The sequence below is a fragment of the Solanum dulcamara genome, chromosome 9, assembly GCF_947179165.1.
Source record: "Solanum dulcamara chromosome 9, daSolDulc1.2, whole genome shotgun sequence".
NCBI classification, from domain to species: Eukaryota; Viridiplantae; Streptophyta; class Magnoliopsida; order Solanales; family Solanaceae; genus Solanum; species Solanum dulcamara.
The window spans coordinates 1,785,361-1,929,539 of NC_077245.1; the positions used below are offsets into that span (position 1 = coordinate 1,785,361).

At 34.1% G+C, this 144,179-nt stretch overlaps 9 protein-coding genes and 1 long non-coding RNA gene across 14 annotated transcripts; 5 read left to right on the plus strand and 5 right to left on the minus strand.

The window, feature by feature from the left end:
• The first annotated feature begins 11,725 nt into the window (after window positions 1-11,725).
• Window positions 11,726-26,371, plus strand: LOC129902714 (lysine-specific histone demethylase 1 homolog 3). Of its 3 annotated transcripts, none has more exons than XM_055978088.1 (9): window positions 11,726-13,801; window positions 13,838-14,648; window positions 17,092-17,233; window positions 17,462-19,828; window positions 19,914-20,007; window positions 20,396-20,871; window positions 22,519-23,235; window positions 23,363-23,437; window positions 25,741-26,371. In XM_055978088.1, the coding sequence occupies exons 1-9, from the start codon at window positions 12,424-12,426 to the stop codon at window positions 25,804-25,806; spliced, it is 6,126 nt and encodes a 2,041-aa protein (XP_055834063.1). In that variant the 5' UTR covers window positions 11,726-12,423; the 3' UTR covers window positions 25,807-26,371. The 3 variants fall into 3 exon arrangements, with proteins under 3 accessions (XP_055834063.1, XP_055834062.1, XP_055834061.1); XM_055978087.1 differs by having other exon boundaries at window positions 11,726-11,872; window positions 11,968-14,648; XM_055978086.1 differs by having other exon boundaries at window positions 11,726-14,648.
• Window positions 26,372-27,079: 708 nt separating this feature from the next.
• Window positions 27,080-28,313, plus strand: LOC129902715 (uncharacterized). Its single transcript, XR_008770146.1, has 2 exons — window positions 27,080-27,963; window positions 28,094-28,313. It is a non-coding gene; the product is annotated as an uncharacterized LOC129902715 (long non-coding RNA).
• A 969-nt stretch (window positions 28,314-29,282) lies between these two features.
• LOC129903948 (V-type proton ATPase subunit c2) lies at window positions 29,283-31,337 on the plus strand. Its single transcript, XM_055979469.1, has 3 exons — window positions 29,283-29,431; window positions 29,514-29,799; window positions 30,954-31,337. The coding sequence occupies exons 1-3, from the start codon at window positions 29,353-29,355 to the stop codon at window positions 31,084-31,086; spliced, it is 498 nt and encodes a 165-aa protein (XP_055835444.1). The 5' UTR covers window positions 29,283-29,352; the 3' UTR covers window positions 31,087-31,337.
• Window positions 31,338-36,447: 5,110 nt separating this feature from the next.
• Window positions 36,448-40,279, minus strand: LOC129904620 (probable LRR receptor-like serine/threonine-protein kinase At4g36180). The gene has a single exon (XM_055980196.1). The coding sequence runs from the start codon at window positions 40,080-40,082 to the stop codon at window positions 36,660-36,662; it is 3,423 nt and encodes a 1,140-aa protein (XP_055836171.1). The 5' UTR covers window positions 40,083-40,279; the 3' UTR covers window positions 36,448-36,659.
• Window positions 40,280-45,874: 5,595 nt separating this feature from the next.
• LOC129902465 (protein ACCUMULATION AND REPLICATION OF CHLOROPLASTS 6, chloroplastic) lies at window positions 45,875-52,255 on the plus strand. 2 transcript variants are annotated; one of them, XM_055977706.1, is made up of 6 exons: window positions 45,875-46,464; window positions 47,375-47,599; window positions 48,048-48,308; window positions 48,398-49,361; window positions 49,682-49,836; window positions 51,759-52,255. In XM_055977706.1, exons 1-6 carry the CDS (start codon window positions 45,901-45,903, stop codon window positions 52,050-52,052), a joined length of 2,463 nt encoding a protein of 820 aa, XP_055833681.1. In that variant the 5' UTR covers window positions 45,875-45,900; the 3' UTR covers window positions 52,053-52,255. The 2 variants fall into 2 exon arrangements, with proteins under 2 accessions (XP_055833681.1, XP_055833682.1); XM_055977707.1 differs by having other exon boundaries at window positions 49,703-49,836.
• Window positions 52,256-52,546: 291 nt separating this feature from the next.
• On the minus strand, window positions 52,547-59,675 carry LOC129904478 (kinesin-like protein KIN-7E). 2 transcript variants are annotated; one of them, XM_055980047.1, is made up of 14 exons: window positions 59,288-59,675; window positions 58,149-58,562; window positions 57,709-57,798; window positions 57,525-57,625; window positions 56,872-56,985; window positions 56,707-56,788; window positions 56,559-56,626; window positions 56,404-56,466; window positions 56,173-56,297; window positions 55,714-56,050; window positions 55,234-55,317; window positions 54,282-55,145; window positions 53,807-54,117; window positions 52,547-53,229 (listed from the first exon to the last, which is right to left on the minus strand). In XM_055980047.1, the coding sequence occupies exons 2-14, from the start codon at window positions 58,372-58,374 to the stop codon at window positions 52,917-52,919; spliced, it is 2,778 nt and encodes a 925-aa protein (XP_055836022.1). In that variant the 5' UTR covers window positions 58,375-58,562; window positions 59,288-59,675; the 3' UTR covers window positions 52,547-52,916. The 2 variants fall into 2 exon arrangements, with proteins under 2 accessions (XP_055836022.1, XP_055836021.1); XM_055980046.1 differs by having other exon boundaries at window positions 53,807-54,126.
• Window positions 59,676-61,650: 1,975 nt separating this feature from the next.
• Window positions 61,651-64,808, plus strand: LOC129902661 (uncharacterized TPR repeat-containing protein At1g05150-like). Its single transcript, XM_055978017.1, has one exon. The coding sequence runs from the start codon at window positions 62,063-62,065 to the stop codon at window positions 64,469-64,471; it is 2,409 nt and encodes an 802-aa protein (XP_055833992.1). The 5' UTR covers window positions 61,651-62,062; the 3' UTR covers window positions 64,472-64,808.
• Window positions 64,809-67,712: 2,904 nt separating this feature from the next.
• On the minus strand, window positions 67,713-73,147 carry LOC129902855 (uncharacterized). The gene is made up of 5 exons (XM_055978288.1): window positions 72,601-73,147; window positions 71,695-72,087; window positions 69,306-69,896; window positions 68,999-69,126; window positions 67,713-68,097 (listed from the first exon to the last, which is right to left on the minus strand). Exons 1-5 carry the CDS (start codon window positions 73,036-73,038, stop codon window positions 68,094-68,096), a joined length of 1,554 nt encoding a protein of 517 aa, XP_055834263.1. The 5' UTR covers window positions 73,039-73,147; the 3' UTR covers window positions 67,713-68,093.
• Window positions 73,148-92,899: 19,752 nt separating this feature from the next.
• On the minus strand, window positions 92,900-94,249 carry LOC129904667 (B-box zinc finger protein 21). The gene is made up of 3 exons (XM_055980243.1): window positions 94,064-94,249; window positions 93,533-93,943; window positions 92,900-93,440 (listed from the first exon to the last, which is right to left on the minus strand). Exons 1-3 carry the CDS (start codon window positions 94,247-94,249, stop codon window positions 93,141-93,143), a joined length of 897 nt encoding a protein of 298 aa, XP_055836218.1. The 3' UTR covers window positions 92,900-93,140.
• A 33,479-nt stretch (window positions 94,250-127,728) lies between these two features.
• On the minus strand, window positions 127,729-129,234 carry LOC129903288 (LRR receptor-like serine/threonine-protein kinase RGI3). Its single transcript, XM_055978797.1, has one exon. It carries the CDS (start codon window positions 129,152-129,154, stop codon window positions 127,898-127,900), a length of 1,257 nt encoding a protein of 418 aa, XP_055834772.1. The 5' UTR covers window positions 129,155-129,234; the 3' UTR covers window positions 127,729-127,897.
• Between the last annotated feature and the right edge of the window lie 14,945 nt (window positions 129,235-144,179).

A 144,179-nucleotide genomic window follows, 5' to 3' on the forward strand; every position in this document is an offset into this window, starting at 1 on the left:
CTCACTATTTTAATATGGAGTACACAGCTCTCAAATACAAGGAGAAAACAATAATTAACACTCCTCTCTTGTAAAAGGAACAACTACTAAAAAGGACACTCAAGACTACAATATTTATCTTGGTGTATAACTCTCTTTGTATTCTTACTCTCTCTTTCTGGGTTGATCTAAATGAGGGCAAAAGGTCTTCTATTTATAGAAAACTAGAAACGCGTAAAATCCGCGTATTGAACCTCCCTTTTTGACTACGCGTTCAAAACGCGTTTTGTTCCTTTTTTGACTACGCGTTCAAAACGCGTTTTGACTATCTTGCATTCTCCCACTTGAAGATTTAATTGAGAATCAATTAAGTCTTCACACCATCCTTTCTACCCAATTACTGTAATGTTACGTTTCTGCTAGGCCAATAGAAGATCGACACCATATAAACTTATTACTGTTGATCAGCTTCGTAAACATATCTGTCAGGTTGTCATTGGTGTGAATTTTCTGAATATCCATACGACCTTCTTCCACCTTCTCACGAACAAAGTGATACTGAACTCGTATGTGCTTTGTCCTTGAATGAAATGTAGGATTCTTTGCAAGATGCAAAGCGCTCTGACTGTTACAAAACAGAGCAATCTTCTCTTATTTGTGCCTGAGCTCCTCCAGTAACATTTGCATCCATATTGCCTCTTTGCTAGCTTGTGTAGCTGCTACATATTCTGCTTCCGTCGTAGATGTAGCCATGATGGATTGCAATTTTGAAACCCAGCTTAAAGCTTCTCCAACAAGAGTAAACACATAACCTGTGGTGGACTTACTTTTATCAAGATTACCTGCATAATCTGAATCGACATAACCTTTAATAGTAAAATCTGATCCTCCAAAACACATTGCAATATCTGAGGTATTCTTGACGTATCTCAGGATCCTCTTAACAGTATTCCAATGCTCTCTACCATGATTAGCCATGTATCGACTGATCACTCCCATTGTTTGTGCAATGTCAGGTCTTGCTCGAGACATCTCCATCCTCTCTACTTCATTGCTATGACACATACTTGAGGATAACTTGAAATTAATAGAAAGTGGGGTAGAAATTGACTTACAGTCTTGCATCTTGAAGCGTCTCAAAATTTTCTTCAAGTAGTTCTATTGAGAAAGCCAAATCTTCCTATTATTTCTGTCTCGGTGAATTTGCATCCCTAGAATCTTATTTGCTGGTCCCAAGTCCTTCATTTCAAACTTCCTAGCCAATTGTGCCTTTAAATTTGTAAGACGATCTTTGTTGGGGCCTGCTACCAACATGTCATCAACATACAACAACAAAATAACAAAATCGTTATCACCAAATCTCTTGTAATAAACACAAGGATCTGAACTATGTCTGTTGTATCCAAGACTTATAATGAAGGAATTAAATCTCTTATACCAACATCTCAGTGCCTGTTTGAGACCGTATAGAGATTTGTTCAACCTGCAAACCAAGTTATCTTTTCCCTGTTCTTCAAAACCTTCTAGTTGGAGCATATAAATTTCTTCTTCAAGCTCTCCATAAAGAAATACAGTTTTGACATCTAACTGCTCCAAGTACAAGTCAAATGTAGCACACATCGCCAGGACCACTCGAATTATTGTGAGTCGACCCACCGGAGAAAATATCTCATTGAAGTCTATACCTTCTTTCTGAGCGAATCCTTTCACCACCAATCTTGCACGATACTTCTCCACTTGATCATTATCATTGCGTTTGATCTTGTAGACCCATTTATTTCTAGTGGCCTTCCTTCCTTGTGGTAATTGAACAAGATCCCATGTTTTATTTTTATGAAGAGCTTCAATTTCTTCTTGCATTGCTGCCACCCAGAGAGATGATTCTTGGCCTTTTATAGCTTCTTGAAAAGTTAAAGGCTCTCCATCTTCTGTTAATAGACAGTATGCAATATTACTCTTCATAAAATAATCTGAGTGCCAAGCTGGTTCTCTTCTCTCCCTAGTTGACCGTCGAACTTGTGGAGTTTTGATCTCAACTTGCTCTTGTTCTTCGTACTCTAGTGTTGCTTCAGAAGAAACTGGAACTTCTTCTATTTCTTCAACTTCAACTGTAGTGGTCTCTGATTTTTCTTTTGAAGTGCTACATTCTTTTGCTTGTATCTTATTTTCAATAAATACAACATCCCTGTTGATTACCACCTTGCGGGCTGTAGGATCCCACAAGCAATATCCCTTGACTCCATCAGCATACCCTAAGAAAATGCATTTTCTGGATTTTGGATCCAACTTCAATTTTTCTTGGGTGTTGTACATAACATAAGCAGGACTTTCAAATATATGTAAGCGAGAATAATCAGCTGGTTTTCCTGTCCACATCTCCATTGGCGTTTTCAGATCAATTTCAGTTGATGGTGACCGATTGATCATATAACAAGCGGTTTTGACTGCTTTTGCCTAGAATGGTTTTTTCAACCCTGTAGTTGCCAACATAGCTCTTGTTCGTTCCAACAAAGTTCTGTTCATCCGCTCTGCTACTCTATTTTGTTGTGGAGTATATGCCACCGTGAACTGCCGTTTAATACCTTCTTGTTTATAGAAGTTATTAAATTCATCATCAGTGTATTCTCCTCCATTATCTGTCCTCAAACACTTGATCTTTTTCTCGGATTCAAGTTCCACCCGAGCTTTGAATTCTTTGAAAATGGGAAAAACATCTGTCTTTCTCTTAATTGGATACACCTAACTTCTGTTGGAGTAATTATCGATGAATGACACAAAATATTTCGCTCCTCCTAGAAACTCCACCGGTGCTTGCCAAACATCAGAGTGGACCAGATCTAATATTTCCTTGCTTTTACCAAAGGAACTGCTAAACTTCAGTCTATTTTGCTTACTGGTAACACAATGCTCACAAAAGGGTAGTGAAACCTTTTTGAGCCCTGGAAGAAGCTTTTGCTCAGCAAGAATTTTCAAACCTCGTTTTGATATATGGCCAAGTTTATGATGCCATATCATCGTTGATTCTTCAAATGAACTTGCTGATACGGTTGATGCTTCTCCTTCTTGGTGTGTTTCACCTTTAAGCACATATAGGTTTGCCGCAAGTTTTTCCGCTTTCATCACTACAAGCGCTCCTTTAGATATTCTCATGACTCCACCATGAGTCTTATATGAACATCCATTATCATCTAGTTGTCCTAAAGACAATAGATTCTTCTTCAAGTCTTTTATATGTCGTACCTCCTGGATGGTACGTACCGTGCCATCATACATCTTTATTTTGATGGATCCAATACCAATAACATCCAAAGCATGATCGTTTTCCATAAACATAGACCCTCATGAGATAGGATTATATTGATGGAACTATTCTCTCTTGGAAGTCATGTGCCATGTTGCTCCTGTGTCCATGATCCAGACATCAGCGAAACGTTTTCTGCCTTCATTATTTGATATTGCCTCACTACATAAAATATCGCCATCATCCGAGGTACATGCAACATTCCCTTGAGCATTTGATGGCTCAGGGTGTTCACTCTTCTTCTTGAACCGACAATCTTTCTTGAAGTGCCCTTTCTTGCCACAGTTGTAGCACTTGATATTCTTCTTACTTCTTGATTGAGATCTGCCATGATTGTGACTTTCACTGGGGCCACGTTCTGTTGGTCTTCCTCTCATCATCATCAAAGCTTCAGCTTGCTGCGAACTTGTTTGTCTGTCTTTCTTGTTTTTACACCAATTTTCTTCTTTCAAGACAGCGGCTGCAATTTCATCAAAAACTAGACTGTCTGTATTGTTCGTCAGGTTAATGATGAGTTGATCATACAAGTCAGGCAGACTTTGAAGTAGAAGCTCCGCACATTCAGTCCTCTCTATTTTGCAATTCATTGTTGTAAGTTGCGAAAACAGAGTATTTAAAGTATTGATGTGTTCAGTAACCGACATGGACTCTGTCATTCAAAGAGTATACAATCTTCTTTTTAAGAAGATTTTATTATGCAAAGACTTGGCCTCATACAACCCTGTAAGAGTATCCCATATTTACTTCACCGTCCGCTTTTCCGTCACACTAGACAATACTTGATCAGCTAGTGCCAAATGTAGATCAGCAACTACGTTGCTGTCTATGTCGTTCCACTTGCTGTCATCAACAAAGTCTGTGGGCCTGCCTTCAATTGCAGCTAAGCAATTGTCTTTTCTCAATATCGCTTTTATTTTCATTTTCAACAATGAGAAATTAGTCCTATTGAACTTTTCAACATCAAACTTAGTTGTACTCGACATTGTTATTTGTTTCACACCCTTCTAGATCGTTTTTGAATATTTTTGTGAACAATCGTGACAAACTGTACCGTCACCTAAATTTACTATTCACATGAATAGTACTATTCGCCGAATTTTACTGTTCACGAAAATTTACTATTCATGAATAGTACATTCGCATAAAACAAACAGAATAACCGAGGGCTCTGATACCACTGTTAGGGGGAGGAAGCACCACAACTAAAGTTTGATATGATGAAAATAAATTGGACACGAGAATTTTACGTGGAAACCCCTCTAACTGATAGAGGGGAAAAACCACGGGGTAGAAGGATCTCACTATTTTAATATGGAGTACACAACTGTCAAATACAAGGAGAAAACAACAATTAACACTTCTCTCTTGTAAAAGGAACAACTACTAAAAAGGATACTCAAGACTACAATATTTATCTTGGTGTATAACTCTCTTTGTATTCTTACTCTCTCTTTCTGGGATGATCTAAATGAGGGCAAAAGGTCTTCTATTTATAGAAAATTAGAAACGCGTAAAATTTGCGTATTGAACCTCCCTTTTTGACTACGCGTTCAAAACGCGTTTTGTTCCTTTTTTGACTACGCATTTTGTTGACTACGCGTTCAAAACGCGTTTTGACTATTTTGCAAGGTTTGCGTACACTTTACCCTCCCCAGACCCCACGTGGTGGGATTTCACTGGGTTGTTGTTGTTGTTGTTGTAATGAACTGAGATACAACAACATATCTAGTGAAATTCACAAGTGGGTCTAGAAAGGGTAGAACGTACGTAGACCTTATCCTACCTCATGGAGATAGAAAAATTGTTTTCGAAAGACTCTAGACTCAAAAGTATAAGCCCCAAGTAAGAGAGAAACTAATGAATTGAGATAACAACAACAACAACAACAACAACCCAGTGAAATCCCACATCGTGGGGTCTGGGGAGGGTAGAGTGTACGCAGCACTGACTCCTACCAATGTAGGACGGCTGTTTCCGAAAGACCCTCGGCTCAATAAAAACATAGAAAATGGTCAGACAAGAATATTAGAGTAAATCTGTAGATGACGAAAACCGTCCAAACAGTAGTATAATCAAAGCACAAAAAACAGTAAATATTATTATTAGATAATAACATAAATACCCTAAATAACATACGTCAGAGTACAGGAAATCATAGTGCGTTAATACGCCTACGAGTAAGGGAGAATAAACCAACTATGTACTAGCCTTCTACCCTAATGTGTGTCTTCCACACCCTCCTATCTAGGGTCATGTCCTTGTTAAGCCGTAAATGCGCCATGTCCTGTCTGATCACCTCTCCCCAATATTTCTTCGGCCTACCCCTACCTCTTTTGAAACCATCCATCGCCAACCTCTCACATCTCCGCACTGGTGCATCTGGGACTCTCCTCTTCACATGTCCAAACCATCTCAGTCGCGTTTCCCGCATCTTGTCTTCTACCGAGGCCACTCCTACCTTTTCTCGAATAGCCTCATTTCTAATCTTGTCACTCCTGGTATGCCCACACATCCATCTCAACATTCTCCTCTCGGCAACCTTCATCCTTTGCACGTGGGAGACCTTAACTGGCCAACACTCCGCCCCATACAGCATAGCTGGTCTAACGACCACTTTATAGAACTTGCCCTTAAGTTGTGGTGGCACCCTCTTGTCACATAACACACCGGAGGCGAGCCTCCATTTCATCCATCCTGCCCCAATACGGTGTGTGACATCCTCGTCGATCTCTCCGCTGTTTTGCATGATAGAACCAAGGTACTTAAAACTACTTCTCTTTTGGATGGCTTGGTCCCCGAGCCTAACTTCCGCGCCAACCTCTTGAGGTGTCTCACTGAACTTGCACTCTAGGTACTCTGTCTTGGTCCTACTCAGCTTAAACCCCCTAGACTCCAAGGTGCGTCTCCAATCTTCCAACTTAGCGTTAACTCCGCTACGAGTCTCATCGATGAGGACTATGTCATCCGCAAAAAGCATACACCATGGAACCTCCCCTTGAATTTGCCGCGTCAATCCATCCATCACCAAGGCAAATAGGAACGGACTAAGAGCTGATCCTTGATGCAACCCCATCATAACTGGGAAGTGTTCTGAGTCCCCTCCTACTGTCCTTACCCTGGTTTTGGCACCCTCGTACATGTCCTTGATCACCCTTATGTACGCTACAGGTACACCTTTAGCCTCCAAACATCTCCATAGTATCTCTCGTGGGACTTTATCGTAAGCCTTTTCCAAGTCGATGAATATCATATGCAAGTCTCTCTTCCTCTCCCTATATTGCTCCATTAGTCTCCTCATAAGGTGGATGGCGTCTGTAGTTGAGCGTCCCGGCATAAATCCGAACTGGTTCTCTGAAATAGACACGCCTCTCCTCACCCTCATCTCTACCACTCTTTCCCACACTTTCATAGTATGGCTTAGAAGCTTAATACCTCTATAGTTGTCACAACTCTGGCTATCCCCTTTGTTTTTGTAAAGCGGGATCATGATGCTCGATCTCCATTCTACGGGCATCGTTGCAGTCGTAAAGATGACATTAAATAACCTAGTCAGCCATTCCAAACCTAACGAGCCCGCACTCTTCCAAAATTCTCCAGGGATCTCGTCAGGTCCGGTCGCTCTTCCCCCGCGCATCCTACGAACAGCATCCTTAACCTCATCAACCGTAATACTCCTACAACCCCCAGAATCGTGACTCCATCCTGTATGTTCCAAATCTCCCAACACAATTTCTCTGTCCCCTATGTCATTCAAAAGTTTATGGAAGTATGACTGCCATCGTTGTTTGATAAGGGTCTCCTCTACCAATACTTTTCCGTCTTCGTCTTTAATGCACTTCACTTGATCCACATCGCGTGCCCTTCTCTCCCGGGCCCTGGCTAGCTTGAATAATTTTTTGTCCCCACCTTTCTCTTCTAGTTCAGCATAGAGACGTTCAAAAGCTGCCATTTTTGCCGTTGCAACCGCCGACTTCGCCTCCTTCCTCGCTATCTTATACAGTTCTCCATTCGTCCACTTCTCCACCTCATCCTTGCTCTCCATCAACTTAGCATACGCCACCTTCTTTGCTTCCACTTTCCCTTGCACTTCTCCATTCCACCACCAGTCCCCTCGATGCCGACTACGACTATCTGACGAGAATGAATTGAGATAACATGGTGAAAAATACTACAGTCAATTGTTGTTAGCATTTTCAGCTCACTAGTCATTCTCATTTTAGATTATTTTTTTAATTAGGCGTGACACTTCTTTTGTTGAGAAAAATAAATAAATTGGAGATTACTCGTGCTTGGTAAATAATATTGACGATTTTCATCATAATTTCTAATTAACGAATCTTTTTTATTCCATTTTTAAATGTTGCTGAAATTTTTGTAAGAACAAATTTATGAATTATTGATTGTTTTTCTTAAAAATAAGAACGTCTTATTGTGATCAGTGTATAAGAGGAGGATTGTTACGCATTATATAGAGCCTTAGAATTTTTTGGTAAACATAAGTATCCTATTACAATTAGTTTGAGTTGTGAATTGTAATTATGATGTATAACTAAAACACACAGAAAAAAGAAGAAGGTAGAAACATCAATTTATAAAAAATTATTAGGTGAAATACACTTCATTACATGTTTGCACCTGATAAAATTAACATAAAAAATAACATATGTGTCTAATTTAATTTTGCTTGTTCATATTCATATATAAGTTTAGAAAATATTTAGTCATCTTTATCTTGACAAACAAGTTAATATATTGTATTGATGTTATTTACAAATATATTGTATTGATGTTATTTACAAAATAATACAGTACTAACTTGACATATTTATGCAATGCACGTGACAAAAATTTAGCGCTATAATAAGTATTATATTTTAAAATTTTCAAGAAATAACTAACTTGAACTTAATAAGGAATATGAGATCATTTGTAATAAACTATACATAATTATGGCTTTGCTCTCATGAAAATAAAATTAGAGGACTATAATTTTATTTTAGAGAATTCTTAACTAATTGCATATACGTTAGTACAAATGTAATATCAAATGACTCTGTTATGACATGGAAAAATGATAAATTCATAATTGACGTTATTGTTGTACGGACTATGATATCGAATAATCATAGTAATGATTAAGATAATTGTTGATTGATCTTAACAATTTACTAACATGCCGCATTATGTTGAAGAGAAATTCAACTTAAATTATCCCATTCGGGTTTATACAAATATGACATTAAATGACATTTTTTTACATGAAATACTGGTAAATTCATAATTGTCTTATTGTTATAAGGATTAAGATATCCATACAATTATTAAGGCTTAAGGTCGTTAATGAACTGATACAATATATATATATATATATATATATATATATATATATATATATATATATATATATATATATATATATATATACATTTCTCCGGCTAATTACTTAGTAGATATACCATCTAGGGCATCTACTTCTCAGATTAGAGAAACTATTCCTCAGATATTTGATCATATTATAATTGATAATAAAAATATTGCTAGTGGAGGAGATTTAAGCGAACCAACAGATTCTGAAATGAATTTTCCAAACGGTTTAGATGGATAGTACACCTATTGATTTTATATATATATATATATTATATAAGAGAATTTCAACCTAACTTATCGTATTTAACTATGTATAAATGTGACATCTAACATATTTCGTGACATGAAAGACTAGCAAACTCTTATAATTGACCTTGTTGTTCATATAATTGTTACAAATAAAGATTTCTGATGATCAATGTTAGCAATCCAATAACATGACATGTTACATTTAAGCGAATTAAATAGTGAATATTTTAGCAAAATTAAACATTACACATGTTTAAATTCAATAATTTGATTTTCTCTAATACTCCTATTATTTATATGTCCTTTATCCCCACTATGCTACTCCAAAAACAAAAACAAGGCTCACACATACACACCCACAAAAAAAATCTTACCTATAGCTTAATTACATTTACTTGATCATTTTCACACAATATTCAATCATTTTTACCTCTACAAACAAATCAATACATTAGATGACGATCCATATTGATTATTTATAAAAATGTGTACTTTTATTTATTCATTCAAATCTTTATAATAATATTATTTGTAAAATCATGTACTATTAACTTGACATGCACGTGGAACTCACTTGTCAAAAATTAATGTCATAAACATCATATTTTAAAATTTTAAAGAAACAACTAACTTGAACTTAATTAATAAAAAATGTGAGATCATTCGTAGCAAAAAAAAAAAAGCACTTAAATTATTGTTAGCTCTCATGAAAATAAAAATAAAGGACCATTATTTCATTTTAGATAATTTCAACTTAACTAGCCGCTTTCAGATTAGTACAAACGTGGCATCAAATTACATTGTCGTGATAATTTTTTTTTGTAAATTCATGATTGACCTTATTATAGTATGAATTACGATATATATTCATATAATCATTAGGAATTAAGATCGTTTTTGGCCGATCTTAACAATCTAATAGCATGATACATTACATTTAAGAGAATCTCAACTTAATTGATCGCATTTGATTTATACAAATACGATATTATATGGTATTGTCTTGATAGAAAAATTGATAAATTAAACTCATAATTGACTTTATTAATGTACAAATTAGGACATACATACAATCATTAATGATTAGAGTTGTTGTTGGCTGATCTTAACAATCCAATAACATGTCACGTTTGCATTTAAGAGAATTTCAACCTAACTGACCGCATTTACGATCTTAACAATTCATAATTGACCTTATTGTTGTACGAATCATGATATTCATATAATCATTACGAATTAAGGTTGTTGTTGGCTAATTTTAGCAACTAATAACATGTCATGTTATATTTAAGCAAATTAAATAATGAATATTTTAATTTTGCACATGTTTAAATTCAAGAATTTGAATTTTTCCCCCTAATACTTCTATCATTTGTTGCTCCTTTATCCCTGCTCTCTCACTCTAAAATAATAGTAATAAAATTTAACACATAAAATAAATAAATCAGCTTAACATATTTAAATGATAGGTCAATAAAGTGCCATATTACATTTGTTTGTTCATCTTCATAAGTTCAAACAATATTCAGTTTTCTTTACCTCGACAAACACATCAATAGATTATATGATGATTCACGTTGATTATTCACAATAACATGAACTTAATAAGAAATATAAGATAATTTGTAATAAAATAAAATCATAACGAATTTCAACCGAATTGATGACATTCATGAGATAATTTGTAATAAAATCAAAATTATAGCTAGCTCTCACGAAAATAAGAATGAAATAGAGGACCATAATTCTATTTGAGAGAAATTCAAGTTAATTGATTATATTCATGTCTATGCAAATATGACATTAAATTACATTGTTTTGACATGAAAAAACGATAAACTCATAATTGACATTATTATTGTACATATCAGGATATTCATATAATCATTGAGGATTAAGGACATTGTTGGCTGATTTCAACAATTCAATAACATGTCATGTTACATTTAAGATAATTGCAACTTAACTAATCACATTCAGGTTAGTATAAATATATCATCAATGACATTATCGTAACATGAAAAACCTGATAAATTTATAATTGACTTTAGTGTGTTGTACACATCACGATATCCATATAATCATTAAGGATTAAATTGTTCTTGGTTGATCTTAACAATCCGCGGTTCTAGAATTTTAACCTAACTGATCGCATTCAGGTTTATACAAACGCAACATTGAATGAAATTATTGTGGCATGAAAGTTCGATAAACTCGACCCTATTATTGTACAAATCAAGACATCGATTCGTACAATTACTAAGAATTAACAATCGTTATTGACTAATCTTAGTATTTTAATAACATGCCACGTTACATTTAGGAGAATTTCAACCTAACAAATTATATTCAGGTTGTACAAACGCAACATCGAAGAAATCATCACAACATGTAAAAGCGATAAATCCATAATAAACCTTATTATTGTACAAATCAAAACATATATACAACCACTAAAAATTAAAATCATCATTGATTGATCTTTGTAGTCTTATAACATGCCACATTATATTTAAACTTTGAACGTATTGCCCAAAAGACGCTCCAGCAAAATTTTACGTTATACATGTTTAATGAAATTTGATTAACAGTCTTATAACATGCCACGTTACATTAAAACTTTGAACGTATTGCCCAACATACGCTCCATCAAAATTTTACGTTACACATGTTTAATGGAATCTGATTCACTTTCATAATTAATCTTTGTCATTTACTTACCGACTCCAAATAAAAACAAGGGTTAACACACTAAAAACATTTAACCCTCTATGTATAAAAATATAAGTTCCCCCAAAATATATCGCCCATATCATTATATATCATATCAAACGTTTCCTTGAGACAGTAAGCCTAGTAGTGTCTTCCTTTAGCCGGTTATGCTAACGTGCGCAGCCCTTTTTTGGTCACTCTCTCTCTCTCTCTCTCAGAAGATTTCATTCACGCGACCTAAGGAACACCAGCTTCAACGTTCAGGTCCGATCCTTGAACAAAAAACCCTAATTTTCTGGTAATTTTGTTACTTTTTTGTTCTCAATTTGGAGCTATTCTGAGTTGTTAACGATTTACAGGTGCGGCAAGTGTTAAGTTTTGCATAATTGGATTTTTTTTAGTTACTGAAAACTGAAATAGCATTGTGGAATTGTTTGCATTGGTTCAAAAGGGAGAAGATTTGTGTGTTTGGGATATGAATGTTGTTGTTGTGTTTATGAAATTGGGATTTGTGTTGCTGATTTAGTGTTTTGGAAGGGTTGTATGTTGTATGTGAGAAGGAATTTTTTCTTATATGTGGAGGGAAGTGTAACAGTGTAAGTATATTGATACCCTAAGGATTTATGAAATCTGGATTTGTTTTGCTGTGTTTTGGAAGGGTTGTATGTTGTATGTGAGAAGGGATTTTGACTAGGGTTGTATGAGGAGGGAAGAATTGTAAGTAAATTGATAACCCTAATAAGGGTTTGCTAGATATCGGGGAGGAAGAGAATGTTAAATTAGGTTTGGAGTGTGGAACTAAGAAGCGGATTGAGATGAAGTTTGATTCAGGAGATGATGAGCCTATTGGGTCTTTGTTGAAGTTAAAAACCAAAAAACACTCTAAGAAAGCGAAGGTGGATTTAGGTGGTGGTAAGGCCGTGGTTCAGAAAACGGGGGTTAAGGATGAAGATTTGGTTGGCATGGATGATACCTTAGCTAGTTTTAGGAAGAAGTTGAGGGGTCCTAAGAAGGATAGTGGATCTGTGTCAACTATTGGGAAAAGTGCAGGTAGCAATTCCAGTAAGTTAACAGTGAAATCTCCAGATGGGTCTGCAAAGTCAGATGTCGAATGTCCATCTGAAGGGATGATCGATAAAGGTTTTGAGAAAGGGAATAAGAGAAAAGGTAAAAGACCAAAGGTTTCTTCGGAGCTGAAGAAAGTGGAGATATCTGAGGATATGTCCTTGCAATATGATAAAGAGAGCGGAAAAAGCTCTCCGAATTGCATGGATAATATTCAAGAAGATTCACTATCAGCTTTTCTGAAGAAAGCACAATCTGGTTTTGTTAAGAAATCCCACAGCTCTTTGCAGTTGAAAAGAGGGAAGGAAAGTGAAGTTTTATGTGATGTTTTGAACTCTAGCCCTACTGCAACAGAAACCTTTCCTTCCATATCCACAAGTATGTGCCAGAAATTGGTTGAAGAAATTCCTAAATCCAATGAGAGTGTGTATGTGGCACTTGATAGAGGTTCAGTAGATATGCAGTCAAAATCAGGTGATTGTTTGTCTGAAAAGAAAGAATTTGTGCAACACATTCCATCACAATCTGATTCAAGGCCCGAGCTTTCTTCATCTGCATTGAACAATGATGAGTTGTTGAAATCAAGCATCGCCATAGATGATGCATCTTCCATAGAAGGATCTCAATTAAATGTATCGGCATGTTTTAATAAGATTGGAGGTGTCCTAGATGGTGAGGTCAAATGTCACATTAAACTTAGTGAGGAAGAAACTGCCACAGCAAATAATATTGTGGGTGGAAATTGTGAGGATCTTCATGATGAGGGTGTCTTGAAGAGCTGTTCTATTTTTCATGAACAGTCTGCTTCCAAGGATGATTTTAGTGATCATCCAATGACAACAGGTCGTGATGTTTTGTCTGCAGATACCATTACTCCCGAGAATATTGAGAAGCTCGAACATCCCGTTTTAGAAACCAAGTCCAATGCTGATATGGATGTGAACTCAAATGCAATTTTAAGCAGCCAAGAAACTCATGTAGATGATCAAATATGCTCTTCAAACCGAGCAGATGATTCAGGTTCTTGTAGAAGCGTTCAGTTATTGAACAAACTTGATCATACATCTCACGGAAGCATCGGAAATGTGTTTAGTCAAACTTTGATGTCGTCCACCACCCGGTTGGAAGGCTTAACTGCAGCCAAGGAGAAGACAAACATGGAAGGTTCTGGATATGCTCAAGTTCATTTGACGCCCGATTTTGTTGCAGCAGAGAAGTGTTCAAGTGACTGTGATGATCAGCAGCGAATTTCTGGTGATTCTGTTTATGAGCAAGCTTGCGCTCCAGTTTCTTTGCTAAAGGAGGATGGTCAAGTGTTTGAGGGTGGGATATCTCCAGTTTCCATAGGAAGGAGTCAGCAAGTTAATGCCAGCCAGATGAAGCAGGAGGACCAAATCATGGAGAATGGTGATGACTTATATGGTTCTTCTAAACAAATGACTATCGATAATGCTGCTACCTCATTGCGCAAATGCAATTCGGTTTTCCATCGGAGTCAACTGGCTGATGAGAATTTTGTAGGTGCACATCATCAAAGTCGTGACTTTGTTTCTGGAGATGATGAGGCTGGTGCCGCATCTTCTCCGTCAGTTACACCAGAATGTGATGAAAGTGCTGCTGAAGAGACCGAGTCTAAGCTGGCAGCTGAAGGAAAAGAGCAGAGACTCTTTTCAGGTCAACGCGCTCCACGCAAGACGAAAAAGCGTAGGCACGGGGACATGGCCTATGAGGGGGATGTGGATTGGGATGTTCTGGTGCATGGGCAAGATTTTCTTCTAAGTCATCAAGATGGAGAGGGTAGACATGCCTTCAAAACAAGAGAGAAGCTTGAGTCGTCGTTGATAGTTATGGATACTGAAAATGTAGCTGCAGTATCAGTTGGACTTAGAGCTCGTGAGGTTGGCCCAGTAGAAAGAATCAAGTTTAAGGAGGTCCTGAAGCGCAGAATTGGACTCCTGGAATTTCTGGAATGCAGGTAATGACATATTTTGCACTCTGAATACCATATCCGGTTTTCTAATACCTTGCTATTAAGTGTCTTACAAGAGAGTTTTACATGAGATAACTAAATTATGTTTATAATCTTTCCTTTAATTTTTGTTTCTTTGGGGTCATTCTAATCTCTGCTGTAGTATGGTATTTGAACAGAGAAATAAATATGCTCCTGCTTTCCTTGAAAAATCATTAGATAGAACTCTTCTAAGAGTGTAACGATTTTAAAAAAAAACTCTTCTAGGAGTAAGAACTAAGGACCTCCTTTTGAGGGCAAAAGACCATACAAATAAAGTTTAAAGATAGTTCTTATGGTGAAAGGGGAGAAAGTTCGAGTTAATAGTTTCATTTTTGACTACTTACAACATAATTGATGGGTTATCTGTTTAGTCTGCTGGCAAGCAATGACCATGTTTCTTCTTAGTTTCAGTAAATACTGGGATGATATTGCAAAAAAATATTCTTCTCTCTTTTAGGCAGGTGATGTTGCAAACAATTCCTCTTTTCCTTCCTAACATTGAATATCATTTGTTACATTTTATATGTGTGCTGGTTTCAATAGCTATGGTGCTGAATTGAATGCATCAGTATAGGAAACTGAAGTGTCTTTTTGGTGAAAATCAATAACTAAGAGAAGGCATCGAAGTCTGAGAAAGATGCTAGTGTTATATGCCTTCAAATCCTACTTTCCTCCCCCTTTTTATGATTACCAAGAAATCCCCCAGGACTAGTGGCAAACGGTTCAAAACTTGGTGATAATGTGCGCCCTCTACCATTCTCCATTTTGACCTGTGGCATGTGCCTAACCCACACAACAGAAGTTGCACTGTTACTACTAGACTAAAGCCATTGGGGCTAGCATCTTTCCTTCTCTCCCTTGTTCTTCTCTTAGAATTTGAACTTCGGTCCCCCCCCCCCTCCCCCCCATCTCTCTCGCTCTCTAAATATATCTATCTATCTATCTATGATGTGATAGTTTTTTTTTTGAATGTGCACACTTATCTGTTTAGTTGGCTATGTAATTGGAACAAGTTATTTGTTTCTGATGTGGTCACATTGGTGTCATCTCTTATGGTCTGCCTATTGTGATAAACATTGATGAACAAAAGAGTTATCGGCTTTATCCAATATTTTGTCAAGTTTACTTTGTTAAGTATTTTAGATAATTTTGATAAAGCTAAATATACTTTCTAGTTTATGAAAGACTGGAAAGTAATTTCTATACTTTATTGATAAGGTAAATCAAAAAGTACCTTCTTTATTAATGTGTGTAAAAGCACTTGGTCGGATGGGTAGGTTTTTCACCCTCCTTTTATGCGTCTTTACATTCATACTCTGGTGGCGTGTAAGAGAAGGGCGCAAGTAGTTTCCTTTTCGAAGGGGTTATTAGTTTCAAATCTATCTAGAGATCCAAAGTACCAATTGTTCCATGATGCATCCTACGGGAATATCACTAGACTATGTTTGGTTTCCAGAAGGGAAAGGGAGGGTACGATACAGAGAAGCTACCTTCCTTCCTTCCTTCCTTCCTTCTTTGGTGAATATTGATTATTTTATTTTGAGTTGGGTATGGTTGGAACTTGGAAGGGAAGTAATAGCAAATATCCTTTCTCATTTCATTTCAGTTCTAGGCGGATTGGAAAAGCTGACGTGTAGGGAAATCCAACCCCTCCCTTTTAGTTGTATCTCAGCAAACAAGAGATATAACATGACACTTCACTTTTACTTCTGCTCCAGTCCTCGCCTTTCTTCTCAACAAACATATTATTCACAAGCATTGCAAGTATTCAAATTAGGAACATGAGAGCTGAGGTGATGATCCATTTAGGATGGTAATAGTATAAGGCTAAATTTCTAAATGAAAAGAGAAAATTTAAAATCAGGTGGTTGAGTGTTTAGGGTTCTCACCTTTCCGTACTTGCAGCATGTACTAGAACTTATACGCGCCCACCTTGCCTCTTCTCATATAATTTATACAAAAGCCACTCTTAGGAAGGTAGGCTTATGTATATGCATGCATCGACAATTAGAATATTGTTCCGGATACTCTTTTTTTCTTCAAACAGTTTTTCTCTTATAACGATAGTAGAGGGGCAGAGGCATATACCCCGGAGTTTCGAACCGGTGCACTAAGTCGGACCAGAAGCCCATAGGGGATTTCTTCAATATAAAAAAAGCTCTCTCTAATAACTATTCTTGAAAGCTTTCTTACTCTCTAAATTATTTGTTAATGGGCAGTGGAAATCTAAGTTTTGTGACTTAAAGAGTTTGGTTTTGGCACTTTCCATTGTTAACTTGCATATGTTGCGGATCAGAGTGTTTTCTGCATGTTAACTTTCCCTTATGATGCAGTGTAATCATCTTTGTTTCACATGTTTTCATAATTGACTCAACTTCTCTTTTGGTGAATCTTTGTTGCGATGCAGGAATCAAATTTTGAGCCTTTGGAATAAAGACATCAGTCGCGTCTTGCCTCTTTCAGAATGTGGAGCGTCTGAAACCCCTTTAGCGGATGAGTCACCTCGGGCTTCTTTAATCAGGCAAATCTATTCATTTCTTGATCAATGTGTAAGTTTTTTGCAATCCTCCAAGTTAACATTTGAACTTTCTTATTAAAGTTTTACAAAGGAGATCTGCCCCTTCTTTTCTTGTATGATCTTTCTATGTAAAACTACTTTTGGTTCATGAACTTCTCTCTGCGTTCTATTTTTTAAGTCCTCATTTCAAAGAACTTCTCTTTGCTTGCTTGCTTGCTTGCTTATCATTGTATTTCACAGTTTAACTACTGTTAAACAGGGCTACATAAATTTTGGAATTGCTTCAGAAAAGGATAAAGCTGAAAATGGTGTTGAACACAACTTGAAAATTTTGAAGGAAGAAAAAATTGTGGAAAAATCTGGAGCTCCTGTTGCTGATACAGACGATGGAGTTTCTTTTATTCTTGGGAGGTCAAAGAGTTCTGAGATTATCATGCCGGAGAAGAATGATGTCTTATCTGATGAAGAGAAAAAGGCAGAAAAATGTGGAACTGATTGCCAGCTCATTGATAGGCGGGCCATAGAGTTATCTACTCTAGCAGAGCCTCGAGAATGTCCTGTTGATGATTGCCATGCAAATGGTTATCTTGATATTCAGTCACCGCGTCAACCGTTTGATCTAGGTTTAGTTGCTCAGGTGCCTTCAAGTGAAGTTAAGGATAGTGAATTACAGAATATTGTAGATCCAGATCTTTTGCCTCCCAACAATACAGAGATTGACGGTAGAGCAGCCAATAAACTTCTTGTGATTTCAGAAGATTCTTGTGGGTTCACACCTGACTCATTTGGGAGTCAAAGGCTAAACACATGCTGTGATGCAAAAGGGGAAAAAGAAATAATTGTTGTTGGTGCTGGTCCTGCTGGCCTAACTGCAGCACGGCACCTGAAGCGCCAAGGCTTCCATGTTACCGTGCTCGAGGCTAGAAGTAGAATAGGTGGTCGTGTTTTTACAGATCGCTCGTCTCTCTCTGTTCCAGTGGACCTTGGTGCTAGCATTATTACTGGTATTGAGGCAGATGTGGCGACTGAAAGAAGACCAGATCCTTCTTCATTGATTTGTGCACAGTTGGGTCTTGAATTGACTGTATTGAATAGTGATTGTCCCCTATACGATGTAGCTACTGGCCAGAAAGTACCAGCAGATCTGGATGAAGCATTGGAGGCAGAATTCAATAGCTTATTGGATGACATGGTACTGTTGGTTGCTCAAAAAGGGGAGCATGCGATGCGGATGTCCCTGGAGGATGGTTTAGAATATGCCCTTAAGAAACGTCGGAAGGCTCGTTTTGCGAGAAATCATATGGGTAATGAACCACAAAAATCATCAGTGACAGCAGTGGAATCCATGACACTTTCTGATGGTGGAGTTCCTCAAAATCATAATTCTAAGATAGAGATCTTGAGCCCCCCCGAGAGGAGGGTTATGGATTGGCATTTTGCTAACTTGGAGTATGGTTGTGCTGCATTGCTTAAAGAAGTCTCTCTTCCTTATTGGAATCAGGATGATGCATATGGAGGTTTTGGTGGAGCTCATTGTATGATTAAAGGCGGCTACAGCTCCGTTGTTGAAGCATTAGGTGAGGAACTTTGCATTCATTTGAACCACATTGTTACTGATATTTCATATTGCAAAGAAGACGGTCCGGGAAAAAATGATTTGCTCAATAAGGTGAAAGTTTCCACGACAAATGGGCGAGAGTTTTCTGGAGATGCAGTCCTTATTACAGTTCCATTAGGGTGTCTTAAGGCGGAAGCTATTAAGTTTTCACCACCTTTACCTTACTGGAAAGATTTATCTATCCAACGGCTCGGTTTTGGTGTTCTTAATAAAGTTGTCTTGGAGTTTCCTGAAGTATTTTGGGATGATTCTATTGATTACTTTGGTGCGACTGCAGAAGAAACAGATGAGAGGGGCAGATGCTTTATGTTCTGGAATGTCAAGAAAACTGTTGGGGCACCTGTTCTTATAGCGTTAGTGGTTGGAAAAGCTGCTATAGATGGCCAGGAAATGAACTCCGATGACCATGTAAAGCATTCGTTACTGGTTCTGCGCAAGCTTTATGGTGAGAAAAAGGTACCTGATCCAATTGCTTCAGTAGTCACCAACTGGGGAAAAGATCCTTATAGCTACGGGGCTTACTCTTATGTGGCTGTAGGGTCATCAGGAGAAGATTATGACATATTGGGCCGGCCTGTGGAGAACTGTTTATTTTTTGCGGGTGAAGCTACCTGCAAGGAGCACCCTGACACGGTTGGTGGTGCAATGATGAGTGGGTTACGGGAAGCTGTGCGTATAATTGACATACTGACTACAGGCACTGATTACACAGCAGAAGTAGAGGCAATGGAGGATGCAAAGAGGCATTCAGATGTTGAAAGGAGTGAAATAAGGGACATTATGAAGAGACTTGAAGCAGTAGAGCTCTCAAGTGTTCTGTGCAAAAGCTCTTTGGATGGGGTGAAGATCGTGACTCGGGAGAATTTGCTAAGGGACATGTTCTGTACTGCCAATACAACAGCTGGAAGATTGCATCTCGCAAAAGAATTGTTGAAACTTCCGGTAGAAGTTTTGAGATCTTTTGCTGGAACTAAAGAAGGGCTTAGCACACTTAATTTGTGGATGCTGGTATTATTCCTCACACATTTTAGTTTCATGCCATACCTGTCGAACACAAATTGCTTGTTGTCTGACTCATGTTTGTTGGTCACAGGACTCCATGGGCAAGGATGGGACCCAACTCTTGCGTCATTGTGTTCGTGTACTAGTGCTTGTTTCAACTGATTTGCTTGCAGTCCGACTGTCAGGTATATTCCCCTTTGAGAAAAGGAACTAACCTCCACGCCCCTTCTGCTCTCCTTTGGTTCTTTTAGTGTGAACCTTCTTTTGAGATTTTTTTTTGGGTGTGGATGAAAGAGGCAGTCCTGCAATTCTTGGAACTGTTCAGCTTTATTCCCATGTTGTTTGCTATAAGCTGATTTGTACCTTTGAATTATTTACTTGCATATCCCTATTAGGGCTATCAATATTCTCTGTTAATATTTCATGTTTTTCAGATTGCATGCTTTAAACTCAAAATATTTGCTTTCTATATCCATTAATGGCTGATGATGCTTATAATTGTCATATCATTAGTGCATTTGCTTCATCCTTGCATTGATTTTACTGATTCTGTTCTTGTCATGTTTTATTCAGGCATCGGGAAAACTGTTAAAGAAAAAGTCTGTGTGCATACTAGCCGTGACATACGTGCCGTAGCAAGTCAGCTTGTCAATGTATGGATAGAACTTTTCCGAAAGGAGAAGGCTGCTAATGGTGGTCTGAAATTACTAAGACAATCCACTGCCACTGATACTTCGAAGAGCAAACACATCGCTGCACTTGGAAAACCACCTATCCGCAATCATCCTTCAGCAGTAGACAGTAAACGGAGTTCTAAAGTTTCTTTATCGGCTGGAAATCACTTAGCTGTTAGTGTCAACAAGAAGCTGAACGTCAAGCCGGCCCCATTAGAAACTATTGCAGATGTTGAACCATCAACCTCTCAACCTTCCGTAGGAAGGCAAAATGATACCACTGAGGAAAGCCAAAATTTTCCCATGTCTGACGAAGAGAGGGCTGCATTTGCCGCTGCAGAAGCTGCTCGTGTTGCTGCTCTAGCAGCTGCTGAGGTTAGTGTCTTATAATGTATTGCCCCCTAGATTTATTAATCATCATGATTCATTTGTTCAATATGGGAATGTACTACATTTTTACTGTTTTATTGGTTATTCCTCGAGTATGTAAGTTATTAAAAAAAAGGGAAACACACAAAGCTGGATTTTCTGTTATGTTGCTTTTGGAAAAAAACAAACATAGGACAGATAAAAATATTTGTAATATAGAGCAACCCCAAAGCAACATAACAGTGTATCATCCCCAAGATTTATTAATCGCGTTGAAACGTTTGTCCAATATGAGAAGGGAATATGCTACATTTTTTACTGTTTTTTAAAATTATTCCTAGAGTATATAAGTTGTTGAAAAGGGGGAAAACACAAAGTTGGATTCTCTGTTATATTGCTTTTGGGCTTCTCTATATTTTCTTTTTGGAAACTGGTAATGCTGTATTCTTTAGCCTATACTTAATGCTGGCAACCTTCAAAAGATAAACAGGGAGAAAGAGGAGGGAAACTACTTACAATGACCCTAACAGATCTACTAGTTCTAGTTCATCTATGTCTATCTTTTTACACCAAAAATAGAAAGATACAATACAATTCCATTTAACTGTGTGAATGGAATTGGACCTATCTTCAAAGCTTCTACTATTTCTCTCTTTCCATACGGACCACTAAATGTAATGTGGGATAATTCTCCACCATCTCTTCTGGCTCTTGCTTCCTCCTCTTCTGGTCCAACAGCTTAGCAGGTCTGCAGTGTGCTCAGGCATAGTCCATATCGTTTCCGTGAGTGTAAGAAAAAGAACCCATAATTGTGTAGTGAATTTGCAGTGTAGAAAACTGTGACTGTTTGTTTCATTTGTTTGACCAAAGACTTGACATCTGGTCAAACAAATTAATCCAATTGATTTCTCCTCAAAACCCAATTGTCTAAGAGCCCGTTTGGATTGGCTTATAAGTTGCTGAAAACAATTTATAAGCTGTTTTCAGCTTTTTTGTGTGTTTGGGTGGCCAACTTAAAGCCATTTTGTGCTTAAAATAAGCTCAAAAAAATAATTTGGCTTGTTTGGCTTAGTTTATCTAAAGCAGCTTATAAACCAAAAAAAATAAGTTGGGGGTAGAATGTTCAACAAGAAATTCTAGTTAACATGGTCATATGCCTTTTCGATGTCCAATTTGCAATTCCGAGCTCATCTCCTTTCATTCTAGAGTCCACACACTCATTTGCAATGAGTGCAGCATCCCTGATCTGTCTCTCTTTTATGAATGTCATTTGGTTCTTGTTAACCAATTTGTCTATCACTTTTTTCAATCATTCAGCAAGTAGCTTTGCTATCACTTTGTAAGTTCCAGTGATCAAACTTATTGGTGTGAAGTCTTTTAGTTCAAAAGCCCCTGCTTTCTTGGGGATGGGGGCCACATAAGTTGCATTGAAGCTTTTCTCAGTCCTCTGATTATAATGAAAATCCTGTACAGTATTCATAATATCCTCTTTAAACAAATCCCAGAAAGCAAGACATTGGGAAGCGTGGGTTGATAGCTCAAATAAAGGATTACATTGCCATTGAAATGTTTTTAACTGTCTTATGTTCTTTTTTGTCAAATAAATCTCGGTTTCCTCTTAAGCAGCTGTACAATGATTACCCTTCATTGCAGGCTTATGCTTCATCTGGTGCTAAGTGTAACATGCCACTGCAGCTTCCTAAGATACCCTCATTTCACAAATTTGCTAGACGTGAACAATATGCAAATATGGATGAGTCTGACATCAAAAGGAATTGGCCTGGTGGTGCGGTAGGAAGGCAAGATTGTTTATCTGAAATTGATTCTCGCAACTGCAGGGTGAGGGATTGGTCTGTTGATTTTTCTGCTGCTGGTGTGAACCTTGACAGTTCAAGAATGTCTGTTGATAATCGCTCACAGCGTAGCCTCTCAAATGACAATGCGTGTCAGTTCAACTTTAAGGAGCACTCTGGAGAGAGTGCACCTGTAGATAGTAGTATATTCACCAAAGCGTGGGTTGATAGCTCAAGTAGTGTAGGGATAAAAGATTACAATGCCATTGAAATGTGGCAATGTCAAGCAGCTGCTGCTAATTCAGATTTCTATGATCCAGTGATGCATGTCACTGATGAAGAGGATTCAAACGTGAGTTCCAAAATGGATATGAGAAAGCATGATGTGCTAGTGTGTGAAAGCTCTGCCTCACAAATTACTGTAAATAAAGAGGTGTTAGATAATCAACCGAGAGGAGCAGAAAGAATTAAGCAGGCTGTTGTAGATTATGTTGCGTCTTTGCTGATGCCTCTTTTTAAAGCAAGGAAACTCGACAGGGACGGGTATAAATCCATAATGAAGAAAACTGCTACAAAGGTCTGATTTGTGTCCTGTCTCACCCCAACTTATCTAGCCTGTTGGATTCTTTAATCTTTTTTCCCCATAATTGAGGTTTTTTAATCTTCTTATATCTATTGCGAACTGATCCTGTTCCAAACTCCAGGTAATGGAACATGCCACAGATGCTGAAAAGGCCATGCTTGTGTACGAATTTCTTGATTTCAAACGTAAAAACAAGGTATGAACTGCTCTCAGTTGATTGTCACCTTTTTGCATCGTTTAATAGGTTCTAACTGCTTATTGTTGCGCTACTCTTAAAGTTTCTTAAAACTAGAAATTTACTCAGTAATATATGCATTTCAAAGGCGACATGAAGCTAATAAAGTTATGGGTTACATTAAATGCAAAGAAGCAAAACCAAATGCTTAGCTAGGAGTAAAGAGTGTGGAAGACTGACCCTTCTCTTAGTGTACAAAATTCAACTATTCCAAAATTTAGTCTGGCCAAAGACCTTTCATGTTAGTACTCCAAAAGATTAAGATAACGATGTTTTAGGATTCAAAATAGGTAGACCGGAAAAGATTGGGTTGACTCGCTAAATGGTTATAATGTCATATAAAATATATAGAGGAAGTAACTTTGCAGGAAGCACAAGTACGACTTAATGAAGTTTAAATCACCACATAGTTTTTTCTTAGGGTAAACAACACCAATAAATTAGCCTGGATAAACAGTTCCTTTAAATTCATATGGCAGTTAACCGAATGCTAAGTGTTCAATGTGTGGAAGACCTGCCCCTTTTTTGCTTTCTCTGAAAAGGATTTCCCTCTATTTTGTGGATAGAAGGTTTAGAAGTTCAACTATATATTGGAACTTTAGGTGAGATTTATCCTGGGCAATGTAGGTTCCTGTCATATAGAAGAGCTACTCTTGGTCTAGTTCTTGAAAATTTGGCAAACATTGATTGGTGTATTTAAAACTCGGAAAAGGAAAAAAGAGTTGATCTTTATACTATCATTGAGCATTTTTATCCCCCCAAAAAATTCTTACGCAATTGACATATCTTTTCTGCTTGTTCTTTAGTATCTTATTTAGACATTCTTTGTCCCAAAATGATTACTCCCTTCATTTCAATTTATGTGATGTAGTTTTACTCGACAGAGAGTTAAAGAAAAAAAGAAAGACTTTTGAAGTTTGTGGTCTTTAATACATTTGTATGACTATTACTTTTTGAATCTTTTAGTCTTATAGCAGAAAGTGGAGATTTTTTGTTTTCGGGGTAAATTACGCAGAGGAAGAGAATGGAAAGGACCATGATTATTAAAAAAAAGAAAAAAGAAAAGGGAAATGGAATGGGAATGGGTAAGTGGAGGAGATAGTGAAAGGGAACTAATTTCTCTTGTTTGGTTTGAAAGTAAACAGCTATGCTGATTTATTGTTTCCTCCTTTTTATAACTTCCGAACAATAGATGGCAAGATCTTAAAACGTTTATAACGAGTACTCTAAGTTTGCAGAGATAGTGTTTCTTTCTTTCTTCAGTTAAACTGGGTTATATCCTGTCAAACCTTGCAAAGTATGACTAATCCCTACAGTAGAAAAAGGAAACAAAACATGAAACATAAACATATGAACTGATATTTACTCTTCTTGCCTCCGTGTATGGTCTTCTGGTGACATCCTATAAAAATGGAACAATACAGAAAAGAATAGTGTAGCCTGTTCACAAGGATCACAAACACAAATCTTCATGCCTTCATGCATTTGTCTGACAACATTGCCGAGAGTGAAAATGTTCTACTCTATCTCTTCAAGCTTTGTGCTAGTGAAAAGATTTAGAGCCCATTTGGATTGGCTGAAAAAAAGTAGCTTTTAAAGTCAAAAAATGAAAAGTAGGGAGAGTCTACTTTTGGTTTTTAACCTTTTTAAAGTCATTTTAAACTTATTTTTAAGTTATTTTTAACTTTGCCAAACACTCTCAAAAGCTAAAAAATGACTTAAAAGTAGGTTTGACCAACTTTTAAGCCAATCCAAACAGGCTCTTAGTGTTGGAAGAAAAACTTGATCCTTAGTCTTGTATTATTTTCACTCTTTCCTTTTTCTGGAGTTCTCAATAGTATGTAATCATCAAAATGGTTGCTTTTATTCTAGATCTCCCCTTCACCACAACTAACCTTTTTATGGCACATGAAAACCTTTTAGCCCTGGTGACTATTTTTGGGAGATATTTGAAATACATATCATCGATGATCTTCCTCATCTCAAAAACCGAGGAAGAATAAATATAACATAAGATATGGGAATGGGAATACAGGGATATTTTTCTTATGCTTCTGTCGGTACGTCTTCCTCCATGCAGACCTTTGGATAGGTTGGATTATTATGATAAAAATAAAATAAGACTAGAAATTCTGTGGATCTGTTTGGAGATATACTCCAACTAAAATACTTGTAATTTTTGTAGCATTTACTCAATATGCTTGGTATTTATTCACTTTCCATTGCTTCTCTGCCTTTGATTTGTTGTATTGGTAAATCTGCAGATTAGAGATTTCGTGGACAAGTTGATTGAAAGGCATTTGCAGATGAAGCCGGGTGCGAAATCATAATGGGCAAAGGATGAGTAGTCACCCTTATTGATGCTTTTCTGCAGGGTGATTAGTCTGATAATTTTTTTCATTAGTGGGTGCAACAATCATCAACGAGTGAGGAAGGCAGGCTTCATTAAACAATTATCCTTGCCAAGTTAGTTGTTCTCTACAGAGCTGCAGTCAAGAAAGACGAGACTGTTTTGTTGAGCGTATCATGGACTGTTTATTGTCAGAGACTGATTAATTGTCCTGCAAATTTGAGACTTTTGACATTTCTGTTGCGGTGTGTCTGCAAGAAACATTCTCAAGGTGGCAAAGTCGGTGAAAACATGTCTGCCATGTGAATGTTATACTTCTACTCATGCTGACAGACGTGAATTCCTTCAGAGATAGCAAGATTAGGTTTAGAATTGGTAGTCAGATTTGAAGTTGTATTATATAGAAAAAAAGTAGCCCTTTGTTTCTTTCAGTTCAGGTTCCGCTTGGATGAACAATCACTTCTGACTTTTCTTTAGTTTTGGTATGTGTACAGCTCAGGATTGTTATCATTGCAACAAATATACAGAACATTTTGAGGGCGTCATATGCTGCTTCATTTTGAAATATTGATTTCTCAGAATAAGTAAAAACAAAACTCTCTATCTCCCCTCTTAAAGATTTTTTTTAATACTGAAGATGAAATCTCTTAGATATGCTATATTGAATTTTTTCTATGATCTGTGGACTGCTCCACTCAATCAAAGAGAACATTGTTGAGATGTGTGCTTTTGGCAATTGTGTCCAAGTGGCTTGATCTTGGTTCATGAGGTTTCTCAATCCCTATGCAATATCCAGTGAAGAAGGCAAAAAGAAGAGGGAGCAAAGGGAGTACATAAGTGAGTTTTCTTTATCGCCTTCTCCATTTCCTCTCCTTGCCCCCTAGTGGGAGGAATGATCTTTGTTCTCTCACGAAGGTGAGTCCCAAGTTTTGGGGTAGGGCATGCCATTTTTATGTTGAAAGTGAGGTGATTGTTGCCCTTTGTACTCACATTCTTTCAGCGGAAATGTTATGTTAGTCAAATGCATTTTCATTCTGCATTAGAAGTTTGCAATTGATGAAGAGATGCATGCTAAAGAATTTTATGCAAAACACTACTAATCATTGGACTTCTCACATACGCTATCTGATCTTATATATTTCCTTTATTTTCAGGTTAAGCATATAGCTGAGAGCTGAGAGAATACTTGGCAGCAGGAGGATAGTCTTCTCTTTGGACGACTTGCTATTTCCAATCCTTACAGGTTGCTTTTCTTGATTTCACTGAGCCTTCTGGGTCATTGGTCTCATTATATGTTCCTGATCTATTTACTTTTGAGGGCCTGCTTCATTTTTGGTATTACCAATTAGAAATTGTGGTCATTTTTCCTCCTATCGTCTCTCTCCCTGTCTCTCTAAAATTTCGAGGAGATGGGTCTATTCATCAGGCTAGTAGTATACCCTCGGTTTGAGGTTGGTGAAATTTGATTGTAAACAGTTCTGCAGAAATATATAACTTATCATAGTGAACATCTTGGAATGGAGTACTGACCGCAGACACATAATACTGGCCGTAGATAACGATGAAATATCAGCTATGCTGTTTAGTGCAGAATGATGTTGAAATGGGGAAGAGGCTCTTGATCGGATTGCTAGCGTTCAATCAAAATATCTCTTTTTCCTCACGTCCAATGCAGTAGATAAAGATGAAATTATAAGTCCTCCGTTATTCAGGTCAGGCAGCCATACGAAGAGGAAGCCTGAAATTCTCTTGGCCAGTGATCATTGCCCATTTTACTGGCCAATTGTAGTGGACTTTATAGTCTTTTAATTAGCCAATCTATCTGTTGTTTGTGCTGAATCTCTTTGCAGAAGTAACTATTTCCACTTTCCATTTAGTCCAATTTTAGATTTCAATTTGCTAGTATGAATGTCAACATTACAGCTTTTACATAATTTCCTTGGCATGTAGTAGCTTGTTGATGCAAGATTGGGATTTCTGTCCTTATTTGTGCCCGAGAGAGCATTGCAGTTCATAACGTCACCTCCTACATCTGTTATTTGCCGCCATCTACTGAGAAGTGCACACAAGATCTTCTATGTGAATGTAGTTCCTCTTCCTCTGTTTGCTGTCACTGAGCACAAGCACTTGCTTGCCAGTAAGATTTCTGTTACAAGATAATCAATGATTTGCAGTTGTTGATTCATCATTTCAGTTGCCTCTACTGATTTTATGGTATTGTCTCCCTTTCTCCCCTGATATTTGCCTTATCTTTCTGATTTTGACAGTGCACACTAATCATGTGATTATGGTAATCAAGTTTGAAGATTGCAGCTGAGAAGAAAGCAGTTCCTTATGAGAGCTTAAACGTGGTTGCTTAAGTTGAAATGACAGTGGTTGTTTTGTAGTGTGCACACATTTTTCTTTCTAAATTGTTATGCTGTTTCGCTGTGTTTCAGTTTTCTTATTAGCTATTTACTTGCTCTTTTATTAAACTTTTTGATATCAGATTCTCGATCTTGATTTCCTTCACTGATGAGTATATTTTCATCAAGTCAAGTTAGCTCAGTGTCTTAAAATTGTGTATAAATAGACAGAATAAGGCTTGTATGCAAACTTAAAAGACAAAATTGCTCCTCCTTTGCTTCCATTCCTTTTTCTTAAAAGCTTTCCTCGATATTGGTTAACAAAGATTCCATTTCCCTATTTTTACTTTTTGAATTGTAAATTGATGTATCATGAAATGGATGAGGTACCACGATGGATAAATAAAGTTATTACGAGTGAAAATTAATAAAATAAATCGAGGCCATGGATAAAATGGATGAGGTATTACCATGAGTGGAATGAAATGGATAAATAAAATGATTACTGATTGAAAATAACTAAATTAAATTTAGGAATCATTAATATAATAAATGAGGATCATGAGTGAAATGAATGAATTAACAAAGTTTAAACATACAAGTTTGACAAAAGTTTGGGATTGCCAAGTCAAACTTCACAAAAATATATTTGAAGTTTGCTTTCACAAGTGGTTGTGTATTATTTTTCATTTCATGTTATTTCTAAGTTGTTATTGTTTTCACTTTCGTATTTTCTTTTTTTATTTTTTATTTTTTAAGCAAAGAATTTATCAAAAATAGCCTTTCTATCTCTTCTAGGTACGAATAAGATCTGCATATACTATGTTCACTTCAAAATCCACTTATGAGAAATTACATTTATCGAACTTCAGACAACATATATTTTGTCAGAAGCTTCAGAGTTCAGACACTCATGTGTATGTCTAAAATGGTTAAACTTGCAAATATTTTACGCACTATAGTTATGGCTTAAATTCATAGTCCGAAAATGGGCTTTAGGCCCACACACACGCACACACTTGTTTAGTCACAGTCGGGTCAAGGCCCATTTCTGGCTCAAGTCATGGATCGGGTTGACCATCTGAAATGTATTTAAGAGAAGCATTTTAGATCAATCAATCTATTCCAATAAACACTTAGATCGCAAATCACTTCAATTCCCAATTCGAAGAAGAAACAAAATGGCTTCTACGTTTAGCGGCGATGAAACGGCACCGTTTTTCGGCTTCCTCGGCGCTGCAGCTGCCTTAGTCTTCTCCTGTAACTCTTCCCTCCATTAGATCTACGCTGTGATTTTTCCATTATTTTTTTGGGATATAAATCTAATTTTTTGTTAATTTAGGTATGGGTGCAGCTTATGGTACAGCGAAGAGTGGGGTAGGAGTAGCGTCGATGGGTGTAATGAGGCCGGAATTGGTGATGAAGTCTATTGTTCCGGTTGTTATGGCTGGAGTTTTGGGTATTTATGGGTTAATTATTGCTGTGATTATTAGTACTGGGATTAACCCTAAAACTAAGTCGTATTATCTATTTGATGGATATGCTCATCTTTCTTCTGGTCTTGCTTGTGGTCTTGCTGGTCTTTCTGCTGGTATGGCTATCGGAATCGTTGGCGATGCTGGTGTTAGGTATTTTACTGCTTCTGCTAATTATCTATATTGTGTTTTACGGATATAGAGATTCATAAAGATATATTTTGATATGTGCACAGTTGGTTGGTTGGTTGGTTGATTGTGTTTAATTATATACTGGTGTTGGAATCAATGTGAAGAGAATGTGGATTTGGGTCTTTAATCAATTCTGCTTGATTGTGTTACCTTTTGGAATTTCTATGTATGATCTGTCTGGATTTACTTACTAGCCAAGCTTTTATTCGTTCTCCTTTACAAAAAGAACACTCTTTTTAAAGGATTTTCATTGAAATGAGTAATGTGAATGTGTATTTGGCGGAGAGATTTGAGGATAACAAAGATTGTGGATTGTTTCTTTCTCCTTTTAACTTAGGTCTCATTGCAAATTCCTCTATTTTTACTTGCATGTGGTTGACTGTGATAAAAGTAATAGATGGCCTTTTCTGATAAATAGATCCTAGGTGATTGATTATGTTTAAGGACTATAAACCCATTCTTCATGACTGATTGGTGTAGATAGAGGAAGGTGAAAAGGAGGGGACACTGCAGAGTGCTTGTTATAACTTTGGGCTATAGCAATTCTGCATGTTGGGGTTGGAATGAGAAATTGGAGTAAAATTCACCTTTAAAGATTCTTTTTTCTTTGTTGGTCTCAAGAGAACTTCCAGGCAGCTTTAGTGTAGTGGTATGAGTGCAACACATGATTTATGTGCTAAGCGCATATCACGGATTCAAATCCTGCCACTAGCTTTGTATTTAATGGAGACGGTTATAGATGAAGGTCCTTTATCCACCAAGTTTAAAACCGTAAACCACCGGCGTAGGGATTTCTCAGTTATAAAGAAACGAAGCTGTTTTTCATTGTTGCTTAGCTATCAGACTTTTAGACCTTGGTGGCTTCACTGAGTATACATACAGTTGCAGTCTCATGTTGTAGGCTTTGTTGGTTAACCAATGTAGGGGGTGATAGTCACAACTTCACTGCTCTTTCATTAGGCCTCCTTGTGTAGCATATTCCCTTTTTTTTATGTAGCATTCATATAGTTCTGCTTACTTCTTCTTGAGTACTTTATTCAGGATGGAGGTTTCCTCCCTTGATGTGAGAGGAGAGATTAATTAATGGTGTGTTTCTTTGTTTCTGTTGTTTTCAGAGCTAATGCACAGCAGCCGAAGCTTTTTGTTGGAATGATTCTGATCCTTATTTTTGCTGAAGCCTTGGCTCTTTACGGCCTTATTGTCGGTATCATCCTTTCTTCTCGCGCTGGTCAATCTAGAGCAGAGTAGAGAAAGAGTGTCACCTGTTCCATAATTGTGAAGTATCTTTGTGTTTTTCCTCGTTGCCAGAGCTTGTCTGGCTGTTGAATTACATTTTGTTTAGTTTTGGCCCGAGATTATTATGTATTTGGTTGCTTGGCTAGAAGAATTCCCTCAATAAATATATCAACTTTTCTGATGCTCCATTTTTGAAAGACCATAATTGGATTGCTGTAAAATGTTCCCTGTATTAATTTATATTGACTTTACTTTTAAGCTTTCATTCGTCTCTTGATATCTTTGCCCTTTTATATCTATTGAGTTTTGCTACTTATTGTCAGCTATGGATATGCTATTTTACTCTTCTGCTGTCTGAATAATTTAGGCGACACAAGTTGATTATATTTCAGTTATTGCAGCTCATACTCTCGAATTGTGCATTATTATCTTTTCTTTTAAACTACGATGAGTTAAAAAAGACGTACACAAAATTAATGAAAGATTTGATAGCTTAAAAAGATGGGCAGTAAACCTTTTTTCCTGTTTCCTGATTTCAAATGAACTACTTCCCCCGTTTCTATTTGTTTGTCTGATTTTGACTTGATATGAAATTTAAGAAAATAACAAAGATTTTTAAATTTTGTGGTATTAAATTAAAAATTTGTAGAATATACTAAAATGTTGTTGAATCTTATGGTCATAAACATGACACGTGAAAAATTATAATTAAACAGTTGTTAAAAAGGGAAAGAGACATGCACTTTTAAACAGATGAAAAAGAAAAATAAGATAAATAAATTGATATAGAGAAAATGATAAATTTATGCAGCGCAAGGCTGGGTGCGAGTAGACACAAAAAGTTCTATAGGGGAAAAGGTATAAAGTTAACATTTGGCCACAGATTCCCAACTATTTTTGGGGAATCAAATTTGCGTGAAGATTCAATATATGTTTTGTCATAGTTTTTGAAAATATATTTTACTTTTCTAAAATAATTTAAAATATTCAAAAGATATGAAAATAAATTGAAGACAATGTTTTTTTTATTTAACCCTTAAAATTTAAATTATGTCATATAAATTGAAACGAGACAAGGAAGGTACTGCTTTATCAGGATGATAGAGGGATGTACCTAGTTATTCTTTGTTTGATAGTATCAATTCTCTCTTTTGGCGTTGCATTTTATATAGAGAGAAAGCAATTGCATATTAAATATTAAGAGTGTTATCAACATGGGTTGTAGTTTAGTAGTGAAATTGTTTTATTTTTAATCAAATGTTATCAATTTGATTTTTGGGTATGGAAAAAAACATATTGGGAGCAACACCCTCAAATGAGCCCTATAATACGCAATCTCAATTTAATTGGAGCTTCAATGAGGACTCCGAACATCAGGTGTGAGAAACCAAAAAAAAGGATTGAGTTTAATTTTAATTGTAAGATCAAATGTCTAGAGTTTTTTTTTTTTGAAAAATTACCTAAATCCACAACTTATTTTACCATATTCTCTAAATTCTTTACAATTTGAAAAAAATTATAAAATTCCCTACTCTCTCCTATTCTCGAAAACCGCAATGTATTGGAACAATTGTGTCTTGTATCAACAAAGGAAATGTATCGAGATGCGATGTACCGAGACGTTAAGTGATGTACCGAGAATGTATTGGGACGCGATGTATCGAAACGTTGAGTGATGTACCCGAAATCAGGATGCGATGTATCAGAACATTGAGTGATGTATCCGAAATCCTTAAATTTGTAGGAATTTTTGTAATTTGAAAAAGAATAAAAATAAAATGTAATTATCTCTTAACACTGTCGGATTTATGTAAAATTACCTTTTTTTTGTTTACGTTGGGCTTTAGGAAGACACATGTACGCCCATTGTCGTTAGGGATTATCATACACCCGATTGAATTTGCATGGCCCGGAAATAATGAGATCATCCACATAAATAATAAGATAGACTTGAATGTTTATCCATTGGTATCTATATAATGTGATTTTGCTAGTAAGGACAAATTTTAGATTTTTAAAATATGGATGCACTAGTAAAAAATAATGAAGGAAAAATTGTTTTAAATGAGAATTGATTCCTAAGTTCTCTAAGTAAACAATTTAACATTCAATCAAGTGCATCATTTAACCTAATAATAGCATAAGTTTCATCAGATAATGTTATACCAATATTAGAAAATATATACATAAAATACTGAATGTTATAAGAACACCACGAATTCACGTCCCTCATATTAAAGCCTACAAACTCGCCCCTGCAGTATTACCTTGAGTTTAAGATTAAAGTGAGAGAGAGAAATACTTTGTTACAGAAGTAATCAAAGATAAAATCTTGAAGGGTAAGCTTCAAACTTGAGGAGAATATTGTTGAATTGTGTGTCCATTTCATCAAAAATGTAAATTGTTAAAGTGAACTAAACTATAGTTTCTTCAATAATGGCCAGGTTAAAAGTCTTTAAGAAGGCACCGGATAACTATCCTACAACGCATAATTTGGACGATGAATTGCAAGCGATTCTCAACGATTATATTGAGACTGTTCGAATAAAAAAAATTGAATTTGCTTTTATCAAAGAAGTAAAACTGAAGTCTCATCATTCGTGGTATTCCAACAATTAGTTGTATGATAATAACAATTATCATATATGCTCTAATATCATATTTTTTAATGATACGTGATGCTACGTACTCTATGTACACACATGGTACATAAAGTATATCAAATAAATTATTGTAAAAGATTTTTTTATTTTCCTTAGATTATATTCTATTTAATATCATGCACAAGCAAAGCAATCCATAATTCCATTATGCCATTATTTCGACCGTTAAGCTAGTTGATTCTCGGAACTTTCATTTTTACTTCTTTTTATGAATATTAAAAGTATATAACTATAGAAACCGTAAAATAATGTACATATATACATATACACTATATCATAAGTAACAATTTAAATATCTTTTGGAGTACTTGAATAAAGAACCTGACTCTATAAAGGACAAAGATGTGGTGGCCTTTTATGAAAAAGTGGTGAATCAGAATATAAATACTAATGCAATAAATAATGATTCACCATAGGTTAAAATTACAGCGATATAAATTTTATATCTGACACTGACCCATCATTTCAATTTTTCAGTCAAGTACTAACTGATGTTATATAGCCTCTGTTCTGAAGACTCATAATTTATGTTGAGTCAGAAATTCACAAGACTTGGTTTGGTCAGTGAAATTAATCTAGACATGTGTAAATTGTTTCGAATATCAACAAAAAATTGTTTTATTTTTGTAATTTTTCATTGAAAGTTTGTATTGTATTGAGATTTTGATATGTAAATTGCCTACTTTAAAGGTATTTTATCTGTCCACGTATTGATAATGATCCACGTATTGTTATTTGACATTTTATTAGTTATAAGGTAATACATAGATTCTTGCACAATATTTATTCAAAGTATTAACTATGTAAAATTTAATATTGTCAATTAAACACTGTATCTGTTATTTGAAATCTTATATTGAGATTAATCTATTTTCACTTACTCGTATAATCGTATACACTTCATGTTGTTCAAAAAAAAAGGGTAAAAGGAAGATAATACTATTAACTTGTGAAATAGATTAAGAGAGAGGTTGATATCAAATATTACATGATATATTTGGGAGTTACCTTCAACTGTTTTTTTATCTAGTTGGAAGTGCTACTCTCGAATTGATTCTGCACTACGCGATTTAAATTTAGTCGGGATCGATTCAATCAGGATATAGTTTCCTAGACGGCGGCCTCATTAAGGATTCGAGTTCAATTCTAAATCCGCAGCTGCTACTTTGGATGTGCGTTGGTAAATCCCTCCGATGCGGTGAGCTCGATCGAAAAGGTATTGACAAAAAAGATTGATTCCTAACTTTTTTTATATATAAATATCACTTGATGCACCAACTCAATAACCCTTGGGTGTAACACCTTCTTGTTCACATATAATTATATTTTTATAAAGAAAATCACGATATATTTTAGAATAAACTATCACAATAAGACACGACAGAGGACCACATGGCTGGTCAAAGCCGTAGCTTATTTCCGTAAAATCCGACGTTGTTTCTTATTTGAACCAACCAATTCCCAAATAGCAGTAAAAGCACTTCTCACCAAATTGTAACACATAAAATGTTAGTCCCAATTTCCTTTTCCCATAAAATAGATTAACACGGTGAAATAAAATAGTAGGATATCTCGAATTTGAATTTTATTAGATACATAATTATTTTTGTAAGAGCATGATTTATTTTCTATTTAAATTTCGTTTGGACTTCGATGCAGTGGAACACGAAAATTATGTAGACGATACTAACGCCTGGGACCCTACAATTCCCTTTTCCAACAACAAAAAAAAAGTGTGCCTTCAGTTTTCACTGTCACATTAACGGCTACTTTCTAATTTTTTCCCTCTTTTAATACTCGTATTTTCCACTTGTACCTATTCTCTCTATTTTTATTCTTTTCATTATACTCTTTTGGCGGGAATCCATTTTATTGGTCCCACCTGATTCCCTGATTTCTGAATTATAAAAAAGTACACACCACTTTATTAACCACACAACATAATTAGTAAGCATACAATTAATGATGTACTAAGTTTATTCAAGAAAAAAAGTGTTTTTAAATTTGTGGTATAAAATAAGTCATAAATATTTATGTTATTATATATCACAAGGTAAATGATACCATAGATTTTAAAGTTGAAATTTGAAAATTTAAGATTTTGAAATTATAGTTTTTTGGAATTTTAAGTTGTGTTTTGCATATGCATTTTAATTGATTTTATTTTTTTGAAGTCCCAAAAAGTAGAAGATTTGATTTCAAAACTTGATCAAATTTCATGACAAACAAACATTTGAAGATGAATTTTCAAAATCTACAATCACACACCGGCTAAGTTTAAAGTATAGTTATTTCTAAATAAGAAAGTATGATGTTATTTTGAGACATGAGTAATAATTTAGTCTAAAATAGGAAAGAAAGGTTGAGCCAGAAATCTTGAGATTATTGACTACTAATGGTTGGTAATATCTGTTTAATTGATACAGACATTATCATGAGCATGTGTATATTTCCTGATTTGGTCTATCTCAAAAAGATTATCTTATAGTATATATTTAGTAAGTTTTGCATTCTAATGACAAGCAAGTTTAAGATCACAAAATACAAAGGACTACACACTCCCTTCATTTCTTAAAATTCGTATCCAGTCAATCTAAGACACTTAAATTGGCACGGAGCGAGTAGGAGTTCTCTCCTTCACAATGTTGAAGAGAAAGGTGAGGTCTTTATTTGTAAACACAGAAAAGAAGTCAAAGGGTTGCAAAAACCATTGAGAAAGTACACATAAATTTAATACTTGCAAAAAACCAACCAATATGAACAATGTACAAACTGTTTTGTTTTTTTCTGAAGAAAAAAGAAAGTTAATGATAATGAATGGAGCAACAATACATTGAAGAGATGCATGAACAACATTGAACTGAGAAAATGAAGGAAATTTTCTTGCAAATTGATAGCATTGAAAAGAATTGAATTTTCATATCACATTGGTGAAGGAAGAGTTGTAGGATCAGCTGAAGAGGGAATGTCAGGACCAACTCTGCAGCCTTCAAGCATGAATACAATATCAGTCATCGATGGTCTTTCTAGAGGATCAGGCATGGTGCAAAGCAAACCAACTTTGATTCCCAACAAGAACTCTTCCCATTCTGATGATTCAGGATCTAATTCAAGCAACCCCGGCTCGAGCAATTCTGAAATTTGGCCTCTTTGTAGTTGTCTCTTTACCCACTTGACAATGTCCTCGTCCCCGTTGAACATTACTGGCTTTCTTCCTGTTAGTATCTCTAACAAAACAATCCCAAAACTGTATACATCAGCTTCTTTTGTGGGTTGTCCAGTCAAAGCCACTTCAGGTGCTATGTAGCCTAGAGTTCCAACTGGGGTGGAAGATGTTGAAGTCTCTGCTGGGGTTGCTACTAGGCTTAGTTTATCTAAACCAAAATCAGAAAGATGAGCTTCAAAATCTGCATCAAACAATACATTCTGTGGTTTTACATCCCCATGAACCAATGAAACCGAATGAAGGTAAGCTAAGCCACGAGCAATGCCAAGAGCAATCAGGTGGCGCATTGGCCAATTGAGCACATGGCCATCCTGATGAGATGCCTCTTGTAAAAGTGTGGCAAGATTTCCATTAGGCATGTAATCGTATACAACAAATCGAACATCAGGTGGTGGTCCTGCATAGTATCCACGAACAACAGTCAAATTGCGATGTTTCACCTTGCCAAGGGATTCAGCTTCCTTGCGGAATGTGTTCACTTCGATCGATGTATCAGGAAGGCGTCGGATAGCCAAGACCATTCCATCTGCAAAAGTGGCTTTGAATACTAGGCCATATTTTCCACGGCTTAACACATTTTCCTCATCAAATTGTCTTGTCGCTTCTAAAGTTTCTGCATAAGTAATCTTGTTGTTGAACATAACAAGCTTTGGACCTCCATTCTCTCCACTTCCACGACCCCCTTCTCCTCCTCCTGAACTCGCACGGCCTGGGCTTCGCTTCTTCCCTTCAGCTGAACCCCCTCTTAACCTTTTGTGCCAAAGTATAAGGCCGTAGACGTACCCACAACAACACACTGCCACAAGAAAGGCCCCTACAGCAGCCAAAACAATGAGCAAGATCAACTTCTTTTTTTTCCTTTTACCATTATTGCACTCCTTCAATGGCTTTCCACACAAATCTTTATTCGCAGCAAACAAAGAAGGGTCCTTGAACTGAGAACCCAACGCCTCTGGAATCTCACCCTCGAGATGATTATGGGAAATATTCAAGTACTTCAGGCTGGAAATCAGAGACAGACTTGAAGGAATTGAACCATTCAAATTATTTGAAGAGAGATCCAGCATGTCCAAGTTTGATAATCTCGACAATGACTCTGGTATGTGACCTGAGATATGGTTAGAATCCAATAAGAGAGTAGCCAAAGACAAACAATCAGAGATGTTTTCAGGGATTTCCCCGGCTAATCCATTATGGCCCAAATCAAGCTTCCTTAGATGAGATAAATATGAGAAATCCTTTGGAATTTGACCTGTTAACTTATTTCCTCGAAGCTCAAGCACTTGAAGGCCAGAACAGTTACCCAACTCTGCTGGAATTGAGCCATTAATACCGCTGTTAGACATAGAAAGAACTTTCAAGGATGTAAGGAAACCATATGTCTTAGGAACTTGCCCAGAAAAGGCATTAGATGACAGATTCAAATATTCCAGACCAGATAAACTGCTAAAACCTTCAAGACCATCCCCAGTTAACATGTTCTCTTGTAAAGCCACAACTCGTAGACTTGGCAGCCCGAAAATGTCAAAGGGTAATTCACCAGATAGGTTTTGCTTGCTCATATCAAGAGTTGTCAGCCTCAACAAACTTCCGATATTAGTCGGAATGTTCCTTGAGAAACCACAATTGCTAACATTTAAGATCTGTAACCCATGCAAGTTTCCAATTTCTCTTGGAATTTCACCATAAAACATGTTGCTTGACAAATTCAAACTAGTCAAATTGCTAAGCAACATAAGGTTTTGAGGCAAACTCCCATTCAAATCATTCATGCTCAAATCCAAAAACTCCAGCTGATAAAGACGCCCCAAACTGGCTGGAATCGATCCAGAAAACCGATTCCCACCAAGAGACAGCATTCTCAACCCTGTCAAATTACCCAAGAACTGTGGAATCAAACCAGAAAACCGATTGCCACCTAGATCAAGTACCCCAAGTGAAGCAAAATTCATAATACTAGCAGGAATTTCACCAGTTAATGTATTGTTACCCAGTCTAAGCTCCTCAAGAAACCTTAAATTCCCTATACTATTTGGCAAAGTTCCAGAAACTGCATTCCCTGAGATATCAAGAACCTTCAATGACGAAAAATTCATTAACCATTCAGGAAAAACACCACTAATGTGATTCCCGTGAAGGGTCAAGACCTCTAAAGCACTGGAACACGTTGTGTTCCCAGGTTTAGTTAAACCCGTGATTGCATTAAAACTCAGCTCAATGATCCTAATAGCATGAGCATTAACTGATCCATTACAGAAAAACGACGCAGGGACCACCCCAGATAGTTGATTTCGCGACAATGAAATTACCTGTAAACTGGAAAGTGAACCGATTGTTGCCGGGATAAGTCCCTGGAGATGATTATCACTAGTGCTCAAGTGTATTAATGAAGAAATGTTGGAGATTGCTGAAGGTATAGTGCCGTAAAGTTGGTTAGAATCCAGCCAGAGATACTCTAACTTCTGTAAAGCTCCGATACTCGCCGGAATCTCACCGGAGAACCGGTTGAACGACAAGTTTAACAGTTCGAGCTGAGAACCAGCTGAAAAATTACCCGGAATACCACCGGAGAGGAGATTAGAAGAAAGATCGAGAAACCGAAGACTTGCAGGAACATTACCAGAGACATGGCCAGAGAGGAAGTTGTGAGCAAGGTTTAAGACTTGAAGATTGGTGAGGTTCGAGATAGCCGGCGGGAGTTCGCCAGATAAAGAGTTGTAATGGAAGTAAACAGCCCGTAGCAAAGCACATTGAGCTAAAGAGCGTGGGACAGAGCCATTAAAGTTGTTAGAATGGAGGCTTAACCTCCGGAGCTGCCGTAAATTACCTATCTGGTCAGTAAGCCGTCCAGTCAGCTGCAACCCAGGTAAGCGGAGTTCACGAACTCTGCCGGCATCACATAGAACCCCACGCCAATCGCACGGCGCTAATGGGGTTGAAAAATCCCAACCGTCTAATACCCCAAGTGGGTCTTCCAAATTCCTTTTGAATGACATTAACGCTGCCATTTCCGTCTCTGTAACGTTATTAGCCATGGAAAAACCACTGGTAATTAGCAATGTAAGTGCTGCCACCACCACCACCAAAGGTGGAGAGAGAAGAAAAGTAGCCGTTGACATGAGAGAGGTGGTGGGTAAGGGTAGAGAGAAGAAGAAGAGGATCAAATGGGGGGAGAATCAAGAATGGTGGGTGTTAATGGAGTTTGTTTTGGAAGTGGGGAAGAGAGGAGCGTATAAGCTAAAAAAAAACAAAAAAAAAGTTTCAGTTTCAGAAGGAGAAGAAGAAGCACTGACAAAGACTAACGCCATGTGTTGGGCTATGCACTGTGGCTTTTGGAAGTAAAAATTTACTTTGGTAGGTACATCAAACTAAAAACAGTTTCGTCTGATTATTTAAAATTGAATCAAAATCCATTGTTTGAATAAAAAATGTTATTTTCTTATGGATAAAGAGTTATTAATTTAGTGATTTTGGTAATAATTTTATTATTATTATTATTAAATTATTTATTCTTTAACGATTTGAGGTTTTTTATTAACGGGTTAACTCATAATCCGATAGTAATTAAATTAATAAATTATATCTATATCATTCGGTATTTATAGTCCTTGACTTGTGGCTTAGTTTCATACTTTTATTTTTGGCTATCTCAAACTCTCAGATATTCAATATGTCAGTGTTTTCTTTTGCCCCCAAGATACAATCTGTCAACTCACATGCATTATTTATTTGGTTTGTCACCTTGTTTCTGCGTGATTTTTACTAATAATATTTTTGGTGTAATCGATAGACGTCAATAATTAATAAATTGATAATCAATAAGTCAATATCTTAATGATTTCATAATGGTCTAGCATATATATACAAAGCGATAACTGATGAATCAAATCAATAAATATCAAAATCAAATCGAACCGATTATTACACAACCTTATCTTTTACTGTTCGTCATGGAGGTTTGAAGCTAAATTAGATAAGATTAATCTAATATTTTAAAATTAAATTTAGATATCAAATATTACATGAAAATATCGTAAGTTATAATTCTTTTCTTATCAATATAATTTAAAAATATATTTTAATATATTGGTTACCTAGGTAAAGTAATGAATAAATTGATGAAGTGAGGGAGTATAAACAACAATAATATCAATAAGTAAAATTTGAAAAGGGTAAAATGTATTTAATCTTCTTTTATCTTTAGGGCATGACAAATGTAGTTTTTGATAAATTATGGACTCAACGTAAATAAAAGAAATATGAGTAATCATGTAATATGGATATATCAATTTGGTGTAATTGGATGTGGATAAACTTTTACCCTTTGTGGGTGCCTAAGAGTTTCTTTTTTTATATTTGTTTTTGCCTTTCTGTTGGTCCGTTATCCCTTTTACCTCTTTTCAGAAAAATTATTTTTATTCGCAACAGTAAAAATATCATGAAGTGATTTATTTATACAATACAAAATTTTAATCTAAAAGTAATAGTACATAGATTAGATAAACGTATATATATTCTGAGGAAAAACAATTTAAATTTATCCTTAAACTTTATTGTTATTGAAATGGATTATATTTCTATTAATTGACACAATATATATGCTCCTTTTACAAGGGCAAATAGTCAAATTTTCTCTTTGAAACTATTCAAAATGATCTAAATGTACCAAATATATTTTAAAGAACAAGTCATCGTTTCTACTACGATAATACTATTTATCTTCAACACTCAAATACCTAGTATCCTTAAAGGTTAGGGGATAAAATGAAATTTATTCTATATTTAATTTGTTAAAACAATTAAGATAGAGGGTCATTTGCATTTTTCTTCTATTTTTTTTATTTCAATGTTTTGTCCCTCACAAAATATTTCCGTCGTCTTAATTTATATGATATAGATTGATTGACATGAAATTTAAGAAATATAAAAGACTTTTAATTTGTAATATTTTAAAATTATTCTTAAAATAAAATATAAATATATAAATGAAAGAATACATCTTTGTGAACTTTTTACCAAATAAGACATTTGATAAAAATATTAATAATATCATTAAATATTTACAAAATGTGTCATTCTTTTTAATATTAACTTAAAAAAACAATGTGTTACATAAATTGGTATAAAAAGAATATTTCTTTTGCTTATGATAAAAAAAGTTATGTCCCATCAAACTAAAAAAGTAAAATAAGTAGGTAGCATTAATTTCTTCGTACTCATCAATTAAGGGCCATTCTAACATGGTTTTTACTTGTTAGATAACTCAAATTTATGTAATTATCATGAAAAAGTGAGTCTTAAATAGGGGCTGAAAGGAAGGATTTACCTTTCTGCGGCTTTTGACATCCTTCATTAATTGACAATATATATATGAGGGTAAAAGGGCATTGGCAATGATTAAATGCGACTGGATTCTTTGTGTTTTCTAGTTGAGAGGGTCACGTAAGGAAAAACATGTTATCAATTATATACTCTCCATTACATTAAAGCCGATCTTCACTCCTTTAGCCTGATTTCTTCATTATATATGTTCTTTAAAGTTTAGATTGATTAATAAATAAAGGCGTTTTTCTTTTCATTTTTTGCAATCAATATCATCATGAATAAGGGGCCTCTTTCGTGTCCAATTACACTTTTTAAATTTCTATATAGTGATCGATATCTGTAACAGAGTCTTTACTAATTTAGAATCGTGTTGTGTAAAACTATTAAAAGAAGAAACACTAATTCCATACGATAATAATTTCACGAGACGATTTATTTTGACATCGTCATATGTGTACTAATACAGTCATATGAAATATGACATAATAGGAGAAACAATAGCTCCCTACTGTAAAAAATTGAGGAGATAATTTATTTTGACACTATTATACATGTTTGAACTTCAAGTCATATGAAATTTTTGACATTGTGTCTAAAGTCAAGACTTTATCAAAATAACTATATCTGAAACTATTCAGAAGTGTGTAGACATGCAAAAAAATAAAAATACAAAGCGGGCAAATGTAAAACAACAACATCAAAATCTGGTCTCCCTATTAAATTTTTTTCTATTCATTTTATCACAATCTTCTATGATCATGTCCACTTGTGATTCCCTCTTTCAACTCCATCACTTTTAAGATGTGAGGATGTTGAATGCAATAAACAATATTCTTTGGACCACTCTTCACTATTACCCACTACTCAAATTCTTATGGTTGGGATATGGCATGTTGAGCTGGTTTCATGTAGATATGGGATGAAGTAGTATACATAGATGTAGTTACTAGTACAAAAGATATACATTGATATTATATCTGTCACTCCAAAAATAGTTAACCATTTCGAACAAACCAAACATCCTAATAATAGTAACTACCAAAAATAATTCCATCATAAAAATTATGTATAAAATACACTTGTACAAGTTATATATGAAGGTTGTGTGCTATTTTATGAAGGATGAGACGTGAAACAAGAATCCATGCATTATTAGATAGTAATACATGAAAGAATGAATAAGAGTAACTAAATTTAAAATACTTGCTGCGGAGCCACAATTATGACAAATGGTTCAATTGAATCACCTTCTTTGTAAAATTGTTAACTTTTGAATCCTCTCATAACAAATGCAGTTAAAAATTATTTGAGGTTCTTGAATCCTCTTATTAAATTTTTGATTTCGCTATTAATACTTAAGTAATTACTCCCCACGCTGTAACCAAATGACTATATTAAGATATGACTATATTAAGATGGTATTACTCATACAATTAGGTGGAATGGCAAAATAATGAGTTTTTGGCCAAAATCATTTTTACACTATGCTCCAAGCTTAGATTACATCCTTAAAATATTATTCTTCGCAGAAAACATCCTCCAAGTATTTAAAATTTAACAATTTTCATCCTTTTGCTAGAATTTTTCAGAAAAGTAACAGATTCTACAAAAATCAAGTCACCCATTTGTATTTATTATCCTGAAATACGTCAAAAATATTATTGTGAACTTTTTGGGCGATTTTAACATTTTTTTTTCCATTTATTTTTCATGTGATTTAATATTAAAAAATTACCTGTTGAAATATGTTTCTTCTCAACTAAATCTGCTTAAGTGGTGTTTGTAGGAGACTTCCACTTCAAATAATGGAGAATGAAACTGATTGCGAAACGTAATCAAAATTTTGATTAAAAACTTGAATGCGAGACATAATTAGAATTTTGATCACCTTAATATCAGATTGCGCCGAAAAATTATTGATCTAACTACAATTTGACTTTAAAAAAGGTGAAGATAATTAAGCTCCAGTTTCTTTCTGTTGGTAAAAGAGAAGAAGATCAGATCACATATCCTCACACCTTCCTAACATTTTTTGTTTCAGCAAGCAATGGTGTCTATGATTTTTAATATTCTTTTTTTCAGAAGCTTTTAACATGTAATGAATTATGCAGAAAAACTTTTTGTTCACATGAATTGCACATGTTTTTGTTGGATCCCTTAATTTTTGACAATATCTAACTGAAAAATGAAAATTATTAACTTTTAAATACTTGAAGGATGTTTTCTGTCAAAAAATATATTTTAAGAATGTAATTTAAGTTTGGGGTATAATTTAAGAATGTTTTTGGCCAAAAAACTCGTCTCCATTTTAATGATATATTCAAGAAAAAAACAAGAAAGATAAAGACACATTGTAAATAAGAGTAGGGACCACGATTAAGATGTTGTTAATAAGGTGCATGCTTTTGAGTCAATCAAATGACTATAAATGTCAGCTGTGACAAAAGAAACACTTAGTGGTGTTAATGGGACAACCCACTAATTAGGAACTAATATCAATGAAATTATTGCAAATTTGCAATATTCTCGAGTGATTTTGTGAACTCAACTTGTTAATTTGGGAACAATAAAAAACTTATTTACGCTCGATATTTACATCAAATTAATAGATATATGTTAGGTGTGTGTTTAAATATAAAATTTTGTCACTTAATCAATGATTAATTAGTATATATATTCATTTATTTTATTACTGAATCATAATAAATTAATATGATTTGATGTAAACGTGATGAAAGCACATTGGGATTTTAATTTCTTCATGTAAGGAATTTAAGGTTGTCCTTTTAATTGTTGTACTTGCAGAATGTGAGATTGAAGTTGTCTTCATGTTTTGTCAATGGCGATATGTTCCATGCCATTTGGTTTTTTTGTGTTTGTCAAATAGAAGTGGTCAGCTTAAACATTGCAAGTAACTTCTAAAGCTCTATTTTGTTTGTTTTTTCTTTACAAATATGCCAATTTTACGATTAATTTTTAATATAAAAAAATATAACCAAACACCATCATCGTATTCTATTTTTCATATAATATAGTTGATATATACATTACTTGCTCAACGTAAGCATTTTTTTATGCGATAAATTTTCCTTCCTACAAGACATATCTAATATATCTATCATACACATACATAACAATATTTTGTAAGAATTACAAATATTTTAAGTATCAAATTCAATCAATAAATATATCTCCTTATTTCAAGCCTAAAATTAGCCTTATTATCTTTCGGTTTTTCCCGCTCACTCCATCACTTCAATTTTTCGCTTCCCATTTTCAAAGCTGTACATCTACGTATCACGATTCCAATCTGATTTCATCTAGATTGTGTATAAATTTTGGCTGGATACGTGTATCTCATCTTAAACCTTCTTCTATTTCTCAATTTTAAGTGGAAATTTTTCACACATTATTAGGATTTTGGAAAAATTTTCCGATCAAATGAGACGGGCCTATCCACTAATCCAGCCATAAGATCCAGTTATCAAGCCCAACAAGAAATGTTAGCCCAGATCACAATAATCGGCCCAATTGCTTTACAAGTGAGCAAAAAATATCCGAAAAGAGGTAAAAACAATGAATTATGAGCACATTTTGAAAGCTTCCTTAACGATGGAGGCATTAACACACCTAAGCTTCGGCGTTTGTACTCCACGCCTTTCACCATCATTTCAACTGCCCGCCGGCGGTAAGAAACCGCCGAGACTCAATGCCGTTACCGGAGGAGCTAGTAGTGTTACCGGTGGAACAAGTAATGTACCGACGAACTTCTCCGCCAGTAAATGGGCGGATCGTCTTCTCGCCGACTTCCAATTCCTTCCTTCCACTACCAACTCCGACTCATCGGATTTCCAAAATTCAACTTCTACAACCTCCGTTACGACTATTCCTCCTCCTGTTGCTCCTCTAGACCGCCACATTTCAATGCCTATAGACTTTTATAGAGTGCTTGGTGCTGAAGCTCACTTCCTAAGTGATGGTATCAGAAGATGCTACGATGCTAGAATTACAAAGCCGCCGCAGTACGGCTACAGTCAGGAGGCATTGATTGGCCGACGGCAGATTCTTCAAGCTGCTTGTGAAACCCTCGCTGACTCTACCTCTCGTAGAGAATACAATCAAGGCCTTGCTCAGCATGAGTTCGATACTATTCTAACTCCTGTCCCCTGGGATAAAGTATCATTTTACCTTCAATTACTCAATTCTTTATTTACTGTTCACATTCTTAATTGAATAATCTTTTGGCTAACTGAAAAGCGCTATTGTGAGTTTGATTTTTGTTACTTCCGTTTGCTGTTAACTTGGATTTAGGTTCTGTATTTTGTTTATTGTGTTAATTTAGGCTCCCCAAGTAAGTCAGGTTGATCCTAGATACGTAGTTTTAATTATATACACCAACATTATGATGTCATTTTACACTTTCGGTATAATTTGGCAAACAATTGTAGTATGTTACTAATCTTATTTTCCAAATTACCTATTGCAAGTTGCAGTAGATAAATTGTAAAAGTTTGTAGTTTTTAGTTATACACAATGAATGCATCTAGGCTTCGTTCAAGTGGCAAAGGTTGAGGGATTTGTAACTTGAGTCATAGGTTCCAGCGCTGTGCTAACCAAACTAAGCCTAGTATTTAAGTGGAGAAGGATAGAGGAACAGGCCCATTATTCCAGATTTTTGAAGACTGCGGTTGGTCCTAAGGATTGGGCCAAACTAATTCCCCGGTTATAAGAAAAGGTTTTACACAGTGGGAGCAACATGATCAATGTAGTTTAATTAGTTGTAGCTTGTTGCTTACCTTAGTTTCTAGATTAGCAATCCACACTTACTAGGTAATTGTTAAAGTTTATGCACGTTAAAGAAAAAGTTTTGTCCATGACCAGTGTAATTTGACCTGTTGTAGCTTGTCAATTACCTATTTTCCAGATTACCAATCTACACTTACTAGTTGAAATTACTTGTAATTAGCTCTCAACACTTAACTAACTGATAATGTAATAAAATTTGTACCTGGGTTGGTTAAAACTTAAACATTCTAAAATTTTAGTGGGATGCAAAAAATTTAATAGAATGTCATGGCTTTTACAGGTTCCTGGAGCATTGTGTGTGTTGCAAGAAGCTGGTGAGACTGAAGTAGTTCTTCAGATTGGTGAAAGCTTGCTGAAAGAGCGGTTGCCAAAGTCATTCAAGCAAGATGTGGTCTTGGCTATGGCACTCGCATATGTTGACCATTCGCGAGATGCCATGGCACTTTCACCTCCTGATTTTGTTAAAGGTTGTGAACTGCTTGAAAGAGGACTTAAGATGTTGCAGGTATAGTGACTTCTGATGATATGAGTTAGTTAATGTGAATGTAATGGTATATCTGAAATTCTACATAAAAGGGAACACACATTGAAATAGCTGTTTTCAATAGTTTATGCATTGTAGCACAGCTTTTACAGCTGCAAATGTCTCTTAACAAACGACTTTAGTGGTGGAAGAGGGATTGTACTGTTGTACTGATTCCTAACTTCATTTTGATTTACCTATTATAGTGTTCTTCTTGGTCATCCATCATTCAATAGTCTAAGATATTAGTCATGGGCAAACGCTTAAGACATCTCTGTTTGTTTGTTTTGTAATGTTTGTGTGTGTGGTGTGTGCACTTTATCTTTCCCTCTCGTCTCTTTATTGCTGATGCATGCCTTTTTTCGGGGGGCAAATTGTAAGCTTATGGTGAAGATCAAATAATGAGGAACTTCTTGCCTTCATTTTCCAGGAAGAAGGTGCAAGTAATCTTGCCCTTGATCTGCAATCCCAGATAGATGAGACATTAGAAGAGATAAATCCACGTTATGTACTTGAACTTATAGCTTTTCCTCTTGGTGATGAATACCGAATGAAAAGAGCAGAGGGTCTTCAAGGCGTGCGCAATATTTTGTGGGCTGTTGGAGGAGGAGGAGCAGCTGCAATTTCTGGGGGTTTCACACGAGAAGATTTCATGAATGAGGCCTTCCTACGGATGACAGCTGCTGAGCAGGTTGGCTTAACTTCATTCATAATTTTTTGGTTTCTTTTGTAACTTTTCTTTTAACTCATTTTCTTCATTTTCCTCTTCTTTTTTTAAAGGTGGACCTCTTCGTCGCAACACCAAGTAACATTCCTGCTGAAAGCTTTGAAGTTTATGGGGTGGCGCTTGCACTTGTTGCTCAAGCTTTTGTTGGGAAAAAACCTCATCTCATCCAAGATGCTGATAACCTTTTTCAGCAGCTTCAGCAGACCAAAGTAACAGCTTACGGCGGCTCGGTGTCTGTCTACACTGTTAGAGAAAACCGTGAAATAGACTTCGCTTTGGAGAGGGGCCTTTGTTCACTGCTCGTTGGAGAGGTCGATGGCTGTCGCTCATGGTTGGGCCTAGGCAGTGAGGACTCACCTTATAGAGATCCATCTATAGTGACTTTTGTTGCAGAACACTCAAAGGACGACAACGAAAATGATCTTCTCCCTGGACTATGTAAGCTTTTGGAGACCTGGTTGATGGAAGTGGTCTTTCCCAGATTTAGAGAGACAGAAGATGTCACTTTCAAGCTTGGAGACTATTATGATGACCCTACTGTTTTAAGATATTTGGAAAGGCTGGAAGGTGGTGGTGCTTCACCTTTAGCTGCTGCTGCAGCTATTGCAAGGATTGGAGCTGAAGCTACAGCTGTGCTTGATAGTGTCAAGGCTAGTGCAATTCAGGCATTACAGAAAGTTTTTCCTGCTGGTGATGGGGAAGGCAGTGTAAGACGATATGGTGACAATGAGATGAATGAATTTGATATCGCTAAGCCATTTGAGGATCTTGGAGAGCTTCGTGATCAAAATAATTTTATAATGAAAGCTGAGGATCCTGAGAGAAAGAATTCTGACTATCGAGATCAAGATGTGATAACCGACAAAATAAAAGATGCAAGTGTGAAGATTATGTGTGCTGGAGTAGCGGTTGGGTTCTTGACTTTGGTTGGATTGAAACTTTCTTCCTTTAGACATGGGTCTTCAGTTCAACAGAATGCTACTGGTTCAGCCATTGCCTCGGATGTCATCAATGTGGGTATGACTCACTGACCATTTTAGTTTCTAAATAACTCTCGGGGTTGCCCAAATATGACCCATGGTGCCATTCTCTTTTTCCTGTCTCTGCTGCTTCATTCATCAACCTGGATTTGAGAGAAAAGATCTTAGCAATTGTTAGCTGTACAGCTATGTTATAAAAATTATCTTCTATTATTGTTATTATTATCTTTTTGAGTCAAAGGTAACCAATTGTATTATTGTTATTATTATAATTTCTTAAATCTGGGGTTCTTTTAAATTATTAAGGGGTTCAGTTCTGCTTTCTTACTCCAACCTTCTCTTTCTTCTGGATATCAGAAATTTTACCTGCGACTGCAGGTGCCTCACTAGTTGAAAATCCTCTTGAGGTTCCTGGAATGGATGCAAGGCTTGCAGAAAGCATAGTTAGAAAGTGGCAGAATATCAAATCCCAGTCCCTTGGAACCGATCACTGTTTCAACAGATTGTCAGAGGTATGAATATGTAATGCCTTTATTTTTATGGTGTTGTTTATGTTTCACTAGTATGACATGAAAGGACGATAAAATCTGCAAGCCTTGTGACCTACTTGACGGTAGCCACACTTCATTAGATACCACTCACTGAAAAAACGTAGTTCGCCACTTTGCCTTGATCAAACCTTACCACCTATCTTTCCATCTGTCTTGGGATTTTTCCTAGAATCACAATCAATTTTAGCCTATAATCTGAAGAGATTCCTTACCGAGAACGTCAGCATGGAGTCAAGTAATCTTTGACATTGACTGTACAAGCTGCAACTGCCTAAGTGACATATGCACAAGCTATAGCATCACATGAGAAATGGGGAAGACTGCAAAAGGGGATAACATGAATAGGGACACACAATTAGACAATTCTTGTATTACCCATAGTCTACCCAAAATTATATTTGTAAAAACTAAAACGCCATTCAAAACTCTCCTCCTTGCTGAGGTTATCATAAACCTTGAGAAGATCAATTACTAAATAACAAAACAAGTACAAAACAAATGTTCATATCTAGTATTGTAGCCTCCTATATTATCCAAGTAAAGGACTGAATGCTCTAGTTTTAAAAACTCTAATAGGAAGTAATACCTTTTGGAGTGCAAAAGAATTATGAATCTCCAAATGTTAGAAGAAATTGAGCAAAAATGTTTGTGGCATGCATACTACTTGGCATGCTAAACTATTACTCATCTTTTTTGTGTTTCTAGATAAAAACAAGAGAGAAACAATGGATTATAGCTTGGCATGCCTAGTAGTATGTTTCTGATTAAGTTGGTTTCTGCACTCCATTTGGTTGTATGCTCGCTCAAGTACTTTCTCTTAGAGATCTCCTTGTTTTAGACTTATGGATCAACACAATGCGCGGTCTATCAATTGGCGTCTTTGATCAATGGTTCCCTCCTCTACCACTAACCCTCGGAGTAGTTTTCAAAGTTACTTACTGATGGTGCTTCATCTCTTTAATTTGTATGAATATCTACTAATGAGATACTAAGAATGTAGAACATGCATATATTCTTTTTCCTTTTTTGATGTGCGGACATGGATATATCCATTTTCATGTTGAAGCAACACATAGTCTAGAATTAGGGTTTGTCGTATCAACAACAAAAAAAAAACTAGAATTGTTGTGCTTACAGTTTAGTCCTCCCTCAGTTCCTTTTTACTTGTCATGTTTTGTTTCTCTGGAGTCAAACTTTGAAGATGTATTTTTTATCATATTAATATGAGAAGGATTGCAACTTATAGTATTTTTCGTAAAAATTCGAATATCTAAATTTTTAAATTCAAAATATTGAATTATTTTAATTCAATTTAGCTCTGAAAATGAGTCAAATTGACTGTCGTGAAGCAAATTGTGACAAGTAAAAGGGAACGGAGGGAGTACTAGACTAGATTCCAAGAATTATTTCAAGTTCTGTTCACTTCGAAACTATATGCCACTAAAATCAAATTGAACCATTTTGAAATAACTAATGCAGAATTGTCCTTAGTTTTGGGCATTAGTTATTTTTTTTTTGTCATAAAAAATAACTAATGCACCAAAACTAAGGACAATTCTGAATAGACTTTACTTCCTTCCAAAGCAAGGGATAGGATTGTATGTTAACTTCTCTATTTCAATTACTATACAATGTTATGATATTATCTTTTTAACAAAATGCTATATGCACAACTATTTATGAGAGCCAAATGATTTCTTGAAGAATTTTGCTGCTCAACACGAGTTGTTTTGCTGTACAAGTGAAATTTTTCGTTGTAGACAAACTATTATTTAGTGTCTCCATGAGGACCTACCCAGCATCTTTTCTTGTTGTTTGCTGTTGTCCAAATGCACTTTATCCACCTCTTTGCAATTTCCTTACAATATTGTTCAAAATGCCAGGTTTTGGATGGTCAGATGCTGAAGATTTGGACAGACCGTGCAACAGAAATTGCCCAGCATGGTTGGTTTTGGGAGTACAAGCTTTTAAACCTTGCCATTGACAGTGTGACTGTCTCAGCTGATGGCCGGCGTGCTACTGTGGAAGCTACTCTCGAGGAATCAGCAAGTTTAACTGATGTAGCCCATCCGGAGCACAATGACTCATACAGTACTACCTATACAACTAGGTACGACATGACCTGGGCAAACTCTGGTTGGAAAATTGTGGAAGGAGCCGTTCTTAAATCACGATAATGGATGTATATGTTGACTAAGTTTCATGTAAAGTGCATTTTTTTTTGTTTATTTTGCTTTACTGTCAAAGTCAAGTAAATGGTTAGTTTTGGCTAATTGTAATGTACCTTGTTTGGATCATAGAATTGCTGAGTGTAGTCTGAAAAATGATCAGGATTTGTCTCGAGTTAAATGCTATACTGAAACCCAAGGGTGTTGCCAAATTAGTGGTGAGTATGGTGGCTAAGTTCCTATTTTGATCGCTTTATTTTAAGAACGTTTTATTTAGAGAAACAACCCAAGGCCTTTGGATGATCTAGTTTACAAAATATGTACACAATGTATAGGTTGTGTATACTCATACTAAATATACATATATATAACCAATGTTCATGTTGTATATACTTTAGTTGTTTTTGTACATGTTTTGTAAACTAGTTAGCTCAACTGTATATATTGATAAGTATCCCAGAAAACCAATCAGATAAGGAGAAGGAAAAGAAGGTTATGAGGGTAAAAAAACTGCAAAACATGATGCCTTTTGAAGACAATTATCCTATGCTGTCCCAATGATTTTGAGTCTTATTTTACATATACATATAAGCTGTAATATATCTTCACTTATATCTACATACAAGGGTGACTCTCTGAACTTGAGATCTCGAGGTTGTGGATTGACTTTACATAATGTACATTAATAAAGCTTGTCGATGAGTAGGGGAGAAGATGTATTAAGTACAAGTATGGGACATCTTTTGTGTATATTTAGATACTAAGGGGCGAGGTTAAACTTCTAAACTTTACATGAATTAGGTGGGTCAATTCATTTTGAAGCTACTACAATGCTTCAAATAATCCTTAATTTTTTACGTTTAGAAGATCACATTAGGCTTTTCTTGGTTTCCAGCTGAAAGACCTGAGATTTTTTGGCCCTGGTGAGAAGTTGAGTTCAAACATCTCTTTTGGGGCTTCGTTTTGCGCTTCAAATCCAACTAATTTTGATATGAGTGCTGCACTTTCCTTGATGTGATCCATGTCTTTGGTATCTTTCCATAACTGATGACACAATTGGAGTCTTCTCCTTTTAGTTTTTAGACCAATGCCCCGTTTCTCGTATAAGTTGTCTCTCTCCTTTGAAGAAAACTTCTTAAGAAGCAGCTTGCTCAGCATTTCCCTCTCGCGATTCAGAGCATTTAAACTGTTCAAAAGGATAAGAGTATCTTTGCATCAATCTTTATCACACTTTCAGCTAGAGGAATTTTACATGCTTGAAATATATTAAAGGGAAAACGTCCAAATCTACCCTTCTGTTATACTAAGTATCTTAATTTTACTCTCCATAACATTTTGGATCATTCATATCCTTGCCGTTAGCAAATTGTCTCGTATTTGCCCTTGACTTTAACAGACCTCTAACTTGGACTCCACATGTCAAAATTTCTAGGAAAAAGGTCCAAACTTAGACTTTAATTTTGACTATGGTTTAACATTACCCTTTGTTATACTTCACGTTAGAGCTCCTTTATCATCCAGGGCAAATACGAGACGAATTGCTAAGGAAGGGTATGAATGATCCTAAAGTGTAATGGAGAGTAAATTAAGATGTTTCGGATAGTGGAAGGGTATTTTTGACCATTTTCCCTATATTAAATGAGTAAGTATGCTACAGTTTGTCTTGTCTCATTGCTTGTGAAAATGGGACTAGAACTCAAGACATAGCAGCCCAGGCAAGAAATCTCCAGAAACTGCAGGAAATAAAAAGGTATAATGAGTACCTTGCTGCCTGTGAGAAAATTTGACCGTCTTTCACAACTTTAGCTCCTAAAGAGAATGCATTCTTCAGATAGGACAGTCTTCTAAGCTCCACCTCCATGTAAACTGAGTCAGTTGGATCCCCTTTGAAGAGTAGGAAAAAGTATGTTCTGTGAACCAGGGGCACATTGCATGCATTCCATAGTTCTATTATCTCTTGCCTTTGTTTCTCAAATTCCATCCACTGTCTGGAAGGAGATAACTCTGATTCATTCTCTGAATTCAAGGAATCACCCATAAAGTTTCCCAAGTCCTTGGAGGTTGGCTCATTATCCTGGACCACCTAACAAGATAAAATTAATTTCTTATGATCTCTTAACGAACTTATCAAAATATGTATTTAATAGGTATACATTAGAAGAACATTTAAGATTTTTTTGTGTTAAGGAGGATGTGCAATTCTAGCTATTAATCTCAACCAGCAAGTTAGCTACTTACCAAAGTATCCCCTGATTGCTTCTCAGGCACAATTTTGGCAACCTCACCCTCTGCACAAATTTTTGAGCCATTTTCACCTGACATTTTGAGTTCATCTGCACAAATTTTCTCACTATCTTCACCTGACATTTTGAGCTTTACTTCAATCGTAAAACTATGGCTGTGTTCTTTTGATAACACCTTAACATTATCAGCAGAAAACTCCGGTTGAGAAGGCTTCTCCTCAAGATCAATCTTTTTAATAGATAACTCTTTCTCAGATTCACTTGATATGTCCCCATTTTCCTTAGTAACTTCAGATCCTTTTAATACTGGTACGTTAATCATTATTGCTTCACTACTTCTGCTTCTTGGTAAGTTATTTGAGTCAGGAGAATCTGTGTCGGAAGAAGAAGAAGAAGATTGTTCCACGACCAGATTGCTAGTCTGCTTTAGTTCTTCGTTGTTATGATCTATGGCAATGAAACTTGATTCCTGATATCCCTTTCGAGGTGATGAGTGTTTATCAGAGCTTGTACTCTTCGTGTTAGAATCCACTTCAACACATTGAACTTCCTTGCAGTTATCTTCCAAATTTTGAACAGTTCTTACAGCAATGTTTTCCCATCCCTTACATGGATCTGGTCCAAAATATTTCTCAATAAACAGCCTTGGGGAGGTGTCATCACAGAGATACTGATCTTCTGGAGGTTCAGGAATCTGTTCACCTAGCTTGTTAGAATTAAGGCCTTCGTATCTTCCAGATTGAGATACAGTGGATACACCATCAGGACGAAAAGGATATACACATTCTGATACTTCTGATGCTGCATAGTCATCCAACCATTGGGCTTTATCAGGAGATGACACACTACTCAGTTCAGTCTATAGGAGAAGGAAAATAGATTAAGCTCCCTGATGTATATTATGAATTGAATAGTATATGAGCTCGTTCAAGACTAACTACACGTACCCATGACCCTGAACTTGGAAAGTGGTGAACACGAGATTGAGCAAGATCACGCTGCTGGGTTAACTCCCTAATTTCTCTGCTCATCTGCATCATCATACAAAAAGAGAATAGGTTATGGATGTCTTGTCTTAAATGAAAACGGCTATACCTAGATCGAAGTTCAAGTAATTACAGTTAGATAAATATTAATCATTGAGGAACACTGAATCTGAATTATCATATATGACAAATACTAAAGTCCTGCGCCCAAACAACACCAAAAGGTGGCCATATGTATTAATAGACTCACATATTTAATGCAAAAGCAGTAAGTTTTGAGATCCATCAATGCAAACAAAAGATAAATGTCTTTCATGTCATATAGGCATGATGGAGAAGCCTTAAGAGATCAAAACTAGGTTGAAGAACAATGTATGAAAAGATATTGTAGGATTATCCCTGAATATTAGATATTTGTGAAGTTTAAATCACCATTGCTACCTTTTCTATCATAGCTTCCTTTTCTTTCAGCGCATCTGCAGATCCACCTGAGGCAGCAAGTGCTGATAAATTCCTTAGCTCAGCTTCCAATCTAGCTAGTTCTTTTCGTAATTGTTTCACCAGTGCCTTCTCTGACATTACCACGTTAACTTTTGCGTTAGTAATGACATTTTTGGCACAAGTTGCAAACAACAGAGTGTTCCTGGATTGCTCAACATGGCTATGTGCAGGACTCATGGTGCAAATGATGGCAGTTCTGGCATTGCCTCCCAATGAATTTTGTAGTATGCGTGTCAGCTTCGAGTCTCTGAAAGGAATATGTCCATTTCCTTTTTTGCTGATAAAAGTACAAACAAAATATTGATGAAAAGATTTTTTGAAATAGCCTTTTAGTGATGTAAGGATGAAGCCAAAACAAAAGTAAAATTGAAGCTCAGCAAACTGTAGTTATGTGGCAACCTTAATTTGCGAATGACAGTTCCAAGGGTCAGCAAACTGCGATTAATATGGCTACCTTCTTTCAGTCTTACATTTGCTGACAAGGTTTGAGAAGCACGCTCACTTCCCGCAAGATCAACAAAATTCTACAGGAAAGAAAACAAAATATTGTCCATCAAATCATTTTCATGGACTAACAATGAATCCAATGATCCTTCCAAGTGATGTCTGTGCAGAGGTAATTTTCCTCACCACTGTAGCTGTCAGAGTGCTTGAATTTAAGCCAACAATTTTCTTAGCGGTACTTTCAACTGTCTGCAAAAAGATCATTTGTTGACCAAGTCAAGAAAATGATATATTTCCTTTATATTATGATTCATAAACCATTTTGTAACCAATGCACTAACCAAACGCAGAATCTGGTGAGATCTTGAGCTCACTTCGTTGAGAGCAGTTTCTCCTATTTTCCTTTGAGCTGCAAGAATGGTAACAATTGAAGTTATATCATATTAACTTGCCGGTAACACTACAAATATAGCAGTCTCAGCCTTTTACCTTCACATACTGACAACAGTTCTTTTAGATGGTTCCAGTCCTTTAGTGTTACCTCTGTAAGTTTTTCAACTACCGTCCCCCTCTGCAAATGAAAGTGTACAATTACTTGCACAATATCGTCTGTGAATAAAACAAAACTTGATCATGCTTAAAACATATTCTCACCTCTGGATCATCGAGGAGTCTAAGTGGAGTATCCTCCGGGGTTAGAAGGTCTCTAACAACTTCATTGTATATCTCCATGGCAGAGAATTTGAGTGTAAATTCTCGGTCTTCGTTCTAAAATTTTTTGAAAAGAAAAAGATACCTTAAACATCAGAACTAGGGGTGCCAAAATAAAACCCAACCCAACCCAACCCGTTGAAGTTTGGATTGATTATTGACCCGTTTATTCATTAGCTCAACCCATTTCAACCCATAAAAAATTGAGTTGATATGTAACCCGAATTGGCTCATGATAAATCTTGTTAAAATATTTTTAAAAAACCTTTTTTTTTCAATTTGATATGTTATATATAGCCATAATAAAGAAAAAATAATTTTATTAGGTACTAAAATAGTTTTAAAGAATAAACAAAACAATTAAGCTTAGTAAAAATTGGATTGGGTTGGGTCTTGACCCGTTATATAACCCATTACCTAACCCATTTTGACACAAACTAATTTGGGTTGGGCTGAGTCTTGACCCAATTATTGTCTTAACTCATTATGACCCATCCAAACTTGACCCAACCCACCCAATTACCACCCCTAATCAGAACTCTGAATTCTATACAACATAAATAAATTACATTGGAGAAAAGGAAATTTTTACCCACCCTGCATATATGATCATATATATCCGCCAATGTGTATTCAGTGATTCCAGACATAGTATACGTTTTCCCACTACTTGTCTGCCCATATGCGAAGATGCTTGCTGCAAAGGTATTTCATACATTATTACTGTAACATCATTATTTAGGTGAAGAAAATGAACAACGAGCAAGGGTTAGTACTTACAATTAATACCACTAAGACCTGAAAGAGCAACTCCTTTGGCGGCTTCCTCGTACACCTGCCTTGTGGAGCATTCATACCCAAATACTCTGTCTGTTCCATAGCATATACCGATTTTAAGGAGGAAAAACATGGAAAATGAATAGAAGGGAAGAAACTATTTCCAGAAACTCATGATAGGCACTGGTTGAGAATGCTTCCATTAGTGTTAAAAACTTGAAAAGTTTTAAGAGAAGGCCCAGAAAGAATGTTTCTCAAAAGATTACATAGTTAATCTCTTTTCATGGTGCTAGAGGATTTATCTTGCTATTATATCATTGGAATAGAGTAAAACTTGATTAATTAAAACCTTTTTTCATGCGTATCCAAAACAAAACATCAATCTTTACAATTCAAAAAATAAAAAGGCACGCAAAGGAAAATGAAAATGTGAAGAAGCTTACCATATGCACAAGCAGTTGGAAACAATGAACGTTCTGACATAGAATTTTTATACAAAATTGTGGTGTCATTGATGCATTCCCAATCCGAGACATCGTTACTTATAATCTCCCTCTCATTCAAAGGCCTCAATCTAACTGCAACAAAAATCTTCTCTTTATCTTCATGTGCAACTGATCTGTGATCATCACCACATTGAGATGCCTCGTCCCCATACACTGAGCTCATTTTTTAGCACCCTCTTGTTTCTCCCCTGAATCAATGCACTTGAAGAGGACCAGCAAATAGATTATATCAATGAATTACAAATCTTCATATGGTCCCTCTCTTTGTGTTAAAAGAGAGGAACTACCTTATAACCACCTCCCTACCCTCTGTATATGCTTTATATGATCGAAACCTCGTATATCTTTTATCTGGCAAAATTCAAGACAACAAAACTTCAGAAAAAAATATGCAGAAAACACCTTCTTTAGCTCATAAACATGCAATTCTCAAATACATTTTATCAAGCAACTCAACCCCACAAATCGAGAAAAATAGCAATGGAAATGAAATAACCTAAATATGAGTTTTTTAGCTCATAAACATGATGGAAATTAAAGAACCTAACTATGAGTTCTTTAGCTCATAAACATGCAATTCTTGGATGCATTCTGTCAAACAACTCAAACCCGTAAACTGAGAAAGAAAAGTAATGAAAAAACACCTAAAAATGGGTTCTTTTGCTCATAAACATGCAATTCTCGGATGTATTCTGTCAAAAAACTTAACCCCACAAACAGAGAAAATTGGTAATGGCAATCAAAGAACCTAAATATGGATTCTTTAGCTCATAAATATCAATTCTTGAATGCATTCTATCAAATAACTCAACCCCACAAACTGAAGAAAAAACAGTATTGAAAAGCTCCTAAATATGGGTTCTTTAGCACATAAACATGCAATTCTTGAATGCATTTTGTCAACCAACTCCACCGCACAAACTGAGGAAAAACATTAACGAGAAACAGCTAAAAATGGGTTCTTTAGCTCATAAACATGCAGTTCTTAGACACATTTTATCAAACACCTCAATCCCACAAACCGAATCAAAAATATTTACAAAAAGATCTATATTATTGCCAAGAAAAATCATCACCTTTTGTGATGGTAGTGGTATTTGAAAATTTTCTTTGGCAAACCAAAGTACAGCTATTAAAATTGTGTGGTTTATGTCAGAAAATGTGATGATTATTTTTTTTCTTTCTTTGGGAGGAGAGGTGAAGATGATATTTGCGGTTGTAAAGATAATGGGGTGAGCTGAAAACATGCTAAAAATTCGGAGTTTGAGATTTATGGTGGAGAAAATGTAACAAATTTGAGCAGAGAATTTTTCTACAACGCTCACTATGTTCTGCTGTTCTCATTTTTAAGCGATTTGTACGCAACTTTGAAATAAATAGCGACCGCTAATACCATAACCACCCAATTGGAATTCGTAACAAATTAAATAAGCATCGTTACAAAGGATAAACTCGGGCGGCTAAAGCTAATAAGTAGTCTAAAGCTAAAAATAAATTGAAGGTTTAAAATTTTAATTTCTTTTATATATATTTAATCCATTTGCACCATATGGCCAGAGACGAAGCTAGTAGCCTGCATGCAGGTGCTATGGAACTCACTAGATTTTACTTAAATATTATAATTGTGTAAATAAATTTATTAAATATATACAAAAATTATATAAAGAATTCAATTATTATTATTTAAAATCGTTATTATAAAATTCAAAACTCATAAAATTTGAAATGATAATTTGGTCCGCTGACCTTTTTCAAGGTCACTTTTTAATTATGTCCATGTGGACAAATTTAGCTCATTGGATTAATTGGGACAACTTAAATAGTAACCTCAATAAAAGGTTATTTTTGCAAATGCCTAAGGGAAATGAAAACTAACGCACATTGTATGATCATGATAGTTGGAAAGGGTGGTGATTTGCATAAATTGGATTATATTGGCGTAGCTATTAACTTTGATCATGTTTAATTAAGTTGTGTAAAATAGCTTTGGTTAGAAGCTAGAGTTCAATTCCTGTCGAAATGTTAATGTCAAAAAAACTAATCTTGTTCATGTGAGATTATCATGAGTTTCTAATGGATCAACTTGTCACAAATTTTGACAAATTACTGAGAGGTTAGTAAAATAGTATTGAAAATTTGGGACATAGTCGTTGCATATTCTAGCGGATCAGTAGAAAAGCAAACTGATTAAAAATGAATAAATTACTTCGTAATGATAGTAGGGAAAATAAGTTTCACTATAGTGACATTACAAATCGTCTTTATACTTCTATCCTCCAATACAACTCATCTTCACTCCCAACCCTTATAACTCTCATCCTCCTCACCCCCACCCACCCCCACCGTTCATAGTATTTGTTTAAATTATATACAAATATTTTTAATATAATATCTTTTGCTTACTTATTGAATATTTTTTAAAAAAATAAGAATTTTTCTAGACCCTTATTCTCAGTTGACATACCTAAGTTACACTATAATATGAGTTTTTAAATCTCAAAAAAATGCTTTTATCAACATCCAACAATGACTATAGTGACTAGTAGAAGATAGAAATAGGATGAGTGGCAGCCATGAAGTTAGACAAAAAACCTTGGGACTAAAGATTCTAGAATTGGATTTTGTCCATCAAACTCATCAATCAATGTCACTGAAATATACTAATTGATCAAAATATTCAAGAATAAGTTAATTAACAACAAGGTTATGACTTAGTATGATCACTATATTTTTTTTATTACAACTTTCAATTAATGAATGAGATTATAATAGATCTAGTCATTACTGTTAATTTTCCTACGTATTTGACATTAATAGCATCGAATGTGCATTTTTTCATGAAAATAATTAAAATGCATGCGACGAACCATGAAAATAAGTATTAGTAAAATGCGTTGAAGGTTAAATATAATTCGCAAAGCATCTAACTAGAATAAATACTCATAAAACTTGCAGTAACTCAATAAATACATAGACATATGTCTTTCACAAACATGATTATCACTAAATCATAGTCATTACTAATACACATTGTCAACTTAATTGACGATTTAATATAAATATTTGAGCTAGACTCCTATCAACAATAAATATTAGCTAACTTTGTTCAAAATAAGAGAATCATCTAATATTTTTTATCTTTATTAAAATTTAAATTTGAGATTTTATATTTATCAATCAATTTTATTGATCATTAGGCCAGAATAAAAGATGCAATAAACATTTATCGAACTAAAACAAATGATGGATGACATTGACATGTGTTGTGTTTATTTCTAATCATCATTAATTCACATGTTCTCATCTCCCGATTGAAATCTAAAATCTCAAATTCACTCTTTCCTTTTCTTCTTTTTTAACTAATTACCTTTTTTTTTCTTTGACGGTTGGAACTTTTTGTTATTTTAGCCAAACAAATTGAAAAGGCCAAAAAAAAAAGGCTATGATCTTTGAAATTTTCCAGTCACTCTACCCCACCACCACTCCCCATCATCACAACCAGAAGAAGAAGAAAAAGGGGGAAAAAAAATTGTAAACAGGAAACAGTTGTCTTGTTCTTCTTCTTTCATCTTTTCCTTTTTCTCTTTTTTCAGATCCAAATGCTACCAAAAATTTCATCTTTTTTCCAATACCCATTTCTCTATTTCTCCCATTATCCTAAATTTGTATTCCTTTTGAAACCTTAACCCTAAAAATCCCATCTTTTTTGCTTCCACTATAAAACCCTAATTTACAGATTCTCTACCTTTAAATCACCAAGTTTGAATCTTGATTGAAGTTTTCGACACGCAATTTCGTGAAATATTGGAATTTGTTCTTGAATTGTCTTTTTGAAGCGTTAATTTTGGAAAATGGCTACGAGGGGAAGCAGATCGGAGAAGGTGAAGAGAATTTTTCAGCAATTTGATTGTAACCATGATGGGGGTCTTAATCGAGAGGAAATGGCAGCTTTGGTGGTCGCTGTAAACCCTAGGGTTAAGTTTAGCGAAGAGCAAATTAACGCTATTCTCGACGAGGTTTTCCGTACGTACAGCGAGTTTATTGATGGTGAAAAGGGGCTTACTTACGATGGACTTTTGCGTACCTATGATGATGGTGCTGGTGATGTTGATCGTGATTTCGACGCGCTTGGGCTTGAGCTTAAGCCGGAGGACAATGCTGGAACTTCCATTGCTGCGGAGGAGGCTTCGTCGTCGTCGATTGCGGATGAGAGAGTGATGGAGCCGCATAAGAAACAGCGGACTGCAGCTTGGGCAGCTTCTCCGAATCACGGCATTGTGTTTGATGATACTTGGAAGCTTGTAGATGACCTTGAGATATTGATCAAGAGGCTTAAGTCCAAACAATCGAAAGATGGGAAGCTGAAGAATGATAATTCTGATGTTTATTCGGAAGGTTGGTCGAGGGAATTAGGGCCTTCTACTGAGATTACGGATAAACGGGTTAATTGGGAGGAGACTGGACATGACTATGCTGTGTTTGTGAAGGAGTTGGGTGTGTTGAGGTCGAGGGCTGATGGGTCGAGGTCAAGGGAAGAAGCTTTTGATGGTCACATGGCAATTGGCAGGGTTTTGTATGATCAACATTTGTTTAAGGAAGCACTGGTGAGCTTTAAGAGAGCTTGTGAGTTGCAACCTGCTGATGTTAGGCCACATTTCAGGGCTGGCAATTGTTTGTATGTGCTCGGGAGACATCGTGAGTCGAAAGAGGAGTTCTTACTGGCATTGGAGGCTGCTGAAGCTGGTGGCAGTCAGTGGGCTTATTTGCTTCCTCAGATTCATGTGAACTTGGGAATTGCTCTTGAAGGCGAAGGTATGGTTATTAGTGCCTGTGAACATTATAGAGAGGCTGCTATTTTGTGTCCAACTCATTTTAGAGCTTTGAAACTTTTGGGTAGTGCACTTTTTGGTGTGGGTGAGTATAAGGCAGCTGTTAAGGCATTAGAAGAGGCTATTTATATGAAGAGTGATTATGCTGACGCACATTGTGATCTTGCTTCTGCATTGCACGCGATGGGTGATGATGATAATGCAATTAAGGAGTTTCAGAGAGCTATTGATTTGAAACCTGGTCATGTTGATTCCTTGTACAATTTAGGTGGACTTTACATGGATATGGGTAGATATCAGCGTGCTTCAGAAATGTACACTAGGGTACTTAGTGTTTGGCCGAATCACTGGAGAGCACAGTTAAATAAGGCCGTGGCTTTATTGGGGGCTGGGGAAACTGAGGAAGCTAAGAAAGCTTTGAAAGAAGCTCTGAAGATGACAAACAGAGTGGAATTGCATGATGCAGTAGCACATTTGAAACATCTTCAAAAAAAGAAGTTGAAGGGGAATGGTGGTGGCAATGGGGAGGAGGCCTTTATCATTGTTGAACCCTCAAAGTTTAAGTCCGTGTGTGAGAAAACCGCATTGAGAGCAGATTTATCCACTGCTCTTGATATTAGAAGTTTTCAGAGGATTACTCGTCTTAATCGTTGTGATGTTGATCAGATAAAGAAGGAAATAAATGAAACTGATGTACCAATGTCTTATTCTGGTGGTGTACCTGAAAAGTCAATACGCAAGGCTTCACTGGAAGAGATTCTGCACAGATTACTTAAATTCTTGAAGCCTGAGACCTTTATTGGAGCTGTTAAAGCCATTAACCAGAAAGTTCTCTCTGTTTTAGATGAGTCTGAATCAGGTCGGCTGGATCTGGGCATGTTCTTTGCTGTTCTTGCTCCTGTCTGTGGAGGATCACCAGACAAAAGAAAACGCATTGCATATGAGGCGCTTTTGTGGCGTCCTGTGAATGAGGGTAGCAACCAGATAAGGAAAACTGATGCTCAAAGGTACATCAAACTGCTGAGAGCTATTTACATTCCTTCCCAGGGAGCAAGTGAAATGCTAGAAATTCACGGGGAGATGGACACATCATTGGTGTCTTTAGCAGAATTCACTGCAATGTTTGATGATCCTGATTGGGGTTTTGGTATAATGTCCACTTTGCTGAAGCTTGAATTGGGTGATAGGAATCGTCATGGTAGCCATGTGTGTGCAACTTGTCGCTACCCAATCATTGGGTCTCGCTTTAAGGAGATAAAATCACATTTTAGTTTGTGCAGTCAGTGTTACAGTGAAGGAAAAGTACCCCCAACCAGCAAGCAAGAAGAGTACAGATTTAAAGAATATGCTAGTGAAGCTGAGGCAGTGAAAGATAAGTGCATGTGGTTCGGAATCCATTCTAAAGGCTCCTCCTCACCTGCTGCTTCCTAGCCTAGCGCGTACGCATGTATGTTTTTCTGATGTTCAGGGTGTGAATTATATCTAGCTAATGAAACATGTTGAAGCCTCTTGTACAATAATCCTTTCAAGTTGTGAACATCAATTCTTTGTTTTAAAAGGCAGTATTTACTATTTAGGGACTTGTAGTTCTGTGTGGGTGCCTTTTATCTTCTTTTTTTTTCTGACTCCTTTGAGGGATTGTGCCTCATGTAAGTTCATCAGTGTAAAGTTCTATGTTCTCCCCTTGATTTTTTATTTTGTAGTATTGGACATGGCTATGGATGGATTTTATTGCAGTATCCAACAATTGATGTACTTATTAGCACAAGAGTTCTTTAGTATCTGTATCTAGCTTTACGAGAAGCTAAAGGCAACAACAATAACAACAAAACTCGGTGTAATACCAGGTTTGAAAAGGATAATGTGTACTCAGATTTTATCCTTACCTTTGAGAAGGTAGAGGTTGTTTCTGAAAGAATCTTGATTGAACAAATAATAAAAAAAGAGGCAATAGCGACAAATGGCAATATCAAGAAGATAGTAAAGATAGCGAGACGAAACATGTAAGTTTCAATTGCGCGCATTATAATTTTTCGACAAAACATATAAGTTAAGTTTCAATTGCGGGGCATTATAATTTTTCGAAAAAGGAAATTTAATTTTTCTTGGGTTAATATGACTCTGTAACTACCTGACAAGTGTATATAGGAAGCCATAATGTGATTAATTAAAAGGGAATGTTGGTTGAGTGTTAAGCCAGTCTGGACTACACAAATCATGTTTAAGAAAAAGAAGAGAATCTTAGTATTAAAGAATTGGTGGGTCTGAAGCAACAATAATTAATCAATCAGACAAATGATGAAGCAAATGCACAAATGGCACATTGTATTGACCCAGTCGCTAGGCACATTATTTATTTAAGTATAAAAGCAAATGGATTTCTTACATGTCCTTATACATTTATATTATGCGTTAATTATTTCGTTATAGCATAGCTGGAAAATCCATTTGGCATCAAGATAAAACTTTAACCTCATCCCAAATTCATATTAAATGAATGCAACGATTTATTTTTTATATACGAATTATCACTTAATCATGAAGGTCCATAGCCTATGACCTCCACTGCACTTTAGCCTACGTCATAATTTGTGACAATGAGGTTTTGTATTCACGCGATTTCTACTTTTTTTTTATATATAAAAAATGAAATATATCATTATTTGGATTTTTAACGACCAATACTAAATTATTTGATTTGTATAAAATCACAGTGCTATCATGGAAATTTAATCTTATAGTGGAATAATTACAAATAATACAGATATAATTATATAACTAAGCAGGGACCTAACTATCATTATGAATCATGATAGTTCATGATATTCTTCGTCATTAGACTTTTACTTTAAGGCTTTTCACAAAAGGTATTCTAAACGGGGAAAACGCATAAATTTGCTCTTTTACTATTTAAAATAGCTTTATTTCGTCTTTTATTATACTCTTGATCCATTTAAATTCTTGATGTTAACAAATAACTTCAGTTATATCCTTGATAATAATAAAGTACTAACAGAAAATGGATGAACTCTATGTATCCAAATTCTTCGAGAAAAATGATCATAATTTGTCATTCAACTTTCGATGATGATTTTAAAAAAAATTACCTTCAGAATAGATCTTTATTAACGGTAAGGGTCAAAACAAGTCTTTTTCCTACTATTGAGGAAAATATTACAGATCGAAATAAGAATAGTACAAAAACAATTTTGACCCTTTTGATCTCTGGATCATAGTTTTAAAAGAATAATATGAATACTTGGCTCTCACCCGAGAGACCTGGGTCCAAGTGCCAGCAACATAATAATTTTTTTCAAAATTTTCTCTATTTTTTTCCCAGTGCGGGCCCTTTCCCCAACCCTACTAACGTTGAGTGCTTTATGCACCAGACTGTTCTGCCAATGCAGGGTACTTTATGTGTTGGACTGTCATTAATAGATAAACAATTTAGGGATATTTAGTAGAGTATATTACAAAAAAATAATACATACATTAACTTTAATTTCATCCTCGTAGGTGTGAAAAGGGGAAGGGAGGAAAGAAAAGATTAGGAAACTCTGTACTTTGCACTGCTGAACGCAGCGAGGCTAAAATAGTTCAAATATGGAAAGAAGAAAGTAGATGCCCAGTAAGTAGGTGCAAAAGGTGAGCAATATTAGGCCTAAGGAAAGGTAGAGGTAGACCAAGAAAAATTAGGGAGTTGTAATTAACAAGCCTACCGGGCCTTCAATTCACCAAGGACATGATCCTAAATAGAAAAACATGAAGGTCGAAAATTAAGGTAGACAGTTAATACAAGGAATATTTGCGCTAGAAGCAAGTTGAATTCAAGAAGTTGAATCTGTCACGACATTACCTGTTTCTCAAAAATTGTGCATGCAAGAACCATGATTATGACAACCCCCCCCCCCCCCCCCAGGCATGAAACACAAGTACCAGCAAAGTTAAACTTAAACATCAATAGACAAAACCCACTAACAATCTATACATCAGTTCCGCATGTCAATCTTTATTGTAAGGTCAGTCATGCACTTTCTATGTATGTTGGTTATTATAGTACTATCCATGGCTACAAAATTGCCATTGTCACCATCAGATTCACCAGCATCGGTGATCTTGCAATTCCAGGAAGAAGAGCAGCTCAACAACTACGCCTCAATCCGAGAAGAACAACTAAACAAGTTCAAAGATATCACATATCAATTTCAGACAGAACGACACTTCCAAGATTATGGTTTCTTGAATCCAGCACCATACTTCGGTAGAGGTGACCCAGCTCCCATTCCTCATAGGAGAGGCCATAATCTGAAGGAGCACAAGGCAAAATGATCTGGAGACAGTTATTAGTCTCTAATTCATACAAGTATTCAGTAACAGCAATCATCGCTTAGGTACACCGTACACTTACATTTATGTCACCTTACTAAGGTTATAAAGCATAGAATATGATATGAGGTCATGATGTAAGTAAGAGTTGTAATCTGCTTGATTCAGATTTCGCACTTTGTAAGGATAACCAAATAAATGTATACAAGTTTATGGTACATTAGCTTATGAACGAATTATCCATCGCAACAGAAAAAGATTCAAGCATATTGCAAATATAGCTAAGCACTAAGAGAACAGAGAATTCCGAGGATCCAATTCCAATCCAAAATGATAAACTTTCAAGGAATGAAACTCAGTTTAGAATTAAATGCAGGACATGAATTTTTTGAACTGTTAAAAATGCTAATGAGAACGTTAAAACTCCAATAACACCATAAGCTGTAAAAAGGCCATAGAATGTCAACAGTCTGCATATTCCATAAATTAAACAAACATACTCATCAAAACTGCAACTCTGCTTGACCACACACATACATTATGTAGCTGAGAACTGTTTTGAGGATCTATCATGTATTATATACCATCTAAGAGTAGAAAAGCTTTCGAACATCGTCTTGCTAATTGAAGAGGACGTGTCAACCAAAAGCTCCCATTATGGGCGTAATAGAGGATCAACTACAGCTGCAAAGGCTTTGACTTTATAGTACAGATAACCAAAACAATGTCACCTGTGAGAGAATAAACAGACCGAAGAATCTATCAGTTTTCTTTCAAACCACTAGCTACTCCACTGTTAAATTTGAAACACAACCAAGTATTTCATAAGTAAATTGCCATCAGGAAATTTTGAATTTTGAAGCCAACAAAAAATTAATTGACTACCTCCTTGTTTAATTATTGCTTTGAGTTAAGAGGGTAAGAAAATAGCCATTAACACATACTAAAATTGATGATTCCCATTGAGAATTGGACTGCTAGACGTCTTCTTTAAATGTTACCATCTAGCTAGTTGTCAGGTTACGTGTCAAAAGCGCCTAGAGTTATAGTGTCTGGTTTTCATGGTTCTTAACATTAACCAAGCATTTCAAACTTTATGGTCTTTTTATTTGTCGACAGAGGAACCGCAATGCTGTAGTGGATTAAAGTTTCACTAGCTTAGAACCAGTAAACAGGGGAGCCAGAGTATTTAGAGTTCTTGAACTAGCCTGCAGAACACCTTTTTACAATTGGGGAAAAAATGAGCTTTACACCAAACAAAATTTCAAAAATATAAGCCTGATACAAGAAGAGGTTGTGAACACTAACTCAGGAATAGCAATTTTGCTATCAGAAAGATATAATTTCAGCAGGATGACGTAGAGGAAATTGATTAGAAAGACGTTACAATTTAATGGGAGAAAGAAGGAAGAAGTTGTCTACGAATAGGACATGGGACTCTAGTAATTGCACCCACTAAGGCAAGGCTGAACAAAGCACGAAGGATCCAACCAAAACTTCATCCAACGCCCTAGCAACTTACTCATTTTACCATCAGACTTGCAAAACCATGGAGGCACATGACTTCTCCCTGCATTCTGACTTACGAAACTTTACTACAGATTTTGACACAAATTCTGAAGGGATACTCACATGAGATGTATGGCAGATGGACCAGTAAAAGCAGCAACCTTCTGGGCACGCTGTGCTTCACACTTAAACAGCTCCTTCGTTTCTTTTTTCATACGACGTGCCTCACGCCGTTCTTCCTTCACAGCAGCCTGCGAAGGTAGAACCTCAATGTTAAAACAGTGTATCAGATGTTTTATGTACAATTGAGAAGAAAAAATCTATCCAAAAGTAGTAGGCAAAGTGAAGAACGAGCTCAGCAGAGAGAAAGAGATATCGAGCAATACGATTCCACAATAAAAAATATTGGTATACAAATACAACTATTGACCTTTCTTTCTTTCTTTTCCTCCTTTGACTCTTGACCATGTTGCTTTCTTTTGAGCTGTTCCATCATTGAGTTGTCCTTTCCCTCCTTTTCTGAACCTTGCTTTTTCTTATCTTCCTTTTGCAAGGCATGCTTTCCCTTGCTCGGCAAATAGTCGACAGGAAGCTTCGCTTTTCCTTTAAGGGATATTATAGGCGAAGCTTCAGAAATAGCAGGGAGCAACTTTTTTCTCCTCGCTTCAGGAGCTACAATTTTTCCAGGGTGGTTATCCAGATTTGAATACGTTGACACTATAGTCTCACAATCCCATACTTCTGAGTCACTGCTGCTTTCATCAAAAATAGCTGCTTCTTCCTCTGGACTTTCATTTTCATACTTCTCTGCATATTCTCTGCACCGGCTTATGACATCAGCTTCAGGTTCAAGCAATTCCCCATTATCTGGTCCATAATTATTGAGTTCCAAGCCATCAATGGGACACTCCTTAAATACATGATTAAGCTTTTCTGCAAGGGATTCGTGACATTCATTTTCCTCAATCATATCACCACCATATTCATCTTCAGTATCAGATCCATACTCTTCAAGTTCAAGCTAAAAAGATGAGATGCACGAGAGACAAGACAACTATCAATCAAAAATATCAATAAAGAAGCACAGGCATTATCTTAAAAAAGTGACAAAGAGACTTAAAAATTCTCAATACTAGTGCTAAATTTACAAGGAGAGCTACTATAAGCAGACTATCTTATTCTTCTACCTGAAGGCTAGTAGACTCCAAAACAAGGAAACATCATATAAATTAACAACCTGACAAAGCAAACTCTGCAGAAAATACTACAAAATACAAATTAACCAAACTACTATACACATTATAAGCATAGCCAATCACCCTTAAACCAAGAAGCAACTTAGAACTGAAAATAAAAAATAAACCTAAACATACAAATTAACACATGCTTATGGCTTCAATGATGTAAGACAAAAAAATTCCTCTTTCAGCCCATAACAATTTATAACTTTTTTCTAGCCCGATGATGACACAGCCATGGTATGGAACCATCCATCAGAACAAAAAAGCTCGAGGAATGAGTCTAACAGCTTGCTGAAAAACAATAGTGTAAGCAAAGATAAACAGCATGAAAATCCATAAAATCTTTTGAATAGCAATAGTTTAAACCTAAATGGATGTACTCATCAGTGTTATCAAAGGCGAAAAGCGCAAAAAAGTTCTAAAGTCTATTGGGGCTTTAAGTGCAAAGCACAAATAAAACGTGGACTCTAATGAAAAAAGGAACAAAGGGAGAAAAAAATACAAATATACATGTTTAGTCCAAGACTAATAATTATAAACATGATTGAAAAATATATGACCAAAGAAATTGAAAAAAGATTATAATACAGTGAAATATCAATTGTTTAGTGTCACTTCTTCAAAAGAGACTCATTGGCAAGGAGAAGTTTGTCTTAGAACCTTGATGACAACACTGAAATGCATATAAAGCGACATGAAGCGCTCAACACGTTTTGAGCGTCGCTTCAGGGCTTAATCGCGCTTAAAGCGAGCCTTTGACTACACTGTTACTAATTCGAAGTCATTTTGAGGGGAAAAAATAAGAGCTTTAGTGGAAATACTTAATACTTATAAACACAAAGACTAATATGAATTCAATCTCTGCTAACCTTTACCTTATTAAGAAAATAATGTTTCAACTCAATCTCAGCTGAAAACATGCTATTTATACAAAAAGGATAGTAATAGATCTTCCAAGCAATTACTACTATAAGACACACAAAAGGTGGCTTAGATCGCCTCTATTATCGATCAAAGCACTAGGAGAAAAAGAACTTCGTAAAGAAACAATTTCTTGGAAAAATGTTTTTAAGGCAGATACAGCAAATTTACACCTAATGGGGTGGCCTAGCGGTCAAAGATAGAAACTTGCGCAAAATTCCACTATTCTACAATGCTCTTCAGCCTCCCACTATGACTAGGTAAACCCTATCTACCTACAACATTATGAGAAGAGCTACTCAATACTTGTTCTAGTGCAAGATAGAAACTTTTTTTTGAGAAGGAAAATTTGAGCTCGACAAGTGTGAGGTAAGAACTAGAAAGTATCCCAATGAGTTAATCGAGGTGGGTACCAGGTGGACCGGAACCACATTACCAGAAAAAGGGCAAATTAGACCAATTCATTTAACACAGGCTGAGGTCCTCTTATAACACACTTATGGTCTCTTTAGCTTCTTTTTTTTTTTTTTTTTGGGGGGGGCAGTAATTTCTCTCTTCTAAGTTGTGATCGGGCTAGTAAAAATCAAAACCTCACGTGAAGATACCTACAGATTTGTACAAGTAGAAAAAGAAAATATAGGCCAACAAACTGCTTACCATATCAAACTGTTCATCCAGAGGGCGGCGTGCTCTTGGCTTCTCTTCAATAGTTGCAAATTTAGCCTCATTTCCCTGCACATGTCCAGCAGTATCATTGCTTCCTACTTTGTCAATGTCTGATCTCTCTGGCAAGCTTAAATTCTTGTCAAATTCCACATTAACTGCACCATCTGGTAGGTTTGCCGTGATAACAAAATCTTCTTCCAACTCTAAATCCTCCACATCAGACCCAAAACGTGACAGATCACTGTCATCTAGCAAAGCAGCAACTTCAGGATCCACTGCCTTCTGAACTCTTACCCCTACCGTCTTGGCTGCCACATTGTATACATACTTCTCATTGGAATCATCATCCACTTTTGCAACCTCGACTCTTGAAGCATCATATGCCTAACCAAAACCCTAAATTTGTTAACTAGAAAATAAGGTCACAAAGCTACTGTCTTTAAAACTTATTAATCAATTATTTGTTTCCTCTTCCTTTCATCAAGTATACTAACAAGAATAAATACTACACCAGATCCAAACCAAAAAGCTGAACCAACGTCATCATTATGAGGAATTGATACTTATAACGGATTTGTATAGCGCCAACTAGATGGGAATTGAGACTTAGTTGATTGTATAATTATACTAATTCAACCAAAGCTGAAATCTTAATACTAATTCCATATAATACAACTAAAAGTCTACAACAATTAGAACTCAGTTCAAACAAGTTGGGGTCGACTAGATATTAATCCTCACTAGTCATGTTACTCCATTTAAACTCATATACAATACAAATAATACTAATGCAACCAAAGCTAACGTTTTTAGGCATAAAAAGTAAGAACAAAGCTTTAAACAAGTGTTAACATAGTTCAAATGGCGTTTATTCAATAATTCATAGAATTAGCGAACCTTAACATCATGAGGAAGCTCATTAAGCTTAGCTTTAGGATTTTCATAATAAGCAGAGCCACCACCAGTATTCTTAATCTCCCTCAAGTGATGTAAGTAATTATAGCCATCATCAGGAAACCCTAGCTCCAATATCTCCTTTCTAACATCATCTGGTATCATCACAGTTTGATTTTCGGTACCCGAATACCCGGCTTCCCAACCATTGTACTCCTCTTCATCTTCCGGAGCATCCGCGTATATCGAATTCGGGTCATCGAGGTTGAATTGATCGGCAGAGTGAAATGCGTCGACTGAGTAGGATGTATTGTTGTCAACTCTGACGAACACTCTGTCGGCGCCAGAGGACCCGGATTCGTAAGCCGGATCCGAAGAATCGCGGGCGAATAATTGAAAAGTAGCTGCTTTCTTCTTGTCGATGAATTTTTTCTTCCCCATTTTTATCGGGAAAAAAAAAAAAGCAATCGCCGACACAGATAGTTTGGAGAAGAACCTGTATGTATGCTATAAAACCCTAAAACCTCAAGTGTGGTGTACGTTTGTCCAAATACATTCATAATTAATATAATATATTATAAAAATAGCTAGCATTAGAATTATTTACATATCATTATTGGACTAAAATTAGCATATGCAGATTTAAGTCCGTCTTACGCTGTTTATATTCCTACCAAATAGATAATTAAACACAATTAAGAGTGATTTCAGAGAGATACATTTTGCAAGTTTAATTTATAACAAAGTATGGCAGCAGTTGAATTGAAAAATTCGAGATGTTGTCAAATTACGCTATGTATATTCCTACCAAATAGATAATTCCATGTTTTTTTCATGAATCAAAACCTATAGGAGAAGAACTAGTTTAGAAGCTTTACTTTTCTTTTTTGTTGTAGCCACTTTTAGAACTTTATTTAAGTTTAATTGAACGCTAATTTATTTAAATTTTATCGGAAAGCTTGCAAATTATTAATAATAATAAGCCATATATCAAAAGGTTAGAGGACATATGTACTGATGAGTAAGTATTTCGCCATAGCACACTGATGGTCTGTTTTATACTCCTAATCCTACCAATCTACCATGTTATTATGGAAAAACTATGTAATATTTCAATGTCATAACTCATATATATTATTATTATTTATATTTTAAATATATTATATATCTTACGATTAATTAAATGACAATAAATTTTAAAATTCATCTGAAAACCCAAAAGATTTTCAACATTTTAATAAGGAACCAAAAGATAACATTTAATGCTTATCAACTTTGTTTTCTTTTCAACTCTAAGGGGTCTATTCATTTGACTCCTCTCTCCAAATCTCTCACTCTTTTTTTTGAAAAAAAAATACAAAAATAATATTCTATACCATTTATCGATATTAATAAATTACATAAGCAATCAATACATAAGAACAAATACTGAAATAAAATAAAAGTATTCTGGCCAAGAAATTAATATGATATGTAACTTAATTTACAATTTAATTCTAAATAAAAAGTTTAAAGTAAATACACGTATGATTTGGCCCTTCATTATCTAGTACCAATAAATAAAGAATCTGTGTAGCCAGTAGGTTAGAAAAAAACAAAGCAGAGATTATCGGATAAATCTTATCCACATTTAGTATATACATCATTTTAATATATATATTTTACTTAATTTTAATTAATTAACATGTATTTTATATCATTAAATCATTCAATAAAAAATTACACTAGTTTGATGTACAGGTGTGAATAATTTTTTACTAGATTGTCCTAAGAGTATATGTTTACTGAAGACAAAATATTTATGCACAGGGTACTCAATCTACTTTCTTTTTCAAAATTTTTCTGTTTTTGTTGTACTTTTATTTATTACACTTTGCTAACTTATTTTATTTTTGTTTCTCTTATTAATTTGTTTTTCTCTTCGTGTCTAACCCCATCGTCTCTTTTCCTATAAAAAAAAAATTAATGGATAATATTATATTGATATGTAAAAATATAATAGTATTTGAAGATAAATTTTAAAAGTATATTTAAAAATTAAAATTAATTTGGATATATATGCAGTTAATTTAATTAAAAAAAAAGTTTGTGAGAGAAAAAAATTCCTAGAAAATCTAAGATTGAAAAATCATGTTCAAAAAGATTTCACTAGATTAATCCAATATATTACCAAATAATATTTCGCAAAAAAAAAAGATGAGAAAATTATGTGAATCAACAAATATATACTAGTTAATTAGTTAGCATAGTTATACTTTAACTAATTTATAATTCGTCACTAACATTTAGCTTTAATTACGGTTAGAGTTTGTATAATTCACACATTTGTATAATGTAATTTTTTATAACATAATTTGTATAACTCACACATTTATTTAATTTGTATAATTACAACCCATAAATATGCAAATTATAATTAAGAAGCCTAGTTAAATTTATTATATTGGTTAAAAAAAACATATAGTTGATGCATGTTAAATTTATTTGTTCATGTATCCAGTGCCACCTATCTTTTATTCGGAATTAAATTTCCAAAATTAAAGAAAACAACCACAAAATATGTGTCACGCCCCGAGAGGGTGTGGTCGGCACCCAAAAACCATCTCTGGCCTCCGAGAGAACCACTTGGTCTCATCACTCATTTGTTCATCAGCAAAAGACTTGAGTGAAAATATGAAAACTTATGTGGGCTCGTCATCATCAACATCTAAGGAAAGAAATCATCCTTAGAAGAAGTAGTTTCAAGGAGAACTGCTCCAATTACATAATCAAACTCTGTCTACGAAGCCTCTAACACTATCAGACGGTGCCAATAACATGTCTATGGCTACCTCAAAAGAAACATAATACTCAACAATAATAAAAGGATAAAGAGTTCCTCCGAATACAAGAAGGACTCACCAAATAACTAGAAAGTAATGATCTTCAACGATGCACCTGTTGAAGATCTCTAACGCCTGTATCGGAATCATAGAAAGATGAGGGTCGAATGACGTCAGTACATGAAATGTACAATATGTAAAATGGCAGAAAAGTAAGGACAAATATCAAGAAACTCCTCTCAGGAAGACTCAGCTCAAAACTCAACATCAATATGTAATGCAAGTTTAAAAATAATAATAAGGAATGCTTACTCAATTGAGAATTTCTCTAACCGACAACCATCACTTATGAGCTAGTGATGATACAATGAAGCGATGTCGTTTCCACATCTATTCAATACCTTGCTAGGGTAAAGAACATCACCATCTTGGATCCAATCATCAAAGTCCTCTTTTTGGGACATGAGAGGCATAGCCTCCAGCCTACACTGGCTACGTAATTCTGGGGTTTGAGTCAATTAAACTCTTACCCAACTCGGTGCTAAATACTACTCCCAAAATATATACTCATACTAACCTCATCATCTAGTCTTATTGGACTTTAATTTAAAACATCAAACTTATCTCATTACCTCTTTATCAATCATCACACTTCGAAACATCATTTACATCTTATCAAAATATCTTGTTCAAAACATCATTTAATCTAAAGAATCAAATTCATTTAAACTCAATGTTTTTGCTCTTTCAAAACTCAATAAAATACATATATAGTATTAATTCAAATCACTCTTTTTGTCAATGCATATTAAAAGTCAACATCTTTACTCAAAACATGCATAAAAAAAATAATCATGGACATCAAATCAATTAGGGTTCAAGAAAAAGTAGCCACGAACAACAATTCCAATAACATGAGTGATAAAAATAATAATAATCTTAATGTATAAATATATCTAACTTAATAGAAGAATAATTAACTCATTTAAAATTCAAGAATTAGGGTAAAACTTAACTATAACTCAATTACGATGAATTTAAATATTGGGCGCATGAACGAACTCAATCCAATGCTATAATTAGTCTTACATACCTTGAATCCTAAACTTTATTCCGAATTGAAGAACTTAATGAACACTCTTGAAACCCTAGCCTTTTCTTCTCACCGGAGAGTTTGTGTACTACCCGGAGTATAAGAATCACCGGAATAGTATTTATATACTACTAAACACTAAAACTATATTTGAGAATGAGTAAAGAAGTGTATAGAGAGAAGAATTGTTTGAGAAAATTTGATGAATAAAATGAGGAAATAAGGTGGGTATTTATAGGTGTGGAATAGAGACCTAACAATAAATAAAAATAATTATAAAAGATTATCATGAAAATTCAATAGAGGATTGTGATGTCACGGGTGATATCAAATGGATCTAGATCTTTCCATGGTTAGTGAGATGAACCTTCTTTTAATAGAATACCCTTTTTCGGAGTTGCATTTGAACAAGATAACTTCCTTATTAGGATTTGGTGTTTTGATATGAATTGTATCTGTAGAAGTCTACTTTCATGTCATTTAAGAATCAACCGGTTTAGAGCATTCTATAGTAAGATATGATTTTTCTTCTACTAATACTCTATTTTATCACAACACCATATCTTGCAAAAATTAATTTATTTGACCTACTTAGCCACCGAATCTTAAGATATGGTTTCCACAAAAATTATAGGTAATGATGTTGGGGGTATTCAAAAATTTGAATCTCCTAATTTGAACCATCCTATGAAAAATTATGCCCAAAATACAAAAACAATATCACTTTTGTTGAGAATTAAAATACCACATACAACGTTTTAGGGGGTGTTACAATATGTCATTTGAAAGAATATAAACAGTGTTTAACTTTGTGTATTCAGTGATTTCTTACACCAAATCAACCAAAAAAAAGAAATCAGAGCAAAAAGATGTTTTTAAATTTATCTCAAAGTATTGAGAATCAATTGCATTTAAACATCTACTTGAATACTTATATGACTATTTACTTGAAATAAGATTGAAATATGAAAAATCTACATAGTCCGATAAGTTAAAAATAGTAGTAAATAGTTATTCTTTGATATAATTGTGTCATATAATATATACAATTTCTTCACATTGCGTATGACTCTTTTTGCAATATTTTAAATTATGTACTCAAAATATAAATTTATAAGTCAAATTTTTTATTTTTTAAAAAATAATTATAATTAGAAATTGAAATTTCAAAAATTATGATCAAATGCGAATTTTAATGGTAACCAAAAGTTAACGCATGCACTCCATTTAATGCTAGTAGGCTTTAATTTTTTTTAAAAGAAAAGGGTAAAAATGCCCTTAAACTATTTGAAATGAATAAAAATGTTCTTCATTTATAGTTTGGTTCAAAAATGTCCTTATCATTAATATTTTGGTCAAGAAATGCACTTATTGTTATTTAATGGATCAAAATGTCCCTTTTCATATAAAGATATTATTTATTTTCTTTTTGAACACATTTTTTTTCTAATAATATTTTTTTATTAGCAAATGTTTATTCTACTTCAATTAAAGAAAATAAAAACATTTTTATTTTATTATAATTATTTTTCTTGTTATTTGAATAATAATTAATGATGGATATATTATGATCTTATATATATAACATATATTATCCGTTAAAACTTAGAGTACATAAAATTATTCTATTTTATTTGATAAAATGAGATTAAAAATAAAAAAAATAATATTCTACATTTTTATTACTTAAAGTGGTTTAAAAAGAAAGAAAACTATAATAAAGTTCCTTAAAAGTAATTTTTTATAACGAACAAGATTATTTTTTTAAAAAAAAAGTATTTCTACGGAAAATGGTATTTTGATCCATTTTGTAACAATAGGGGCATTTTTGACCCATTAAATAACAATAAGAACATTTTTGGATCAAAGTATTGCGACAGAGACATTTTTGGACTAAACTATAAACAAATGACATTTTTATTAATTTCAAATAATTTAAGAACATTTTTGACCATTTTTTTTTAAAGTCTAGGGGTCTAGTCATTCTGACTCTCTCGTCCTAATTTGCTTTAACGTTAGCTTTATAATAAATGGACTTTCAACTAGCTTGAGGTAGTTTGTTTACATTTTTATGAAATAGTAATAATTTCATGAGTTTATTACTTCCTCCGTTTTATATTAACTAGTACATGTACGTGTCTGTATTGTATTTATTAATAATGAATTTGTATAAGGAGATGCAGAGCAAATTTATCCTATTAAAATGAATTTTACAAGTATTTAATAATGAATTTGTATAAGGAGGTGCAGAGCAAATTTTTCCTATTAAAATCAATTTTATAAGTATTTAATAATGAATTTGTATAAGGAGGTGCAGAGCAAATCTTAAATTTATAATTTAAAAAAAATATGACCTCAATCATGATACATCTTAAGTTTTAAATTTATAATAATATCATAATATTTATTTCACTAATTAAGTTTTTCCATAAAAAAATCCTAATGAGTTTTCTTTAATTTTACAAATAAAAAAATAATTTATTTATCATGTCAATTTTTTTTAATGATAAATATAGTTAAGTGATTTAATTGATAGAAAATAAAATTTTATTAAATTTATTAGATAAATTTTTAAAATTAAATGACCTTTTGAGATATTAAATTTACATTCATCCATTAGAAGACATCAAGGATGTAATGCTACAGAAAATTTTTAAACAAATAGTAGTGGTTAAAAGTAAAGAATAAAACGGAACCTATGTTTCCCATTAACATTAGTAATAAAACACTATTATATTTATATTTATAAAACAAAATTATTATCAACACAAGGAATTGAAGATAACACCAGTTGTATATATGTTAATAATAAAACAAGGAAGAAAAAAAAAACAATACAACCTTAAGGTAATTAAAGTTTCTAAACTTGTTTCATCGGGATAACGGTAAAATAATCAAATAATTTCGTTGATTGACCGGAAACTCCTATCCAGGCAAACACCGAAAGAAGATTTAAAGAAAAGGTAATTAAAAAAAAAAATAATTTAAAAATGACATGATAAAAAAAAAGCGCGTCAGATTCTGTAAAGTAAAAAAAAAAAAAATTTAAAAATGAAATCACCCACCCCACATCTTCTTCTTTTTCACACCACCTACCCTCTTCTTTTTCACACTCACCTAAATTTACTCCATTTTGAATCTTGATTTTTTTCTTTCAAAATCCATTAAAGTAAAAAAAAATAAAAAACAAAATCGCCTCGACCCCACATCCTTTCTTCTTCACACCACCTACCCTCTTCTTCTTTACACCCACCTCTATTTACTCCTCATTTTGAATCTTGATTTTTTTTCCCTTTCAAAATCCAGAAGAAGAAGAATCCTGCTCCCCATTTGGGTGGAGAAGACGATTGGGGTTTGGGAGGGGGGGCGAATGGGTGGTTAATAATTAATTAGGAGTTAATTAGTATAAAATATAGTTAATAAAAGAAAAGTTAATTAATAAAGAAAAGAAAAAAAAATATAAAAATTGGATGGGTGGTTAATAATTAATTAATTACTATAAAATATAGTTAATTTTAGAAAATTTAATTAATAAAGAAAAGGAAAAGAAAAAAATATAACAAATTGGATGTTAGTTAATAATTAATTAATAGTTAATTACTATAACATATAGTTAATAAAAGAAAATTTAATTAATAAAAAAAGAAAAGAAATATAAAAAATAGGATGGGTGGTTAATAATTGATGGATAGTTAATAATTAATTAGGATTTAATTAGTATAATATATAGTTAATAAAAGAAAAGTTAATTAATAAAGAAAAGAAAAGAAAAGAAATATAAAAAATTGGATGGATGGTTAATAATAAATTAGGAGCTAATTAGTATAAAATATAGTTAATAAAAGAAAAGGTAATTAATAAAGAAAAAAAAGAAAAAAATATAAAAAATTATAATTTCTAATGGCGCCACATGGCTGATTATACACTTTTAGATAGTTTAAGTATGTAATAAATCGTCATGATAGTTTAAATATATAATTGACTTTTCGAGACAACTTCATGGAAATTTATCCCTTTCCCATAGATTAATTGTCTATTTGGTAGGAATATTATATAGATAGTGTTATTCAATCCTATTCGTAGATGAACTCAACTTGTGCTAATTACAATCCTATAATAATTAGGAACACCATTTAAATAGTATAATACAATTCACTAGATTACCATAATTATAAATTGAATGATGACGGTTACCCACATACGAATGAGTAATCCCTCAAAGTAGTGTACCGTACCGATACAAAGTATGTAAAAGAAAAAAAGGAAAAGAGTTAGGGTGTGTTTGATACGAAGAAAAATATTTCTCAGAAAGTATGTATTTTTTGATACGTAGAATCTATATATATGTCGCAGTCCAACACCAAAATATATAATTTTTAACCCTATACTATAGTGGCTTTCCAAACAAGCCCTTATAAAACCTATTTTTCCTATTTTTATTAAGAAGATTCTTTTCTTAATTTTTGAAGAAATTTTTTTTAATCAATCAAACATGAAAATTTTATTTTTTTAATAATGTCCATCAAGGTCTCACAAACATGGAAGAGATCGGTCAAGATTAATCTTCCTAAAATAATACCCCCTACACGTGACAAGTAATAAAACACTTGTATTATAATTATAATCAACATAAGGAATTGAGAAGTGACAAAACTTGTATTATTATTGAATTAAACAACGAAACAAAAAAATGCAAAAATCTAAAGAAAAAAGTGCAAACTAAGCTAATTAAACTTCTATATTTGTCCTTCAACAGGGCAAACACTTGTTGTCATTCTGGCTAGACAGGATATGCTGTCGATTTCCAGTGTTAATAATTCTAAGCAATAAAATTAAACAACATCCGTAAAAATATAGGGATGAATAACAAAAAATTATATTTTTGTGAACGATCGGGAATTCCAAACCATATTGCCATCCATAAGATCAAAACTGTGATCGTCAAAATAAATTTATGGTCATGCGCATGAACAATTTCCTCAGAATCTTTGGAATTATCGTACGCATGAGCAATTTTCTCACGATCTTTAGAATTATCGTTCTTTTGTGGTTCTGCCATACTTGGAAAAAGGATTTATGCTTAGATTTGCCGATGGGTAGGGATAGTATTTCTCTTCTATGAAAATCTCAAGTATATATATATAAAAGGAAAAAACAAGTCCTAGTTGAATTAAATAAGTGACAAATCAAATATATAAGAAGACTCCTGTTAAAACACGGCTTCTTCATACGAATGAAGAAAAAAACAAGGATTATTATATATATATGTGCGTGAGAGGGATTTTTTTAATTAGTTATAATTGCCTTTGTGCTGATCTATAACTCTTTATTTGTAAAAAAATATTATTCTTGTAGAGGTAGAGGAGTATAAATATTTTTTAAAGCCATGTGGTGTTTTTTACTAATATATTATTATTTTTCATATGTTATTTGGTGATATTAAATTGGAGAAGTCCAGATAAGATTGGACTCTTATACTTGTTTGGATGGTTAATGTTACGAATGACTCTTACACTTGTTTGGATGGTTAATGTTACGTATTATTTCATGGTGTATTGTATTGTATTATATTGTGTTGTATTGTATCGTACATTATTGTTTTAATGAATACAACGTTTGGAAAGATTTGTAGCTATTAAGATTGACAAGAATCTAGATAGTCTTAATGTAGCAACTTAGTAGGTGAAAAATTGGTAAACTTTGACATCTTGACAAAATATGATGTCATGGATGACATCAACAACAAGAATTTATTCCTATAAATAGGTAACTCTTGATTCATTTGAACGCAAAGCCAGATCCAGATCTCCCATAGTCTATTCAGCATGAGGAATGGCTGGCGGAGCATCATGATTTCTTTAATTCATTCTCAAGATCTCAGGCCCCCCTACTGTCTTCTCGGCTGGAATCATAAATGGGTTGTCTCATCTTTCACGATCCTTTCTATAGGTAGAACTACTGTTAGCGGTCTAAACTTCGACCCTTATTTCTTTCTCCGTCGACCACGATGACTGAAACGACGTGAAAAATCTAGACCAGTAAAGGAGAAGGGCAGGTAGGGGGCATTTGGAAAAGTCGGGCCGATTGGGTGTCTTCATTCAACCACCGAAACCCAGACGCCAGGGGATGTATCCTATCTTCTATTCTAAGCGCGATAGACGAGTACCCCGATCAAACTCGAGTAAAAGTTCAACAAATCCAAGATAGGGCGAAGGGTTTTATAATATTTAACTGAAGGTAAGGCTTCACCAGTGATATCCCTAGTAAGAGGGAGCGGTAGATTTTAGAGGCGAACAACGACATAAAGATTCCCCAAGTCATCCATGGCGTCCGGGCAAACTCTCCGTTGAGCTATCGATTTCCCTCCTATCCCACCTCAAAAACATTTCTCTCTTGTCTTCTCATATTCTAAGGCATTTGCAAAATACATTAGAAGAGTAGAAAATTGATAGAACAATTATCTTAGTTGTATTTGAGATCTCTCTCTTTTCTTTGTTAATATAAAGACAGTTGTTCTCTGATCGACGTAGGATCATTCTGATCCGAACCACGTTAAATATTATTGTTCTTCCTTGTTCTTTATATTTTCACATTTTCACTAACAATTGGTATCAGAGCCAAGGTTTTGTCTAAGTATGCCTGTGGTTGCAGCACAGTCTGAACTTCCACATCAGAAAAGAATTACTTTGGTTTTCTGTATTTCCAAATACTTTGTAGTAGAAAAGGAAGAACAAGTAAAAATAAGTTCCATGAAGTTTGAAATTGATAGATTTAGTGGGAGCAAAAACTTCAATATCTGAAAAATCTAGATGATGGCGTTACTGCGGAGGGAAGGTTCAATCCACGCTATTGACGGAAAATACCCCGATAACACATCGGTTTCCGACAAGGCAAAGATTGAAGGAAATGCATTGAGTGTAATCCAACTATTCCTTGCACCTAACGTGCTTTATGAAGTGAGTATAAGTACCGAGGAGACGGTCAAACAGTTATGGGATAGACTGAAAGGGCTTTACCAGGACCGGTCGGTTACAACAAGGATGTTGTTACAACGACGTCTTCACACATTTAAGATGGAGTCAAGTAATTTGTTGCAGGACCATCTAGATGCATTCAATAAACTTATGATGGACTTACAGATTGCCAAAATTAAGAAGGATGATGAGACGCTTGTATGTGATTTGCTATTTTCATTGACATCAGAATATCTTGATATTTAGAATTCAATGATATATAGCAAGGCGCCTATCACTTGAGCAAGTGCGGCAAACACTTAACTCTTGTGATGGGCGGAGACATTTTGAAGGAGACAAAGATGATGAAGCTAGTGAGCTCTTTATAAGAGGTCATACTAACCAATAGAGAAGGAGAAAATCAAAGCACAGATCAAAATCTTGTGTAAGCAAGAAGAATGCGGAGTGTTGGGGCTGTCACAAGAAGGGACACTTTGAACGAGATTGTCCTATGTCAAAGTCCAAAGAAAAGGCGAGTGCATCCATTGTTGAGCAGGTACATAATTCTTATGATGAATATGTACTAACAACATCATGCAATAATGGAGTCTATGACAACAAATTGGTGTTAGACTCTGGTTGTACTGTGCATATGATATTCCAAAGAGCAGCTATGAGAAAAGTGGAGGAACTGTAGTAATGGACAACAATGCAACTTGTAAAATAGTTGACATTGGTTCAATTCGGGTTCGCTTCCATGATGAAATTGTGAGGACTATTATAGAAGTCCATCATGTTCCTGATATAAAGAAGAATTTGATATCGCTGGGTACTCTAGATAATCAAGACTATAAGTACATGAGTGATGGAGGTACAATGAAGGTGGTTAAAAGTTCTTTAGTCATGCTGAAGGCCAAGCTGGGGGATGGCCTTTACATACTAGCAGGAAACACCATTGTTGGCTCTGTTAATACATCTATTGTGTAGCAGTTATTCGATGATGATAAGGCAAGATTATGACATATGAGACTAGGCCATATAAGCGCACAAGAACTGGAGATTGAGAAAATGCAAACTTTTGAAAAGTGAGAAGATCAGCACACTTGAATTTTGTGAGCATTTTTTCCTAGGGAAGCAGAAGAAGGTCAGTTTCAACACTGGCAAGCACAAAATAGGAGGAGTGCTAGACTACATCCATTCAGATTTATGGGGTCCCTCTCAGCTTTTTTTGAAGGGAAGAAAGATGTATTTTTTCACATTCATTGATGATTTTTCACGAAATGTTTGAATGCGTTTCTTGAAGGCAAAAAGTGATGCTCTTGAAGCATTTAAAGAATGGAAGATTTTGGTTGAGAATCAAATGGAGAGAAAAATTAATTATCTTTGCACAGATAATGGCTTGGAGTTTTGCAGTGAAGAGTTCAATAATTTCTGTAAGGTTCATGGGATCGCAAGACATAAGACGGTCAGGCACACACCACAGCAGAATGGAGTTGCCAAAAGAATGAATAGAACTCTTCTTGAGAAGGCTCATTGTATACAATTACAAGCCAAAATGTCCAAAGTATTTTGGGCTTAAGCAGTTCACATTGCTTCTTATATTGTCAATCGATCTCCAGTATCAGCGATTGACTTTAAGACTCTTAATGAGGTATGGTCAGGTGAACCCTTAAACTATTCATATCTGTGAATATTTGAGTGTCCGGCTTATTATCGTGTTAATGAAGGAAAGATTAAACCAAATTCTAAAAAGGCTATATTCATAGGGTATGTATATGGAGTAAAATGATACAAACTTTGGTGTCTATCTTTACTCAAATTTATAGTTAGTAGAGATGTTACCTTTGATGAGTTCTCTATACTTGATCCTCGTAAAGTTTCTGTGGAGTTATCAAGAAATAAGAACAACGAACAGGTGGAGCTACCGATGGAGCATACCAAGGAAAAGGATCAAGAGACTCAAGTTGATGAGTCAAAAGATATAGATATTGAAGAACATGTTGTCAATGAACCATACACAATTGCGAAGGGAAGGAACAAAAGGCAGATACGGAAATCGGAACGTCTTATAGAACAAGCAAATCTGATTGCATACGCATTCGTAATTGTAAAAAAAGAGATTGAAGACCTTGAGCTCTCTTCGTATGCCGAAGCAACTTCTTGTAAAGATGCTGCACAATGACAGTTAGCCATGATGGAAGAGATAAAGTCTTTTCACAAAAATAAGACATGTGTCTCAGTTGAAAGGCCAAAAGGAAAGAAGACAGTTGCATGCAAATAGGTCAACAGAAAGAAAGAATGTATTCCAGAAATGGAAAATACTAGGTTCAAGGCGAGATTGGTTGCAAAGGGTTTCAGTCAGAAGGAGGGAATTGACTATAATGAGACCTTCTCTTCAGTCGTGAAACATAGCTTAATTTGCGTGCTACTAACATTAGTTGCACAATTTGATTTGGAGCTTCAACAGCTTGATGTCAAAACTACTTTTTTACACGGTGATCTAGATGAGACAATCTATATGGAACAGCCTGAAGGTTTCCTAGCTGAGAGAAAAGAAGATCATGTATGCCAACTGAAGAAGTCTCTGTATAGTTTCAAGTAATCCCCTAGACAATGGTACAAAAGGTTTGATGCATTAATGGCTACACATGAATTCTTGAGGAGTGCATTTGATAGTTGTATGTATCACAAGAAAATATCTAGTAACTCTATGATTTATTTATTGTTGTATGTAGATGATATGCTATTACTGCTAACAACATCACATAGATAAATATTTTGAAGAAATATATAAGCAAGGAATTTGACATGAAGGATTTGGGAACTGCAAAGAAAATTCTTGGAATGGAGATTTCAAGAGAAGATAGTGTTGTACATCTTTCTCAGAAGAGGTACATCAAAAGGGTTCTCGAGAGATTCAATATGAAGATGAGCAAGCCTGTAAGTATACTGTTAGCTTCTCATTTTAAGCTTTCAAAGTCACAAATGCCTCAGTTTGGGATGAGGTGGAGCATATGTCAAAAGTTTCTTATGCTAGTGCAGTTGGATGTATTATGTATGCTATGGTGTGCACACATCCAGATATTTCTTAATCTGTAAGTGTGATAAGTAGGTACATGGCCAATCCAGGATAAAAGCATTGGAAAGTTGTTAAGTGGATATTGAGATATCTCAAATGAGCTTCTGATGTTGGCCTAACCTTTCAAAAAAGTGAAGGTATTTCAGTTCTCGATTATGTGGATTCTGACTATGCAGGGGATTTTGATAGAAGAAGGTCCACAACTGGATACATCTTTACTCTCGTTGGTAGTGCCGTTAGTTGGAAATCAACTTTACAATCACTTATCGCTTTGTCAACAACAAAGGCAGAATATATAGCAACAACAAAGGCAGTGAAATAAGTTATCTGGTTGAAAGATTTGGTGGCAGAATTGAGTTTGGTTCACCTAGAATCAACTCTAAGATGTGATAGGCAAAGTGCTATTCATTTGATTAAAAATGAATATTGATGTCAGATTCCATTTCATTTGAGATATCATTGAAGAGCGAGATATCAAGGTCGAGAAGGTTATCACAGACGATAACGCTGCAGACATGATGACCAAGATAGTCCTGCTTGCCAAGTTTGCATACTGCAAGGACTTGGCGGGAGTATGCATCAACTGATGCAAACTATGGGAGAATAACTTCTGGGTGGAGCTAGTGTGTTCAACAAAGGTTTGATTCTTCTTGTTTCTTACAACGGGATTGCCCAGTAAGCTTAGAAGTTTTGGCCGGAGTTGTTCATACGCATGCTCGGAATGCAAATCATGGTAGAGATTGAAAGAGTTGAGGTTGAAGACACAATCAAAAGTTGCTGAAAGAAAGTTGAAAATGGAGAATTTTGCCAAGGTGGAGATTTGTTGAAATTGACAAGATTCTAGATAGTCTTAATGTAGCAACTTGGTAGGTGAAAGTTAGGTGAAAGTTTGGTAAAATTGGTAGGTGAAAGTTTGGTAAACTTTGACATCTTGACAAAATATGATGTCATGGATGACATTAAGAGCAATAATTTATTTCTATAAATAGGTAGCTCTTGATTCATTTGAAACACACCTCAAAAATATTTTTCTCTTGTCTTCTCATATTCTAAGGCATTTGCAAAATACATTAGAAGAGTAGATAATTGATAGAGCAATTCTGTTAGTTGTATTTGAGATCTCTCCCCTTTCTTTGTTAATATAAAGACAATTGTTCTCTGGTGGACGTAGGATCATTCTGATCCAAACCACGTTAAATGTTGTTGTTCTTCCTTGTTCTTTATATTTTCACATTTCCGCTAACAGTATCATTCTCCGTTGTTACATAATGTCACATCTATAATTTGAATGATAAACCTAAAACACAAGTAGGGTATATATAAGGTAGAGCTACTATGAAAAAGTAGGGCAAAATGATAAAATAGAATTACTAAATAATAATTTTATGATTATTGATGAAAAAATTAAGTATATATAAAAGGGAAATGAAGTCCTAGTTAAATTAAATAAGTGACGAATCAAATAAATATGAGGACTCATACTAAAACACGACGAAAACAAGTAATTTGAGTCGTAATAGAATCACAAGTCATTAATCTCCCATCGTATTTGTTTTTATATTGGTACTCCAACAATTTGATACAACTTTTCAATCACTTGAATGTTGTGTTTCTATTCCAAGTGAGGAAATTGATGACCGTAGTTTATTTTTTGCTCACCTTTTTGTCTGTGGTTATACATTTTTAAGGATCCTCCTGTTTATTATATATATATATATATATCATAGATATATATCATAGCACGTATTTGTAGGGTTCCTTTTATGGAAGATCGACTTCTTATTGTAATGACCTGTTAGGTCATTTTGAGAAATAGTCATCTTTTCTTCATAAAAGACTTCTTCCGTACATTTAAATTGAGAATTTTGGATTATTCGATAATTACAGTTAATTAGTTGGTGAGTGATTTTTAGATAATTAATTAGTTGGTTACCACTTGGTCCATGTATAAGAATTATTAGAGTTAAATAGGGTTGACATTATTTTGAGTTGCGAAAGAAAAAAAAAATACTGCGGCGGGCACACAATTGCGAAGTGGCATCGTGGGTAATTGAGGTAAGAATCTCTGTTTATGGAAAACAAAAATTGTGAATTTGAGAAACTAGAATTCCCTCTTGAATTTTTGTAATCATGGCTTCTAACGTGGGTAATGTTGATTTGGTTGGTAAATAAAGGTTAACAATATATATATATATATATATATATATATATATGCATCACCTCATTGCATTGCATCGCATTTTGTTGAACTTGACTTGATATGATTCACTTGATGAGACTACTGATGAATATTCATGGACTGTATTATTATTATTGTGTAGAGTGTAGAGTTGAGCTGATTTTATGCAGGTTGTAGTTAAGGAGGTTCGGTTGGTATGACAGGAGTACTTGTATCTATTGAGCTTTGCTTAGTTTTAGTTATCCACTTGCTGAGTACCATGTTGTTTGGTACTCACCCCTTGTTTCTACACTTGTGTAGGTTGTGAGTCCGGACCTGTTTGATCTCCTAAGATTTTCTACCACATCCGAGGCTATCATCTCGAGTGTTGAGGTAGCTGTTACATCCATCTTGCGGGCACCTCTTACTCTTTTAATATGTGGTAGCTGTTACATCCATCTAGCGGACACCTCTTACTCTTTTAATATGTTTTAGTCCTATTCCAGAGACAAAAACGTTGTGACTGTATTTTCTTTCGTACTTCGGTAATGTATTAGTGGCTTGTAGACATGACAACCAATCTTGGGAAAGTTTGAGTTTGTTTTACGTGTTTTCGGTTAAGTTAAATTTTGATTCATTTCTTTTCTTCCACATCTACTTTCCGTTGGGTATTAGGCTGACTTGTCTCGATGGGTTGAGATGAGTGCCATCACAATCGTGTTTGGGTCGTGACACTTATGGATTCAGTGAGCTGTATATGCGGGGGTTTATTTTCTTGGCTATTACTACACTTTCTTTGTATGCATCACTTTCCATGGCTCTCAAGATTTATGAGACGTATTTTTTGCTGCTGCGACAAAACAGCGCAGATACTTCCAGCAACAACTGCTAATGATTCCTCAATTCCTTAATCTTTTTTGTAATATAATTTGGAAAATGTATTAATGGTTTAATTTTTTTTTCAAGTCTATCTATATTCCTCAATTGTCTAATATTCTTATTACCAATATTAAATGTATGATCTCTATTATCGATAGAATATTTACCTTATATATGCAGTGGCGGAACCAGGATTTTCATCGAGGGGGTTCAAAAAAATAAGTAAACACGCTAATAGTATCCACAAATAAGCAGATCGGATCGGGTCATATATGAACGGGTCGGATCAAATATAAGCAACTAGATAAAATTCAACTTTAGCTCAACACTAACAATAAAATAGAGAAAGTACGCGTTTGACATAATATTAAAATCAATATGAGAAAATGTATTTTTAAAATTTTAATTATGGGTTCTGTCGCCGTCATTGTTGTATAAATACATTATTCAATTTTTGAAACTAAATAAGGAACACAAAAGATTATACTATCCAAAAAAATATATTAAAATAAGAGAAATAATTAAATGAAAGTTTAATAATGAGGATTTTCTTAATTCTTGATTTGTACGTTAAAGGCATATTTTTTCTTAAGTTGTGGTCACTAATCTGTAGTAGAAGGATAAGAGAATACTTCCAAAATCCAATCCTATTTATTTAATCTTACTTATAATCATATTATTCCTTAATCAAATAAAAATTAAATGTTTGACTTAAAATGAGTATGAGAGAATTTTTTTTAAAATTTTAAATATGAAAACTCAAAAAAAGTTATAACTTTTACTTAATTTTATAAAAATAGAATTTTTTTTATTGTAAAGTGTAATTCATTTTATGTTGTGCTCTAAAATATTAATGTAAAATAATTAAACACATATAATATAGTTTAATATTACAATATTGGGGTTGGACGTTTCATTTATTAAGCAAATAAAAATTAAAATTGGCTGAAACTAAAATATGAAAAAGAAATGTGGCTACCCGGGCTCGAACCCGCAGACTTAGCTCCAGAATTTGCAATTTCGTGAACCCATTTACCGCTGGACCAAGTCTTTGGCTTGTGATCAGGGGGTTCATTATTAAATATATACTCATAAATCAAAAAATTGATTCTATATATACGGTGTAATTTTTCGACGAAGGGGGTTCGGATGAAACCCCTAGGCTGCATGTAGGTCCGCCCCTGTATATATGTCTGGGCAGGTATTTGACAAGTGCACGGTGAAATTAAACACAAGCATACGTGATGTATCATGTTACTACATGACTGATTTTACAATTCTTGCCCTTTTACCATTACGGAACAACTAGAATTAAATATGAAAAATTTGGATTTCTTATCTTCTCAAGGTATAACGGAAGATAGACTTGAGCAATTTCATATGTTATGGAGAATTTTTTTGGACTTTTCCCACAAAAGTTTTTTTTTGGGGGGAGGGTGTGGATCCTGGTTATTAATAACATGAGAATGATTGCCATGCTCGACAAATAAGAAGGATAGGGACATGGGAATGATAATTGAGAATGAAATATGCAAGTTGAAATGGTCCTTGTAACTAGTACAGTTTAATTGTCCATTGCTCTATATATGGATTTGTTTGTTGTAGTATTTCATTCAGAGCTGGCTTTACTAGTGGCCTAGCCTTAAATGTTCTTGTTTACCCCATAAAGTTTTGGCTATGTTGGCTAAACATTTGATGCACTTTTGCTGGCTTTTGGTCCCTATATGTTCTCTATTTCTAACTATTATTTCTAACTATTAGTCTATCGTAAGTGGCGGAGTCAAGATTTTCAATAAGGAATTTAAAATATGAACAAGTAAATTCACAAAAAACCAAATGTGGTTCAACATCACATATATACATAGAAAATAATTTTAACATTGTATAAACAGTATAATTTTTCGCCAAAGAGGATTTAAATGAACCCTATCAACCCTGCCTGTCTCCGCCCCTACTACAACTATATATGTCCTAATTTTGCGAATTGTAATTTGGGCTCCACCTTTTCCTTACTTCAAAATGTCTAGTCGGAGTCCTCAGGGTAGTTGTTGCTATTCATTTTGGTCCATTAATTCACCAAGTTTTTAGTTCTTGAAAATTGATTGATCACACTTTTGGCCCCATCTTGTCATCCATTATTCTACATTGTAACTCTTCTTTGCTCCTACAGAGATGATATAGTTAAGAGGTCGGGCAAGTAAGAAAATCCAATCGACAATCGTGGTCAAGAAGTCATTAGAATTTGTATCGTGACACTACAGTTTGAATTGTTGTGTTAACTCTGAACTATCTTCGTGAGGACATATTGTATCATTGTATGTAATGTAACTCTTCTAGTTCAACACTTGCAACGTTAAATTCTGTAGATTTTGTTCAAGTTTATATAATACTTGAATTTGCAAACTCTCTATAAAATTTGGCATGCAAGTTGTATTGGATTTACAAATTTTAACATTTGACAATTGCATTTTCAACTTTTTATATAGAACACCCGCACCTAAGATGAGCCCGTAATTGGACTAGCAATAAGTCCAATATTGGGGATGAATTGGGTCCAGAAAAGGGATCAAAGTATTGGGACCCAAAATTACTATTTTTTACTGAATTTCAAGATATAAAGTCCCTACATGGCTGCCAGTATAATAATATATCCATTAAAATTTGCCACTCTGGCCTTCTTATCTGATAAGTGATAACAATCTTGTTTGCACTACTCTGTCACCTATTGTTGGTATTATTCTCAGACCAAAAGGGATAACTAAAAGTTCTTTAATTGCTTTGCTTAACTGTTACTTCTTTGATTCATATATAGAATTTCATGAATGTCCTATATGAAATAGTGGAGATCGTATTTGTAGTCCATTTAGGCTTTTCAAGTGAGATCGATAAAACATAACACATGAAATCAGGATTTTTGTAGCTTATAACTGATCATAAGAGACTATTTTTTCTTTGAAATACAACATGTCATGTGATTGTGTCGTACGAATTCATAAATCTTGAGTTTTATGGGATTCAAGAAATATAAAATACAGGCATTGACATAATACATAAATACACTTAAATAATTTAACCTCGGCTGAAAAGTAAGCATTTCAAACTTTAAGAGAGCATTTCTAGACACATCAACTTGATCTCAACTATCAATTAACTATTACAATTCATCCTTATTGTGTCTTGTGGACAGTCAACGCTGATGTGTACGTGAATTTTAGAGGTGCTAGATAATCATTTTGTAAGATGAGTGTTCAACTGATATAATAGAAATGAACTGAAATATTTAGATGTGCATATTTAAAATTAGTCCTTACTCGCCAGTTGAGGCCAAATTTGAGCATGTTTATGTATTTTGCCTAAGAGATATTTACAAAGCAAAAGAGGCCCTTGCACCAGCACAATAATTCCAAGAACACAACAAAATAAAGTTGTATTAATTGGGCATAAAAGAAGAGATGGGGTGTTCTTGTTTTCATTGTTTTTTACAAGAAAAGGCAAAAAAAGAAAAAAAAAGAAAAAAAAATCAAACTAGGGAATTAAAGAAAAAGATGATTGGATCCAACTACCAAAGAGTTCTTGATCTTTTGAAGGAAATGGAAGATGGGATGATTTGTGGAACTGCAAAAGAATTGTCATCTCTCCACTTTCTACTGGGCTTGTTGCTTGTAACTTCCTTTGTGTTCTTGTATTCAATTTGTCCACCAAAGTTTATATTTTGTGGAAAATTTTGGTTCTGATTCTTCTTCTGAGTAGGAGTTGGAGGTGCTTGAGGGACCCAAATACCTATACTTTCTGGTGAGAATGAATTCATAGTGCTCTCAATTTCAGTATCCCAAATTGGGAATACATCATTATCACCAATCTACAATAAAAGAAGAAGACAGATCAGACAATTGCATTTTATAATCAATTGACAATAAAAATAAAAGATGAAAATGAGCACAAAATGCAAACCTTACAGAAACCATTGGTAGGAATTGTAGAGGAATTCAGAAATTCTTCAACATGCCATCCAGGTAACATCTCTAAGTACTCTGATATACTACTTGTGTAACTAGTTTCCCCAATATTAGCTGCCACTGACACTTGTTGAGAATCAGAAACAGAAACAGGCAAAGGCAAAGGCTTTTTTGTGTAAATTTGAGACTTGTTGAGATTTGTAACAGAATCTTGATTTGTAGTAGATGAAGTTGCTGATGGAGATTCTGATGAAGAGTAAAGTGAAGAATTTGCTGAAATTTTAACACCAGTTAGTAGAAATCTATTATGCTTCTGTGTATGTTCATTAACTTTGTGTATTGAAACATCACACTCTCTACATAGAATTGCCCTGTCTTGTTGACAAAACAAAAAAGCCCTCCTTTCCTGTAATTAAACGCCAAAAAAAAAAATTAAAAAAATCCCCTGATCAAGAATCAAAAAAATCAATCAAGAAACTACAGAACAAGTTCTAAATTTAAATTCTGAATCCGCTTCTGAATTTACCTGACAAATATCGCAAACAGTTATTTGTTTAGGTGAAGGTTGAATAAGAGAGAAACGTTGATGTTTGCCAGCAAGTTTATTGGCATGATGAACACGATGGTCACAAGAATCACAAAGGGCAGCTTCATCAGCAACACAAAAAACAGAGGCCTCGTTATTGTTACACACATCACACTGGATCTTCATTAGATATGATTTAATTAGAGATCAAGATTCAAAAATTGAATAAGAAGAGAATAGAGAAAAGTTCAGAAATTGAGAGATTTTAAGAGAGGAAAGATTGTGGGGTGCGTTGAAAATTGATAAAGAGATAGAGAAGAATGGTGGTGGGATTATTTTATTTTATTATATTTTATTAGTATATTATATAGTACTATAATTAGAAATGATGAATTTCTAATTCTTGAATGTGAAATTTTACGCCATAGAAAAATTGGGCTCAGGTGCGTCAACAATAGAAAGGTTGATTTTGTTTTATCAAAGTGTGAACTCTTTTTCCTCCTCTGTATATTCAAACTATGTGTACTCCAAATTTGCAATATTCAACTACTTTTTTTTTTAGATGTTCAATATTTATATTAATTTTTTTTTTACATAAGATTCAAAATTAAAATCTCTAAATATTGAATACAAATTATAATATTCAGTAGTCAAATTTACTATATTCAATTCTCAATATATTTTAAAAGATAGAGTATCGATTAGTTCTCTCGATATTTACGTTATTTCATTTTATGTAGCATTATTTTTTTGTTGATTCGTAAAAAACAAAAAAAACGTTTTTGTATTTTAAAAAAATTAAATATTAAACTTTCTATTTTACCTTTTATATATCCAAATAAAGCTCGCGACTTTCTTTGACTTCCGTATCATGTGGAGTACATTGTGATTGAAAAGAGTTAAAATCGCATTTTAATTTTATTCTGATTAAGATACGAGATGAGGAATATTACCTTGATATTTATATAAGTTATATGATAAAAAATAATATTTTTTGATAATATTAGGGGTGTGCAAAAATTGAAACCGATCAATAAATCGAATCGAAAAAATGTTATTAGTTAATTGTTATTGATTTATTGGGTTAATGAGTTTTTAATAGTACCTTACTAGTTACTATTTTTTCTCATTAACCTTTAATTTACATTATTATCCTGATTCTTTAATTTGTGTTGTACTTGTATACTTCTTTTCATGTTAGTTATTATTATTTCTATTTTATGAGCATTATGTAAAGTTATATTATTGTTCTGTCGCGCCAGATTATTGTAGAAATCATATATTTTTTTATGAGTATTTTATTATTGATTAAACCGAAGATCAAATCGTTAAGAACCACTAACTGATAAACCAAAAAATCGATAAGAAATATCTTATTGATTTAGTATATTTAAAAATTGAAAATGATAAATCGAATCGAACCAACCGATACACAGCCTAATACGAGTGACAGTCTTCGGTCCCTCCACTATGTGTAAACAATTCTAAATTTGCTTGAGATTTGTAGCCAAACAGTAGTTACCAATAATTATGATTTATGACATCTAATCCTCTAAGTAAAAGTAATTTCTTTAATTAGCTAGTAGATTCTTTGGCTAAAACGTTGCTTAATCTTAGCCACTGAGCTAATGGTTTTTGTTGCAGCACAGTTACAAGCATAAACTATATAATTAATTAATTAATTAATTTCCATTATGAGTCATTCTAGAAAAGTAAATGTCGGGGTGTTTTGATACAATTGAACACCCTTTTTCAATGCACTTGCTATCACTTTTAATTTGGTACTTTCGACTTTAGCGTTGACGAAAAAGTATAATATAAATAAATATTACAAAATAATTTTATTATTGATTTCTATTATATATTATGTGAAAAACATATGTTAATAAAGTTAGGTGAAATATATATATAAATGATATTGCGTGATGTATGGATAAGTTTGGCACCAACAGCAAATCACTATTAAAACATCACGTTTTTCCATTGAAAAAAATTATTAATGTTTTCTGATAGAAAAATTAAGAAGCTTTTCACTATTTTATCAAGATCTGTTTTTTATCACGCATTTTTTTAATAAATTAATTTGATAAGAAATAGATGAAAAATTATATTTTATAACACAAATCTTTTAATTAATTCGAGTAAAAAAATAAATACTATTTCTAATCGTAAACACAATAACAACATACCAATGGTATACACTTAAATTTAAAGTTGAATTGTCAATCCTCACCAACATATACGCACTCTATTCCTTTTATCCTTAACTAAGGGTGTCGAGTTCGAACTCCGAACATGGAGAAAATACCGTTGGGAGCGCCACTTCAAATGGGCTCTGTCAGTGTGCGATTTGAATTTAGTTAGGATTTTCATGTGGACTCAGAATCATCGAGTGAAAAATAAAAAAAATATATATGCATTTAAACTTTTTTTTTCTTCTTATAACTATCTAGAGATTGATAGTTTGACTGGGCTTTTACTAAACTAATTTAACAGCGTAACTTGTCGGTGAGTTGAAGATGAAGTGTGTTAAAGAGTGGAAAACACGCGATTAATATGAAATATTATTAATAGAACTGATTTTTCATACTTTTAGTAGAAAAGTTATATTTCTTACGTTTAGAAACTTATTTTTTCTAAAAGAAATTATCAATTCAACATGATTTTTTATTTTTTTTTTAGTATTGAACACACCATATGTGTGAAATTGAAAACATATTTTAAAGAACTAAGGAGCAATTTCACTATTTCAATGAAGGAAAAAAATAGCAAATCAATAACTCGTGTAATAAAGTAGGGAAGAAGAAGAAAAACACCATTAGAATTTTGTCCACTTTTTAGTGGTGTTTCTCTTCTTTCAATTTTTTATTACACAAGTTTTTAAATTTGTAGCTGAACAATAATCTTTTTTTAATGACATCTTCCCCATCTTGCTATATATTCCTCAAATAATATTAAGAACTTACAACATGTAGCACCATGTGGATCCTTGCTTATTGCTTCCTAGTAATGGGGTAAAATAATATACTTTTTATAAATGAGGTGATTATGTCATGCATGACATATTCAACGGCAAATATTAGTAGGATCCTTTCGTGTTATATCTTTCAATTATTTATATTTTGTTAATCACTATACTAAGTAGAATTATTATTATTATTTGGCTTGTAATTGGTTTTTACACCTGGTAGGGTACAACGTTGTTCCTCCCCTTCAGTACACATACAGTTCAATGGTCCATTTTAAAAAAAAAATTATTTAAGGATAATAAATCATAAAATATATTAGTTATGAAAAAAATTATATATTATCTTATACAAAAATTAATTAGTTATGATAAATTAAATTATTCACGTATCTAATAGCTCTTTATGTTAATTTTTGCTTAGTAAAATTTAATTATTATTATTTTAAGAATAATTAAGTTAGACTAAATTAAATTTAAATATCCAAAAATATGCAACGAAAGCAATGAATCAATTTCGATAAATTAATCTAATTTTCAACATGCTTCCATCCACCATCAACCATAATCAATTCAAGCTTGAAGGGCTTGTGGAGTCAAAATATTTCTTTAAGTGTAAGAAACAGCTGTGGTTTAGGAACAATTGGCCAATAAGTCAATTAATTAAGGAGATAACGCAAGAAACCTTTTTTTATATTATATTAATCACAATTATTATAGTAGTAAATATAAAATGCAAAAGATGGCACAACTCACACAAAAAGACAAATAACACTTTTTCCGTCCAAAGATTGAGCTAGATTCTTCCCTACTTTTATGTGAAATTAATAAATAATACATAATGGGCACTACAATATAGAGGAAGAGATGCGTAATAAATCGTGAAATGTCGGCATTTATTTTCAACTATTTTTTTTTTTGAAAATCTAACAAAAGTCGATTACTTTTTTAATAAAAAGGATATTGACCAAAGATAGATGTTGTTGAATAAAGTTTTCACGAAAAAAATAAAAAAGAGACTAACAACAACAATAGTCCAGTGAAATTCCACAACGTGAGGTATGGGAGGGTAAAGTGTATGCAGACCTTACTCCTACCAAGGTATAACCAAGGTAGGACGGCTGTTTCTGAAAGACCCTTGACTCCATAAAAACATAAAAAGAGGTCAGATAAGGCTAAGAAATTCAAAGCGATATAGGAAGGCAAATAACGAAAGCATCACAGATAAAATAGAGTAATCAAAGTACAAAAAGTAATAAATAATAATAGAAATTAGAGCACAAAAAATTATAAATCGCTAATGCGCCTACTAATAAGGAAGAATAACAAGTCTATATACTAGCCTTCTACCCTAATGTGGGTCCTGCACACTCTCCTATCTAAAGTCATGTCATCGGTAAGCTATAACTGTGTCATGTCCTGCCTAATCACCTCTCCCCAATATTTCTTCGACCTACCCCTACCTCTTCTGAAACCATCCATGGCTAACCTCTCACACCTCCACACTAGGGCATCTGTGTCTCTCCTCTTCACATGTCCAAACCATCTCTGTGTAATAATTGATATGAAAGGATCGACACACTAATAGTTTGGGTATGGGTTCCATGAGAGAACCACTGTGTGGCTATCATATGTAAATTAATCTTGACTATATGTGTGATGATAGAGAAACAGACTTGATGAATATTTGAGCATGCCCACTTTGTGTAATAATTGATATGAAAGGACCGAAGGTCCAAGTGTTGCCATGTTAATAGTTCTAATTGAGAATTACACGGTGAACTATATATTGCTCTTAAAATTGTAAATTAGTAGTGTGCTTCTATAAATATGCATGTTTTTGTTATGTTATGGTTACTAGATGCATCTGTATCGTAGATGTGAGACTGTGGTAAACAAGCGAAGAACAATTGATGTGTGGTTTAATAAAATTAGTGACTTAGAATCAGATATTAATGGTGTCCTGTTGGTATATGTGAAAAGAGGGATTGAGGGAGAAGTCAGAGTTACTGTCTCCGGCCAGGCCGCTCTGGCGGGAGGAATCCCACTGTGGCGAGGCCACCAGAGCGGGATAGGTCCCGCCACAGCGGGCCAGTACGGTTAAGAGAAAAGTCTTGGTTCGCTTAAATGTTTATTTCTGCCAAGTGAGATGTTAATTATTCTAGGGCCAAGTGTTGGTGTGAAAACTAAAGGTAATAAATTTGTTGGACAGAGTTGTAGTGGCCCGTAGTTTGGAAACTCCTTTATGTGATAGAAGGATTAGGTCTTGATTTATATTAGAGTTGGCAGCAGACCAACTATAAGGGATAAGAGTTAGGCTTGAACGAATTTAATGAGGATATCGAGAATAGTAAGAGTTGAGCATAAAGGTTTGGTGATAGCCAATTCAAGTTTCCCAAAGAAGGAGGACTACTTGGTAACCTTCCGTAGTTCAGTGGCTAAGACTCAGATAGATTTTTTTATTCATTAGGAAGGATGATAAAGGTCTGTGCAAAAACTGTAAGGTCATTCTGATTGACAATCTTACTACCTGACATAAGCTCTTGGTGATGAATTTAGGGATCAAGATGACGAAGAAGAAGAGGGTCGGGGATGACCGACCTAGGATCAGATGGGGAAGTTTGACCACGGCTAGTGCCCTGAAGATAGGAGAGAAATTGAAGGATATGGGGGTCTGGGATAGTAATGGGGATGCGAACAATATGTGGGATAGGACGTCTAGTTATATTAGGGTTGTAGCAAGGAAAGTGTTGGGAGTCTCGACAGGTAGTCATAGTCGGCATCGAGGGGACTGGTGGTGGAATGGAGAAGTGCAAAGGAAGGTGAAAGAAAAGAAGATGGCGTATGCGAAGTTGATAGAAAGCAAGGATGAGGTGGAGCAGTCGACGAATAGGGAACTTTATAAGATAGGGAAGAAGGAAGCGAAGTCGGCGGTTTCGAAGGCAAAAACGGCAGCATTTGAACGCCTTTATGCTGAACTAGAAGAGAAAGGTGGGTATAGGAAATTGATCAGGCTAGCCAGGACGTGGGAGAGAAGGGATCGCAATGTGGATCAAGTGAAGTGCATTAAAGATGAGTATGGAAAAGTATTGGTAGAGGAGATACTCATTAAATAGAGATATCAGTCATACTTCCATAAACTCTTGAATGAAGAAGGGGACAGAGAGATTATGTTGGGAGATTTGGAACATACAGAGAGGCGTAACAATTTTGGGTGTTGCAGGAGTATTACGGTCGAGGAGGTTAAGGGTGTTGTTCGTAGAATGCGCTAGAGAAGAGCGACCAAACTTGATGAGATTCCTGGGGAATTTTGGAAGAGCACGAGCTCGGTAGATTTAGAGTGGCTGACTAGGTTATTTAATATCATCTTTAAGACGGCAACGATGCTCGAAAAATAGAGGTCGAGCATAATGATCCCTTTATATAAAAACAAGAGGGATATCCAAAGTTGCAACAACTATAAAGGTATCAAGCTTTTAAGCGATACTATGAAAGTGTGGGAAAGAGTGGTGGAGATGAGGGTGAGGAGAGGCGTGTCTATTTCAGAGAATTAGTTCAGATATATGCCGGGACGCTCAACTACAAAAGCCATCTATCTTATGAGGAGACTGGTGGAGCAGTATTGGAAGAGGAGGATAGACTTGCATATGGTATTCATCGACCTAGAAAAGACTTACGATAAAGTCCACGAAAGATACTATGGAGATGTTTAGAAGCTAAAAGTGTACCTGCAACATATATTGTGATGATCAAGGACATGTATGACGGTGCCAAAACCAGGGTAAGGACAGTAGGAGGGGACTCAGAGAACTTCTCAGTTGGGATGGGGTTGCATCAAGGATCAACTCTTAGTCTATTTTTATTTGCCTTGGTGATGGATGGATTGACCCAACAAATTCAAGGTGGGGTGCCATGGTGTATTCTTTTCGCGGACGACATATCCTTATCGATGAGACTCATATCGGAGTTAATGCTAAGCTGGAGGATTAGAGACATACCTTGGAGTCTAAAAGATTTAAGCTGAGTAGGACCAACACAGAGTACTTAAAGTGCAAGTTCAGTGAGACACCTCAGGAGGTTGGCGCGGAAGTTAGTCTTGGTGAATAGGCCATCCAAAAAAAAGTAGTTTCAAGTACCTTGGGTCTATCATGCAAGGCAGCAGCGAGATTGACGATGATGTCACACATATTATTGGGGCAGGGTGGATGAAATGGAGGCTCGCTTCCAATGTGCTATGTGACAAGAAGGTGCCTCCACAACTTAAGGGCAAGTTCTATAAAGTGGTGGTTAGACCGACTATATTATATGGGGCTGAGTGTTGGTCAGTTAAGGTATTTCATGTTCAAAAAATGAAAGTTGCTGAAATAAGAATGTTGAGATAGATGTGTGGGTATACTAGGAGTGACAGGATTAGAAATGAGGCTATTTGGGATAAGGTAGGAGTGGCCTTGGTTGAAGACAAGATGCGGGAAATGCGACTGAGATGGTTTGGGTATTTGAAGAGGAGAGACACAGATGCCCCAATGCGGATGTGTGATAGGTTGGCCATGGATGGTTTCAGAAGAGGTAGGGGTAGGATTGAAGAAATATTGAGGAGAGGTGATTAGATAGGACATGGCACAGTTACAGCTTACTGAGGACACGACCTTAGATAGAAGGGTGTGGAGGACCCATATTAGGGTAGAAGATTAGTACGTAGTCTCGTTATTCTTCCTTATTAGTAGGCGCATTAGCGCACTAGAATTTCTTTTGCTCTGATTTCTATTATTATTTATTACTTTCTGTACTTTGATTACTCTATTTTATTTGTGTCGCTTTTGTTATTTGTTTTTCCATATTGCTTTGAACTTCTTAGCCTTATCTAACCTCTTTTTATGCTTTTATTGAGCCGAGGGTCTTTAGAAAACAGCCGTTCTACCTTGGTAGGAGTAAGGTCTGCATACACTTTACCTCTTCAGACCCCATGTTGTGGAATTTCACTGGATTGTTATTATTATTGGTGCGCATAAAAGTTCGGCGGTGTATTTCTTAAGAGCATATTTTTTTTCTTATTGATTTCCTTATATTATGCGGTGGGTATCGGGTTGACTGATGATGCCTATCAGTACGTGTTGTTTGTACAGATACTACTCTTGCTATGCTACTTGGCTTAATCTGGTTGCAGGGTCAGTGATGTTTCTTAGGTGAAGACGAAAATGATTCTCCGATAGCTTCCACTTTTCCTTTCTTATGGTTGGAGCTATGTGATTACTTTATTTATACTCTGTATCTTTAGAAGTTCTGGTATCTTTTAGACTAGTATCATTTACAGTGTTTTCACTACTCTTTTTGGCTAGTAATGGCTTTTTAGTCACATTTCTGCATGTATTGTTTAAGGGTTCTCCTATCTAGGTGTTAGAATAGGTGTCCGCATGGCCCAATGGATTGGGTCGTGACAGTGATCCAAGCCCCCATTTCACAACACACTCCAATCCAAGGACATATTAAAATATACCCTTCACGCCAACTTCGATTCTAGAAATCTTACTCGTCCGAATGCGATTCCGCAAAATCATAAATAGTTTGTTTCGTCTTGGCTATCACTCTATCTAATCAAAATAGAGATTTGAGCTACCATTATTCACATGATCATTCTAGAATTTACCTGACTCAGAATTCAACCAAATTTGGTATAGGCTAAATTTTTTAGAAGTTACTAACCGAAGTATTTTGGTTCGAAATCCTTCTCCATTGACCTATTCCTAACGACGGAGAAAGATTGTTACATTTACATTCGTTTTCAGGTAATATCTTTAGAAAAATAAATCTCAACAAAAGTTTATTTATTTTATAGCAATACATAACAAAATTCATATTTCTCTATAACTAAGACAATATTCTTAATCGAAGATTAATGGTATTCTAATTACCTAGGGGTTTATTGGGAAATTTAGAACCCAATCTGAACGTTTAAGGTTGAAATTCAATAATCCTAAAAAGCCATTACTGACTGACAATAGCTAAATATTATGATTTTTATTACAGATTTCTATCAGAGTTCATTTAAAGATGCAACGGGATTAACTAAAAATATTATAGTGCGTAGTAAGTACTGTGTGTACAGGATAAGAGTCTGCAACACTCTTTCCATTTCCAAGAAATTACAGTAAGCCTGACTTTCTTAGAAGGAAAATAAAGCTTATCAAATCCTAATTTCAGCTGCATCAGTAAATTCATATTTTGGTTTCCCATTATATTTAACCCCCTTGTCTTTCGCTCTAAACTTGTCTTGTCTTGTGAATTGTTAGATTATTATCAATTGGATCTATTATATTCCTTTATTTTTTGTGTATCCCTCCTATCATGTATTTACTTGTTCATAATTGTATAAGGGTTTAAATTGTATAATTAGAAAAATAATGCATAATGTATGTATTAATTTTGTATATTATTAACATTTCGTTTGATATATTTTTTTCAATCTACTTTATTTGATATGTAAAAATAATGCTAAGTAGAGTGTATTAGTAATACTTGAATGTGTTCCAACCATTGTGACTCTAGCTCTCCTATTATGAGCCTGAACAAACCTAATTCACTGCCAAAAATGAAAAAAATACTAATTTAATTGATAATAACCATATGATTAATAAAAATATTTAAAAATAATATATAATTATTACTTACTATATGTCTGATAGCCTCATTACTTTCCCGGTCAGTTACTCAAAAATGTAGTATTATAAAATTGATCGAGGAAAAACACCAAATCTCATCTGCCGCAGCTACATTTTCTGGATATCTCATTTCCATCATTATAAACCGCATTGTTTCCCCCGTAACTGCCATAGAGTGAGAACTCCATACGTCAAATGTTGTCGAAACTGTCTGAGTCTATAAATTAAAAACATAGTGAAATAATAAAAATAATCAATGAAATATGGATATATACAATAATAAAAATAGATCATACCATACAAAAATTCATACATCCACTCCAAAAATAAGAATATGGAGATTCAATACTGACAATTGATTCCATAAAGACACCTGCACTTCTTCGAAAATTACCACAAGCATACAATTTACTATGTCTTGGGGTGGATCAAAGTTTCGAGAGATGCGTTTTGTAAAACAAAGGACCGCCAATAAAAGAGAAACTCCCGATATACAAAAAAAGGGACAGCTGTTGACATCCAATTTTGACTATTCACAACGCAGATTAGCTATCGAGTTTCTTTGAATTCGAACATTTTAAAATAATTATCTTTTATAAAAAACAAAAATATTTTCATATTAATCTTAACTTTTTTAATCTTTTTATAAATTTTAGTATAATATACATATTTCTATATAACAATATATTTGATTAATATTTATGTCGTTATTCAAAATCACCTCAAAATATTTTATTTTTTACTAAATACAATGTTAGTTAGGTTAGTTTAATTATAGTTTCCATTTTTGAAAATTTTAGTTTTTTCTAAAAAAAAAAATAAAAAAATTTCAAACTCACATATCGAAAATTATATGAAAATTTTAAGTTTTTGGAGTCTATATAAAGGCTCATCTTCTTATTAAGAAGGGAAGGAAGAGGGAGGATCTTTAAGCACCCCAAAATTAGAAAATTTTCTTAACTTGGCTAGGATTTTGGACTCTTGTCCCCTTGTGAAAATTTCTAGCTTTCAATCTATATTCTTATAACATCGAACCCACGAAGGTTCGAGTCTAAATTTTTGTTTAAATTTTTAATCTTTTTTTTTGTAGATTGGAGTTCAACCAAGCTCTTGAATGGTGATAAAGTTGTCTTCCGCTCATCGACTCCTCTTTTCTAAAATTGATTTTTTTCTCTAAAAAGTTGGAATTAATTTTAAACCGTCTATTTTTAACATAACAACGACACCTGCACATCTTTGAAAGAGGACCTCCCGATATACTATTTGAGAGTACTGCACAGACCTTTGCTTTACAAAGAAGTCTTGACAAAACTTCGACTAACCAAGTATAAATTGTGCGATACTTGCAATAATCCAAACCCTATCTTCCAATGAATAATGTTTTAATGTTTGGCAAGTAATAAAGATGATGTAAAATATGCAGCTTTGATTTGGTGCCGCAAGAATCGGAGGATGATCCTACACCTGAATCAGTTCTCTTCTTCCTTGCATGGGCATGTGGTTAATCAAATTATATTAGACATCACCCATTGTTACTACAATAATTCCAATAGATGTAAACACTACCCCTATAGCCATGTCCATCTTTTCTTTGAGGGTTGTAGGGAATTGACCTCTTGTAGTTACAATAGTTTCCCCAATTATATTGATTAGAAAGAGAAATATTAGAAGAATGTTGTGTGTCCTAACTTTGGTTAATATTGCAACTCAGACAGAACCAAATAGAGCCACCACACCAAGTGGAATAACCAGGTAAGACCAATGGAAGTCAAGCGCTATAGTATTGAGATCTGCAAATGAAATAAAAATAAAAAGATATTTATATTGAACTGAGTGCAGAAAGTGAAAGAGCTCTTCTGAGGGAAAAATTCACTGTAAAACTGAGATCGCCACTCAAATATATCCAACCTGAATCCAGGTAACATGGGACTGAAAATTCTCATATATACACACGCAAGGATATCTCCTAAAAGGGAAGGAAAAATGAAACAATCCAGGATGTTTGTAACCTTGACTCAAATGCATGAACACACACAGATCAACAATATAAGATCAACAATAGGTTCTCATCCATGAACCTAATGTTAACCTTATGCACGGAATCCGTAAATATGCAAACTATATTGTATAATCCTAGTTTTCGTACATGATTAATTAGGCATTCCTCATGAAATAATTGACTAAGTTCTGTTCCACACTACTTCAGTTCAAGATTCCCTTGAATATCTGCACTTAGAGTACTGAAAATTTCTCCTCTGACTCGGTTTTATTTGACTGCTTTCCTTTTTATAATAAACATTTGAAAGATATTTTCACTCAACCCCTTCAGGTTTGTTCTTTTTATATTTTGGGCTTGTATAACAAAAGTTTTTGGCGTAAATATTTTATACGTATTATTTTTTATATTGACCAGTACAAAAGTTTTTCTTCTCTAATCTTGTCTTGTCTTGTGAATTGTTAGATTATTATCAACTGGATCTATTATATTCCTTTATTTTTTGTGTATCCCTCCTATCATGTATTTACTTGTTCATAATTGTATAAGGGTTTAAATTGTATAATTAGAAAAATAATGCATAATGTATGTATTAATTTTGTATATTATTAACATTTCGTTTGATATATTTTTTTCAATCTACTTTATTTGATATATAAAAATAATGCTAAGTAGAGTGTATTAGTAATACTTGAATGTGTTCCAACCACTGTGACTCTAGCTCTCCTATTATGAGCCTGAACAAACCTAATTCACTGCCAAAAATGAAAAAAATACTAATTTAATTGATAATAACCATATGATTAATAAAAATATTTAAAAATAATATATAATTGTTACTTACTATATGTCTGATAGCCTCATTACTTTCCCGGTCAGTTACTCAAAAATATAGTATTATAAAATTGATCGAGGAAAAACACCAAATCTCATCTGCCGCAGCTATATTTTCTGGATATCTCATTTCCATCATTATAAACCGCATTGTTTCCCCCGTAACTGCCGTAGAGTGAGAACTCCATACGTCAAATGTTGTCAAAACTGTCTGAGTCTATAAATTAAAAACATAGTGAAATAATAAAAATAATCAATGAAATATGGATATATACAATAATAAAAATAGATCATACCATACAAAAATTCATAAATCCACTCCAAAAATCAGAATATAGAGATTCAATACTGACAATTGATTCCATAACGACACCTGCACTTCTTCAAAAATTACCACAAGCATACAATTTACTATGTCTTGGGGTGGATCAAAGTTTCGAGAGATGCGTTTTGTAAAACAAAGGACCGCCAATAAAAGAGAAACTCCCGATATACAAAAAAAGGGACAGCTGTTGACATCCAATTTTGACTATTCACAACGCAGATTAGCTATCGAGTTTCTTTGAATTCGAACATTTTAAAATAATTATCTTTTATAAAAAACAAAAATATTTTCATATTAATCTTAACTTTTTTAATCTTTTTATAAATTTTGAAAAAAAAATATAGATTGAAGTCGAAATTTAGGCTAAGAACAATATTCTTATAACATCGAACCCACGAAGGTTCGAGTCTAAATTTTTGTTTAAATTTTTAATCTTTTTTTTTTGTAGATTGAAGTTCAATCAATCTCTTGAATGGTGATGAAGTTGTCTTCTGCTCATCGGCTCCTCTTTTCTAAAATTGATTTTTTTTTCTAAAAAGTTGGAATTAATTTTAAACCGTCTATTTTTGACATAACAACGACACCTGCACTTCTTTGAAAATTACCACAAGCATACAACTTACTATGTCTTGGGGTGGATCAAATTTTCGAGAGATGCGTTTTGTAAAACAAAGGACCGCCAATAGAAGAGGAACTCCCGATATACTATTTGAGAGTACTGCACAGACCTTTGCTTTACAAAAAAGTCTTGACAAAACTTCGACTAACCAAGTATAAATTGTGCGATACTTGCAATAATCCGAACCCTATCTTCCAATGAATAATGTTTTAATGTTTGGCAAGTAATAAAGATGATGTAAAATATGCAGCTTTGATTTGGTGCCGCAAGAATCGGGGGATGATCCTACACCTGAATCAGTTCTCTTCTTCCTTGCATGGGCATGTGGTTAATCAAATTATATTAGACATCACCCATTGTTACTACAATAATTCTAATAGATGTAAACACTACCCCTATAGCCATGTCCATCTTTTCTTTGAGGGTTGTAGGGAATTGACCTCTTGTAGTTACAATAGTTTCCCCAATTATATTGATTAGAAAGAGAAATATTAGAAGAATGTTGTGTGTCCTAACTTTGGTTAATATTGCAATCCAGACAGAACCAAATAGAGCCACCACACCAAGTGGAATAACCAGGTAAGACCAATGGAAGTCAAGCGCTATAGTATTGAGATCTGCAAATGAAATAAAAATAAAAAGATATTTATATTGAACTGAGTGCAGAAAGTGAAAGAGCTCTTCTGAGGGAAAAATTCACTGTAAAACTGAGATCGCCACTCAAATATATCCAACCTGAATCCAGGTAACATGGGACTGAAAATTCTCATATATACACACGCAAGGATATCTCCTAAAAGGGAAGGAAAAATGAAACAATCCAGGATGTTTGTAACCTTGACTCAAATGCATGAACACACACAGATCAACAATATAAGATCAACAATAGGTTCTCATCCATGAACCTAATGTTAACCTTATGCACGGAATCCGTAAATATGCAAACTATATTGTATAATCCTAGTTTTCGTACATGATTAATTAGGCATTCCTCATGAAATAATTGACTAAGTTCTGTTCCACACTACTTCAGTTCAAGATTCCCTTGAATATCTGCACTTAGAGTACTGAAAATTTCTCCTCTGACTCGGTTTTATTTGACTGCTTTCCTTTTTATAATAAACATTTGAAAGATATTTTCACTCAACCCCTTCAGGTTTGTTCTTTTTATATTTTGGGCTTGTATAACAAAAGTTTTTGGCGTAAATATTTTATACGTATTATTTTTTATATTGACCAGTACAAAAGTTTTTCTTCTCTAATCTTGTCTTGTCTTGTGAATTGTTAGATTATTATCAACTGGATCTATTATATTCCTTTATTTTTTGTGTATCCCTCCTATCATGTATTTACTTGTTCATAATTGTATAAGGGTTTAAATTGTATAATTAGAAAAATAATGCATAATGTATGTATTAATTTTGTATATTATTAACATTTCGTTTGATATATTTTTTTCAATCTACTTTATTTGATATATAAAAATAATGCTAAGTAGAGTGTATTAGTAATACTTGAATGTGTTCCAACCACTGTGACTCTAGCTCTCCTATTATGAGCCTGAACAAACCTAATTCACTGCCAAAAATGAAAAAAATACTAATTTAATTGATAATAACCATATGATTAATAAAAATATTTAAAAATAATATATAATTGTTACTTACTATATGTCTGATAGCCTCATTACTTTCCCGGTCAGTTACTCAAAAATATAGTATTATAAAATTGATCGAGGAAAAACACCAAATCTCATCTGCCGCAGCTATATTTTCTGGATATCTCATTTCCATCATTATAAACCGCATTGTTTCCCCCGTAACTGCCGTAGAGTGAGAACTCCATACGTCAAATGTTGTCAAAACTGTCTGAGTCTATAAATTAAAAACATAGTGAAATAATAAAAATAATCAATGAAATATGGATATATACAATAATAAAAATAGATCATACCATACAAAAATTCATAAATCCACTCCAAAAATCAGAATATAGAGATTCAATACTGACAATTGATTCCATAACGACACCTGCACTTCTTCAAAAATTACCACAAGCATACAATTTACTATGTCTTGGGGTGGATCAAAGTTTCGAGAGATGCGTTTTGTAAAACAAAGGACCGCCAATAAAAGAGAAACTCCCGATATACAAAAAAAGGGACAGCTGTTGACATCCAATTTTGACTATTCACAACGCAGATTAGCTATCGAGTTTCTTTGAATTCGAACATTTTAAAATAATTATCTTTTATAAAAAACAAAAATATTTTCATATTAATCTTAACTTTTTTAATCTTTTTATAAATTTTGAAAAAAAAATATAGATTGAAGTCGAAATTTAGGCTAAGAACAATATTCTTATAACATCGAACCCACGAAGGTTCGAGTCTAAATTTTTGTTTAAATTTTTAATCTTTTTTTTTTGTAGATTGAAGTTCAATCAATCTCTTGAATGGTGATGAAGTTGTCTTCTGCTCATCGGCTCCTCTTTTCTAAAATTGATTTTTTTTTCTAAAAAGTTGGAATTAATTTTAAACCGTCTATTTTTGACATAACAACGACACCTGCACTTCTTTGAAAATTACCACAAGCATACAACTTACTATGTCTTGGGGTGGATCAAATTTTCGAGAGATGCGTTTTGTAAAACAAAGGACCGCCAATAGAAGAGGAACTCCCGATATACTATTTGAGAGTACTGCACAGACCTTTGCTTTACAAAAAAGTCTTGACAAAACTTCGACTAACCAAGTATAAATTGTGCGATACTTGCAATAATCCGAACCCTATCTTCCAATGAATAATGTTTTAATGTTTGGCAAGTAATAAAGATGATGTAAAATATGCAGCTTTGATTTGGTGCCGCAAGAATCGGGGGATGATCCTACACCTGAATCAGTTCTCTTCTTCCTTGCATGGGCATGTGGTTAATCAAATTATATTAGACATCACCCATTGTTACTACAATAATTCTAATAGATGTAAACACTACCCCTATAGCCATGTCCATCTTTTCTTTGAGGGTTGTAGGGAATTGACCTCTTGTAGTTACAATAGTTTCCCCAATTATATTGATTAGAAAGAGAAATATTAGAAGAATGTTGTGTGTCCTAACTTTGGTTAATATTGCAATCCAGACAGAACCAAATAGAGCCACCACACCAAGTGGAATAACCAGGTAAGACCAATGGAAGTCAAGCGCTATAGTATTGAGATCTGCAAATGAAATAAAAATAAAAAGATATTTATATTGAACTGAGTGCAGAAAGTGAAAGAGCTCTTCTGAGGGAAAAATTCACTGTAAAACTGAGATCGCCACTCAAATATATCCAACCTGAATCCAGGTAACATGGGACTGAAAATTCTCATATATACACACGCAAGGATATCTCCTAAAAGGGAAGGAAAAATGAAACAATCCAGGATGTTTGTAACCTTGACTCAAATGCATGAACACACACAGATCAACAATATAAGATCAACAATAGGTTCTCATCCATGAACCTAATGTTAACCTTATGCACGGAATCCGTAAATATGCAAACTATATTGTATAATCCTAGTTTTCGTACATGATTAATTAGGCATTCCTCATGAAATAATTGACTAAGTTCTGTTCCACACTACTTCAGTTCAAGATTCCCTTGAATATCTGCACTTAGAGTACTGAAAATTTCTCCTCTGACTCGGTTTTATTTGACTGCTTTCCTTTTTATAATAAACATTTGAAAGATATTTTCACTCAACCCCTTCAGGTTTGTTCTTTTTATATTTTGGGCTTGTATAACAAAAGTTTTTGGCGTAAATATTTTATACGTATTATTTTTTATATTGACCAGTACAAAAGTTTTTCTTCTCTAATCTTGTCTTGTCTTGTGAATTGTTAGATTATTATCAACTGGATCTATTATATTCCTTTATTTTTTGTGTATCCCTCCTATCATGTATTTACTTGTTCATAATTGTATAAGGGTTTAAATTGTATAATTAGAAAAATAATGCATAATGTATGTATTAATTTTGTATATTATTAACATTTCGTTTGATATATTTTTTTCAATCTACTTTATTTGATATATAAAAATAATGCTAAGTAGAGTGTATTAGTAATACTTGAATGTGTTCCAACCACTGTGACTCTAGCTCTCCTATTATGAGCCTGAACAAACCTAATTCACTGCCAAAAATGAAAAAAATACTAATTTAATTGATAATAACCATATGATTAATAAAAATATTTAAAAATAATATATAATTGTTACTTACTATATGTCTGATAGCCTCATTACTTTCCCGGTCAGTTACTCAAAAATATAGTATTATAAAATTGATCGAGGAAAAACACCAAATCTCATCTGCCGCAGCTATATTTTCTGGATATCTCATTTCCATCATTATAAACCGCATTGTTTCCCCCGTAACTGCCGTAGAGTGAGAACTCCATACGTCAAATGTTGTCAAAACTGTCTGAGTCTATAAATTAAAAACATAGTGAAATAATAAAAATAATCAATGAAATATGGATATATACAATAATAAAAATAGATCATACCATACAAAAATTCATAAATCCACTCCAAAAATCAGAATATAGAGATTCAATACTGACAATTGATTCCATAACGACACCTGCACTTCTTCAAAAATTACCACAAGCATACAATTTACTATGTCTTGGGGTGGATCAAAGTTTCGAGAGATGCGTTTTGTAAAACAAAGGACCGCCAATAAAAGAGAAACTCCCGATATACAAAAAAAGGGACAGCTGTTGACATCCAATTTTGACTATTCACAACGCAGATTAGCTATCGAGTTTCTTTGAATTCGAACATTTTAAAATAATTATCTTTTATAAAAAACAAAAATATTTTCATATTAATCTTAACTTTTTTAATCTTTTTATAAATTTTGAAAAAAAAATATAGATTGAAGTCGAAATTTAGGCTAAGAACAATATTCTTATAACATCGAACCCACGAAGGTTCGAGTCTAAATTTTTGTTTAAATTTTTAATCTTTTTTTTTTGTAGATTGAAGTTCAATCAATCTCTTGAATGGTGATGAAGTTGTCTTCTGCTCATCGGCTCCTCTTTTCTAAAATTGATTTTTTTTTCTAAAAAGTTGGAATTAATTTTAAACCGTCTATTTTTGACATAACAACGACACCTGCACTTCTTTGAAAATTACCACAAGCATACAACTTACTATGTCTTGGGGTGGATCAAATTTTCGAGAGATGCGTTTTGTAAAACAAAGGACCGCCAATAGAAGAGGAACTCCCGATATACTATTTGAGAGTACTGCACAGACCTTTGCTTTACAAAAAAGTCTTGACAAAACTTCGACTAACCAAGTATAAATTGTGCGATACTTGCAATAATCCGAACCCTATCTTCCAATGAATAATGTTTTAATGTTTGGCAAGTAATAAAGATGATGTAAAATATGCAGCTTTGATTTGGTGCCGCAAGAATCGGGGGATGATCCTACACCTGAATCAGTTCTCTTCTTCCTTGCATGGGCATGTGGTTAATCAAATTATATTAGACATCACCCATTGTTACTACAATAATTCTAATAGATGTAAACACTACCCCTATAGCCATGTCCATCTTTTCTTTGAGGGTTGTAGGGAATTGACCTCTTGTAGTTACAATAGTTTCCCCAATTATATTGATTAGAAAGAGAAATATTAGAAGAATGTTGTGTGTCCTAACTTTGGTTAATATTGCAATCCAGACAGAACCAAATAGAGCCACCACACCAAGTGGAATAACCAGGTAAGACCAATGGAAGTCAAGCGCTATAGTATTGAGATCTGCAAATGAAATAAAAATAAAAAGATATTTATATTGAACTGAGTGCAGAAAGTGAAAGAGCTCTTCTGAGGGAAAAATTCACTGTAAAACTGAGATCGCCACTCAAATATATCCAACCTGAATCCAGGTAACATGGGACTGAAAATTCTCATATATACACACGCAAGGATATCTCCTAAAAGGGAAGGAAAAATGAAACAATCCAGGATGTTTGTAACCTTGACTCAAATGCATGAACACACACAGATCAACAATATAAGATCAACAATAGGTTCTCATCCATGAACCTAATGTTAACCTTATGCACGGAATCCGTAAATATGCAAACTATATTGTATAATCCTAGTTTTCGTACATGATTAATTAGGCATTCCTCATGAAATAATTGACTAAGTTCTGTTCCACACTACTTCAGTTCAAGATTCCCTTGAATATCTGCACTTAGAGTACTGAAAATTTCTCCTCTGACTCGGTTTTATTTGACTGCTTTCCTTTTTATAATAAACATTTGAAAGATATTTTCACTCAACCCCTTCAGGTTTGTTCTTTTTATATTTTGGGCTTGTATAACAAAAGTTTTTGGCGTAAATATTTTATACGTATTATTTTTTATATTGACCAGTACAAAAGTTTTTCTTCTCTAATCTTGTCTTGTCTTGTGAATTGTTAGATTATTATCAACTGGATCTATTATATTCCTTTATTTTTTGTGTATCCCTCCTATCATGTATTTACTTGTTCATAATTGTATAAGGGTTTAAATTGTATAATTAGAAAAATAATGCATAATGTATGTATTAATTTTGTATATTATTAACATTTCGTTTGATATATTTTTTTCAATCTACTTTATTTGATATATAAAAATAATGCTAAGTAGAGTGTATTAGTAATACTTGAATGTGTTCCAACCACTGTGACTCTAGCTCTCCTATTATGAGCCTGAACAAACCTAATTCACTGCCAAAAATGAAAAAAATACTAATTTAATTGATAATAACCATATAATTAATAAAAATATTTAAAAATAATATATAATTGTTACTTACTATATGTCTGATAGCCTCATTACTTTCCCGGTCAGTTACTCAAAAATATAGTATTATAAAATTGATCGAGGAAAAACACCAAATCTCATCTGCCGCAGCTATATTTTCTGGATATCTCATTTCCATCATTATAAACCGCATTGTTTCCCCCGTAACTGCCGTAGAGTGAGAACTCCATACGTCAAATGTTGTCAAAACTGTCTGAGTCTATAAATTAAAAACATAGTGAAATAATAAAAATAATCAATGAAATATGGATATATACAATAATAAAAATAGATCATACCATACAAAAATTCATAAATCCACTCCAAAAATCAGAATATAGAGATTCAATACTGACAATTGATTCCATAACGACACCTGCACTTCTTCAAAAATTACCACAAGCATACAATTTACTATGTCTTGGGGTGGATCAAAGTTTCGAGAGATGCGTTTTGTAAAACAAAGGACCGCCAATAAAAGAGAAACTCCCGATATACAAAAAAAGGGACAGCTGTTGACATCCAATTTTGACTATTCACAACGCAGATTAGCTATCGAGTTTCTTTGAATTCGAACATTTTAAAATAATTATCTTTTATAAAAAACAAAAATATTTTCATATTAATCTTAACTTTTTTAATCTTTTTATAAATTTTGAAAAAAAAATATAGATTGAAGTCGAAATTTAGGCTAAGAACAATATTCTTATAACATCGAACCCACGAAGGTTCGAGTCTAAATTTTTGTTTAAATTTTTAATCTTTTTTTTTTGTAGATTGAAGTTCAATCAATCTCTTGAATGGTGATGAAGTTGTCTTCTGCTCATCGGCTCCTCTTTTCTAAAATTGATTTTTTTTTCTAAAAAGTTGGAATTAATTTTAAACCGTCTATTTTTGACATAACAACGACACCTGCACTTCTTTGAAAATTACCACAAGCATACAACTTACTATGTCTTGGGGTGGATCAAATTTTCGAGAGATGCGTTTTGTAAAACAAAGGACCGCCAATAGAAGAGGAACTCCCGATATACTATTTGAGAGTACTGCACAGACCTTTGCTTTACAAAAAAGTCTTGACAAAACTTCGACTAACCAAGTATAAATTGTGCGATACTTGCAATAATCCGAACCCTATCTTCCAATGAATAATGTTTTAATGTTTGGCAAGTAATAAAGATGATGTAAAATATGCAGCTTTGATTTGGTGCCGCAAGAATCGGGGGATGATCCTACACCTGAATCAGTTCTCTTCTTCCTTGCATGGGCATGTGGTTAATCAAATTATATTAGACATCACCCATTGTTACTACAATAATTCTAATAGATGTAAACACTACCCCTATAGCCATGTCCATCTTTTCTTTGAGGGTTGTAGGGAATTGACCTCTTGTAGTTACAATAGTTTCCCCAATTATATTGATTAGAAAGAGAAATATTAGAAGAATGTTGTGTGTCCTAACTTTGGTTAATATTGCAATCCAGACAGAACCAAATAGAGCCACCACACCAAGTGGAATAACCAGGTAAGACCAATGGAAGTCAAGCGCTATAGTATTGAGATCTGCAAATGAAATAAAAATAAAAAGATATTTATATTGAACTGAGTGCAGAAAGTGAAAGAGCTCTTCTGAGGGAAAAATTCACTGTAAAACTGAGATCGCCACTCAAATATATCCAACTTGAATCCAGGTAACATGGGACTGAAAATTCTCATATATACACACGCAAGGATATCTCCTAAAAGGGAAGGAAAAATGAAACAATCCAGGATGTTTGTAACCTTGACTCAAATGCATGAACACACACAGATCAACAATATAAGATCAACAATAGGTTCTCATCCATGAACCTAATGTTAACCTTATGCACGGAATCCGTAAATATGCAAACTATATTGTATAATCCTAGTTTTCGTACATGATTAATTAGGCATTCCTCATGAAATAATTGCCCCTAAACTGAAGACAAAACCTTTCCCACTACTGACTAGCTGTCCCTTAGGTAAATGTAACTTGACATTCATTGTAAATATGGAACATTCTTCTTTTCAATTATTTTTTTTAGAAAATAAAAATATAATAATTGAGTGGTACAAACAACCAAAAGATTCTGTAGAAACTTAAGCTATTTTTTATAACACAAGTGTGACAACCATATGAAACTTAAAGTTTTTTCATGTGCTTGCTTTATTATATTGCAGCTAGACAAAGAAAATTCAAGCAGAAAGATTCCAAGACAACAATAAACCCACTGTACTAGTGTAAGAGAATAATATTCATTAGAAGAACCTGTGGTCTGGAGATTAGCTAATGTGAGAGACTTGAGGAGCAATACTTATGACCTGCAAATCTAGTTGTCAATTTAGAAAAAGTTGTAAAATCACTTAACAGCATAGGAAGAATGAATTAAATACCATAATTGATTAACCCCTGTTCTTGGTTTTTCCTAATTAGTACCCATTATTGATCATGTGGACAATTAATTTTTTCAGAGATATTTGTTTAAAATAACAAATAGCTTTCTAGTAAAATAAACTAACTCGTCCACTATTTGATAAATCACAAGCAACACACTAACTTCTATTCTACACCACTTCAGTTCAAGATTCAAAAAAGTTACAATAATCAACTTAGACTTAAAAGATAATAATGAGATCATCTCCTCTGACTCAGTTTTATTTGACTGCTCTCCTTTTTATAATAAACAGTTAAAAGATATTTTCACTCAAGTCCTTTAGGTTTGTTCTTTTTACATTTTGGGCTTGTATAACAAAAGTTTTTGGCGCAAATATTTTATACGTATTATTTTGGATACTGACCAGTAAAATACTATATTTGAATAGATTGTATGGTTTGCTATTTTTTAATAATCGAAGAGTAATGGTATTCTAATTACCTAAGGGTTTATTAGGAAATTTAGAACCCAATCTGAAGTTTAAGTTTGAAATTCAATACTCCTAAAAAGCCATTACTGACTGACAATAGCTAAATATTATGATTTTTATTAAAGATTTCTATCAGAATTAATTTAAAGATGCAACGGAATTAACTAAAAATATTATAGTGCGTAGTAAGTACTGTGTGTACATGATAAGAGCCTGTCTTTTTTAGAAGGAAAATAAAGCTGACCAAATCTTAATTTCAGCTGCATCAGTAAATTAATATTTTGGTTTTTCCATTATATTTAACCCCTTGTCTTCTTCTCTAATCTTGTCTTGTCTTGTGAATTGTTAGATTATTATTAACTGGATCTATTATACTCCTTTACTTTTTGTGTATCCCTCCTATCATGTATTTACTTGTTCCTAATTGTATAAGGGGTTTAAATTCTATAATTAGAAAAATAATGCATAATGTATGTATAAATTTTGTATATTATTAACATTTGTTTGATATATTTTTTTCAATATACTTTATTTGATATATAAAAATAATGCTAAATAAAGTGTATTAGTAATACTTGAATGTGTTCCAACCACTATGACTCTAACTCTCCTATTATAAGCCTGAACAAACCTAATTCACTGCCCTAATAAAATAAACTAACTCGTCCACTATTTGATAAATCACAAGCAACACACTAACTTCTATTCTACACCACTTCAGTTCAAGATTCAAAAAAGTTATAATAGTCAACTTAGACTAAAAAGATAATAATGAGATCATCTTCATGTGGTAAGATCGAGCAGTTACGACATAAGAAAGTGTCACGCCCCGGGAGGGTACCCTAGACGTAATCGGCACCCGAAGGCCATTTCTGACCTCCGAGCGAACCACTTGGTACAATCACTCATTCATTCAAGCACATTCTCTTAGCGGAAACTCAATTAAGGAAATACTTCTCATAACATAAGGGCCGAAGGCCAAATATTTCAATCCAACAAGAGTAGTAAATTAAGACTCATCAAAATAACAGTTCAGTCTCCCACACTCCAGTCTATGAAGCCTCTATTCAAGTCAAAAATGTGCCAATGACAAGTCCATGACTACCGACATTCTAAATAAAGAAAAGACAATCAAAAGCTGTACAAGAAGGCCCAATATCCTCCGGGAACTAGGAGGACTCACCGACTGACTGGGAGTGTAGTGGATCTTCAACGGAGCGCCGATTGATGATCTCTTGTACCTGTCTTTGCATCATGAAATGATGCAGGCCAAATGGCGTCAGTACATGGAATATACGAGTATGTAAAATGGCCGAATACAACGAACATCAAGAAAGAATCAATCAACTCGGGATCTCAACTCAAAAAGGATGACAACTCAATCAAATGTCCTAAGTCTAAACAAGGATATGATCTAGACGGGACCAATCATATACAAATCAACTCAATCCGACGCAGAGTACTATCAACACCTATTTGGGAGTTTCTCTTAACCGACAACCATCACTTATGAGCTAGTGAAAGTACAACAAACCGACGTTGTTGCCGCATCCGCTCATACTTTGCCAGGGCATGAACGAGTCAACAAATCATGGATCCAATCCAACGAGGTCCTATAATGTCAGGACAACTCTCTCGGGGAAGCATCCGACTTTAACGGTTCCATCCCCCCTACGTTTGGCGACGCAGTTATTGGGTTCGAGTATGGACTATACTCTTGCCCAATTCGGTGCTCGATACTTCTCTCAAGACTCAATACTCATAAAACTCCATCCAATCAATTCAATCAAATCACATCGACAAGTCTCATTACAACCTTGTCAACTCATCAACTCTATCACAATTAAATCTCAATCTCAATGCTCAATCTCAATCATATCTTCAAGGAAGTGTTAAAATGCATATATGTACATCATCTAGATATAAAATCAATCATTACCTCCATCTATTTGAGAAAAATCTTTATGACTCATCACATTTTCAAGACTTCAAATCGACATTCTCATAATAGGCAACATGTTTAAGAAGATAGCATACTTTATCAAATCTACATAATTAATAAGACCAACAAAATATATTTATCAACTCATTTCTTCATCATCTCATACTCATATAAGGGCTCATTTTAGGAACCTCTTAGCTCAACAACATTAACACATACATAATTAAATAAGATGGAAACAATACTCATTCAAACATGTACCCTACCAAGAAACTCCATCTTCATGGATATCTAACCTCAAAACAAGAATAGGGCACATGGGTGGACTCAACCCATGTTTTGGATAGCCTTACATACCTTAGTGAAGACTTGGAGAAAACCTTGAGGTTGGGTCTTCAATGGAGGACTCTAATCTTGAAGCTTCTTGGACTCCTTTTTGGTTAGAAGTGGAGAAGAAGAGTAGAGAGAGAAACTAGGGCTTTTAGAGAGAGGGAAGGGCTGAAGAAAATGTTCCCAAAATACACAAGGATTGTGTATATATAAATTTGGGAAATTTCCCAAATTGCCCTTTCTCCAAATTCTAAAAATTAGGCAAAAACGCCCTTGGCGCGATAGTGGCGCATCGCGCCCTTACAGCACCAAGTCCAATTATGCCTAAAACCTGCACAACTTTTAGTGGCGCATCGCGCCAGGGACCAAACTACTGAGGCATGTTTCTAGCGCGATAGTGGCGCATCGCGCCAGGGACCAAACTACTGAGGCATGTTTCTGGAGCGATAGTGGCGCGTCGCGCCCTTACAGCGCCAAGGCCATTTCCCCAGCAGTTGTAACCCAGGCCAAAATGAAATCCCTGTCGTGTTAGTTCATCTTCGGATCGTCATATCTTTTGACTCCGAACTCCAAAATTTACGTTCTTGGTGGCGTTGGAAAGAAGACTCGACGATCTTTAATTTGATAGGTCGTGGGCCACTCGGATTGACGTCTTTCGAAAGATAGGGTCGTTAAAAGTCGACCCTTTCATGAACTCGTCCTAAACTTAGCCACGATGGATATTTTGGACTTAGCTCGGTCCTAGAGGCCCTCAATGACCCCACATCACCTCCAACGCTCTTAAATTTACCAGGGACTCATCTCAACTCAAGCACATACTTCGAAATAAATACGATGGGCCCCCACACCTATGCAAAGAAGGCCCGAATCTTAGGAAAATTTTGAGGGGTGTTACAGAAAGAGACGACTTCAGAACAAGAAAACGAAAATCAAAATTTACCTCACCAAATTAAAAACTCATGAAGTAGCCTGAAATTTCTATTTCAAGTTCAAAAAAACATACAAGCACAAAATAATAATGAGATCATCTTCATATTGCCTATTCCTTTTCTGTTAGTGGGTTCATTTAAAATGTTGTAACAAAAAAAAAGTAAAAGAGCGATTTCAGTTTTCAAGAAAACGATCAACAGCAAATGAAAATCAAACAATCATCTATGAAGAAGCCTAACATTTCATTTTTCAATCAATTAATGTGAACAATTAATTATTTCAGAGATGTTTAAAATAACAAATAGCTTTCTAGTCGAAACAAACGAAATCGTCAACCATTTGATTAATGATTATTTTATAATCACAAGCAACTCACTAAATTCTTTTCCACACTATTTCAGTTCAAGATTCAGAATGAAAAAGTGATAAAATCAAAAAAAAGTAAAAGAGCAGTTACGGCATTAGAAAGAGACGACTTCAGATAAGGGTTCTCTCAATTGACCTACAAACAATCAACTGTGTTGGAATGTGACACCTGATCCAAGTATATGTCGGAACGTGATACCCGATCCAAATATGTGTTGGAATGTGACATCCGATTCAAATACGTATCGAAACTTGACACTCGATCCAAATTACGTGTCGGAACGTGACACCCGATCCCAATCTATCACAATCACAAGAACATTCAATGTGTACAACATTTATACCACCAAGAACATGTTCATCACAATAAAAGACTAGCAAGTGATCATTTCAAACATAATCTATCATGTTTCCCTATTCATATACACACATACATATCATGAAGCAATTTAACAAATATTTGAAATATATACGGGAAACTAGATCATTGCATACCTCAAATTAAAGCTTTCTCAACCTTACAACGCAAAAGCATTCCCTTTCCGGGTTCGTTCTTCTCATTCTTGGTCTAAAAACATTAAATAAATATCAATGATCAATACAATGACCTAACTATCAAGAAGTACTACACAATTTCATTTCCTAGGCCAAACCCATAATCCTAATCTTACCCTAGGGCTATTTCCTACCATAGATTTTCAGTTCAACCCTCACCCAATGATGATCACCCATACTTTTAGTTTTCAAGAATCAAAGTATGAATCTAGGGAGGAAAAACCTTACCTTAAGCGTGGAAATCCGTGGAAAATTAACGAAAATCGCCATAGGTCTCCTCTTTAAGTTTTAGAAGCTGATTCTTCCAGAAAAAATTGTTTCTGTTCTTTTTCGCGATTTAAGTCGCGACTGTCTCGATCTGGCAGGAATAATCCCGCTCTGGCAGGATATGCGGGAATAGTGAGCTCGGAGTTTGTGCTCCAAGCCCCCATATGACAACACACCTCATTTCAAAGAGGTATTAAAATATATCCCTCACGCAAACTTCAATTTCAGGAGTTTTACTCGCCCGAATATGATTTCGCAAAGCTATAAATGCTCCGTATCGCCTTGACTATCAGCCTGTCCAATCAAATTATAAATTTGACCTCCCAACATAAGCAGAGACACCAGAAAATATAGCATTATACCTTTGATCTTACTATCCATATCACAAAAGGTGTAACTAAACTTTAATTTGGTCTATTAAACTCCCTTTCTCTCTTTACGTGTTTACAAAGTTCGAATTTAAGATTATTTCCGCAATAAATTACTATCCATATCATTATTTCAAATCTAAAAAAAAAATAGATCTCTAAGAAGTCCTCAGAAGATCTGCTAAATAAATTGAAAAAGAAGCAAACTTTAGTAATCACAATCTTCAAACATTAATTTCTTGGATGCTCGTTGAATCAAAAGAATTTATATTCATCACTTAACGTCAGTACTGGGATCAATAATTATTGGTCTCAAACATTTGTGGAAATAATGCACTGATAATTTTGTTGATAAGACAAATAGTTAAGCCATGAGTAAGAAATAAGAGAAGCAATCTAAAAGGACATAAATACTTCCATACCAAGAAGAGCTATGACAAAATTATGAGTGTATCTTAAGACATGTCACTTAAATGTGATAACATTGAATTCATAAAAAATTTACTAACGGTAGATGTTGCTATCGTGATTATATGAAATATATATGAGTATTTAAATAATTTTTCTTCACTATTTATCTTTGCAATCTTGTATGTGAAAGATTTTTCTCAAATTTAGCCTTATGATACCACTTTATTATTTCAAATGAATTTATAAAAATATATTTGAAAAGCCCAAAAAAACTTTTAAGAACTATAGACGTATAGTCGTACCCAGATAAACGTCGCCATTAGCTCTACAACAGGAAGAGTTGTCCTTGTCCTCCTCCCTCTGATCCTCCAGTCCCATGGGCCATGATGATTTGATGATATGAAGAATATGAATCGATGGATATATATATTAGAAAAAATAAAGCAGAGTCCCAGTCCTAGTTGAATATGAGCACATGTTATATATAAATATATATTTGCGACTATATGGTATAATAAAAGCCATTACTAATTCACTTGTCGTTAGGTCTCATCCTTTTTCTATGTAAGTTCTCTACGAATAATACACCCTTAATTCGTAGTTTAGCATCAGCAATTGGTTCTTGTAGAGTACCAATTACTTATATTCAAGTAATTTTGAATAATATCATTATAAGTGTTACAAATGTACAGACTACAAAGTCGAGTAATTTCTTGGTCCTCCACTAATACTTAGAAAAGGAACATTGTTTGCTACTCAAACACAAAGTAAACCTCATACGAATTTTGATATGAAAAGATAAAACTTGCAAGCTTCTTTCCCTATATAAAAGGCGACAAAATTAACATATAGTTCTTTGATAATAGATAAACCTCCGTTATTTTCATCTAATTAAAGCTGTAAAGTATACCTAAGTCCTAAAAACATTGGTCAAAGATATACAAATGGGCCTACATGATTCCACCTTTGGGCCAAGCATAGCACTATTCACCATGAATGAAATTTCAATTTTGGGAAGAAATTGATAAAATCATTTTTATACAGCTATTAAACTTGATTATTAATGTTCTAAAACTTTTCTACGTAGAAAATTTTGACAAGAACATTTTATTAAAAGTTTAATATTTGATCTTTAACTAATTTAACTTGTAAACATAAGAATTTTGACCGTATCTAACTTTTACTCCTTTAAAATAGGAAGAGTTGCATATCTATCACACAATTTTGGGTATACATGAGTTGGAGTCCTGATAGGACTACAAATCCTTTCTCCTACTTTTAGATCCTATATTATTGGTTACGTCAATATTGGTGGAACAAGTCATCCATCCAGTTATAAAAAGAGGTGATACTGTAAATATTGAACAAAAAAATATTCTTCCAAAAGTGCATATCTTTTTCTTCCTTTCGACATTTTTATTTTAAGAATTGGATCGATATAATGGCAGAAGATGATAGAGACGAGTCTGCATCACTTGAATGTTGTGTTTCCATTCCAACGGACCAAATTGATGACGATAATTTGTATATCGCCCACCTTATTAGTTGTTGTTATACATTCTTGGGGATCCTCTTGTTTATTATATTGATCATAGCGCGTATTTGTAGGGTTTCTTATGTTGATCTACTTCTTAAGTATTCAGTAATGTCTATATGTATGGGGTTATTTTTTTGGCTACTACACTTTCTATATGTGTATAACTTTCCATGGCTCTCAAGATTTATGAGACGTATTTTTTGCTGCTGCGACAAAACAGCGCAGATACTTCCAGCAACAAATCCCCAACGACCTTCTAATGATTCCTCGATTCCTTAATTTGTAATATAATTTGGAGTTGAGGTGTTTTAATGGTTTAATTATTTTTGATTTCTATCTATATTCATCAATAATATTCTTATTACCAATATTGAGTGTATGATCTCTATTAACGATTAGAATATTTATTTTATATATGTCTGGGCAGGTATTTGACAAGTGCAGGTGAAAATAAACTCAAGCATGCATGAGATATCATGTTACTACATGACTAATTTTGCACTTTTTTATTTTATAGAAAGGGCATATAGAAAAAAATTATGCTTCGTAAATCATAGATATATTAATATTTATCCACGAAAAGATTAATTGTATTGTTAGATTGAGTTTTGATCCGTTCTATGATTCATTATCTGAACTGTTTTGACTTGACCCATCCAAATTTGGGTTGGGTTAAATCTTGATCTATTATGACACACCCAAAATTCAAACCCAAATTTACATAATTCCACTAGTTTAGGATATAATTATTTAGACAAACTCTGGGTCAAAAATTAGGTATGATTTGTTCTAGATACATTGTATTCAAGTGGATTTCATGTATCATAGCAAGTGCCTCCATTGCCTCTTTCACATAATTATCACTTTTTTTTCACCAAAATAATTTAAATAAAAGAACTCGATCCAACCCAAAACGCCTTACTAAAGAAACAACCAATTACGTCATGATATGTATACTCATGTTTATAACAATATATTCAATGTAATGCCTAGGGGTGTACATAGATCGGGTTGGTTCGGATTTTTTACAAACCAAACCAAACCATTTGTGTCGGGTTATTAAATCTATAAACCAAACCAAACCAATAAAAGTCGGGTTTTTCGATATCAATTTTTCTCGGGTTTTTCGGATTTTTTCGGGTTTTCGGGTTTTTTCGGGTTTCTCGGATTTTTCATAGTATCTAATAAAAAGCACAAAGCAGTGCTTCTTAAAAAGAGTTCTAGTGCAAAATATCAACATATAAGATGGAGGCAGAACATTGTTTGAAGTTTTAACTTTATAATATAACTTTATAAGATGTTTTTTTTTTGTATATTATTTAGATGACCTTCTCAAGTCCAAATCTAAATGTAAGAAAGAAAACAAAAATTATGAAAAATTTTAAAAAAATATTTATAAATTACATTTTAATAAATATTTTTATGTATAACATAATTTAAAAGTAGTATATCTATAATCGGGTCGGTTTGGGTTCGGTTTGACTTTTTTTAGTTAAAACCAAACCAACCCTATAATGGTCGGGTTTTTTTTTCAAACACCAAACCAAGTCAAACCAAACCACTAGTCGGTTTTATTTTCCGGTTTGGTTCGGTTTGTCGGTTTGGTGCGGTTTATCGGTTTGCCCTGTACAGTCCTAGTAATGCCACAGGTAATTGAGAAGAAATAAAGACAGAATTTAGTAGGTGATAAATAGTAGCAAATTACTGCGAACGTTAATGCACCCATGGAGAAAAATTAAAGCAGTGTCCCAGTACTCCTAGTAGCAGTGTCCTAGTCCTAGTTAAATATGACCACATGTTTATATATAAATATATATTTGTGACTATATGTTATAATAAATTTTTAAATACACAAATTTTGTAAAGATTAATTAGTCCGATAAATCAACAGTCAACTTAACGAAAGGGTAAGCAACAAAATAAGGAGGCCAAAAAAAGGAAGAGGTAAGATCAGTATGCATTGGAAGGATAATTCATTAGGTGGAATTTTCTTGTCACATATTAATACGTTTGATAAGGATAAAAATCATTGATAAAAACTAATTAATTATAGATTTGAACTAATTGAAAATTAATGGTCACAAATGTAGTGGAATAGGACTTCTATTCATTGATGGAAATATGTGATATATATTATGTTGGAAAAATGATTCGAGATCTCGAAAGAAAGTATTCATACTTGTGTTTAGGTTCATTTCATTATACCTTGTTGATGAATATTTAATATGTTAATTATTCTAACATATTTCTAATGACTATTAAAAGTACTTAATAGTCTTATTTGACACTATTATGATTTCTAAACGTTATGGAACAGATTTGTTACTTAGCCATCATTCCTCTTAATTAGCCTTGAATATGATTAACAGGCCTTTATCATGCCTTTACTCTTTAGCCTATTGATTCCCATATATAGCCGTTGGAGACGATCATTTCCATGAGATGATTCTTCATCTATATGAATTCCTTTCAAGTGTTCGTGATAAAGTGTTCGTGTTCATAATGAAGTGTTCGTATTTGGTTATGATGGAGTATTTTCCGTAAAATTTCCAACATATTACCTCTATGGATTCATTCTAATTGTTGTAATTAGCACTCATATATCACGATCAATTTAAATGTTTGACGTGTATTTTATATTTTCTACAACTTTTTTACATTTTTAAAATTTTAATGTGATATATTGTTTATTAAATTAAATTTTGTGAACCAAATTAACGTCCAAGTTACATTTGATTTCATTTAGCATTTTACCATAGTTGAATAATTTATCGCAAAGTATTAAGACCACTTAATTCCGAAATAAACTTTTGGTTTCATGGAAATCATCTTTTGGTACATATATAGATGTCACAAGAGAAAATATATAATCAGCAAAAAAGAAAAATACACACTTGATGTGATGCCATTTCTTGAATCCTTGGTAGAGAGAGTTTCTTTCGAATATGCTTTAAAAAACGCGAGAATTACTAGTCTAACTTCAATTCAGATATCAAACATTAAATAAAAAAACAAATAATAACTCTTCCTACAAAATACCATTTACCAAATTATAACGACTAGCAGAAGAAAGTACGTTTGCAAAAAGCATGCATGCAACATAGAAAATTCATCCCGACTAATTACTCGAACATAAAATCGAGTGAAAAACAAACTTAATAGTCTAATCTTGAAGAAAGTAGTATAGTACAACTGACTTTTAGAGGGTTCTTTGCATTTTGCATCCTTTGTTTAATTTTGTGATTGGCATACTATCATTTTTTAATGATATGCATCTTAATTTTTGACACAACAAATTTTCCTTAACACAATCTAAACATAACAAAATATCAAAGCAAGCTACGAATAGAAAACTGAACTTTACGGTTGTGTGTCCAATTCCTATTATTAAGCAGGTTCAAATTCAAACAAAGGTCAAAATTTGTTCTATTTCTCATAATTGAGGTGGGGAAAATCTAAGTTATTCCACTAAAAAATAAGATCATATTTAGGACCAATTTCAAACGAAGAGCATAGTTGAGACATTTTTGGCCGTTTTCCCTATAAACTATCAAGTCATCCTTTTTCTATTTAAGTTCTCTACGAATAATACACCCTTAATTCGTATTTTAGCATCAACAATTGGTTCTTGTAGAGTACCAATTACTTATATTCAAGTAATTTTGAATAATATCATTATAAGTGTTACAAATGTACAGACTACAAAGTCGAGTAATTTCTTGGTCCTCCACTAATACTTAGAAAAGGAACATTGTTTGCTACTCAAATACTAAAAGTAAACCTCATACGAACTTTGATATGAAAAGATAAAACTTGCAAGCTTCTTTCCCTATATAAAAGGCCACAAAATTAACATATAGTTCTTTGATAATAGATAAACCTCCGTTATTTTCATCTAATTAAAGCTGTAAAGTATACCTAAGTCCTAAAAACATTGGTCAAAGATATAAAAATGGGCCTACATGATTCCACCTTTGGGCCAAACACAGCTCAAGGAATCATAGGCCCAAACGTTTTACAATCCAAGTAAGACTTCTGATACCCACCATGACAAATGTATACCGTATCTGGACACATATACAAACAGTTATCCACCAAACTAACATCAAAAGAACCGGGCTTTAGGCCCAATAAAGGCCCAGGAATAGGCCCAAACAAATAATTCCCACCCAGCAATAATCTCTCAAACGACGCCGTATGATTCCTCGGTACCACAACTTTGACGGCATACTGCATCGGTATCATGCCGGAAAACTTGTTATGCTCCAAATTCAGAGCCGACAGCTCCGGCATAGACGCCAGGAACGCCGGTAATAACCCACGCAAATTGTTGTAGCTCAGATCAATCGCGATAAGCTTACTTCGAAACCCTAAATCTTCTGGCACTTGCAAGAACGTAAAGTTGTTGTGAGAAAGTGTGAGCTGTTGAAGAGATGAGTGGTGAAATAGCACCGCCGGAATCATCCCGGATAACAAATTATGCCTCAGATCTAAAACCTGTAGGAACCTCAACTCGTCGAAGTTTAACGGAAACTCGCCGTGTAAATAATTGTTCCGTACTGAGAGTTCAATCATGGAATCAGGTAAATTTGTCGTGAAGAAATTTCCGGCGAGTCTGTTATCACTCAAGTCTAAGAAGATCAGATTTCTGAGCTGATTCAAATCAGGTAACTCGCCGGAAATATTGTTTTGTTGAAGTTCAAATCGTTTTATATTGACTAAACCTTTAAAACTTTCTGGAATTGAACCGGTGAATTTGTTGTTATCGAGAAATAGTTCTTGTAGACGGAATAGAGAACCAATAGAAGAAGTAATTGGACCGGTGAACGAATTTTTCGAAAAACTGAGCCGCCGGAGACGAGTTAGATTTGAAACTGATTTTGGGATTGAACCGGAGAGGGAATTGTACGACATATCTAAAATCTCGAGATGAGGGAGGTTCAATGAATTAGGCAATGAACCGGAGTAACCGGCTTGGTCTAGGCTGATTTCAGTGACTCGGTAAAAACCGGAGACGATGAGATCACATCGGAAACCGCAGGTGAACCGGTCTGTGAAAATATGATCACATGGGTCTACAGAGAAGTTCCATGAGCCCAAGCATGAACCGGATGAAATGGATTTTGGATTTATTCTATTTTTGACATCTTTAAGTCCTTGTATATCAATAGGATGCGTTTTGCATTGTGCTAATAATACAAAGAAGATGAAAAATGAAAAAAGATGAAGGAAAAACTGCACTTTCATCTTTTAGTTTTAGGTTTATGAGCTTTTGAATCTGTTCTTGTTGCAATTCTTGGTATAGTAAAACTAGAAGTGAATGTGGACGGAGGTAACATGAAACAATTAATTCATCATGATATATAGATGATGATATTAACGGTGAAATTATACTAAGTATGTTAATGTGATAGAAGATATTCATTAGTTAAGAATACATTGTAATCTCGTTACTGTGTTTCCTTTACTAACTTTCATGTTAAAGAGTTCTACGTTGATAAAATATATAGAGAAAATCTCATATAATATTAGTTTGAGACGAATTTAATAAACGAAATAATGTGAGAATTTATATAGTCTATTCAATTAACTTTGGATCGAATTAGCTATGAATATAACTGTATATTTGGTATAATTTTACAAATGGAATATGAGGAAGATATGATTTACGCAAATATTAGCATTATTTTTATTGATAAAAATATTATTTTCAAATAGATTTTTAATTAAAAAAATGTTATTGCAGCAGGAAATTAATATAATTGTGTCGAGAGATAAAAAAGAATGAATAGGAAGCTTCTTTTTGGGGATCTAGGTCTGCTGCATGATCACATGTGGGTGCTGACTATTGTGTTTTCCATACAGTCAGACTTGCATATTTTTTTTCTTATGATAAAGAAGATTCTTCTTCTTTTTAAGTCCAAATAGGATAAAGAAAACATTTTAATATTATCAACGTATAGCTTCTGCAGTAGAGTTCATAGTAATGGTAAATTTCATGAAAACACTTGAAAAGCTATTCAAAGACTCTTAAGACATGATGCACTTATAAATAAGAGGATAGCATAATTCAGTTGCCCAGCAAGTGCAATGGAAAAGTATTAGCACCTTCTTGAAAACATTTTCCTTGGAAATTATTTCTCTTAGAAATGATTTTTCGTGTTTGTGTTTAGTTTCGTGAGTGGAAAGCATTTTTCAGACATTAACAACTAAAGTCTAAAAGATTGTGTGATGAAACTTTTGAATACTACAGATATAATGATAAATACCCTAATATACTACTCGAAGCAAGTAATATAAAATTAAAAGTTAAGATAATCATCATAAAAAAATGATTACACCCATAAGTAAACGTTTCTTCCGTTAATGTTACCGTAAAGGAACTAGTAAATGTCAACACGAGAGAAAAATACAATTCATCAACCAGAATAATCAATATTCTGCTCCATGATTAGTGGGGTATCAATATCTTTTTAACAACAACAATAACAACATACCTAATATTATCGCACTCATCATTGACCTTCTTAACATACTTCTAATGTGCCCCCACAACATACTGAATAGGCATTGGAGCTCGAGGGTTCCGCAAAAACATAATAATTGCCTCCGGAACCAAGTAGAAATTTCATAGCATTTCTCCTATAATCAAGGTCTCGCTGAAAATTTGAAATTTTATTAGGAAAGAGAACTAGTTGATCTTGAGTTTTTGAAACTTTTAAGTCACCTTTATGAATATCCTGCATCTTGAAATCATCATAAATACAAATTAGAATATTGAAAACTTTAATTTAAATACTTGCTCATAATTTCACAATAAATACAACTAACAGTCTAGTACTTTTAGAAACAAATAAGACAAAATAAGCAATAAAAATTAACTAGACAATTAAGTATTAGATTTAAGTAAATTTCCGAATTGAATAATCACAATTTCACATGTATTCTTCTTTCACATTAAACTCATAAACGATTACACGCCACCATCTCATTAATTCACCAACCGCGCAATAAATTTCCCCCTCCCCCCCAACCCCCAACAAAAAAATAATCTACAAGAGATACAAACCTTCGACCCTTCTAACAAAAGATACAAACCTTCGACCCCTCAAACAAACCTTACTTCTGGTAGGAGCAAAGGGGTTATTTTCAATATACCTTGCCTTAAAAGGAATGTTATGGATGCAGGTTTGCAAAATCAATTAAATAAAACAAAGAATAGTAACATAGAATAAGTGATCCTTCAAAATCAAATTCTGAATGAATAAAAAAAAATTAAAAATTTAAAGAAGCAAAACACCACAACTCAATTCAACAAGAAACCATTTAGTTTATATGATCAATTCCCAAAATAAACACTAAAAAGCAAACATTCGTTAAAGAATAAAACATCAAAACAAGTAAAAATGAAATAATGTTTTTGTTACCATAACAATGTTGATGTAAGGGCAGATGTAAGCTTGATATTCCACTGCCTAGAAGCCTGCTTCAGGCTATAGAGAGACTTAAGCAACCTACAGACCTTGAGACCCTCTGTGTTATCTGCTTTGCAACCTTGTGGCAGTTGCATATGCACTTCCTCATGCAAATCACCTTGTAAGAAAGCATTGTAACCATCCATTTGGTGAATAGACCACCCACTAGTTGCAGCCAAAGAAATCGCAGTCCTCACAGTAACCATCTTAACAACAGGTGAGAATGTCTCCTGATAATCAAGACCTTCCTTCTGATTGCACTAACCTAACTTTAAATCTCTCCACTTGTCCATCAGCCTTGTACTTTATTTTGAATACCCATTTGCAACCAATAGCTTTCTTGCCATCTGGTAAAGAAACAACTTTCCAAGTCCCATTGTTTTCTAAGGCTTGTATCTCTTCTTGCATTGCTTGAATCCATCTTGGATCCTTGATAACCTGATGGTAAGAAGATGGTTCTTATCTCAGTGGAGAACTATGCTATATAACTTTGATATGAAGAAGACAAATAACTGTAATCAACATTATTACTAATGGGATACAAACATGAATGTGCAGATTTAGACTTTGAGCTAGTGATAAAGTCTTTCCGCCGGATAGGAGGCTTACTAGATCTTCCTGAAATTCTCCTAGTAGGAGCTAAAACTTCCATATTCTTATGCTGATTCATAAGGACAAGAACACATTCTAGGATTTCACTTTGAAGAACATTTGTAAAATCAACTACACCAAGAGGTTCCTCATGTGGTGTGAGAGTAATACCTACTTCTGGTGACATAGTTGCATTATTTAAAGGAGTGAATTCTGAAAGAACATCTACCACATCAATATCCAAATCCAAGGAGTGAATTCTTCGGTTGGTAAATGTGCTTAATCAATAAGGACAAATAGTGTATCTTCAGCAGCATTATCAGAAAGAACACCTATATTATGAGACTGAAAAGGAAATATGTGTTATACAAAGTGTATATATCTACTGATAAAGAAGGATTTAACTTCTAAATCATAAAGCTTATATCCTTTCTGAATAGTTCCATAGCCCATCATAACTGACTTTATGGCTCTAGCCCCAAACTTGTCCCATTTGACTAAGTTGGTAACATAACATAGACAACCAATGGTTCTCATGTGAGATAGGTCAGCCTGTTTATCATGTAGCATGTAAATAGGAGGCTTGTTCCCCAATACAGTAGAAGGGACTCTATTGATTATAAATACAATAGCTATAATACATTCACCTCAGAATCTAATAGGCAAGTGACCTTGAAACCTTATGGCTCTTGCAGTCTCAAGTATATGTTTGTGCCCTCTCTCCACTACTCCATTCTGCTGTAGAGTATAGAGACATGAACTCTGATTGATGATCCCATGGTTATTGAACAATTTTAGGCATTGTGCATTGAAGAACTCACCACCATTATCAGATCTAAGTATCTTGACCTTTCTACCAAACTGTGTTGTAACCATATTCAGAAAATTTTTAAGTAAAAAACATACATCAGACTTAAGATGCATTAGAAACACCCTAGTCCACCTAGAATGATCATCTACCAAAGATAGGAAAAAATTTATTTTATTGTAAGTAGCAATTTTATATGGGCCCCATACATCTATATGAATCAAATCAAAATAATGAGATGCTGTACTCTTGCTAGTCTAAAAAAGAAGTCTAACTTGCCTTGATACTGGACATATATCACAATGTTTTAGCACAAGGTTGTGTTTATTTTCAATTATATCTAGTTTTCTAAGAACAGCCATAGGGACATAACTCTTTCTTTTATGCCATAGAACACCTTCTGCACTTCCTTCGGCTATAACTAAAGATTTTATTCTGATTTCTCCATTCCTTATGTTGGATCTCAGTGTATACAGACCATCAATTTCTTCACCAATTTCCTTCACCTTTTCAGTGAAGAGATCCTGAAAAATGAAGAAATCAAGAAAAAATAATGCAGAATAATTCAACTCTTTTTTCAATTTGAATACAAATAAGAGGTTGAATTTGAACTGAGGCACACACAAAACATTTTGAACTATATCACCTTCTTTCAACTGGCAATTTTCAGAGTGAGTTATCAAAGCTGAATCACCAGTAGGTATTTGAACTTTTCCTGGATTAGTAACTATTAAATCAGTATTTAATAAAGACTTACTGCTGACCATATGATTAGTAGCATCACTATCAACTATTCATTGTGCATATACCTTTGCTAAAGTAGGAGAACAAACAATACTAGCAAATATACCTGCCATATTAGCAACAGAATCCTGGATCATAGGCTTGTTCAACAACTTAAGGATCTGATTATATTGTTCCTGAGTAAAGTATGGCTGCATCATGTGATTAGAAGCATGAGCACTAGTCTGAAATGTGATTAACCTTTTTCTTTTTTTGAAATGAACTGGGTAACATATCAGCTTATAGCAAGGGTCCTTAGTATGACCTTTCATGTTACAATAGCTGCATTGCATCAGCTTGAAACATGCTATCTTTAAGTATCTTCTCATATTACAAAATTCACAGTACACAGATGAATTCCTCCTTGATCTCTGTGAAGTGCTTGCTCCTCAACTTCCACCTGAGCTTCCTGAACCAACTGCACCTCCAGATCTATTAGAAAAAAAAGACACATGATCAAAATTACCTGAATCTCCAAATCTATTTGAAAAACAATGATATGTGATTGATGGAATCTCCACCAGTCTGATATTCCCCAGATAATTCTCTTTGACTTTCATCCTGAATAATCATCGCATAACATTGATTCCCATTTGGTGTAGAATTCATCATGAGAATCTGGCTTCGTGTCTGACTATAATTCTCATTTAATTCCATTAGAAACTGCATCATTTTTTGTCTCAACAAGCTCTCTGCATAGTCTTTGTATTTGACACAATCACAAATAGGTGATTTTGTAATGGAATCGAATTCATCCCAAAGGTCTTTCAACTTTGAATAGTAAACAGGAACACGGGAAACTCCCTGAGTTAATGTGGCAATTGCCTTGTGAAGATGAAAAATTCGCGACATGTTCACTTTATCAAAATGTTCCTTCAAGTCATTCCAAACTACATGTGCACTTGAAAAAAAAAAGACTCCACTGATAAAATCCTTACTCACATTGTTCAAAATCCACGAAATCACCATGGCATTACAATGATCCCATCCTCTGTAAAATGAGTATGTTTGACTGTTCCATCGATGAATCTCAGCTTGTTCCTCGTCAATAGATTCAAACGTATTGCACGACTCCAAAGACTATTGTTCTCCCTTCCTACGAACTGAATTTCAATTTGTACAGCTCCAGCTACATCAGAAAATGATAAAAAGAGTGGATGATTGTGATCTGGTTTTGTCGTGATTGTTAAAGAAAGAAGAAGCAGTAGAAAAAAAACTTCAATGATCTGCACTTACGCCTGATGAATCTCTCAATTCTTCACGAACTCTCCGAAAAAGCTCCTAGATTCATTCAGCTCGCTTTGATACCATGTCAAACTTATGAACATATCATGAGTTGCAAGTTTATGCTAAGAAGAAGAAGAATATTTTTAGAGAATTTACTGAATAGCATTGAAAGAGAATGAATACTACAATGTACAATAGGACTATATATGCTAATCTGATTCAGCTAACTACAGTTAACTTTAATCAACACATTAACTAATCATCCAACAAACCAATAACAAACTAACTGCTATTGTCATTAATTATAACTAACTTAGTCCAACTCAGCTTCCAACTCATCCTGTATCAATCTTCTTCATCTGCTCCGTAAATATGCATAAAGTTGTCTTGAGGGTCCATAAAGAACCTGGTGAAAGAGCTCCCATTGTGCTTGAGAACTCAAGAAAAAAATAAAACAAAATAAATGGCCCTTTTTTTTAGAATGATAGAAGGAAAAACTTTGTGTTTGTGAGTGAAAATAAGCTTAACAAGGATGTGTATTTATACTAGTTTGTAGGGACCAACACATTTAATTGTTTCTCTTTATAGATAATGTTCTATTTAAGAATATAATTTTATAGATAATATTCTCTTTAAGAATATAATTTTATGAATTGGACAGCTAGGAATAGAAGACAATTCAAATTTAAACTGAAAATATCTGATATAAATGTTTTAAATGTAAAGTTTTTCCAGATATGTTCAACTAGGGATCGATTTTCCTTTTTTGTTGTCAGCCATAAATTTTACTTATCATTTATTTAGCTCAATTTTTACAAATTAGGGAAAATGACGGTCGATCATTGTTATTTACTAAAAATGGCCACACACAGCTTTTATTCTTCTTCTTCGATTCCTCGATGATTGAATAGTCAGTGCATATTTCATGTATAGTCAATGTATATATATTATGTTATGTTAAGCTATATTCAGCCTTTTGAGTGTATCATAATGTATAGTTAATGCACAACTCATGTATAGATAAGCTATATTCAGCTTTTTGAGTATATCATAATGTATAGTCAGTACATATTTTCTATAACTTTTGATTATTTTTTATATAAATAAAAACATGATTATATTTATTATAAACTAATTATTTTATTGTATATAGTTGAAATTATATTGTATCTGGTCTTTCCGTTTGTTTTATCCTTTATTTTGTTGTTGACTAGCGTTAAAAATAAAATAAAAAAGAGAAAAAAGTCCATTTCTTTTATAAATAAATTAAAAAGCCATAGATTCTTGTCAAAGATCTAGAACTCTCTATATCAGTTTCTGCCTTATCTCTCTTCGTAAATTCCTATCAACATCCTTTAGCTTCCTCCATTGCTCTTGCATACTGAATAGGCGTATATCAAGCTATAGGATTTTCAGCTAGACCTTGAATTATGGGGGAAATGCTATGGGATTTCGACCTGGTCCTCAAGTTGATTATGGTGTTTTGGGGAACGCATGCCTATTCAGTATGCTGTAGGTCAGTACTGAATAGACATCGGAGCTCGAGGATTCTGCAAAACACCATAATTGCCTCCATGACCAGGTCGAAATCCCATAGCATTTCCCTCAGAACCAAGATCTTACTCCATTTATCACTCTCATTATCAACGCAAAAGAAACGCGTTGTTATTATGAGGAACCTCTACGACCTCGGTGTTTAGAGTGCAACAAATAACTCCACCACGCATTTCAGGAAAATCAGGATCAACATACTTGTTACTCAACTCTCTGGAACGAGCACCATCAGGAATCTTGATCCAGAGCTTTTGAAATTCCAGCTACATCCTTATTAGGCATGTCACTCTCCAACGAGCTTATAATTCTTGATCATTAAATCTCCGTAAAAGTAATTCCTAATAAGCACCAGTCTTAAAAAGAAGGATTTTTATAATTATCAATCTTTAATTCTACCAAATAAATAACATTTTAGGAGAATTCAGAGTAAGGTATACAAAGATATTGACAAACAAACAATAAAGGGGAAAAAATAATTCCTCTTATAATAAATTAGAATAAATTGAGTATAGAAAATTTTAATTTAAATACTTTCGCATAATTTCACAATAAATACTACAAATTCTATTAGAAACAAATAAGACATAATAAGTAAGAAAAAAATAACCAGCCAACTAACTGAGATTTAATCCGATTTGAATCCAATTTCATCTCTATTTACCCAAAAAAAGCATAAATTAAATTCCATTCGCATTATCTCCTAAATATTCCAGCATACACTATCAAAACACCACCATCTCATTTAATAACTGCACAGTAAATCACCAAAAACAAAGAACTCAAAAAAGATCTTGACCTTTGGTCCTTCAAATAGACGAAGACAATGATAATATATCAAGTGTAATCGAACAATCAAAGGTAGAATATACATAGATCTTACTATCTTAATAGGGATAGAAATGTTGTTTCTCATAGACCCTCAGATCAAAAGAAATGTTATTCACACAGGATTGCAAGAACAGCCGACTAACAAGATATAAAAAAATTTAAAAAAAAAAACGAATAGTAACACATAAGTAGTCCTTCAAAATGGATTTCACAAAAATCAAATTATGAATGAAAAATCAACACTAAAAAGCTTACAGTCGTTAAAGAATAAAATATCAAAACAAGTAAAAATGAAATAATTTTTTTTATTACCATAACAGTGTTTATAAGCATAAGGTCGTCTTGAGGGATCCATGAAGAACCTGGTGAAAGAGCTCCCATATTTTAGAGTGAGAGAAGGGAAATATTTTATTTTTGTGAGTGAAAATAAGCTTAACAAGCATGTGTATTTATACTACTTTGGAGGGACCAACACATTTAAAGTGTTTCTCTTTAGATAAAATTCTCTTTAATTTTTTTAAATATGATTTGGACAATAAGAGATAGAAGACAATTTACATTTAAATGATTTAAATGTCTGATAGAAATATTTTATTATGTATTTAAGTGTTTAATTGAAACAAACTATCATTCAAATTAAAGGTCAAAATAAAATTTAAAGTTTTTTCCACATATATTCAAGTGATTTCCCTTTTTTGTTTCTCATAATCATGTATGATTTTTATTCTTATTTAGGTTCAATTTTAAAAATAAACCAAAGGATATCAAAAGTAGAGTTATAAATGTAGTTACTACTATAATGTAATTGACAAATGTACTATTGTGAAACAAATCAAAAATTTGTTAAAAAGATTTAGAGAGAAGTTTAAGTGAGGCGTTTAGCCAAGTAATTTGAAGCTCAACTTTGAGTATTTAATTTAAAATTAGTGTTTGTTTATAAAATTTGGACAAAATTTTATTCTAAATTATGATTTGAGATTTTAAATTGTTTGTAATTTTATTTTTTTAAAAAATATAGAATTAACATTTTGAATTATGATTTTGTGAATCTGATCTGGACACCTACGAATAGATGACAATTCAAAGCTTAATATATAGACAACCTTGATAAAATTAATATATATACGCTCAAATTATGATTTATTTTAATTAATTAATTATCTGAACATATGATAAAATATTTTTATAAGACATTTTCTATTAAAATTTTCAAAAGATTAAAAAATATTGCACGTGATCTCAAATGATCATCAATCATCATCATGCAAATAAGTTACCAATTAAAATATGTCATCTTCTTCAATTATATACATCTTCCTCAATTGGAACATGTCTGACGTTATATGACTTATTGACACTGATTCATATAATTAAATGAGGTGATATATTTGAATTAGTTAACGTATTTATGTAAGGGACATTTTAGAACACACACAAATAAATCAAAACTTAAATCGAAAGTGTCTAAAGAAATATTTTGATTATATATTTAAGTATTCAATTGAAACAAACAGTAATTACAATGTCTAAATAATATTTAAAATTTAAAGTTTTTCGCATATGTTAAAGTGATTCTCTTTTTTTGTTTCTCATAATCATGTACAATTTTTATTCTTATTTAGGTTCATTTTCAAAATTAAAGTAACCAAAGGATATAAAAAGTAGAATTATAACTAAAACGATAACAATCATCCAAAGTGTATCTTACCATAAGTAAAATAATGAAGCTTCCTTAATCTAATATTGCTAATAAAACAATATATTGCTAGTAACTTGTTTAAATTTTTGCCAATATATGCTAATTAAACAGTATCCTCATGACTGAAATTTGATATTAGTATTGTAACGATCTGTTCCCATCGTTAGGAATAGGCCAATGGGGAAGGATTTCGGACTAAAAAGTTTTGGATAGTAACTTCGAAAAAACTTAGCCTAGCCTAGGGTGATCATGTGAATTGTGGGAGGTCAAACCTCCAATTTAATTGGATAGGCTGATAGCCAGGATGATACGGAGCATTTACAGCTTTGTAGAATCGCATTCAGGCGAGTAAAACTCCCGAAATTGAAGTTGGCGTGAAGGGAATATTTTAATACGTCTTGTGAAGAGGATATGTTGTAAACGGGGGAGACTTGGAGACTATTTACGAGCTCTCTGTCTTCGCCTATCTCGCCAGAGCGGGATTTCCACTGCCAGAGCAGGATGGGTCCTGCCAGAACTGGACAGTAGTGGGACTTAAGTCGTGAAAAATCTCAGAACGGTTCTTTTCTGCAAAAATAGTTCCTAAATCTTCAAGAGGTGACCTAGGGCGATTTTCATTGATTTTTCATGGATTTTTATGCTTAAGGTAAGGATTTTACTCCCTAAATTCATACTTTAATTCCTAGAACTTATAAAGTATGGTTAGTAATCATTGGAGAGGGTTTGAACTGAAAACCTATGGTGAAAAATAGACCTAGGGTGGGGTTAGGATCATGGGTTGGCCTAGGGTGTGAAATTATGTTATATTTCCTGATAGTTAAGCCATTGTGTTGATCCTTTATATATATTTAATGTTTTCTAGATCAAGAAGGAGAAGAACGAACCCAAAAAGGGAAGGCTCTTGCATTGTAAGGTTGTTGAAGCTTGAATTTAAGGTAGGCGATAGTCTAGTTTCCCATATGTGTTTCATATACTTGTTAAATTGCTTCATGACATGTATATATGTATATGAATAGGGAAAATGTTAGATTATATGTGAAATGATCACTTGCTGACCTCTTTTTGTGATGAACCTATTCTTAGTGATATAAAAATTATAAATACTGAATGTATTTGTGATTGTGGTATGCTTGAATCGGGTGTTACATTCTGACACATAATTGAATCGGGTGTCACGTCCGACATATATTGGGATCGAGTGTCACGTTCTGACACAAAGTTAATTATTTATCGGTCCCTTGAGAGGACTCTTGCATGAAGTTATAACATATGGAAGACATTGAGTTGTGATATTACTGAATATGGGTGAACTTGAGATTAGTTGACTTATTCTGTATATGTATATGTCTATTATGTTGAATTTACTTTTCTATGATCCGCGTATTGGCTAATTGCGTGATCCTACCAGTACACCATTATTTTTGTGTATTGATACTACTCTTGCTCTGCCTTTTTTGAGTATAGAGAATTTTCAGCCGGTTGCAGAGAAACCTCGTCTAGAGGAGTGATTATGTTTTCGAGTTCAAGGGTGAGCTGTTCCTTCAGGCTGTCGTGGACTCTATCATTATTTCTAGTCATTTTCTTTTCCAGGACTTAGATGTTCAGACAATGGTTATTTGTTACTGGTTTTTATTTGGAGTTCTACTCCTGTTCTAGACTTGTTAGTTTTTAGAGTTTTGATACGATGACTTTCAGTTTCTAGGGTGTGTCCACTTTTGCACATTTTGAGTTTATAACTAGTTTTTTTTTTTTTTTTTTTTTTTACGGGAACAGACCCTACACGAGGCTCCCACCTCTCGTGCACAGTCAGGGGTTAAGCAGCACCCCCAAGCCTTAACATAAATAATCAAAATAAAAAATACAAGGAGGGGGACATAAACCTTACCTCCGATCCTATGGTGGTTCATAAGTCGGCTAACCAATTAAGGTCGGCTAACTCATCCCCGATACAAAAAGAGACTAACTATAACTAGAAAGCAGTAAACCTGTGAGAGGACTCCTCCCGGTACAATTCAACTATGAAAGCATAAATGAGGGAGACTCTCCCCTTCCATGAGAAAAAAGAAAAGTAACCTACACTAGTCCTATTCCAACTATGCTACGTACCAGACATAGCGACATTGAAGGAGAACAAGTATACGAAACTTCTATCTCGCATGGGATGGGAAATTCTTTTCATCTTTGCTCTTTTTAGTCTTGTCGTACCAAGTAAATCCCGGTGAAATATTTCTAAGTTTATGGGGACTCGGCACTTATCTTTGACTTAAACCTGCTTCCGTATCTTTAAGTTGTGTATACCTGCAATTATTGTTGTTGGACTGTTTAGAATGGTTCTCCCACCAGAGAGTTAGAGTGGGTGCCAGTCATAACGGGTTGGGGTCGTGACAAGTATCTATAAACATAAACCACTAAAATACTCACTCATTTAAACCTTTTCAAACTATATTAAGCAGTATCATAAAATTTAATTAAGCTTCCTTAAAAGAAAAAGGGTTATTTATTGTAACGATCTGAACTGTCGTTATTCAAGTAGGGTAAAAATTTCGTGAAACTAAGTTGTCTGGACCCGCACTTTCCTGCCATAGCGCGATAGTTGGGAACAAAATTAAAAAACATAATTTTTAATTTTCTCCTCTTTTCCTTAAGTGTCAAAATAGGCAAGGGTCACCCTAAAAACCCTCAAAAGGCTAATCTAGGCTTTGGGAGGAGGGATAAAGATATTTCAAGCGCAATAAAGGCTACAACCCGCGAATTTCAGTCCTACCAGCATTGTTCCGCTGTTCGGGGATCAAGAGTGGAGCTATTGTCCTCCAACTGTTGTTTGATGCCTACGTAGACTAGGTTTTTCTTCATTGAGTAGTTGATAATTTATTCCACCTCTTAATATAGTTGTAAATCGACTGGAGATTTCATGTTTAAGCCTTCGGGTACGGAATTGGGAGGTTTGTAAGTGTTGTCCCTGTGGTTGAATTAGTGTGTGCTGTGTAGGTGGACTTATCCTGTGAATTTAGGGGAGGCGATGGTTGATTTTTTTGTCTGTGTTATATATGTCTTTTAAATGCTTCATTGTATACATATATGTATGTGAACAAGGAAAGATAGAATAAACCTAATGAAATGACTATTTGTGATGAATTGCATGGAATAAGCTTATTACTTGATTTTGTAAGTGTGTGAAATCATTCATTGTGATTGTGATTATGATTGTGGATATTTGATCGGGTACCACGCAAGTGCATATTGAAACGGATGTCGCGCCATCACACTTACTATTAAGACTGGTGTCACGCCGACACACTAACTATTGAAATACGTGTCACACTGGTACACTAACAGTTTGGGTGTGAGTTCCATGAGAGAACCATTATTGACTGATTATCTACAAGTAAACATAATTATATGTACAATAATTGAGGAATTGACTTAATTGTGATTAATCATGCCCAACCTGTGTAAAAACTGATATGAAAGGACCGAGGGTCAAAGTGTTACTAATAATCTTATTGTAGTGATGTTATTTGTGTTACTAGCTACTGTTTTATCAGATAATCGTGTATCAGTTGTTTTGACTATAATGGGTGTTAGATGTGTCCTGTATCCCAAGTACAAGAAGGTGTGGGAGCAAGAAGCAGAGCGGTCGATATGGTGATGAAGTGACTAAGTTATGTCTGGTGAAGAGAGTCTAGTCAGGGGTGGTTACTGAGCCTTGCTATAATATACTATGGGGTCAAGAGCCAAATTGATGTAGTAGAAACTTGTATGAGTGGAGTAAGTTGGTTAGACAAATTCAGGGGTGATGTGGACCCAAAACTTCTCTAAGTGTGTTTGAAAGGCTAGGCCTTGATCTATATTAGAGTTCGTAGCGGTGCAAGTAGAAGGCCGTCATTGTGTTGTTGTGGTTAAGACCAAGAGGGTGGTTAGAGTATGGCTACTAAGGTTGATTGGAGTATTCTCTTATAACATGTCTTATTTGGTTGATTTCTTTATATTATGTGGTGGATATCGGGTTGATCGATGATGCCTATCAGTACGTGTTATTTGTACTGATACTATTCTTGCTATGTCACTTGACATAGTCTGGTTGCAGGGTCATTGGTATTTCATAGGTGAAGAAGAAGGTGATCTCCAACAGCTTCTACTCTTCCTCCCTTGCGGTGTTAGTTATTTATTTATTCTAAAATTCAAATAGTGGTTTTGTTTAAACTTAGTACCTTGTAACTTCATGAACTTTCAGCTTTAACTCAGGTTTTCTAAATTTTCCGCATGACTTATTCGTTTGGAAATTGAGGGTTCTCCTACTTAGATGTTAAAGTGGGTGTCTGCACAATTCGGTGAGTTGGATCGTGACATTAATTTAGACACTCCCTACTTAATCATTTCAAAAAAAAATATATAGCAAGATGCAAATGAAGGGAGCCTTGAACAGCGTAATGTCAATAGCCCCAAAAAATAAAAATGACTATAACTTCTATGATCGGCTATATGAATTTTATTTTTCATGTTGCATGTAATTACTATCTAAATTAAAATTAGAAAAAAGTTATAAAAGTTTTCTAACTCTAGCTTTGACTCTGATTTTAGGTACAAATCCGATTGAATTAAGTCAATATGTAGTTTTAGTGAAAACCATAATTGTTTGATACATGGGATAAGAATAACAATCTCAGAATTTAAATAAAATTTGAGTTTAGATTTCTAATATTATTTACTTATTTTTAGTATTCTACTTATTTTTTTAATTTGCCCCACGAACCCGCCCAACCCACATCACCCGAGCCCTATGGACCAGTGGATTTACTCATACCAAATTAAAAAATCCTAGGGCTCCAAAAATTTAATTCAACCTATCAAATCACCTAAAATATATTGACGGCTCAACCCTATCTAAAAGAAATTTCTGACCTATTAAGCTTGTCGTATCATCTGAAAGAATGTAAATTTAACAAAGTAAAATGTGAGTTAATTATTTATTGAAGCTCATCTTAATATGCTCATTGTATTTTTTATTTTATTTTGTTGATCTAGACGAAGATTGAACTAGATCTTAGACAACTGTAAAGTGAATTTCTCACAGTTAATTCAATTTTTGAAATTTTAGTTTAATAATTAGTTTGAATTAGCAAAAATCTTAAACTGGAATTATATAAGGTTCAGAGAATTATAAAGCACAAATCTTCCAACTGCTCATAGTTCAGCTCATTTAGGCTTTCTCCCGTCCATTAATATCAGTAACAATAATAAAATAAAGAGAAAATCCAATTTTTTAATCATTAAATTTAAAAGTCAGAGATTCTTGTTAAAGACCTT

What these genes read in the sequence shown, in the direction of transcription:
- LOC129902714 (XM_055978086.1), top strand. Translation starts at nt 12,424, where the DNA reads ATGAAGTTTGATTCAGGAGATGATGAGCCTATTGGGTCTTTGTTGAAG. An exon ending in ATTCATTTCTTGATCAATGT is followed by an intron (nt 17,234 to 17,461) that starts GTAAGTTTTTTG and finishes ACTGTTAAACAG; the next exon opens with GGCTACATAAATTTTGGAAT. An exon ending in CTGCTCTAGCAGCTGCTGAG is followed by an intron (nt 20,872 to 22,518) that starts GTTAGTGTCTTA and finishes CCTTCATTGCAG; the next exon opens with GCTTATGCTTCATCTGGTGC.
- LOC129903948 (XM_055979469.1), top strand. Translation starts at nt 29,353, where the DNA reads ATGGCTTCTACGTTTAGCGGCGATGAAACGGCACCGTTTTTCGGCTTC. An exon ending in AGCTGCCTTAGTCTTCTCCT is followed by an intron (nt 29,432 to 29,513) that starts GTAACTCTTCCC and finishes TTGTTAATTTAG; the next exon opens with GTATGGGTGCAGCTTATGGT. An exon ending in GTTGGCGATGCTGGTGTTAG is followed by an intron (nt 29,800 to 30,953) that starts GTATTTTACTGC and finishes TGTTGTTTTCAG; the next exon opens with AGCTAATGCACAGCAGCCGA.
- LOC129904620 (XM_055980196.1), bottom strand. Translation starts at nt 40,082, where the DNA reads ATGTCAACGGCTACTTTTCTTCTCTCTCCACCTTTGGTGGTGGTGGTG.
- LOC129902465 (XM_055977706.1), top strand. Translation starts at nt 45,901, where the DNA reads ATGGAGGCATTAACACACCTAAGCTTCGGCGTTTGTACTCCACGCCTT. An exon ending in CTCGGATGTCATCAATGTGG is followed by an intron (nt 49,362 to 49,681) that starts GTATGACTCACT and finishes TCTGGATATCAG; the next exon opens with AAATTTTACCTGCGACTGCA. An exon ending in GTTTCAACAGATTGTCAGAG is followed by an intron (nt 49,837 to 51,758) that starts GTATGAATATGT and finishes TCAAAATGCCAG; the next exon opens with GTTTTGGATGGTCAGATGCT.
- LOC129904478 (XM_055980046.1), bottom strand. Translation starts at nt 58,374, where the DNA reads ATGAGCTCAGTGTATGGGGACGAGGCATCTCAATGTGGTGATGATCAC. An exon ending in GACTCCTCGATGATCCAGAG is followed by an intron (nt 56,789 to 56,871) that starts GTGAGAATATGT and finishes TTTCATTTGCAG; the next exon opens with AGGGGGACGGTAGTTGAAAA. An exon ending in CTCACCAGATTCTGCGTTTG is followed by an intron (nt 56,467 to 56,558) that starts GTTAGTGCATTG and finishes ATCTTTTTGCAG; the next exon opens with ACAGTTGAAAGTACCGCTAA.
- LOC129902661 (XM_055978017.1), top strand. Translation starts at nt 62,063, where the DNA reads ATGGCTACGAGGGGAAGCAGATCGGAGAAGGTGAAGAGAATTTTTCAG.
- LOC129902855 (XM_055978288.1), bottom strand. Translation starts at nt 73,038, where the DNA reads ATGGGGAAGAAAAAATTCATCGACAAGAAGAAAGCAGCTACTTTTCAA. An exon ending in AGCTTCCTCATGATGTTAAG is followed by an intron (nt 72,088 to 72,600) that starts GTTCGCTAATTC and finishes GGTTTTGGTTAG; the next exon opens with GCATATGATGCTTCAAGAGT. An exon ending in TGGATGAACAGTTTGATATG is followed by an intron (nt 69,897 to 71,694) that starts GTAAGCAGTTTG and finishes TCATCTTTTTAG; the next exon opens with CTTGAACTTGAAGAGTATGG.
- LOC129904667 (XM_055980243.1), bottom strand. Translation starts at nt 94,249, where the DNA reads ATGAAGATCCAGTGTGATGTGTGTAACAATAACGAGGCCTCTGTTTTT. An exon ending in CTGTTTGCGATATTTGTCAG is followed by an intron (nt 93,944 to 94,063) that starts GTAAATTCAGAA and finishes GTTTAATTACAG; the next exon opens with GAAAGGAGGGCTTTTTTGTT. An exon ending in CTACCAATGGTTTCTGTAAG is followed by an intron (nt 93,441 to 93,532) that starts GTTTGCATTTTG and finishes CTTTTATTGTAG; the next exon opens with ATTGGTGATAATGATGTATT.
- LOC129903288 (XM_055978797.1), bottom strand. Translation starts at nt 129,154, where the DNA reads ATGAAAGTGCAGTTTTTCCTTCATCTTTTTTCATTTTTCATCTTCTTT.